The sequence below is a fragment of the Chaetodon trifascialis genome, chromosome 10, assembly GCF_039877785.1.
Source record: "Chaetodon trifascialis isolate fChaTrf1 chromosome 10, fChaTrf1.hap1, whole genome shotgun sequence".
NCBI lineage: Eukaryota > Metazoa > Chordata > Actinopteri > Chaetodontiformes > Chaetodontidae > Chaetodon > Chaetodon trifascialis.
In genome coordinates, this window is record NC_092065.1 from 1,110,001 (window position 1) to 1,211,926 (window position 101,926).

The 101,926-nt window shown below is 43.2% G+C and overlaps 5 protein-coding genes and 2 pseudogenes across 7 annotated transcripts in view; 4 read left to right on the top strand and 3 right to left on the bottom strand.

Annotated features, from left to right (window-relative positions):
* The window catches only part of LOC139337182 (GRAM domain-containing protein 4-like), a 19,694-nt gene extending 3,225 nt beyond the window's left edge, over positions 1-16,469 (bottom strand). The window contains exons 1-15 of the mRNA XM_070971660.1: positions 16,214-16,469; positions 12,558-12,792; positions 12,111-12,216; positions 9,677-9,797; positions 9,509-9,567; positions 9,128-9,260; positions 8,936-8,961; positions 8,705-8,796; positions 3,171-3,262; positions 2,898-2,946; positions 2,659-2,730; positions 2,517-2,560; positions 2,272-2,381; positions 1,548-1,702; positions 1-29 (exon numbers count right to left, since the gene is read on the bottom strand). The exon at positions 1-29 is cut by the window's left edge and continues 119 nt beyond it. Coding sequence (XP_070827761.1) covers positions 1-29; positions 1,548-1,702; positions 2,272-2,381; positions 2,517-2,560; positions 2,659-2,730; positions 2,898-2,946; positions 3,171-3,262; positions 8,705-8,796; positions 8,936-8,961; positions 9,128-9,260; positions 9,509-9,567; positions 9,677-9,797; positions 12,111-12,216; positions 12,558-12,743 — 1,274 coding nt within the window. The 5' untranslated portion in view covers positions 12,744-12,792; positions 16,214-16,469. The remainder of the gene's footprint in view (positions 30-1,547; positions 1,703-2,271; positions 2,382-2,516; positions 2,561-2,658; positions 2,731-2,897; positions 2,947-3,170; positions 3,263-8,704; positions 8,797-8,935; positions 8,962-9,127; positions 9,261-9,508; positions 9,568-9,676; positions 9,798-12,110; positions 12,217-12,557; positions 12,793-16,213) is intronic.
* LOC139337303 (uncharacterized) lies at positions 13,311-16,476 on the top strand (annotated as a pseudogene).
* On the top strand, positions 16,340-21,834 carry LOC139337187 (cytosolic 5'-nucleotidase 1A). The gene is made up of 6 exons (XM_070971671.1): positions 16,340-16,701; positions 18,776-18,889; positions 19,194-19,329; positions 19,501-19,623; positions 20,013-20,143; positions 20,223-21,834. The coding sequence occupies exons 1-6, from the start codon at positions 16,666-16,668 to the stop codon at positions 20,463-20,465; spliced, it is 783 nt and encodes a 260-aa protein (XP_070827772.1). The 5' UTR covers positions 16,340-16,665; the 3' UTR covers positions 20,466-21,834.
* Positions 21,835-39,205: 17,371 nt separating this feature from the next.
* Positions 39,206-54,222, top strand: LOC139337493 (D(4) dopamine receptor-like). Its single transcript, XM_070972093.1, has 4 exons — positions 39,206-39,442; positions 45,594-45,706; positions 48,470-49,059; positions 53,709-54,222. Exons 1-4 carry the CDS (start codon positions 39,206-39,208, stop codon positions 53,924-53,926), a joined length of 1,158 nt encoding a protein of 385 aa, XP_070828194.1. The 3' UTR covers positions 53,927-54,222.
* Positions 54,223-56,800: 2,578 nt separating this feature from the next.
* deaf1 (DEAF1 transcription factor) lies at positions 56,801-77,822 on the bottom strand. Of its 3 annotated transcripts, none has more exons than XM_070971663.1 (13): positions 77,360-77,822; positions 75,455-75,552; positions 74,364-74,487; positions 73,481-73,630; positions 70,371-70,510; positions 70,156-70,221; positions 69,171-69,215; positions 67,780-67,903; positions 65,728-65,862; positions 59,119-59,414; positions 58,861-58,941; positions 58,471-58,560; positions 56,801-57,428 (listed from the first exon to the last, which is right to left on the bottom strand). In XM_070971663.1, the coding sequence occupies exons 1-13, from the start codon at positions 77,550-77,552 to the stop codon at positions 57,330-57,332; spliced, it is 1,641 nt and encodes a 546-aa protein (XP_070827764.1). In that variant the 5' UTR covers positions 77,553-77,822; the 3' UTR covers positions 56,801-57,329. The 3 variants fall into 3 exon arrangements, with proteins under 3 accessions (XP_070827764.1, XP_070827763.1, XP_070827762.1); XM_070971662.1 differs by having other exon boundaries at positions 57,171-57,428; positions 58,471-58,557; positions 67,771-67,903; XM_070971661.1 differs by having other exon boundaries at positions 57,171-57,428; positions 67,771-67,903.
* A 3,624-nt stretch (positions 77,823-81,446) lies between these two features.
* On the bottom strand, positions 81,447-87,414 carry bet1l (Bet1 golgi vesicular membrane trafficking protein-like). The gene is made up of 4 exons (XM_070972302.1): positions 87,357-87,414; positions 83,641-83,726; positions 83,461-83,517; positions 81,447-83,110 (listed from the first exon to the last, which is right to left on the bottom strand). Exons 1-4 carry the CDS (start codon positions 87,373-87,375, stop codon positions 82,943-82,945), a joined length of 330 nt encoding a protein of 109 aa, XP_070828403.1. The 5' UTR covers positions 87,376-87,414; the 3' UTR covers positions 81,447-82,942.
* A 1,723-nt stretch (positions 87,415-89,137) lies between these two features.
* Positions 89,138-90,759, top strand: LOC139338035 (THAP domain-containing protein 6-like; annotated as a pseudogene).
* The last annotated feature ends 11,167 nt before the right edge of the window (positions 90,760-101,926 follow it).

Below are 101,926 nucleotides of genomic sequence, written 5' to 3' on the forward strand. Positions count from 1 at the left end.
AGGCTACCTCGACCTGCCGTTGCAGGAACCTGAACAGGTGGACAGGCGGAGGGCAGGGCAGGTACAGGATTAGCAAATCAGAGTCAGAGTCATGGCGCATAAAGAAAAGTAAAAATCTGAAAGCGGTAGTAAAATATGGCCCAAACATTCAGGCAAAAACAAACAAAATGTTGATATGAAACTGAAAATTTGGTCAATCTAATCCAAGTTTGTCCTGGGTGGCGCTGGAGGAAAGGGGTCATTAAAATGTGAGGGGGACAAAAAAAACCTGGTGATGAATCAACGTGTAAACGCTTGTAAAAAGATGGAAAATCTTATGCAACTCTAAGTAAAATCAGCCTCTTTTTACGAATAAAACATGGCTGCATGTGTTTTAATCTTTTCATTATTTTAATGTTTAAAGAAGTTTTAGGGCAAAAATATTTCACTTAAAGACCAAATTTTGACTTTAGGGCAACAAACACCTGCAGCAAATCTCCAGTTGATCTCATTTTCTGTGATTGACAAATCGCGACTGCTTCTGTCTGAATAGTGTGTCAGATGTCGGCACAGGTGTCAGCAACAACACCACATGACGACATCAATATTTGCTACAATGGAAAGTGTTTGTTCTCTCAAAACTGAAGCAAAAATCCACTAATTCAGATAAAATCCAACTTTAAATTTCAGGTCTTGCAAACTTTCAAGGACAGACACTAAAAACTAAAAACAAGAAGACTTGGGGAAGACCAAACCAAATCAGGTAAAAACATGAAATTAGGATACAAAGAATTTGGGTAAAACCCTGAAATTTAAAGTAAAATCCCAGAGAAGTTTGTCCTGAAGGAGGCACTGGAGGAAGAGGATGGTGGGGGTGGATAATACAGAAGGATTCACCCTTTTGGGTGCAGGAACGAGACATTTACTGACAATTCGACCACGAAGCTCTGGGCTATTAAACAGGCAGACTATCACTAAGGGTCACTAATGATCAGCTCTGTCAGAGGAAAGGCAGCAGCTGATTGGTTGGTCACATTCAGTGACGTCAGCATCACGCTGGTCTGATGACATCACACCTCTACCTACAGTACACACTGCAGCCTTCTACACTGCACATACACACAACACACACACATCAGGGTCCTACCTGTTCACACTCAGACGGCTGAGAGAGGAAAAACAACAAGAGAGCTGAACCCAGACAGAACAGAGACCACCTACTGGGACCATTAAGAACCAGTAACACACTGATGGAGTTTGTTAACTCATTTATCTCCACTGAATCTGTGCCTGAGGACTTAGTCAGACTTAATAAGGCGCCAAACACTGTAGATTTTACACATCATAAAAAACCTTTTGTGGCTGCAGAGGAAGTGGCCTGAAGTCTCATCAAAATTTGGCTCATATTTCACATCAATGATTTCCAGACAGACTCAGAGCGCAGACACATATAATCTCTCACTGTCCTGAGCGTCAGACAGCAGCACTGGAGGACCTGTTGTCTCCTGTTGTGATGATGGAGGACACTGACTGACCTCAGACCAGCACTGCAGTCTGTTGGTACTGACCCGTCTGCTCAGCGTGGTGCTGCCGCGCTCCTTCAGCTGCAGGTTGGTGGGTAAATTGGTCCAGATGATGTAAGGCGTGTCGTAGCGCTGCCTCAGCTTTGGACAGCTCTTAAAGATGAAGTCGATGATGAAGAACTTTATACCTGCGTACACACCTGAGGAGGAGGAAGAGAGAGTGAAGAGGGTGAAATGTAAGCTGGACTCTTCTGAGTTTCAGTCACAGCTTGAGAGAATATTGGACAAACACACCTGTTATGTGTCTGCTGGAGGTGAGCAGCTGTTTGCTAACATGCTCATGTATGAGCCAATAATGTGTCAAAGCTAACCATCTGTCAGCTTATTTTTCAGCCCCCAAAAACAGCCAAAATCACTTCATGAAGAAGAATTGTCACAGAAATCTACTGAAGCCAAAGGCTGTCTTAAAGGGAGGAAATCAACCTAAAAACAGATGGATGATTTGGAAGATGATCAGCATGAATGTGAAGAATTTAGGTTGAATAAAACATGCAAAAAACCTACAGAATGATCCTTTGTGACGTGAACGTGTCTGTAGACATTCAGTAGATACATATTACTGAGCAAATTATTTATTTTATTTTCACTTTTTTGGGTGAGATTAGATCATCATCATTATCAAAGATCACGATCAGTTAGTGTGAGTTAGTGTATGGTGGCATAATGGAAAATAAAGTACTATATGTGCATATTTTTGTACTCTGTGTACCTATGATGAATCCCAGCAGTTTGTACGGCAGCAGGCAGGAGGAGATGAAGGCCACCAACAGACCAACGTACAGCTTATGAGTCAACTCTGGCTGAACCCACATGAACAGGCTGCGTGCGTGCACACACACACACACACACACACACACACACACACACACACACACACACACACACACACACACACAGAGTATTAAAGATCCGGCATATGGAGCAGCAGTTCAAACTGTGTGCAGACAGACTCACTTCTTTATTTTCTCCAGGATGTTCGCCATCTTCCCGAACAGATTCTGTGAGGACGAGACAAAAGACAGAAACAGCTGATATGAAATCGGTCAGGTGGCGCCGACTGTGATGCAGAGCCTTCAACCGTCACATCGCATTTCACCTGAGCTTTCTGAGCGACGTCCAGAACCAGCTGGAACTTCTCCGACACTGTCAGGTCTTCTTTAGGGGGCTCCTGGAAAACAGAGAGGACAGTAATGTCTTAAACACCTGTCAATCATCTGCACGCCAGGTGAGTATGATGTTAGGTCAGTTTGACGTGGATGTTTTTCACGTCACGAGGTTGATGTCGAAACACTGGATATCGTAAAGTGCCTGCAGGTGTGAAGACACATTTCTCACCACGGGCTCTGAGACTTCAGGTACGATGCTCCACTGGATCCTCCAGCCTCTGTAAGCAGTGCATCATGGGAACATACAGGTACATATGAGATAATTTCACACTCACTACATTTCTGTGTGTCAAAGTCCTTTTACACATCTTAAAAATCATCAACATCTTAAAGTACAGCCCCCCACCCCCACCCACCCACCCACCCACTTCAAAGACAGATCTGGTGGCCTCTAAGATGGCTGTGTGATTGGCTGAAGATAGCAGGTGGGGCTTCTACTGACTTGGCGATGAGGTAATTCAAGGAGAGGCGGAGGATGGCGAGGAACAGGAACATCGGGATGACCCAGCCATGCCACGCAGCATACATGTACACCTGTGGAGAATGAACGAACGAACGAACGAACGAACACACACACACAGACACACACAGACACACACACACACACACACACACACACACACACACACACACACACACACACACACACACAACAAGGTAATATATACACTGCAGTGTTTCCCGTAGAATTTCTTTCAGGCCCAGTGGCACCCACCGAAAAAGCCCTAAACAGACGAGACGTGTGGGATGGTGTATTGGCGCAGTCAGGTGGCACAGCAAGCAGTCTCCAATTCTGCAATTATTATATTTGCACCCAAATTTTTGTTCACCCAGACTGTATTCAAGATCACAAGGAGAGGTGACTTTGCATTTATTAGATACAAATGGAACATGCTTGATTGCACATTGGCACACAGTGTGCATTGTTCTGTGCTGCACTTGATTTTCTCGGTTTGGAGAAGAACTTCACCAAGGCATTGTGATAGGGGGATTTCCTACACATAATTGAGATTCTATTAGTTATAAATAATTTAAACATTTAACAAACATTAAACATAGAAGCTCTTTATTTGTTTTATTAACAGAGTTATATACATTTGACAATGCCTGGGGGAAAAATGACCCCTTAGTCAGTGGCGGCTCCTGACAAATTTCTCGGGGGGGGGCAACTTTTGTGATGATGACTAACATGACCTGTTCAATGAGTAAAATAATTATAAATAAAAGTCATATAGCTAACTTTACAGTGTTACATTGTATTGTTTAAGTTGGTTTTCCTATTCAACCACTAGATGGCAACACCAGACATGAATTGTACATACTGTACAGTATTTCTGTAAAGCTATATCAAGTTAAATGTCTCACATACAATAAATTAGGTTCTACAATAAAACACTTCCACCGTGGCCATCAACAGATACACTGTCATCTACTAGTTTGCCCACGAAATCACTGTTAGCACAGTCTATAATTTATAGGCACCATGGATGCCATAGGAATAATCAAATCAAATTATACTATCATCAAAACTGTAATTAATCAAATCTTAACAGAACATGTTCAGTATATACAGTATTTGGCTGGCAATATGCAATCAATACAACTATATACAATTCAACATTTGGAGAGTACAACATAACACAGCTCACCATTTAATAACACACTCACTCATCACTCCACGACTGAACGGTAATTCCCTTAATGAAATGATAGAGTTGCAGTTGCTAGCCATGTCGATCTTGCAGTCTCCCGAGTCCCGACAGTGCGCGCGCTGTAGGCTAAGTATCTTTTTTTTGTGCTTGTAGTCCGAGCACGCATCAGTGCGTATGAGTAGTCTGCTGCGAAATGTTTAAATCCGGAGAGTCGGGTCCCAAATCCTTCACCCTTTTCTTGACCACATCCGACCTAGGAAAAAATGGAGTTTCATGTAGAGAAACAATCCAGTTTTCCTCACCACAGTCGCCATCTTTCCTTCACATTCTCCGCTAAATATAATATAAGCTAAGCAACAAATTGTAAACTTACCATGGGGAGTGTGGTACGACCAAGGGCTGTATTTATGGTTATTAAGCCATTCGGGATTCCAGCCAGATGTTCTCTGTTTAGCTGTATTTTTTTTAACTGAGTTACCAGTCGGACCGGCCCTCGGTCACCTGTCGAATCGCGGCCGGCAGTCGGAGCGGGGTCACCCGTCAGATCGCGGCCGGCAGTAATGGTCCTCGAGCAGCCCCCCTCTCCACTGCAATCTGCCTCCCGTTCTTCCGTCTCACCTGCGCCTAGCTTTTTTTTTTTTTTTCTTTTTTTTTTTTAAGAGTTGCCTCTGCTACTCTCCCTTCATCTATTTTCATTGGTTCCGGAGTCTGGCAGAGAAACTTCTTTATATTAAGTTGTCTGTCACCCACGATATTTTTTTCCTTCGGCGGCGCCATAGTTGGCTAGCTACAAACCTTAAACATCCCATAAAATATGCCCGCGCTCTCAGCAGCTGTACTCGCATCGTTACTAGGCAACTGAGCAGGTTGACTCATGTTGCGCTGCATAGAGGCTCTCCTAAACATAAGTGATTATTGATTTATGAATGAATGGAGTGGTCTCCTTGGCCTGGCGGCCCGCCAGGCATGTACAATGGTAGGGGAAACACTGCACTGAACAAAAATAGAAATGCAACACTTTTGTTTTTGCATCCTTTTGTCATTAGCCGAACTCAAAGATCTCAAACATTTTCTACGCACACAAAAGATCCATTTCTCTCAAATATTGTTCACAAATCTGCCAAAATCTTTGTTAGTGAGCACTTCTCCTTTGCCGAGATAATCCATCCCACCTCACAGTTGTGGCATATCAAGATGCTGATTAGACAGCATGGTTATTGCACAGGTGTGCCTTAGGCTGGCCACAATGAAAGGCCACTCTGAAATGTGCAGTTTACATTGATTGGGGAGGTCTGGGGGGGTCAGAAAATCAGTCAGTATCTGGTGTGACCACCATTTACCTCAAGCAGTGCAACACATCTCCTTCGCATAGAGTTGATCAGGCTGTTGATTGTGGCCTGTGGAATGTTGGTCCACTCCTCTTCAATGGCTGTGTGAAGTTGCTGGATATTGGCAGGAACTGGAACACGCTGTCGTATACGCTGATCCAGAGCATCCCAAACATGCTCAATGGGTGACATGTGCGGTGAGTATGCTAGCCATGCAAGAACTGGGATGTTTTCAGCTTCTAGGAATTGTGTACAGATCCTGTACAGTGAAAACCGGGATTCACCTGTGAACAGAACACCTCTCCAACGTGCCAGACGCCATTGAATGTGAGCATTTGCACACTCAAGTCAGTTACGATGATGAACTGCAGTCAGGTCGAAACCCCGATGAGGACGACAAGCATGCAGAGGAGCCTCCCTGAGACGGTTTCTGACAGTTTGTGCAGAAATTCTTTGGTTATGCAAAACGATTGTTGCAGCAGCTGTCTGGGTGGCTGGTCTCAGACAATCTTGGAGGTGGACATGCTGGATGTGGAGGCCCGCGGCTGGTGTGGTTACACGTGGTCTGCGGTTGTGAGGCTGGTTGGATGTACTGCCAAATTGTCTGAAACGCCTTTGGAGACAGCTTATGGTAGAGAAATTAACATTTATACCATGGTCTGGGTGAATACTCAATTCTGACTGGCTGCAGGGTGTCCGTTAAAAAGTGTTATAGGACACCTATGAAAAAGTTCCGGTCAAATAGCCTGATTGTTCTAAATTATTGTGCTGGCTCAAATGCTAGTTGGTAACCGTGGCAACAGAAACTCAGAACATACGTTAACATACGTTATTTCAGTTTATTTATCACAACGGCAAGACAATTCAATTCAATTCAATTCAATTCAATTCAATTCAATTGATATTTCATATTTATTTCTTTCATAAGTGACCATGGTATAAGCGGGATAATGCCCTTCGAGGTGTCCATTATCAGAAATGAATGGACGAGGCAGAGGCGTGAACCGTCCAACGCGAAGCTGGTGGACATTCCTCTAGTTGGCATGCCAATTGCACACTCCCTCAAAACTTGCGACATCTGTGGCATTGTGCTGTATGATAAAACTGAACATTTTCAGTGGCCTTTTACTGAGGCCAGCCTAAGGCACACCTGTGCAGTAATCATGCTTTCTAATCACCATCTTGATATGCCACACCTGTGAGGTGGGATAGATTATCTCGCAAAGGAGAAGTGCTCACCAGCACAGATTTCGACAGATTTGTCAACAATATTTGAGAGAAATGGATCTTTTCTGTATATAGAAAATGTTTTAGATCTTTGAGTTCAGCTAATGAAAAATGGGAGCAAAAACAAAAGTGTTGTGTTTCTATTTTTGTTCAGTGTATAAGTAATTAATATAGAAATAACAGTAATAACTAGACAATTTCCCCTGGGGAAATGTTGAAAGGGCCACGAGGGCTACTGCTGGAGTGATGAAATTCTTCAGTTCAAACAATTAATGCTAAGCTAACATTAGCATGTCAAATAACACATTGAAAAGATCTCAAACACCATTAGAATGCATTTAAGAATCATTTTACCATGGGTTAGCATGTTAGCATTAGCATGCTAATCATTAGCATATTAGCACAACAACCCAACATCAAAAGTCAAACCTGTATGCACCAACAAGTTCATAGGACCTCATGTTAGCTTTAGTATGTTAGCATTGTGGCTAATGCTAACAGGCCAACATCACTCATTACATTACTAACATTTCAAACTCAACAGTAATGGTAAGTAAGACAAGTGGCTCGTTATCAAGCCACTGCAGAGCTTGATGACAAGCTGATCATTTGAATCAGCTACAGCTGCAGCTGAAGCTACATATGTGTGTTTGTGTATGTGGGAGAGGAGTGCTGAGAGAAGTACTGAGGCCCAGAGGTTGCCACAGCAACTTGAGGTGGCCAGTGGTCGCCGTGGTGATGAGCCCTTTTGGCTCTGTGAGGGTCTGAGAAACGTCTGAATTTGGCCTCGGCGCACCCCTCGAACAAATGCTTCTCACGCAAACAACAAAACTCAGAACGTCTCTCCACTCTGACAGTTAGTCTCCTCCACTCTAGCATGAACATTCCATGCAATACACACCCATTATAATCTCAAAATTTCTCCAAAATTGATCATGGTCATTGAACAGCGATTCATCGAAAAATATACAACCTATCAAAAAGTGGAATGATACACCAATACGCAAGACTTGTGTGAGCAGTAGTCCTTTGAAAAAGGTCGAAATTTTTTCACTTTTTTCACCTTGTCCCATTTACTTTGAATGGGAAATCTTATCATTAATAATAATAATAAGAAACACACAGAAGAGTGTTCAGTGCTCAGCACTGTAACTAGAAAATTTCCCCCCAGCGGGAAATTTTGAGAGTGATACAGTGCGCAAACGCCAGGGTGACCATTTCCCCTGGGGAAATTTTGAAAGGGCCACGAGGGCTACTGCCAGACTGTGTACATTACAATGAGATTTTATCAGAGATTTTAAACACTTAATGCTAAGTTAACATTAGCATGTGAAATAACACATAAAAAAGATCTCAAATACCATGAGAAGACCTCATGTTAGCATTAGCCACAATGCTACAACAACCCGACATCAAAAGTCAAACCTGTATGCACCAACAAGTTCATAGGACCTCATGTTAGCATTGTCAGATTGTTGACATCAAAAGTCAAACCTGTATGCACCTACAAGTTCATAGGACCTCATGTTAGCATTAGCCGCTGTTAGCACTGTGGCTAATGCTAACAGGCCAACATCACTCATACACCATAATCCAAAACACTACAGATAAAAAGTACACAAGGCTCATTTATCCCATTTAAATCTCTTTAAATCTTATTTAGAAGTTCTGATTTTCATAAAACTAAACATGACGTTTTATTGCTTCTTCATCACGTTTCTTGTAGTGTAAGTGTCAGTAACTCAGCGACCGTCTGTGTGTGGACTCACGATAAAGGCAATGGCCGACGTGTAGACGGAATACCAGCTGGATAAGGCAGAAAGGTTCCTCATGAAGTTGGTCACGGGTCTGAATCCTCGTTCTGGAAACACAGCAACAGACCAACAGACCGATCACAGACTGAGAATTGATGTGTGTGTGGCCAAAAGTATGTGGACACCCTGTTCTTTGGATCAGTGTGTGTTTTCTGGTCTGTGTGATGTGTTGGGTGAAATACTCACTGAGCCGCCTCATGTTTTCCGTCAACCTGTGGACCAGAAACAAGATTTTTAAAAGACGAATGCAGTCACTTTAAGGCATCGTATTGGTAAAAATGTCTCCCTGCTGCAGCTGGACGTCTCCTGATGGTAAAAATGTCTCCCTGCTGCAGCTGGACGTCTCCTGAAGGGTCTCTGTGGGTTTTCCGTCCTCACCTCTTGGCGCTCAGTGGCTCCTCCGTCTCCACCATTGGCTCCTCTGGCTGGAAGCGGAAGTCCTCGATATAAACGCCAAAACGATCATAAAGCCATTTCAGAAAGCTGTCGGACAGAGTGTCTTTCTGTTTGTCTGAGGAGAAGTGAGACGTGGGAGAACTTTAGTATCCCAAGGTGCATTTCAGTGACAAACATCCATTCACAGAGCTTCAAAGTGTGTATGTGCATCACTAACAGTGAACACTGCTCAGCCATAAATTTCACCTTAAGATAATGCTGACTTTTGATTGACAGCAGTTTGAAGAGGAAAAACACTTCTCACTTTGCAGCTCTTCTGATTTCTCTTTCTTCCATCTGAAACATTTGATTGACTGAACTCACCTGTGCTGCTGACCGCAGGAGGTGGGGCTTTAGGCGTCTGAGAAGGTGAGTCTTCAAAGCTGTTAAGTGACCATCGGACAGAAACAGCGTCAGCGTTAAACCACAGGAGCTGCTCTGACAGACGTCCCAAACCATCTCATTAAATAAAGTTTTTATTAAATAAAACACCTGGATCTCAAGGCGTCGTTGATCTTCTGCTCCAGCTCGCTGCACCTGCTGCGCTCCTTCTCCAGCTCCTGCCTCAGTGAATCCACATTGGACTCCTCTTTCAGTTTCCTCAGCTCCTCCTCTGAAACAGAAGAAGGGTCACATGATCGGAGTCGAGATGTTGTCGGACTCTTGTTGCTCTTTGAGAGACATTTTGCCCTTGGGCAGGTGATGTCTACCTCCGCCATCCTTCAGGTCCATTTTCTTATCTGACTTCCATCCAAAGATTCAGATTCTGACTGCTGAAGTGTCATTTTAGCTTTAGATGATCGGGGCAAAAAACATGAACAACAGCGAGGGAAACAACACAGCAGCCGACTTTACTGGATTTCCCTGAACTATACACCTTTTTACCTGCAGTGAACAAACAGACCAATGAGGAGAAGCGGTATTGGAGCCACATCAGCCTCAAAGCCTGATTGGTCTGGGCCAATAAACAACATTTAGACTAATTTCCTTGATTTTAAGCTGCAGCCTGCTCTATTTAGCTGTGTGGTGAGATTATAGTTGGTGGGCAGCAGCAGCTGTGTGAGGTAACCACAAGAGGGGTGGTCACACCCTGCTGCCGTCCAATCAAAATACAGAACATCAGAGGCGGAAGAAACCGCTTGCAGTTTAAAGGCGCTCTTTCAATGCGCTTTGACCCATCACTTCCATTGGAATTGCATAAAAAGGGATGAGTTTACAGCCTGTATTGGATAAGGGAAAACAGCTGTGTCCAAGCACATGTGGATGTGTGAATATTGATTTAAGATCTGTCCTTTAATGGCTGCAGAGCTCATCAATTCTCATAATCAGCAATGGACTTATTAAACTTATTTTTATCGAACACTCACAGCCTCCTCTCACTAATACGTTTTGGTTTCGTCACCTGCTGCTTCCTGTTTTAAAATGATGAACGGCGACCAAGCAGAGCGTGACGACACGCTAAGGCGGGACTTTAGTTCAATTCCTATAAAAACAAGGTCCTTATTGCGTTTGTGTGCGTGCGTGTGTGTGTGTGTGTGTGTGTGTGTGTGTGTGTGTGTGTGTGTGTGTGTGCGTGTGTGGACATGTTGTGGAGAAATAACTCTGTTTGCACAGTCACATTGTGGGGACTCACCTTCCTTATGGGGAAAAAACACAAGACTCCATAATGTAAGTCATTATGTGTGTGTGTGTGTGTGTGTGTGTGTGTGTGTCAGATCAGGTCAGCACAGTTATTAAAATGTGTGTGTGTGTGTGTGTGTGTGTGTGTGTGTGTGTGTGTGTGTGTGTGTGTGTGACTTCAGATTTCATTCTGCAGATAAACACCTGGGGCCGGATTCACAAAACTTTTCTTAAGATAATTCTTAAGAAGAATCTTAAGAAAAAAACTAAGATGTTCCTAAGATTTATCTTAAGTGAAATTCTTCAATATTTTCATAAGAACAATGCCATTTCTTACGAACTTCTTATTTCTATGACTTAAGAACTTTTTAAAAGAACGTTCTATGTTGGAGAATCTTTTTTCGCGATCCATTCTGTCCCTCAGTGGCCTTTGTGGGTGTTCCTCCCTCGCAGCAACCCATAGCATCTCCATCTAAAAATTGGAAGGGACAAGTTTAGTAATCAATTCATGTACATAGTCATTAACAGTCAGTCAATGTGTGCATATACATTAATAAATAATCCACACATACAGACTGAAACATAATGAAACGACTGTGACCCAAATGTCATGAAATAATTACATTATTAACTTAAATTATTAACTTAAATAGCTTAAATAACTAACTTAAATTATTAAATTATTAACTTAAATAGACCCTGGCTTCATGATCTATGGTCTGCATATCACAGCTACACTCAATAGCCTATAAGCTAAATACGGTGTTAAGGCCCATTGTAGGCCCATACTAATAACTAACTGTAAAATGCAGCCTAATGTATATAGTCTACCTAATATAATTAATAATACATACACACAAAAACATTGGTAACAAACTTACATTACAAAAACAAAACTTCTCTTATTAAGTTTTTTTGTAGAAATGTGTTTAAATTAATAATATTAGAGGCTTACCTTTTTCTGTGGATGTGGTAAGATGCGGTGAGGGGTTGTCTTAAAGTTAAGAAGAAAACTAAGAAGAATCTTAAGAACTAAGCTTTCAAGAAGATCAATTATTCTTAACATTGTTCTTAAGACAAAAGACAAGAAGAAAGTTAAGAAAAAACATAAGAATTTTATTTGTGAATATGGAATCTTCTTTTGACTTAAGACAAAAGTTAAGAGAAAAGTACCAGTTAAGAACTATTTTTTTCTTAAGAAAGCTTTGTGAATCCGGCCCCTTGATGTTTGTGAGACAGACACATTCAGTCTTAAGTTAACTTAAGTTAAATTCTGCAAGAAAACCCACAAAAACTGAATACTCACGTAAAAAGTGTTTCTCTAACAAAGCGATTTCCAGGTGACCTTTGACCTCGTTGAGATCCGTCTTTGTGTCGTCTTGGAGAACTGCAGAAAATGATCCTGGACCAGCCTGAGGGACAAACACACAGAGAGGTAATCATCTTTTACATGACATGACCTGCAGCATGGTTTTTCTTCTATGTGGGGCGCCACAGGGTTCAATCCTGGGTCCTCCTACATTCACACTTTACATTAGTATTAATTAAAGATGGACAGACGACACTGAAGCTCCAAAGCTTGTGAAGCTGTTTCAGTACAGCGTGTCAGAGCTGGTGTCAAACGAAGGGTACCATGTGACTGATGACGTCCGAAGTTCAGTCAAACCAGTATTTAAGAGACAGTCTTGAAAGTCCTGGTTGATATACTTCTCACATTTCCTCCATCACAGATCACAAAGGTGTGTTTGTGTACCTGAGCGTCACTCTGCTGCTCTCCCTCTGCCTCCCTCTGTTCCTCAGACTCTCTGACGAAGACGCGAGGTTTGAGCACGACCTCCTCGGTGCACTCTGTGTCAGACGTGTTGGGTGACTCAGACAGATCCAGGAACTCGTCCCGTCTCTGGCCCCGGAACCGGATCCTGTCCAGATGCTTCCGCATGGTGGGCGTCGTGAAGCTGGTTTCTACCTGAACATGACTGACGACTGTGCTGCAGAGACGGGAAGAAAAAAGAATGCTGAGAACAATGAAAAACTGATGATCTACAGCATCGATATGCTACAGAGTTCATGGTTCCCAGATGCTGTATCCCCCTGGCTTTGGTGATCCCTGACTCTTATCCTAGCGTCTGTGAAATCTGTATTTTTAACTACAGTGGGGCAAAAAAGTATTTAGTCAGCCACCAATTGTGCAAGTTCTCCCACTTAAAAAGATGAGAGAGGCCTGTAATTTTCATCATAGGTACACCTCAACTATGAGAGACAAAATGGGGGGAAAGACTCCAGGAAATCACAATGTAGGATTTTTAATTAATTAATTGGTAAATTCCTTGGTAAAATAAGTATTTGGTCACCTACAAACAAGCAAGATTTCTGGCTCTCAAAGACCTTTAACTTCTTATTTAAGAGGCTCCTTACTTCACTCCTTACCTGTATTAATGGCACCTGTTTGAACTCATTATCAGTACACCTGTCCATAACCTCAAACAGTCACACTCCAAACTCCACTATGGCCAAGACCTAAGAGCTGTCAAAGGACACCAGAAACAAAATTGTAGACCTGCAGCAGGCTGGGAAGATTGAATCTGCAATAGGTAAGCAGCTTGGTGTGAAGAAATCAACTGTGGGAGTAATTATTAGAAAATGGAAGACATACAAGACCACTGATAATCTCCCTCGATCTGGGGCTCCACGCAAGATCTCACCCTGTGGGGTCAAAATGATCACAAGAACGGTGAGCAAAAATCCCAGAACCACACCTCTCTGCAGGTCATTCACTAGGGGACCTAGTGAATGACCTGCAGAGAGCTGGGACCAAAGTAACAAAGGCTACCATCAGTAACACACTACGCCGCCAGGGACTCAAATCCTGCAGTGCCAGACGTATCCCCCTGCTTAAGCCAGCACATGTCCAGAAGTTTGCTAGAGAGCATTTGGATGATCCAGAAGAGGATTGGGAGAATGTCATATGGTCAGATGAAACCAAAATAGAACTTTTTGGTAAAAACTCAACTTGTCGTGTTTGGAGGAGAAAGAATGCTGAGTCGCATCCAAAGAACACCATACCTACTGTGAAGCATGGGGGTGGAAACATCATGCTTTGGGGCTGTTTTTCTGCAAAAGGACCAGGACGACTGATACGTGTAAAGGAAAGAATGAATGGGGCCATGTATCATGAGATTTTGAGTGAAAACCTCCTTCCATCAGCAAGGGCATTGAAGATGAAATGTGGCTGGGTCTTTCAGCATGACAATGATCCCAAACACACCACCCGGGCAACAAAGGAGTGGCTTCATAAGAAGCATTTCAAGGTCCTGGAGTGGACTGGTGTAGATATTCATTCTTTTTTTTTTAAAGAAGCTTCTTATTAATGCACTATATCCCCTTTGCTGCTGTAACACTGCAAACTTCCCTGAATTATCTTACTTTATCTTGGAACTTTGTTTCCCTGACTTTTCCTCAAGCCCTGTCAGAAGTTGAATTTGTCCAGTAATTTATCACCAAATAGCTGCAAAACAATGATAATTGAGAGTTTATTTTGACCAAATCACAGTTGGTGATTTAACATAAAGACAAACCAAGAACGTTTTGATGTTTTATTTTGTTCCTGTCAAGTTTGACTAAAGAGTGTTTTACGATGATAAAATTAGTGTTTTTGTGAATGGAGTCTGGTGGCTTTGGCAAGAGCAATATGGCAGCTGTTTCTGGCTTAACAAGAAGGATGTTACTCTTTAGCAAACATGTCTAAACTTTTCTGTAGGGATCCTTTCCATAATGTTGTCAGACACAGAGTAACAATTTGAGTCAGTGGCAAAAATAAACACTTTTAGTGGAGTCAGGAATGTAAAAGTCATTAGACTTTACCCTCTGGGGATCATGAATGTCCCTACAAAATTCATGTCAATCACATCAACAGTTGTTCTGACAGACCAACTGACCCAACAATTAAAATAAATCTAATGAGGAGCCTTTGAATCAGTTCTAATGTCTGACTTGCATTAAATCTGATGTTCATTTGCGATCCTGAGAGATACTTCGACACCTGAACCTCAATGGAGACGATAGTAGATCGGCTGAACCTGAAACTGGAGGAGGCTGAGAGGCAGAAACAACAGACAAAAGCAGGAAGAGTCACCACCAAGCCCACTCCCATGAAGACAAACACAAACAGCCAATCAGATGCTCCACTGGGACATCATCACAGTGTTTGTTCAGGGAGGAGGAAACACTTCATTGTCTGCTTTATGTTCCTCCTGTTCATGTTTAATCCTCAGCCCTCCAGACTGACACAGGGACCAGAAAACATGACTGTGGGGTCTGTTTCTAAAACCTGGACCCCGTCAGATACTGGATCTCATTAGGTCAAATAGGACAAGCTGGAACAAGCGAGCTACAACAGCACAGTGAGACAGGCTGAGACAGCTGTCAGTCAACACAAACAGATCCTGCTTTAAAGGAATATTTTGACATTTTGGGAATATGTTTATTCTCTTTCAGACAAAAAGTTAGATGTAAAGATCGATACCACTAACACAAGGTTTCAAAATAAAATGCAAGACGTATTTGTTATTATATAAACATTATGGTTAGCTGCTGGCAACAGCGTCACATTTACTGGACAGATGTGAGTGTTATAAATCTTATTATGTAACACCAGAGAGCCAATAATGGAGCTTTTATTCTGAAATCCTGCCCTCATCAGAAGATGGTCAGTGGTGTGACGAGAGCGGAACTTGTGTACAGACTGTATTGATATTGTATCAGTAGAGAGAATCTGAGTTTTTCTATTGGCTTCAATCCAGAGTTGATTCCCACAGCATGAACAGTGTCAGTGAGAGCAACAGGCCAGGTCTGAACCGGCTGACTGAGGACTGAGGCTGTGGTTCAGTCTGATCTGGATCACTGCTGCTGAGCTGTCTGACTGGTCTGACTGCCTCTGATGATTACGGTCTAAATTTGTACCCGAGGCACTCAAAACGGTCCGAAAAGGTACGACTGACTGACAACATCAAGTTCAATCACACACTGTCTACTGACTGACAGACAATGAAATAAGCAACAGGTCTGACTGCTTCTGGAGATTACTGTCTCATTCTTTACCTGCATGTGCAGGTGAGACTGTTAAATGTCTGAGGATTTACTGACAGAATGTCTGAGTGATCAACAGAAACAGATAGTTTATTGACAAAAACAGGATTTTACTGATCTGGGTCTCTTACTGCCGAAAGAGTCCGTTCTGCTTCTGTTCATCACCTGAACCGGTGACATCCAATCAGCTCTGTGGACCTCAAGGAGGATCTACCCGACCGGTCCGGTCCTGGATGGACACACCTGGACGCCTCAGAGGGCCCACATGAAGAGGGTAGGAAGTGTGGAAGGAAGGAAAGAGGGGACAGAAGAGGACTTTCTTACCGTGAACCGAATGAAGCAAACTTTCCTTTCTTCTCTGTTCTCCAGCGGTCCAAACCCGTTACAAACCGGCTCGAAACCTGGTCAAATCCGCTCTGAACCGGACCAGGCTCCTCCCGGACTCAAGACAAACCGTCCTCCTCTGTTCCAGACTGTTCGTTCGGATGTGGGGGGTTTGGAGGGCAAAGCTGGACCGTGTTTCTCTACCTGACACAGTAATCACTGCCATGGGCGGGGCGGCAGGGGGCACACAAACCAGGAAGTGACACCATCACGCTGCGCTCTTAAAGCGAACGTTAGAGTTCAAGCATGCGGAACCCAAACAGGTGGTTCTCTATTTCTGAAGGAGCTTTGAAGTACGTTTGTGTGAAAGCCGGTTCAGTGTGAATTACCGTGTTGTACATTCACCTCGTAAGGCAGTTTATAACCTGCGGAGTTCCAGCTGAGAGGCGAGCATGGTGTCCACCATCCAGAACACCGACGTGAAGCAGGTAAGACTCAGTCAATTTATCTAGCTCTCACCCATTATGAAATACCTGCGAGACAGGTGAGATCACATACCTGCAGAGACACTGGCACCAAGTTCTGGCAAACTGGGAAGCCCTGGAAATATCTAACTGTATTTTGTGCCATATCTCACAGTTTCCCACCAGATTGCATTTAAATATTCGCCCTTTTCATTGTCACCTCTCTTATTTCCGATAGAGCATCGTGTAAATTTTATAATTCGAGACATCATTGTCTTCTGGTAAATTCAGCTCATAAATATTTTATCGTGCAGTCCACTAATGGACTAAAGTGTGAGCTCTTAAAGCCTACAGACGTTCTGTCAGTGGGAGAAAATTGAATCTGGTAAATATATTTCAGTGTGGAAAAACTGCAGTATAGTGGATGTAACGTTGGCCGAATGAACGGGCGGGATCTAATGATTTAAAATACAACATAAATGATTTTTCAACTATGACATATATGACATACTTACGCCCGTTTGCTACGCAACGCTAAAAATGCATATTTAATAATGGAAATTCGGGCCTGGCTGAAATTAGGGCGTTGTCTGCAATGAGTTGGTTGCACATATCAAAACTATTTTTTAATTTCATTTTATTTTATTTTTAATATATTGAGAAAATATACAACAGCATGGTGTCTTCTCTCACACAGAAATATGTGTAAGAACACAAGCATATGTGTGTATGAGATTACAGGCCAGATTTACTTTCAGATTCCGTTAATTTAAGAATACTGTGAGCAGTGTTGCATATTGGTTTTGTTTAGGTCTTCTGGTGATTGCATACAGGTTCTCTGCTGTGTCCCGGTCGGTTCGGCGTTGCTGCTGTCGACCCTCTCCAGACTAGACCGTCCTTTCTGTAGTGATGAGTCGTACCGTGCCGACGCTTCGGAGCGTGTGTCGAAAAATCCCGGAAGTGTTTAGTGAAGCGCGTATCGAGGCTTGGGTTGTTTAGGGTGAACGACGTCACTGATGACGTTTAAAGCCTCGCTGGTTCAGGAATTGGTTCGAGTGTCGGCGCGATTTATACACCGTAATGGATCCGCTCATACTTCGTGGGTTAATGTTGGCAATTTGTTGGTTTGTGTGTGACATAGAGGAGCATTTTGTTATACTGGTGCTTATTTTGATGGAGTCTGTGAGAAAGAGAAAGTTTTCTCCCGTGTGGGAACATTTTGATCTGATCTCTCCCAATAAAATAAGTACATAAGTACACTTTCAGTAACATTCTTAAATGTGTTTTGTGTTTGTTATGCAATATTCTTTATTTTTCACTGTCTCTTCTTTTAATCCAATGTGAAGTGTTTGTTGTGTGCTAAAGAATTGGGGTACACCAACAACACCTCATCCATTCTGAGGCATTCTTGTGCTTTGCATCAAAATAATGAGGGGAATGTGGCATACTTTGTTTCTGAGTAAAATGAATGAAGTCCTTAAGTTGCACAAACAAATTAACTGCCCTCTTCGTGTTCACAAGCACGTCCACTGCCCCTTACCTTGGTAATACACTGCAACAGTTTGAAAGCAATTGTTCCCCTGCCATTATGAGTTATTCAAACGTTGACAAAATTATTTACTGATAAACATTTGACAAGTAATATTAGATTCAATTGTATTGTCATGTTACATACCCGTAATACAATAAGCAATCTCAAAACAATGTAAATTTTATTTATATGAATGAATACATGAACCAAAAATGCATTTATGAAGATGAATTGATTTATTTTACTTGGCAGTCATTCCCATGGCTGCACTTTTGCAGGACAGTCTTGAGTTCATTGTAAACTGATAAAATTACAATTACCTACAGTTTATAGGTTCCGCTCTGAAGCGTCGGCATGGTATGACCCATCACCACCTATAATATATCTGGCTGTTTAACAGTCTTTGACCAGCAGGGGGGTTTGTGTGCACATGAAGCTTCGAGAAATGAACCTTTTTGTGAACCATTTGGCTGGAAGGCTTCAAGGCTTCAAGAAGCTTCATCTCGCCATCTTTACCTCTCTGAGTTTGATGTCCAACTAAAAGAATATTCTTTGTCTACTCTGCAGAAAGACGCTGATCGTGCCGTGCTCGTTGCAGTAACATCTCGTGCGGTCTTTGAATCTGGAGGTGACGATGGTGATGACGTGTGCGGAGAGGGCGTGGCCTTCCCGCTGCTGCAGGTCAAAAAGAAAGGAGTGCCAAATGTGTATTCATCCACCGCTGAAAATAGTCTCAACTAATTCACTCTTCCCTCCTGTTTGAGGAACATCTGCTAAAAACTACATTCACCAGCAGGAAACGGCAGAACACACATTTATTGCGTTTGAGACATTTTTGAACATTTACATCTTCAGTGGGACCCAATTGACTGGGAGCTTAGAGCTACAGAGAGGATGGGGAAGCCAAGTGGACTAACGTCAGATTGAAACTTCAAAAGAAAATGTCAAATATTCTTAAAATATATATTCGTGTTTTAATCTTCAGGCGCTGCAGAAAGTGAATGAACGTCTGCTGAAGGAAAATCCTGCTGAGTCGCTACTGTTTGATGTCGTCTTGATCACCACAGACAGCCAGCAACAGCAGCAGAGCTCCCGCATCATCAGCAGCACCAGACACTATGGTAATTTCATTTTTAGCATCAGCAGCAGCCCCGAAACATTACGGTAATTCAACTTTCAATTCAACCAGTTAACCTTCAGCAGGCAGTGCAGCCAGCCACTGATCTCTGTTTGTCGCCTTGGTGACGTCAGCGCTGACTTCCTGTTGTGGTGTCATGGCTGCTCTGTTGCAGGTTTGGAAGTCAGCAGGTTCTGTTTTTCCAGCCAGGAGGATTTTATCGAAAGTTTACTGATAAATAACATGCAGCTCTTCCTGACGACGGATGGAAATGAGGCACGGCGGGCATCACAAGAAGGTCTGGAAGTTTCTTCATCTCTGTCATTTATTACAGCTGGGGTGAGATGAAGCTCTAACACAATTAAGATCTATCGTCACGTTAGCTACTCTGTGAGGCTGTGCTTTGGCAAAGCACTTTGAGCTAGATGCTAATGTCAGCATGCTAATGTGCTTGCAATGACAATGCTAACATGCTAATGTTTAAGCAGGTGTAATGTTTACCTCGTTCATCATCTTGATTTAGCTTGTTAGCATGCTAGCATTTTCTCTGTAGCGCTGAGGCTCATTGGAATGTCATCAGTTTTGCTCACAGTTTAACCAGAATTCAGTGTGTTTAGGTCATGTTTGATAATGTATGGGTTGGCGTCCAGGTGAGTGTGTGACTCATCCTCCTTGTTATTGGTCCAGGTGTCTTCTCAGCGCTGCTGGACCAGCAGATCGCATTCTGTCCATCGGAGCAGCTTAGAGTCATGATCTGTGGGGACACCGTCTTCCGGTCGGACGCCAGCCCAATGCCAGTGAGCCGACAGGCTGCTCAGGTACTCACATCCTCTTTACGTCTTAGCTCCTGCCGGAAAATCTTTATGAAAGCTCACAGTTCACATTGCTCCTCTGCAGGGTTTCTCGGCTCAGCTTGGCGAGATGCGACAGAGGTTCGGCATGTCCGACAGCCCTCTCAGCTTCATCCTGGTGATGTCGCGCGGTGGCAGGGAAAGCTGTGGCGAGGCCTTGCTAAAGCTTCGGTCCCATGGAGTGAGCGTGGACGAGGCGTACTGCCTGGCTGGGGGGCCGCGTAGCCCCATCCTGTCCCTGCTCCGGCCTCACTTTCTGCTTAGTAATGGCATCAGTGGCCTGGAGTGATGACATCATGGTGGGATGTGTTGTCACGTGATGTCACAGAATACTTCACTGTGTCTTTGAAAGAAGTCGCCAAATCCTCAGACTGAACCCAAAGTTTAACACCTGTTTGCACAAATCAGCTCACTGAGCCATAAAGAGCCAATCAGTGATCCTTATGTAAATCTAGGTAAAGCCCCACCCACCAGCAAAATTCAAACCATGGAATTGGATGCTGTTACACAAAAGTAAACTGGCTATACTTGTTTGTGGTTTGTTTCAAATTTATCTTACAGTTTGTCTGATAGAAGTCAGAATCTGTGTAACTCCATTACAGACCTGAAGGGGGCAGTCTAACCCCAATACTTGACAGAAATCTGATCCATCAACAGTGTGTAACCTTTCACACTTAACACCAGGGGTGCTTTTCATTATGTTGAATTGTGCCTCCTCGTCTCCTCTCTCCTTCGTCGACCCGGAAGTCGTTTCCCCTCCGCCATGATGAGATCTTCCAATTGCTTAAATGCACCTGAAGGAGACGAGGAGCAAGGAGAGAGAAGGCTTCTGAAGTAGATCAGAGTGAGGATACACCGGTGTAGCCTACGCGGAAGTCTTTCATTATTTAAGGGGCGTGTCGTATGTGGCACATGTTTGAATCATGGTGGGAGCAGGTCTTCACAAATGTAAACTTGATTCTTGTTTCAACTGTGTCCTTTTAACAATTATATCTGTCACCAAGAAATTCTTGGTATATTACGGTTTTTTAAAGCAAGGCTCCAAGGCTGTTGGTTTAATCTACCACACACCCGTCCTCTGTTATGCCTCTAACAGCATATAATTGAAACCTTATCAATAGCAATCAGGAGTAGAACAGTCTGACTGCAGATCTGACCATAATATCATGTTTTACAGCTTTTACAGCTGTGCAAACGTCATCAGTAATTGACGTCGCTTCGGACTGACGCTGTGGAGCAAGGATTTTTCATTTCGGAGTCTCGTTTCCTCCGTCCTCATGTCCCTTCCTCGCATCCCTCTTTCATGTCCTCGCTGGGCGGAGCTAAGACGCGAGGAGAGGAAGCGAGTGGAGGAGACGAGGAGACCAATTTATGGAATGAAAAGCACCCCAGGACTGCTGAGCAGAGGCTCTTTGTCTTCTGATTTCCTCGTCTGTTACTTCCTGTTTACTTGCCGTCATGTGTTTTATTACCTGGATGTAAGCCTGAAAGCATCCTCTGTTGCTCCGTCACTTAGTTTAAGTGACGCTCAGCTCAGCTGTGTTCAGATCAGGATCTGTCTGGGTGGGACACTGGTAGCACACCTGTGGTCTCGCTATATGGACCATATCTATATATAAAAAAAAAAAAAATCTTTCTTTTTTAAAAAGGGAAATTCTGACGTGTGTTGTTCTGTTTTTGTTGCTGTAATGCCTCAAGAAGACCAGCAGGTGGGAGCAGATAACTGTACTCAGTAAAAGCTGCAGCTGAAGACACACACACACACACACACACACACACACACACACACACACACACACACACACACACACACATACAAAAAGCAGTTCATATTAAACAGCAGAATGCTAATTGAATTATCATTCTACATTATGTGTATACAAGAAGGTTTGGTACTTGAGGGGGTTCCAGTGCTCCTTGAAAAGACTCCAGTGGTCCATGGGGAGGTTCCAGGGGTCCTTGAGGAGATTCCAGGTGTTGTTCACTGAGTTGCAGAGTGCCTCTTTTCCCACAATGCAACACTCAGCAGAAATGGAGGAGCTTCATGCAGCTTCAGCAATTAAATTCACTGATGACAAACATAAGTATAACGAAACACAATGGGCTCTAGTTTCGACTCCGCCACTGGCGCGGCGCAAAATCAGGTCCGCTGCGCGGATGGGGCATGGCGGCGCAGACTTTGGTATTTTCGTGCGCATCTCCTCCTCCTTCTCATTTCAGTCCCACCCAGCAACGCAACTCGGAAAGAGGGAGGGGAGAAGGCCTGGAGTGGGTTTGACACAGCCGAGTCAAATTTTCACCAATCACAGCAGCTCCTCACCTCACCTTTAACAACTCCGCTGGCGAGGCGCATGGCAAGAGACCCCACAGGAAAGTGTCCATGCCCAAACTTCTCCCAGGAGGAGAGTGACGTCACTCATGTCTCATGACATGCGTTTGTATTACTTTGCACACCCGTTTGTATATGCTATTTATTTTTTCTCAGTATATATATATTGTTTTATACTCTGGTCTATATTTTGTGGTATATTTTGTGTGTGTGTGTGTGTGTGTATATATAATTTTAATTTTATTCTAATATAATTTTATTCTAATTCTATTCTTGAAAGGAGCACTGCAACAAAAACAATTTCCCCTGGGTGATAAATAAAGGATTTCTGATTCTGATTCTGACTCTGATGTCTAAATATGAGGTCCTTAGATGGTAAATCCTCGGCATACTCCTCATCCTCCTCAAAGCAATGATGTACTCCATCTTTGTAGATAACTTTAAGCATTACTATGATTACATTTGAATTTGGAATGAAATGACGTGGGTAATAACGGACAACGATCATCACTTACGTTTTTTCCATGTGTCTGTCTCTCTCACTCGAGTGCTCTGAGATAGATGCAGAATATATGCTCTGTAGGATGCCACGGCTGTTTCTGGTTGGCACAGCGACGTCAAACGATTAGCTCGCATCCCTGTTTCACCTGTGTATATTCGGTCGGGGTGAGTGACCATTACGCGCGCCGAGCGCGCGTGCGATGTCCTCAGATGAGATACTGATCAAAATATATAAATTTAGGTCTGACTGTATGTACTGACTCAGATAGTTGCATTGAATCGTCGCTGTTGCTAATTATTGATCGCAGTGTGGGTTCGATGACTGACCGAGCACTGCTGAAAACACCGTTAAAACCACGCTGCCGTCTTGTTGTCGATGTGCTATACTGCGGTCAAGTTAGAAATATATTCACAGATTCGAACTTCCGGGATCAATGACTCCCACGCGAAAATTTGTTACACAGCAAACGATACCTCTTTCCAACCGTGGTAACACAGACAACGAGCTACAACCTACTTTTTATCAAAATAAGCCGTCCTCTGTGCAGTTTGAATTACACTGGTCTCTACGAGCAGCCGGCAGCGAGACCGGAGCGCAGGGATCGTCTACAAATGTCTATACCGATAAAAAAAAAAACAATAAAAGATTATTCAATAACTTTACACATAATAACATTAACTTTCTGTTAAGTGTAGTGCCACCAAACTCACCTCACACATTCATTGCATCCTGCTGGTTATACTACATCATTTGCTTTGGAGAAACGTGCTTTCACATAATTTTGGGGAATTTTTAGAGGGAATAATATTCAATAACTTCACATTAATAACTTGTTGTGCAACCAAAATCCCCTCACACATCAATGACCTCTGCCTGGTTATACTACAACACTTAGTTTGGGGAACGGTGGTTCAACATAATTTGGGGGAATTTTTCAAGGGAATAATATTCAATAACTTCATATTAATAACATGTAGTGCCACCAAACTCCCCTCACACATCAATGGCCTCCTTCTGGTTACACTACAACACTTAGTTTGGGAAAAGGTGCTTTCACATAATTTCCTTCATGGTAATAGACTGTAATGCCACCAAAATGGCCTCACACATCAATGGCCTCTTCTTGGTTGTACTACAACACTTAGTTTGGAGAATTGTGCTTTTGCATAATTTTGAGGAATTTTTATTGGGAATAATATTCAATAACTTCATGGTAATAGACTGTAGTGCCACCAAAATCCCCTCACACATCAATGGCCTCCGCCTGGTTATACTACAGCACTTAGTTTGGGAAAAGGTGCTTTTACATAATTTCCGGGAATTTTTCAAGGGAATAACATTCAATAACTTCATGGTAATAGACTGTAATGCCACCAAAATCGCCTCACACATCAATGGCCTCTTTTTGGTTGTACTACAATACTTAGTTTGGAGAATTGTGCTTTTGCGGAATTTTTATTGGGAATAATATTCAATAACTTCATGTTAATAATGTGTAGTGCCACCAAAATCCCCTCTCACATCAATGACCTCCTCCTGTTTATACTACAACACTTAGTTTGGGAAAAGGTGTTTTTCCATCATTTTGGAGAATTTTTCAAGGGAATAATATTCAATAACTTCATGGTAATAATGTGTAGTGCCACCAAAATCCCCTCTCACATCAATGACCTCCTCCTGTTTATACTACAACACTTAGTTTGGAGAAATGTGCTTTTACATATTTTTTTTTGAATTTTTATTGGGAATAATATTCAATAACTTCATGGTAATAATGTGTAGTGCCACCAAAATCCCCTCTCACATCAATGACCTCCTCCTGTTTATACTACAACACTTAGTTTGGAGAAATGTGCTTTTACATATTTTTTTGAGGAATTTTTCAAGGGAACAGTACTCAATCACTTCATATTAATAACATGGAGTGCCACCAAATTCCCCTCACACATCAATGGCATCCTGCTGGTTGTACTACAACACTTAGTTTGGAGAATTGTGCTTTTGCATAATTTTTTTGGAATTTTTATTGGGAATAATATTCAATAACTTCATGTTAATAATGTGTAGTGCCACCAAAATCCCCTCTCACATCAATGACCTCCTCCTAGTTATACTACAACACTTAGTTTGGGAAAAGGTGTTTTTCCATCATTTTGGAGAATTTTTCAAGGGAATAATATTCAATAACTTCATGGTAATAATGTGTAGTGCCACCAAAATCCCCTCTCACATCAATGACCTCCTCCTGTTTATACTACAACACTTAGTTTGGAGAAATGTGCTTTTACATAATTTTTTTGGAATTTTTATTGGGAATAATATTCAATAACTTCATGTTAATAATGTGTAGTGCCACCAAAATCCCCTCTCACATCAATGACCTCCTCCTGTTTATACTACAACACTTAGTTTGGGAAAAGGTGTTTTTCCATCATTTTGGGGAATTTTTCAAGGGAATAATATTCAATAACTTCATGGTAATAATGTGTAGTGCCACCAAAATCCCCTCTCACATCAATGACCTCCTCCTGTTTATACTACAACACTTAGTTTGGAGAAATGTGCTTTTACATATTTTTTGGGGGAATTTTTCAAGGGAACAGTACTCAATCACTTCATATTAATAACATGGAGTGCCACCAAATTCCCCTCACACATCAATGGCATCCTGCTGGTTACACTAAAACTCTGAGTTTGGAGAAATGTGCTTTTGCATAATTTTGGGGAATTTTTCAAGGAATAATATTGAATAACTTCATGTTAATAATGTGTAGTACCACCAAAATCCCCTCACACATCAATGGCCTCCTCCTAGTTATACTTCAGCACTTAGTTTGGGAAAAGGTACTTTATATAATTTTCGGGAATTTTTCAAAGGAACAATATTCAATAATTTTGCCTCTATGACGTGTAGTGCAACCAAAATCACCCCACACATCAATGACCTCTGCCTGGTTATACTACAACACTTAGTTTGGGGAATGGTGGTTTTACATAATTTTTGGGAATTTTTCAAGGGAATAATATTCAATAACTTCATGTTAATAGAGTGTATTGCCACCAAAATTGCCTCACACATCAATGGCCTCTTCTTGGTTGTACTACAACACTTAGTTTGGAGAAATGTGCTTTTACATAATTTTTAGTTTCAGGCGGACGGAGCTGACATTTTTTTTCCATTGGAGTTTATTAGAGAAAGGCAAAAATGATAATCAGCCCGATGGCAAATGTCCAAACTAAGGAGGCAGTCTCAGGTGGATGTCTCTCAACAGCTTCTGGATAAGGAGAACAAAAAACACAGTTAAACGGGAAAGCACTCAGGCCACAGAGAACAACAGGTGCTGGAGGGAACTCAACAGACACTGTGAAGAGTCACTCGTCTCCTTGAGAGGCGTGGAGCCCGTCAGCGCAGGAAGAAACACAAAACTCCTCTTCAGGGAAAAAGGCTCTCAGGCAAACCAAAAACGACCAGTGCTGGAGAAACTCAACAGACACACAAAAAAACAAAAACTCCAACAGGGAAAATGCTCACAGGCAGAAACCAAAACTCACGAGAATACCAGGAGCACAGCGTGCGGACGCCTGGGCTGAAGGACACGTGGCAGAGGCCGAGAGATCTGATCTGGCGAAACACAGAGGCAAGAACAAAGGATCATCTGGCAACAGAGTATGGGAGCAGCATGCTTAAGAAGGCAGACCCTAATGAGGGAGATTAGAGACAGGTGTGTCGACTCGCCGCTCACCGTGGAGGAGATCAGCTCCACCCCTGCCATGCTCCAGCCCTGGACGCACATAAGAAAAAAGAGGAAACAGAAAAAAAACAACAACAAACATAGCCAGGAACCACAGCCATAACAGTACCCCCCCCCCCCCCCCCCAAGGGGCGCCACCTGGCGTCCCACCAGGTTTACCTGGGAATGCAGCATAAAAGTCACGCAAGAGCTGCGGATCTAGGATCAGGGAGTGCGAAACCCACGAGCGCTCTTCGGGGCCGTACCCCTCCCAGTCAACGAGGTATCTGTAACCCCTGCCCCGCCTGCGGACATCCAGGATGCGGCTGACAGTGAATGCCGGGTGACCATCGATGAGGTGGGGGGGAGGCGGCGGAGCTGCACGGGGATGCAGAGGGCTGTCGACCACCGGCTTGAGGAGAGAGACGTGGAATACTGGATGGATCCGAAGAGCTGCGGGAAGTTTCAGGCGGACGGAGCTGACATTAATTATTTTCTCCACAGTATACGGACCAATATACCTGGGAGCCATCTTCCGAGAGTCCGTCTGCAGGGGGAGGTCCTTGGATGACAGCCAGACCTGCTGACCCACCTGATACTCCGGAGCCGGCGTGTGACGGCGGTCTGCCAATCGGCGGTTACGCTCAGCCATCCGTAGCAGCGCGGCCCGAGCCTCCTGCCAGACGCGTCGAGCCCGCTGGAACTGCGCTTGGACAGAGGGAACAGTCACTTCCACCTCCTGGCTGGGGAATAAGGGAGGCTGGAACCCCGACATCACCATAAACAGAGAGAGACCCGTGGAGGAGCTAATGAGGGAGTTGTGCACATACTCAACCCATGGAAGATGCACTGACCAGGAGGAGGGAAGACGGGAGGCAACGCACCGCAAGGAGGCTTCCAAGGACTGGTTGGCACGCTCCGTCTGGCCATTAGATTGGGGGTGGTAACCCGAAGACAGGCTGGCAGAGGCACCCAGCGCCTGGCAAAAGGCTGTCCAGACCTGGGAAGTGAACTGGGGACCCCAATCGGAAACGATGTCCTGTGGGATGCCGTGGAGACAAAAAACATGTGAGATTAACAAAGACGCGGTCTCCAAGGCTGAGGGCAACTTAGGAAGGGGAACAAAGTGCACCGCCTTGGAGAACCAGTCCACCACAGTCAGAATAACAGTGTTACCATCAGAAGGGGGGAGACCCGTGACAAAGTCCACCGCGATGTGCAACCAGGGGCGGGGTGGGATGGGCAGCGGATGCAGGAGACCAGCAGGGGCGCGGTGGGAGGGCTTATTCCGTGCACAAACCGTGCATGCGGCAACAAAGCCCCGGGTGTCCGCAGCCATAGAAGGCCACCAGAAACGCTGTCTGATCAGGGAAAGAGTTTGGTGGGAGCCCGGGTGACAGGCTATTTTAGAGGAGTGCTCCCACTGGAGCACTGAGGATCTCGCAGGTGGAGGGACGTAAAGCCGTCCAGGAGGGCAGCCGTCCGGGGTTGGGTGGTCTCGGAGTGCGGCGCGAACCTCCCACTCCACTTTCCATTGGACTGTGCCTACGACGCATGATGGGGGGAGGATGGTCTCGGCGCTGGTCTCCTTTTCCGCCGGGGCAAACAGTCGGGAAAGAGCATCAGGTTTTTGATTCCTGGAACCAGGACTGTAGGTAAGAGTGAAGTTAAAACGTCCTAAGAACAGGGACCACCGGGCTTGACGGCAGTTCAGTCTGGGAGCTGAGTGCAGGTAGGAGAGATTCTTGTGATCGGTCCAGACGATGAAGGGCTGCACTGTCCCCTCCAGCCAATGCCACCACTCCAGCAGAGCCAGGACCACAGCCAGCAGCTCCCGGTTCCCCACGTCGTAATTGCGCTCCGCCGGAGTGAGTCGGCGGGAGAAAAGGGCACAGGGATAGATCTTATTGTCCGCAGGCAGGCGCTGGGAGAGGACGGCCCCGACCCCTGAGTCCGAAGCGTCCACCTCAACCACGAATTGTTGGGTTGGATCTGGGTGGATTAGGACAGGTGCATTAGTGAGCATAGCCTTCAGTCTTTCAAAAGCAGTCTGAGCATCAGGTGACCACTGAATTTTAAACGAGGTAAGCTGGGAGAGAGGGGTGGCTATACGGCTGTAGTTCCTAATAAATCTTCGATAAAAGTTTGCAAACCCCAGAAACCTTTGTAACTGTTTGCGGGTAGCCGGCACCGGCCAATCTTTCACTGCCTCAATCTTGGCAGGATCCGCTCTAAGCTGCCCCCTCTCTATGACATAGCCCAAGAACTTTACAGATGTGACATGAAATTCACATTTTTCAGACTTCACAAACAGGCGATTCTTGAGAAGTCTCTGTAAAACGTCTTGGACATGGTCCACATGCTCATCCAGTGAGCGAGAGAAAATTAAAATATCATCCAAATACACAAATACACTTCGGTTTAGTAAATCCCTCAGAACATCATTAACCATTGCTTGAAAAACGGCGGGGGCATTGGTCAGCCCAAAAGGCATTACTAAATATTCAAAGTGTCCCAAATGTGTGTTAAAAGCTGTCATCCACTTGTCCCCATCACGGATTCTAACCAAGTGGTAAGCATTCCTGAGATCTAGTTTAGAAAACACACAAGCATCATGAAGGGGACTGAAAGCAGAGTCGAGAAGAGGGAGGGGGTACTTATTTTTAACAATTATTTCATTTAACCCGATGTAATCAATGCAGGAGAGTCTTATCTTTTTTCTCAACAAAGAAAAATCCCGCCCCTAACGGCGATGATGAAGGGCGGATTAACCCCACCGCCACCGAGTCATTTATGTAGGTCTCCATCGCCTCCTGTTCTGGTCTGGTTAAATTATACAGTCTTTTGGTGGGCAAGGGCACACCTGGAAGTAGCTCAATAGCACAGTCATAGGGTCGGTGGGGAGGAAGTGCTCCAGCATGTCTTTTGCTGAAAACCTCCCCGAGGTCATGATACTCACAAGGTACGTTGCTCAAATCCACCGTCTCAGGTTGATGACTGTGGCCGGAAGCCTTCGCGGAAACAGCGGATCTCAAACAGTGAGCATTGCAATGACTGCTCCAGTTTCTTATAGTGGAGGAAGACCAGTCTATAAGGAGATTGTGCTTCTGCAGCCAGGGAATCCCCAAAATGACAGAGGACATAGGTGAGGATATAACATACAATTCAATGAATTCGTGATGATTGCTTGCGAGGATTAATCTAACGGGTTCTGTTTTGTGAGTAACCAACTCTATGAGTTTCCCGTCTACGGCTACCACTTCCTTAGGAGCGGCAAGCCGATTCAGGGGGAGGTCATGAGTCTTAACAAAGTCATAATCAATAAAATTATCGTCCGCGTCAGAGTCCACCAGCACCTCTAGTGGGATTGTCTGCTCAGTACCATGTACCATACCTTGTACCAGCAGCCTTGAAGAAGAGGAGGAGGAAATTCGGCTCACCAGCGCCCCCCTGCCAGCTGATGAGCCCGGCCTTTTGGCACCGTCAGACACTGTGCGCAGAAGTGACCCTGCACCCCGTAGTAGAGGCACAGCTGGTCCCTAATGCGTTGCTGACGCTCAGCTGGTGTGAGGCGGGCTCGGCCCAGCTGCATGGGCTCCTCGGAGGAACTGGGTCGTGCATCAGGAGGAGGAGAGGACGAAGATGGCAGTGTAGGCTCCGCTGGTCCGCTCCGCTGGAAAGCGCTGGGACGCGGTCTCCGTCGATTGGCTCCCTCCCTGCGCCTCTCCCTCATCCTGTTATCTAAGGCAATGGCCAAATCAATGAGGTTATTTAATGATGAACACTCATCTCGAACGGCTAGCTCATCTTTTATTTCTTCGGCTAGTCCTTTGTAAAAAATCATTTGAAGAGCCGGGTCTCCCCAGCCACTTTCCGCTGCCAAAATCCGAAAGTTTACCGCATACCGATTTTTGTGGCACTACACTTCATAGAAGTGAAGTTATTGAATATTATTCCCAATAAAAAATTCCCCAAAATTATGTAAAAGCACTTTTTCCCAAACTAAGTGCTGTAGTATAACCAGGCAGAGGTCGTTGATGTGTGGTGGGATTTGGGGGGCACTACACATTATTAACATGAAGTTATTGAATATTATTCTAATATTAATTATTCTAAGGTTGGTGTGCTGCTGACGTGCTGACGTGCTGAGGTAAGCGTATCATCTCACTTCCTGTTTCTGGTTGCTGCCTTAGGCTACGTTCCCACCAAACGCGCTGAAACAAGATTGCGCCGCAAGATTACATACAAAGTCAATGCAAAGACGCGATTTGAAGCGTCATTTTGCCGGGCGACGCGATGGACGCGATTGCGCGGCGTGATGGACGCGTTGGCCGCGAAAATCGCTCTCATCACGTCGCCCCATCGCGCCATCGCTTCATTGCTCGAGTTGAAATTATTGAACTTTTGCGGCGGATTCGCGTGAAGACGCGCCGCGACAGCCTATCAACGTTGAGATCGTCATTGACGTGCTAACGTACGGACGTCCTGGGGTTCTTTTCATTCCATAAATTGGTCTCTTCGGTTGCTTTTCATTACGTTTAATTGTGCCTCCTCGTCTCCTCTCTCCTTCGTCGACCCGGAAGTCGTTTCCCCTCCGCCATGATGAAGGATCTTCCAATTGCTTAAATGCACCTGAAGGAGACGAGGAGCGAGGAGAGAGGAGGCTTCTGAAGGAGATCAGAGTGAGGATACACCGGTGTAGCCTACTTGGAAGTCTCGCTGGGCGGAGCTAAGACGCGAGGAGAGGAAGCGAGTGGAGGAGACGAGGAGACCAATTTATGTAATGAAAAGCACCCCTCGTCTACATGAAAGAGGGATGCGAGGAAGGGACGTGAGGACGGAGGAAACGAAACTCCGAAATGAAAAATCCTCGCTCCACAGCGTCAGTCCGAAGCGACGTCAATAACTGATGACGTTTGCACAGCTGTAAAAGCTGTAAAACGTGATATTACGGTCAGATCTGCAGTCAGACTGTTCTACTCCTGATTGCTATTGATGAGGTTTCAATTATATGCCGTTAGAGGCATAACAGAGGACGGGTGTGTGGTAGATTAAACCAACAGCCTTGGAGCCTTGCTTTAAAAAACCGTAATATACCAAGAATTTTCATTAATTTCTTCGTGACAGATATAATTGTTAAAAGGACACAGTTGAAACAAGAATCAAGATTACATTTGTGAAGACCTGCTCCCGCCATGATTCAAACGTGTGCCACATACGACACGCCCCTTAAATAATAAAAGACTTCCGCGTAGGCTACACCGGTGTATCCTCACTCTGATCTCCTTCAGAAGCCTCCTCTCTCCTCGCTCCTTGTCTCCTTCAGGTGCATCTAAGCAATTGGAAGATCCTTCATCATGGCGGAGGGGAAACGACTTCCGGGTCAATGAAGGAGAGAGGAGACGAGGAGGCACAATTCAACGTAATGAAAAGCACCCCTGGTGTTCCCTCGCAAAATGAAACCTCCAGAAACAATGGAGGAGCCGCTCATCGTTGCCGTCACCGCTCACCCAGAGCTTTATGACAGTTCAGCGTAGCATAGCCCCAGTTAGCATAGCTTGCTTTACTAGCATACTTGTCTGGTTCATTCAACAATAGCTGCACTACTTTGTGCAGTACAGGTACAGTGCAGCGATGGTGGTTATTTCAGCCATGAGCCGTTTCTCAATACAAAGTATGCCAAGTTCGGACTTACGAACTTTGCAGTTCGGACTGAACAAGTTCGACTTGGGAGTACAGTCTCTCCAGGACGGGAGAGCGCAGGACTGTCATTGCATGCAATTGGGACGGCAGCATACTTGATGACGTCACCACCTCAGCTCGTCCGTTAGCAGGACGACACATCTCCGAAAACTTTTATGCGAGAAAACACTTTCTCGTCTCCTGCCTTGGCCCTGCCTGACATCCACTGCAACTGCTACTACTGTTTTTACATCCACTGTCACTGTTACTGTGACTGCATGTCTGTCTCTCTGTCTCTCTGTCTCTCCCTCTCTCTCTCTCTCTCTCTCTCTGTCTCTCTCTCTCTCTCTCTCTCTCTGACTGCATTTCTGTCTGTCTGTCTGTCTGTCTGTCTGTCTGTCTGTCTGTCTGTCTGTCTGTCTGTCTGTCTCTCTCTCTCTGTCTGTCTGTCTGTCTGTCTGTCTCACTCTCCCTCTCTTGCTCTCCCTCTCTCACCCAACCGGTCGAGACAGATGGCCGTCCACCCAGAGCCTGGTTCTGCCCAAGGTTTCTGCCTGTTAAAAGGAAGTTTTTCCTCGCCACTGTCGCCAAGTGCTTGCTCATGGGGGAATTGTTGGTTCTCTGTCGATAAAAGAGCTTGGTCTGTACCAGCTCTATTTGGAAAGTGTCCTGAGACAGCTTCTGTTGTGATTTGGCACTATACAAATAAAATTGAATTGAATTGAATTGAATTGAATTGAATTGAATTGAATTGAATTGAATTGAATTGAATTGAATTGAAACAACCGTCCTGCCTCTCTTGTCTCTGCTCCTTCTGCTCTCAGCCACAGGCAGGAAGGTCAGGATGGAGGAGGAGGAGGAAGAGGAGGAGGAGGAAGAGGAGGAGGAGGATGAAGGAGGATGAAGCAGCTGTTGAATCCTTAAGCAAACAATACTGTCTGAAAATACTAACTGAGCAACACTGCGAGCAAACCATGATTTTTACAAACACAAACTGTGGAAGAACAAAGTGACAAACATCTGACGTTCATAGCAAGTTCATCACATTTGTCACTGACAAAGAATCTAAATCAGATCAAAGTTAGTTTCCTTCACAGCATTGCAGATGTTAGTGACTCCGACACTCAACATGCAGGAGAAATGTGTCTCGCCACCAACCAGACTCGGTACAATTTTTCAACGATTTAAAGCAAATATTTTATTCATTTAACTGTTAGTTTTCCTGTTTGATTTGATGCTCCTGCACCTTGTTTGGAGGAGGAATCCTTAATCCCTTCATAGTATTTGTGTTTGAATTTGATGTTTTTTGAAAATGACGTAGGATCTGGCCCTTTAAATTAGTCATCAGGCGATTACAACTCAAATTCCTCAAAGTTTTTTTTTTAAAGACAGCTGAAAGAAAAGGATGACCTTCAGATAATGGATCTCTATGCTGATTGGTTCTGTCATTGTTACACTTTTACATCTCAGGCTTTAAAAAAACATATCAGTAATATGCAACAATAAGCATAAGTGATAGCAAATCTACCAGGTGCCTGTCAGAAGTCGTCTTTCATGTCATTATATTATCTTCCTTGACATACTTTGTATAGAAATATCAAAAAGAAGAATGCATGAAGCTCAACAGGATACCCGAAAATCTGTTTTGTTATTTGTTTTTCAAGCATCTTTATGAGATAATGGAAAGAACTGGGTTCAGAGCTCTTTATATAAAGGTGTTTTCTCTCTTTTCTTTTATGCATCTGTGTGTTTAGATGTGGTAAAAGCAACAGAAGACCAGAATCCATCCTTCGTGTTACGTAGAGCTTGATTTCTCTTTAACATCCCGTTGAACTGTCGAGAAACTGGTTCCTGAAAAATCATTTCAGATTTCCCCTGAAGCAAAAAATCAGCCAGAACATGAAAAAAAAACTTTTAAGAACTGAACTGAACTGACCAATCAGATGGCATGATACAATTCTAAAATTTGTGAATGTGTGTACATAGATTCTGTACATGTGCACAGCTTCAGGGCATTCAATCGATCGCAACTGGACTTTGTCAGTTTGTCTTGGAAGACGTTTCGCCTCTCATCCGATCAGGCTTCATCAGTTCATGCGCACCGGACTAGATAGGACAGCTCTAGTCCAATGAAATGGTGTTAGGTTCAAGAATTTATCCTCTGAGTGAGGCCAACCCCCAAAACCAAGGATGGTGTCACTCTATTGTGAGGCAAACGATCCCCCATTAAGGCGGGGTAGGGTGCGACCCTTGGGTGTCAACGACAGTCGTCTGCCTCGTTAGTGTCCCATTCTTGTCATTGGGAGGCTCCTTGAGCCATGTGTGAATGGCTTTGTTGTTTATTTTCAGAGGCTAAGTTTTTGAATCTCTTTGGAAGAGTTGAAAGGACAGCATTGTATGTGGGAGATAGGTGGTGTCTCAGACCTCCCCCTCTGTTCAGAGATGGTTTTTCAACCTTGACATGGATGGCTTCTCTCACTCCTCTTTCAAACCATCTGTCTTCTCTGTCCAGAATATGCACATTTTTATCCTCAAAGGAGTGTGCTTCCTCCTTGAGATGCAGGTAAACAGCTGAGTCTAAACCTGAAGAGTTAGCTCTTCTGTGTTGCACCATGCGTCTGCTCAGTGGCTGTTTTGTTTCCCCAATATATAAGTCTGTGCATTCCTCACTGCACTGGACTGCATACACCAGATTGTTCTTCTGAGTATGAGGTGTCTGGTCTTTGGGGTGCACCAGCCTTTGTCTGAGAGTGTTCCCAGGTTTGAAATGTACCGGGATGTTGTGTTTGTTAAAGATTCGCCCGGGTTTCTCTGATACACCAGACACATATGGAATGACAATGTTATGCCGTCTGTCTCTCTTTTCTTACTCTGTCACCCTGTTCTTTCTGGAAGCGGCTGAACTTTTCACAAAAGACCAGCTGGGATAACCACAAGTTTTGAGAGCATCCCTCAGGTGTTTGTGTTCCTTGTCTCTGGCCTGTTGGCTGGTTGGAACATTATCAGCTCTGTGCTGGAGAGTTCTGATAACACCTAGTTTGTGTTCCAGTGGGTGATGTGAGTCAAAAAGGAGGTACTGGTCTGTGTGAGTAGGTTTTCTGTAAACCCCAATATGGAGGCTCCTGTTCTCTCCAATGTGGACATCACAGTCAAAAAAAGGCAAACTCATGTCCTCGACATCCTCTCGAGTGAATTTGATGTTCTTGTCCACTGAGTTAATGTGCTTGGTGAAGGCTTGCACTTCTTGGCTTTGGATTTTTACCCATGTGTCATCCACATATCCGTACCAATGACTTGGTGTTGTTCCTTTGAAAGAGTTCAGGGCCGTTCTTTCCATGTTCTCCATGTACAGATTAGCCACAATGGGGGATACTGGTGAACCCATCGCACACCCATGTTTTTGCCTGTAAAACCTCCCCCTAAATTGAAAATAGGTGGTTTTTAAGCAGAGTTCCAGTAAATTGCATATTTGCTCTGGGTTAAGGGTTGTTCTGTTCTGCAAAGTGTTGTCTTGTAACAACTGCCGCCTCACTGTTTCCACTGCATCCTGAGTTGGAATGCATGTGAACAACGATGTCACATCGAAGGAAACCATTGTTTCTGATGGGTCTAGTTTTAAGTCCCGGACCTTGTTTACAAAGTCCATAGAGTTCTGGATGTGGTGTGGCATATTGCCAACCAGTGGTGCTAAGATGTTGGCCACAAACTTAGCAATGTTGTATGTCACAGAGTTGATGCTGCTGATAATAGGTCTGAGAGGCGTTCCTTCTTTGTGTATTTTTGGGAGTCCATAGATGCCTGGGATGGACTCTTGTGGGTATAACCTGTGATATTGTAAACGGTCAATGGCTCCGTCTTTCTGTAAACTTTGCAGATATTCTATGATTGTTCTCTTGTACCCACTGGTTGGGTCTCGTTTCAGCCATTCATATGTGTTACTGTCATTGAGTAGTGAAAGAATCTTGTCTTGGTAGTCGTTTGTGTTTAGAATTACCGTGCATCTCCCTTTGTCTGCTGGCAAGATTGTGATGTTTTCGTCCCTGCTCAGTGATGCCACGGCTTTTCTTTCCTCATAGGTGAGGTTTGAACATGTGCACAGTGTGTTATAAAGTGAAGTTTAACAGGTTAAAGATCTTGGTGATAAAAGCAAAACAAAACACTGGACAATGTCACCTGGAAGCAGGTGAGGTCACATGACAGCATCATCCCAGTTGATGTGGGCCCATGTTTCCTGAGAGGCAGACTGAAGTTCAGATGCTCAGTCTGACTGGCGGCAGTGATTTCTGAGCACCTGACTGAAGGCAGCAGCTGAGCTCTGATATCCTGACAGACCCTCTGGATCTGAATCGAGCTCGCTCACACCTGTTCACACGTCTGATCCACATCAAGCTCAGAGAGGAGGGGGCCAGCAGCCAGATCGGTACAGTTTCCCAGAGGGACTCTGGGTGGCCTCCTGCACTCTGAGGGATATTTTAATTTCCTGTTAAACAAATGAAACAAATATATGAAACTTCACACTGAGTACAAATAAACCTTTTAAATATATGTCTGCAGTGAACTGACTCCACTTCTTTCTGGAGCTTTCCCACTTTTCATTCTTGGTGATATTGGTGCGAATCCTAGAAACACAAAAACCACATGGAAACACAAAATCAGTGGTGGGAAAAGTACTCACTCTTTCAGAGACCATCATATATATATATATATATATACATACATATATACATATACACACACACACACACACACACACACACACACACACACACACACACACACACACATCTATATATATATATATATATATATATAGATGTGTGTGTGTGTGTGTGTGTGTGTGTGTGTGTGTGTGTGTGTATGTATATATATATATGTATATATATATATATGTGTGTGTGTGTGTGTGTGTGTGTGTGTGTGTGTGTGTGTGTGTGTGTGTAATGAGAAACATATGAGGCCTTTTTATACAACAATGCATCATATTTAATGAGTGGATTTTATGTTTTGCATGTAAAAATTAAAGAAAATGTAATGAAGTAAAAAGCACATTTCCCTCTGAAGTCTGGAGTGAATTGAATGTATTTACATGAAGTGTACATCAAAATTTGACTTGAGAATGAATGAATGAGTGTGTGCAGGGGTTGAATATGAGAGTGTAACTACAGAAGAGGGTTTATAGTTTGGTTTGGTCCTGGTCTGCCTCCGCTGAGTCTGTCCTCTTGACCAAAATAAATCCAGATGTTGAGACTAAACAGCGGCAGAGGATTCCAGGAGTCTGAGGGGGGGATTTCCTCCTCTCTGCCTTCAGGCCCTGCAGCTCAGTAAAGTCCTTCACTCTACACTGCAAAGAGTGTCCCACCAATCATCAGTCTGATGATTTAGACTCTAAATCATCAGACTGACTGTTTTCTGCCTGTTAATATATGATGGGCTTCGTTCAACAGGTTTCAAAGGGGTAAAAATAATAATGAATTAAGCTTTCAAGTTATTTGGCCTTTTTTGATCTGTTTTTACTTTTTAAAAACTACTTTCTGTGCACTCAAATGTGCATACACCATTAAAATGCATTTGAATCTCCTCATATAATATGAATTATTGATTACTTTTTGTCTTGTTCAAATTACTGGGCAGATTAAGAGATCGTTAATTAACATGTTAGTTGTGTTTTTGGTGGTAAATTAAGGGTCAATTACTTGCATTTAGCATTCATTAGTATTTTCAAAGGGATTACTTTTCCATAGCGAAAACCAGCAGTGCAGTGTATGTAGATTAAGTCAATATGAGCAGTACACAAGTGCTGTATTTAGGCAAAATTTTTAGGTACTTGTACTTTTCGTGAGTATTTTCATTTTCTGCTGCTTTAAGCTTATAGTCTACTACATTTCAGAGGAAAAAATGCGCAATTTACAACATTTTACAACATTTGACTGCTTTGGCTACATTAAAGATTCAGATTAATCAATTCAGGTATGATCAATAAATAATTGTTTTATTATTACAATAAGAATAATAACCATTAAAGTGATGCTCACACGTGATATAATACAAACAGTATTATTACAAAATGGGACAACACTGTTAGTTAACTGTTAAATAAAGATGACTGATTTTCTTTGCAGCGGTCGCTCCTCTCCTCACACACACACACACACACACACACACACACACACACACACACGGAGAAATGAACAGACAGACAAATGGATAAACTGTGTCTCCTACTGGAGCTCAAGGACTGAAGGACACCGTAAAGCGCAGCTGATAAGCGGCTTTAAACGGCTAATTTGGCCCCGGTGGCCTTCAGCAGGCTGCAGGTGAACACTGGACCCGAAAAGACCCGCAGCCCGACACGGTCACCGCGGTCTGAGCTAAGAGCTGCGACTGCTCGTCCGTCTCCAACCTGAGCTTTCATTGAGACATGGATTTCCTCCTCAACTTTCTAATGATTCCAGGATTTTAATGCGCTTTTTTCATCTTCACGACGCAAAATGTTCCTTGTCACGAAGATGGGACGTCATCAGCATCCATCAAACAATTAAAGGTGTAAATGTGTGTTTTATGTTGTAATTAAACCCAAACTCCACCTGTTTCCATTCTGTTTTACGCGGACTTTTGCATAAAGTGCGCACCGGGGTGCTCTGGAGCTCCAGGGTAGCGTCTGAATCTCCGTGACACCATGATGACACCACGGTGCGGGGAGCAGAGCCCGGCCCGGCCTTCATGAGAGCCTGCCGGCCGAGCTGCTGCGGCTCGGACCGGGACGGAGCGGAGGAGGCGCGGCGGAGATGGCAGCCAACCTGAGCGTGGCGGCAGGGGCGCCGGAGGCGACCGGACACAACCTGCCGGCTCTGCTTTTCGGGGTGCTGCTGATTGTGGTGATCATCTGTGGGAACCTGCTGGTGTGTCTGAGCGTGTTCACGGAGAAGGCACTGAAGACCACCACCAACTACTTCATCGTCAGTTTGGCGGTGGCGGATCTGATGCTCGCGGTGCTCGTACTGCCGCTCTTCGTCTATTCCGAGGTGAGACCAACCGAAACACACTGAAATGTGATTCTTTACTTTAAGTTGAAGTGGAGTTTCTTAAATATTTACCTCACAGCTGCACTCAGAGCTCTAGGGGCCACAATTGTTTCAGGCGCCCCACAGGGCCGCTCCAGGTTTAAATTTAGAGCATTCAAGCATTTTCCTCCCTGATCTATTATAGAAAGCTGATCACGTTTCTTCCTTGTAACAAGAGAAACCTTCAAACACCCCCAAAAACGTAATTGTCCCCAGACAACAAGTATAATTAAGTAAATAAAACCATTTCCGACACTTTTTTTTTTCACTTGTTGTCTTTTAACATTATATTCACTTTATTGATGCTGCTGTGAAAATGGAATTTTCCCTCATGGGACGAATAAAGGCATATTGAATTGAATTTTTACAAAGTGCTTTACATCATCATGAATACAGAAAAAACAAATACCTACAGGGAAAGAAAAAAAAAACATTCGAAAGTACATACAAATCAAAATCACACAGGAACATAGAAAGCCTACAATAAGCAGTCACCACCCAGAACAACATTGAAACTGTAGAAAAGTCATGTGGAAGAAGTGGGTTTGTAAATGTTTGAAACAGACTCAGCTTATCTCCTAGGAAGAGGGAGATGGTGGTGCCAGGACATCAGAGAGCAGCTGTCTTTGGTTTAGTTTGGCACAGTGTTGCCAACAGGTTTTGGCTGGATGGCCTCAAGGATGGCTATAAGGATTTAGTAGCTCAGAAATGTGTGCATGAGCTGAACCATTTTGTGCCTTTTTAAGTGATTAAACTGATCCTGAACTTCACTGTCAGCCACTGTACTGAGGCTGAAACAGAGCTCAGAGCTTAACTGCTGTAATTTGTACAAGCTGCAGCCATGCCAGGGCACTTTGGCTGAGGTGAGAAAAAAGGGAGCCAAAGAAGCTGAATGGGAAAAAATTAAGATGTCATTGATATGTTATAGAGCAGAAGTAATAAATAAAAGTGTTATTTTTGTGATGTTTCTGAGCTGAAAAAAAAGGTAAAGTGACATCCAGTCTTTTATAGCATTGTGGGGAGTGACTTGATTGGTGAAACCATCAGATTTTACTGAAAAATAGAACCGAATGTCATCTGTGTAACAATTATCTACAACCAAACAACTGTTAACCTTTAGAGAGAAAAGAAGAGGACCAAGGATCAATCCTTGTGGGACCCCATGGTGGCGGGGGGCACGGTGTTACCCACAGAAACCAAAAAGCAATTAGACAAATGTTGCACAAACTCGTCCTCTGGCTTTCTGTCGACCCAACACATCCATTCAGCTTATTAATGAGGATGATGGTTAGACCGAGATGGAGTGTTTGCCCCCATCAGCCTGCAGACAGATGTCATTTGTGAGTCTTTAAAAAGCAGTTTAAGCATCATGTTTTTGGCAAAGCTGAAATTTATCAAAAATCCAGTCTCCAGTACTTTGGAAAATGGAGGCATTTTTGAAAAGGCTCTAAAACTGTTCAGAGCAGATGATTTATCTTTTAAAGGGGCTGGAGACAAGTGGTCTTACATTGATTGGGGATATAACAAGACATGAGGGATGGGCTTATAAAAGCGAGTACAACCGGGCCAATGACAGGCAGGGCTTCTTTAAAGAATTTTGATTGGCAGGCACAGATGAGGGGATTTGCATAACAATGGGACAAAGTGGGGGAGTATATTCGAAACACCATTGGTAGATCAGAAGAGGAGATCGAGGTCACAATGTTGGATCTGACTCTGATAATCCTGTTGACAGAAAATGATGAAAACAGTTCATAGTCTTCAGTTGAGGTGGCAGAGACGGCAGCAGGAGCAGGTTGTACAAGCTGACTGATTGTACTGAACAGCTCAGGGATTGTGTTTATTAGTAGTAATTAAGTCTGAGAAGCTCAGCTTTTCTTGCATCCTTGGAGTCAAAAGCTCTTTTGTGTGTAGAAATGAACATTAAGTGTTGTCTTTTTCCACCTGTGCTCGGCCTGCAGTGTACATTACATTACATTATAGATAGCATCATTTATGCACAGGGAGGATTTATTGGCTTCTAGTGATGTAATTGGTGCAATGAACGTCTATTACCAAGCAACAAAGATTATTAAAATTATTGACCAGACCATTAATGTTAGATGGTTGAAGTGAGCTATTGTATAAATCAGAGAAGGTGGAGGAGAACTTTAGCAGACTGGTTGTTAAAAATGCAGGAACGTACTATTTGCTTCTCAATTGAAGAAGTCTGAATGCAAATAGAACAGATTTGTGATCAGAGACGAGTGCCATCAATGAAAGAGAGCCAGGCCTAAAGTAACAGATCACCCCTCAGAAACCATGTCCATAAAGGTCATGACAGCTTATTTTTTATGTTTACTGTTAGGCGGCGCCATCTCACCTAAGAAATCAGGTGGTGTAGTATAAAGAGCAAGAAAGTCATTATATGGTGGAGGTCAGGGTGGTTGGATGGATTCTGGTACTTTTCATACAGGACAGTTTGTGTCCTGTTTGAAACTGAAAGTCAACCGTGACTTATTTTAATTCATGTATGTAAGTTACCTTCCGTAACTAAGCACTTATTTTAACCCAAACCATCCATATTTTCCTAAACCTAATCCTAACCAACTGGTTTTGGTGCCTGAATCCAACCAAAAAGTTTCAGAATGTTAACCACATGACGACAAAGGTCCAGTAAGTAAATTTACAAACCCTACCACGGTGAAGCGTTGACCTTCCCTGCTCCGGCTCTGAGTGGCTTACCTTCACATTCTTACCCCAACCAATTATCTACCTAACCCTTCTCATGCCTAAACCTAACCAACCCAACCAACGAAGGCAACGAGTAGCCAGTGAGAGGCAGAGGAGGGCTGGTCATCACCATAGTACCATTCATAATTTAGCGTCCGATCGGCCTGTCGCTGGTACTCCGTAATGGTCACATGTAAATATCGTCTTGGGTGACCATTGAGACGGTAAATTGAAATACAGTAGACAGAGTTTTATCAGTTAAAACAGCCTGTGCACATCGAGGACACATAGTTCAAATGGGGGATCGCCAAGGGGGGCCCAGAGGGGGCCATGGCAACCCTGATGCAATCACTGTGATAATAAACATTAAGAAACATGTCCAACTCACAGTACAAATACAAGATATAGATACAATCCTAACTTCGCATGTTTTGTGTAAAATGTGACCAATAAAGGGATTTCTTCTTCTTTCTTCTTAGAATGGAGCATTCAGAATCATATATATTGTACAGTATTATTGGAATGTGATTATTGATGCATTAACTCAAATGTTGCTGCTGGCAAAACTGGAGCCATTTTAATTACTGCTGGGTAGCTTGAATTTGTCTTACATCATCTTACATCCGTTGTCATGGATTTGTAATTTATTTTATGACGTATCTGAACGTCTCTAGAACTTTCTTGTTGATGTTGGATTCAAAGTTGATTGATATTTGAGAAACAAGAGGTCACAAAGCCATCAAAGTCAAGGTCCACTTGCGTGCTTGTTCAAGAGCTTTTGACTACGTGACTGCTGAGAAAATGACTTCTGCTGGTGAAGATTGTGTTTTTATATTTTGGATCTAATTAATGGATTTACTAAATGTACTATCAGTGTTTAAACTGCTGCCTGCGGTGCTGCAGGGAGCCAACTTAGTGAGATCTGGGTTTTAAACTCAGTTACCTGTCCCTTTAAATAACAGCATTGACCTCCAGCTGACCCTCTGATGAAGCTCCACCCCCTGTGGTGACATCACTGAGCAGACTCAGAATGACCCAGTCTGAGTCTGATATTTAATATAACTCCGATTTAATTGGTTCTGGAGTCTTGAATTTCGCTTTACTCTCATCAATTAATTTTACTTTTTTAATCCTTTTTATCAACTTTGTGGATGCAAACTGTTTTTTCCCAGCAAAATTCTTTTCATTCATAAAATCAAATTTTAATTAACCTGAACACTTGCCCCGGTACAGTCAGTCATTGTCCAGCAGAGCCGAGAGACCAACAGCCAAACACAGGCTGTACATTCCTCCTGGGGATGGCTCTGGTCCAGGGGTCAGAGGTCAACCAAGGGGCCCCACAAGCGCTGTGTATTTTAGGAAAACAATGAAAACAACAGGATCGAGCTAGGCTTGTCTGTCAGTTAGTGTTCTTTCTTTTGTCCTCTCTGGCTCGTCTTTGTGTCTTGTTTAAAATGTTTTTCCTGTTGCTTTCTCCTGACAGTTTGTCTTTGTTTTCTAATCGAAGCTGTTTTTGTTTTCCTGGTTTCAGCAAACATTTGACCGCACAAACTAAAGTAATTAAAGAGTCGATAAGCTGACTCATATTTCAGGGTCCTTCTGCAGATCTCTGAACAATATTATGAAGGCCTTTTAATTAAGTAAAAGTAGTAATACCACAATGTCAAAATAGTTCATTTTGGTAGCACGGTGGCACAAGTGGTAACACTGTTGTCTCACAGCTAGAAGGTCCCTGGTTCAAATCCCGCTGTGGGTGCTGGTGGCGTGTCCTCGACCATGCCTTTGGTGCATTGCACATTTTTATCTATTCTATTCTGCAAATTTTTATCTATTCTAAATGTCCCCTGAATTATAATTTTAATACTGTTATCAACATGGAAATGTTGCACATTCTTTTCTGCACATTTTTATCTATTCTAAATGTCCCCTGAATTATCATTTTAATACTGTTATCAACATGGAAATGTGGATTGCTTTGTGCAAATGTTTTTTTAATTGAAAACAATGTGTAGTGTTTTATTTCACACTAACATTCTCACTTTGAGCAGTCATTCATATTTGAATGAATCAAATCTCACACAATTTAACAGTCAATAAACAGATGACAAAAAAACAAACAAACAAAAAAAACAACTTAGTTACAAAAAGCCCCTTCAACAACCCTCTCTAAAAAAGTGCACGTCATTGTAAACTAGGACTTGGGCTATAGTTAAACCATGGCTTAAACTTTCCTTTCTTAAGTTTCCTTTGAACATAATAGCATCCATATGCCTCTGTCGAAAGCCATCCATTGTCGCCTGGTTTTGTGGACGGGAGGACTCAGGACCGTCATTCTGCAATTGGGACAGCAGCGTACTTGATGACGTTAGCAGGACGACACATCTCCGAAAACTTTGGAGCAAATTTTAAACTACGCGCTATCGTGATGAATCGACCACAGATTTAAAGTTTTAACATCCACTTTTCCACATAAAATAATCTTAAAACCACATTCCGTACTACTAAAACAGCAGTATTTCGGAACTTGTAACTTATAGTTGTGAGTCCTCTCCACCGGCATCGTTGCTACAAAATGCATTCTGGGATACGTGGTTGCCCCAAGTCCGCACAAGTCACCATCCGAGGCATAGTCGATAAAGTGGGAGGGGCAAGAACACATCCGGGTATTTGAGTGTACTTGTCGAGATGCGGACTTTTGAATTGGAACAGTACTTGGACTCAGAGTGATGACGTTTCTCGAGTACACAAGAACACAAGTATAGAGAAGAACGCATATTGAGAAACGGCCTACGTCACTAAGAGCGTTAATCTCGTGATAAAAAATGACGCCGTTAAAATTGATTTGCGTTAATACGTTAACACGATATTTTTGACAGCACTAATATATGTATATGCAGTACAGTCTGTCTGCTGTGTGCACCTGTGCAGTTGAGCACTGACATGTCAATGCTGACAATTTTTATAGCTTTTGTAAACTAAACACTGACTCTAGCAAAAGTACATAAGCATTGACAAATTGTATGTATCAAAAGTAAAAGCACTCATGCAAAATGTGTCCTTGGATGCCCCTGCAGTTTATAAACCATCGTAAAGTGCCCTGTAGTCTGTCCAGTGGAGAAAATTTGATGCATTGTATACTTTTATTGACTACCTTAGTATTTTGTACTCTCTTAATGTTTAATGCTCACATTAATTTATTATTCTACCTCATTGCACAGGGACCATGGGCAGGAAATAACAATTTGCTGAAACCCGTCATTACATCTCTCCTTGCGTTATCCCTGTTCAGATAAACATACATGAGACATGAAACATAATGGCTGCCCTACATGCTAAATGCATCACACTGATGCTGATGACCATTCTGAGTGAACGTACTGAGCTTGTTTCTGTGTTTCAGTTCCAGGACGGCGTGTGGACCCTCAGCACCACCATCTGTGATGGTCTGATGACCATGGATGTGATGCTGTGCACCGCCTCCATCTTCAACCTCTGTGCCATCAGCATTGACAGGTCAGTGCTCACCTGTGCAGGTACGCACACCCAGGCAGACTACACATTCATACCGCCTAAACCTTAAAACTAAAAGGAAAAACTAACTATTTGAAAAGTCTACAGGACTGCTAGCAGCTATGTGAAGCTGAACTTCCTCCTAACACACTGATGTTAAACAGATATAATGTTTACCATGTTTACCATCAAATTTTTGCATATTAGCATGCCAACATTTGCTAATTAGCACTAAACACAAAGTACGGCTGAGGATGATGGAATGTCAGTTGTGCAGGATCACTTAAGTTATTTCAGTTCATCCTGAGCGGGACATGAATGTATATAGCAAATCTCATAGCCATCCAATGGCTGCAGCCAAACAAACCCTGAAACTCCTGCAGAACTCCACAGACTCTGTGTCATAATCTGCCTTGGGTTGGGGTCATGGGCTGCACGGTGGCGCAGCAGGTAGTGTGCATTGCCTCACAGCAACAAGGTTGCCGGTTCAATTCCCGGGTTGGGCCTTTCTGTGTGAAGTTTGCATGTTCTTCCCGTGCATGCGTGGGTTCTCTCTGGCTTCCTCCCATAGACCAAAAACATGCTCATTAGGTTAATTGGTGACTGTAAAATTGCCACTAGGTATGAGTGTGAGCGTGAATGGTTGTGTGTTTGTGCCCTGCGATCGACTGGCGACTGGTCCAGGGTGTACCCCGCCTCTCCCCTGTCCCCCGCTGAGAGCTGGGATAGGCTCCAGCCCCCCCCGCAACCCCGAAAGGGATACGCGGTATGGAAAATGGGTGGATGGATGGATGGGTTAGGGTCGTCCAGCAGCAAGCAGCTGATTAATCAACCCTAAGCGGTGTGTCAGGAAGACACAGGACACCTTGGCGAGAGTTGCGGCTTTCCGTCTGAAGGTCGACAGGGTCCGACAGTTCACTCTGTTGTGGAAATATGATGATGACCTTTTGTCTGTTTCCTGTAAAAGCTCCAAAAGATGAAAAATCAGAGCAGGCAGAACAATTTAAAGGCCCAAATGAAGGATACATCTGCGGAGATGAACTGCCAGCTTCGCTCTGCGCTCTTTAGTTTTACTCAATGAGATTATCTGAACTCTCAGCTGATGTTGAAGGATGGAAATTTGAGCTGAAAACCGGGCTGCTCCTCAAATCTGATGTCCCAACTCCAGAAAATATAATTACATCAAAGACCAATGGAGGCAATGAGGCTAACGTAGACTGATGGTGATGATCCGAAGCTTTTTGAAGCAGCCAGCAGCAGTTAGAGGTTTAACTGGATAAAAGAAGCTGAATAATTCAACAGACTGAGCAGGGAAGAGATCCTGAAGGTCTGCAGAGTCCACCTGCTGCTGCTGCCCATAGCTGAAGGGGGAAATCTTCTGGTCTCTGTGCAGGTTTGATGGTTTTAACAGCAAACTGACTGATGACCTGCTGTCATTCGTGGATGGATTACTGAACAGGGGTCTGAAGGCTTAGGAGGCCCTGAGCTAGATGAGCCTCTGAATGACGTATCTGTTGTTAAGATTTCCTGCTAGAAAAGCAAAGAGGTCATTTGTTCTCATCACATGTTTTTGCCCATGATCATGATCTAAGTCCTCCGAAGGGATCATTTAGGAAGGAAGTGACAGTGATGGAGCCTATGGAGGGGTCATAGGAGGGGGGTAAGATGTCTGCTGTGGTGGTCATGACATTATCATTAAAAAAGTGGAGGAATTTTTCACAGATTTCCAGGGACACAACAAGGGAAGCAGTTGGGGGTGGGGGTGGAAGGGGGGGGGGATTATTAATTGTATTAAAAAGAAAATGGGGTTTGTGGCAGCAACTTGAAATTATATTAGAGAATTATCTTGCCTTTCCTATTTTGACAGTTTTCTGATAGTTGGATCAGCTGACCTTCAAAATGTCAAAAGACACCTGTAACCTGTCTTTTTTCCACCTGCGTTCAGCCTTCCTTAATGTGTAACAACTCTTCCGTGTTTTTGTCCATGACTATACTCTGCATCTTCTTGTGTGCAGACATCCATTTAAAGACATTTTGAACTGTCAGTCACAGGTGTTACTAATAACTTTATTAATTGCAGGTTCATTAATCTCATTAGTTCCATGTGTGATTCTCTGGCTGTGAAAGGTCAAAGCATCTGAGAATCTGATTCACTTGGGAACGACAAAGAGTGCTCTAATTCTGCCATAAACTGTCAAGATCCAGGTTAGGAAGATTTATGTAGACAGTAAACATTCCTCTGCTCAGTGTTGAAGGATTTAAGTTATTAATTTCTTATTTTTAACTTATTTCCACCCTCTTCCCTTGTTATATGTACTTTTGATGTCTTAACTATTCTTTTAATTGTCTTTTTTTCTGTTTAATTAAGCACTTTGAGTTGCATTTTGTGAATGAAAAGTGCAAATGTAAATATAGTTTATGATCATTATTATTATTGTTGTTTGAAAAGTAAGAAAAACAGGTGATCCTCTTAATCAAACGTGTGTGATCTGAAATATGAAGACACCTGACTTTCCACCAGAAATGAACAACCAACGACAAACATCTTAAGATGATCAAATATTAATGAAAACTAATTGACAGGATAAATCCACAATATAAACTGTTGAAATTAGATGCAAACACGAAAGAAAAGTTCTTCAGTATTATTATTCAGTATTTCTGCCAGCATACTTCAAACTAATGTACTGATTGTCCTGAAATGTCCTCATCATATTCCTGCTCCCCAGAGGATGAACGTTGTAAAATTTCTCTCACTTGTTCCAGGTTCATCGCTGTGTTAATCCCTCTCAACTACAACAGGAAGCACGTGGACCTGCGGCAGACAGTGCTGCTGTCAGCCACCTGGATCCTGGCTCTGGCTGTGGCCTCGCCTGTCATGTTCGGCATCAACAACGTGCCGGAACGAGACCCCAGGGAGTGTAAATTAGAGAACAATGACTATGTCCTGTACTCGTCTGTGTGCTCCTTCTTCATCCCCTGCCCCATCATGCTGCTGCTGTACTGTGGCATGTTCCGTGGGCTGAGGCGCTGGGAGGAGGCGCGCAAAGCCAAGCTGAGGAACAGCATCCAGGCCTGCCGCAAGCTGCAGGAGGCCGCCGCATCACTGCCACCACTGGCCTCGCTGCCACCGCCGCTTCCACCCATCATAGAGAGGGAACAGACAGATACTCTGGATGAGCCATCCATCTTCCCGTCCCCAGACCAGCCCTTTCACTCCTCAGAGTACAAGGACGGACCTGTGACGACGGTCAGCTTTGTAGAGATCAAGTTCAACCCCGAGCTTCGCAAGAAGAAGACGGCCAAGATCAACAGCCGAGAGAGGAAGGCCATGAAGGTGCTTCCTGTCGTTGTGGGTGAGTTCACTTCCTGTTCAGCTATTATTATTCAGCTATTAAAGGATCCAAAATTCAGTAACACTTGAAGTATTAAGAACAACTCGATTGTGAGCCTGATGAATGTGAGTTCTTGGTCTGGTCGGATGCTGTAGAGTTGGGCTTTCACCTGCTTCCAAGGTGCATGGACAGAGGGCCAGAACTCGTTTGAAACACTGTTGTGAGACCAACAAGTTTGACTTGTAGCCTACAATGGCCACAAAGTCCACCACTGCCCTGTGAGCCCAGAAAACCAAGCACTCCAGGATCATTGCATGTCAACTGGATTATACTTATTTAAATAGGTTATTTTCAATAAATCAGTCCCTCTTGGGCAACATGTTTGATCACATGTGGATCACAAACATTTAAATTAATTACTACAAAGTTACTTTAGAGTTATGAAAGCTTTAGTAAAGTTATCCATAAACCCATACACCTGAGCACTGCCAGTACCTGGACGCCTCACCTCCATCTCTGATGGTCATTTCAGAGGCTGCAGGTAGCTGAGCACCTCACCTGCACCTCTGACATCTGTTCAGAGACCACATGCACCTAAATGCCTCACCTCCACCTCTGATGTCTGTTCAGAGGCACTAACACATCAGTTGGAAAAGGTCATCCTATTTATAGCAGCCAGTGTTGGTCCTAATGCATAGAAGTGCTTCCCTTTAGCACACAGCAGCTAATCCTGCAGCTACTTAATCTGAAATCCAATTATTACGCAGGCTTGGTCAGTGTGCAGGTAGCTATCATGAATATCTGCTTCATTAGCTCACCTACAGTTCCGGTGGCAGTCTGAAAGTTGGGCTCAACAATATAAACAATATTAATTATTTTGATTAACTGAAAATAGTCTGATGAAATGTAAAATATTTTGTATAAATGAGTAAGAGGCCAAATTTCACTGGACATCCCTACTAATTATTGAATTCAGGGGCACTAAATGAATTAGAATTAGAATAATTTAGAATTTTGAATGACTTATAAAGAGCTAGATTTGTAGGTTGGTGGATTGGAAGGTTTGTAGGAAGGATGGTAGACTGGTAGGTAAGTTATGCTTGTAGGTAGAGAGGTAAGTTAGTTGAAAGTTTGGTAAATAATGGCCCTGCCGAACATCCACTGCAACTGCTACTACTGTAATTACATTCACTGTCACTGTTACTGTGACTGCATGTCTGCCTGTCTCTCTCTGTCTGTCTGTCTCACTCTCTCACCCAACCGGTCGGGGCAGATGGCCGCCCACCCAGAGCCTGGTTCTGCCTGAGGTTTCTACCTGTTAAAAGGAAGTTTTTCCTCGCCGCTGTCGCCAAGTGCTTGCTCATGAGGGGGTTGTTGGGTCTCTGTAGATAAAAGAGCTTGGCCTGTACCAGCTCTATATGGAAAGTGTCCTGAGACAACGTTTGTTGTGATTTGGCGCTATACAAATAAAATTGAATTGAATTGAATTGAATTGAATTGAATTGAATTGAATTGAATTGAATTGAATTGAATTGAATTGAATTGAATTGAATTGAGTTGGAAGCTCTGCCTCATTAGCTCATCTGACTCTGGTTGATGGATAGATTTGTAGGTAGTTAAATTGGCAGGTAGATACTGTCAGTAGATTGATTGGTAAGTATGTAGATTGGTGTAGGTTGTCAGGTAGGAAGGTTTGTAGGCTGGTAGAAAGTTAAGTAAGTGGTATATTTGTATACTGGTAAGTTTGTAGGGAGATGAGGAAGGTGAAGCACCGCCTCATTAGCTCATCTGAGTCAGCGGCAAGTTGGTTGACTGGAAGTAGGTAATTTGGTAGATTGCTGTGTAGTGTGTACTACCTTAATTTGATGTTGCATTCGTTGATAAAATGTCGGGGCACCACCTTCCTCAGCTAAGAAGGACTGCAGAAATTAACTGCTATAACGCTGATAAAATACTAACGAATGAACTAACAGTAAACCAGTCTGATAATCTGAAGCGTAAACTCTGGATACAGGGATCGTATATATTCAGCTCAAAAGGACACCGTCTAACCAGGACTTAAATCAAAATATCATTTATTAAGCAGAATTGTGGATAATGGGTAATGTACCATGAATAATAACACAGAAGATGGGAGGTGATATGACAGAACATACAAGAAACTTGTGGCAACACAAGGGTAAATAAATTGGCGATAGTGAGAGGCAGTCGAAAGGGAATAATGGGGACGCGAACGCAGAGTTAAGGGAATGAACGATTAATGGAGAGAATTTGGACGAATTGACCTACTCTTAACCTCACGGACCAACTATTCAAACCCGCTTAGCGTGCCTACTTGGTTGCTGGCGTCCCGTTGTGCTCTGCTCCGAACTGGCTCGAAGACGTTCCAGATGTTCGTCCGTGGCTCGATCTGCTTGGTGGTCTAGTGGAAGGCCCAGGCCTCCAAGATGACGAGCTGGTGCGGAACGAGGCGTCTCTGGAACTGGTTCGGCGGTTGGTTACAGATGATGGACTGTTCCGGATGGTTGTGAACCGGACCAAGGATCAACAGCTGGCCGCAGGGTTTGGTTCGGTTGAGTCCGTGGCGGATTATTTTAGACTGATAGTACAAATTAAGAGTCTCTTCGATGGCCGGTCGAAGAAGGCTACAAAATTAGTATTACTTGCCTAAATTTACTAATGAAAACAAAACAAAACGTTGGGCTAAAGAGGAAGTTAACTTTGAAGCTTACGGCAAATTATAAGAATACGTCTTCTGAAGATAATTTACGCTACTCGGAATGGCTTGGAGTAGCTCGAAGACTAAAACTTAAGGAGCAAAATGACTGTGCAAAACTTAAGACAAAAGCAAAGAAAAGAACTCAGCTGAGAGTAACTAGACATGAAAAAGAAAACAAAAGAACTACAAAACAAAACTAACTAACTAACTAACACAAATTTAGACGGAACTAAAAACAAACAAACTAAAAATCTACTGACTGTATCGCGCACTACACGCAGTTTTTAAAGGTCGCTGCGGGGCGTGTCGAAAGGCAGGCCATCGAATCACATGAGACTCTTTGTGACGCGCGGTGTAATCTCGCCTCATGGAGCTGAACTAATCAAAGAATCATACGAGGGGCTCATCTGCTTCTCACTATGGTCAATCACATATAATTTCAATGACCAATTTTCAATGGCATTTCAACATTGTTCACAGCATGCATTAGACACTTTCTATGGTTGGGTGACAACATTAAATGATAATCATGGTGGCTGCACGGTGGCGCAGCAGGTAGTGCGCGTGCCTCACAGCACGAAGGTTGCCGGTTCGATCCCCGGGTCAGACGGGGCCTTTCTGTGTGAAGTTTGCATGTTCTTCCCGTGCATGCGTGGGTTCTCTCCGGGTACTCCGGCTTCCTCCCACAGACCAAAAACATGCTCATTAGGTTAATTGGTGACTCTAAATTGTCCGTAGGTGTGAGTGTGAGTGTGAATGGTTGTTTGTCCTTGCATGTGGCCCTGCAATCGGCTGGCGACCGGTTCAGGGTGTACCCCGCCTCTCGCCCATTGTAGCTGGGACAGGCTCCAGCCCCCCGCAACCCCGAAAGGGATAGGCGGTATAGATAATGGATGGATGGATAATCATGGTACAGTTTTGTCCCAACAGGTATAATAACTCAATGAATAACTAATACAAAAATAAAGGTAAGAATAAAGAGAGGCAGATTATATTTGTCAAAAATGATTATCACGATTACGGTTACTTATCGATAAATGTACCAAGTCAAGCATATTCAATCTGACGGTTAGGAAACTCTGGATGGCAGTATAGTCTTGTGGTGACAATTCATACAAACTTTTATAAAACCGTTAAAATCACAACTTGGTCATACTTCAGGTCAGAGATACGGGAAAAACATCAATATTATGCGTACCCCGAGTCCTGCAAGTTGAAAACATGAAAAGTTAAGTTTAACATAAAAGTCTGGTTATCCTGGGGTATTGGGAAAAAGCACACAAACATGAGTCACTAGTTGCTTCAAGGGATGTCCGGTTTACGACCCATCAGCATTTGCTGATGTTTGTGGATTCCTCTGAGGCCTGCCATTTGTCTCTTCAGGCAGTCTTGTTGTATGGAGTCCTCGGGCTATTGGGGAAGTAATTAGCATAGAGTGGGACATCCTGGTTTAGAGATAGGCGTTGACCTTTTGGCTCTCTTTCTTCAGTGTGTTAGTAAAGTAGTTTACTGAACCAGACTTCCTGTCTCTCTTCGAAATCAGATTGCATTATAGGTAAACCAGATGGTCTATAATTCAATCAGTTGGCGGGTTTACACCTCCATTTCCCTTGAGTATCACCAGAAAAGGAGGGAAAGAAGGGGTCAGTTAAAGGCCGGTTCTGCTACAGCTGCATAGTTAAGTCGGTAGTTCTCTTAGATGGTTAGTTTGTAAACAGGTAGATGAACAACTGCTTTTTGAGCTGATAAAATTATTCAGGTGGAAACCTGAGGGTAATCTACTTGGCAGGTAGCTTTTTAGGTAGTTAGGTAAGTTGATAGGTAGGTAACATGCTAAGTCTACCTAGCTTGTAGGTACAAAGATAGAAACATCTGACTCTGGGATGCTGGTAAAAACAAAGTGAGGTTCTCAGTGTTTCTGTCTCTGATTCTTCTTCTTCTCCTCCTGCAGGTGCCTTCCTCTTCTGCTGGACTCCATTCTTTGTCCTCCACACAATGCGAGCTCGCTGTCAGGACTGCCATGTCCCACCAGCCCTGATGAGCGTTGTGACATGGCTCGGCTATGTCAACAGCGCTCTCAACCCCGTCATCTATACTGTCTTCAACACAGAGTTCAGGAATTTCTTTAAAAAGTTCCTGCATCACTGCTGCTCTAAGAGTGATTCGTGAGGATGCTGCTGCTTTATGGACGATTTTTAAATGTACAACAGCTGGAAGAGATGCTACTGTCTGTTGCTTTAGTGTCTGTAGTCTGTGTATGTTGCCATTATTTCCTTCCTATGAGGTTTTATTTTTCTACATGTGCTGACAGCAAAGTTTGTTCCAGCTTTGGGTTCCCTGTGAAGAAGCTTCAGTCTGAGGAACTAGCTGTTCAGAGGATCAGCAACACATCAAACAACCAACAAGAACTGATTTTAAATGTTCAAATTCATCTTTTCGGAATAAAATTTTTCACTAAAAATCTGGATTGTTGAGATCTGTGTGTTTGTGGAGCGACGCAGGCAGAACAACTGATGGTCTGTAACTGCCAGACGTCATAGAGGAGGATGAAATCAATGAGGAGGAGCTAATTGTCAACACACACAAGTACAAGCATGAAAATAACACACCGAAGCTCAAACTACGTAGCTTACTTTATGTTAGAGCTGTTTCCAGAGTCCAGCTTGTCCAGTGTCCCTGCTGGATCTGGACCTCCACAAAGTCATCTACAGGTCTGAGCCAACAAAGTTTTAAAAGCTTTGGAATCAGCTGTTATATGTTGATGTTTTTCTTCAATAAGGGCTGTTCTAACACTGGTAGAAACTATGAGAAATGATATAATGCAGACACTAAGTTTGTTACTTTTATTTGAAATAGTTTTGGCCCCAAAAGAACAATAATTCAACAATTAAACTTGGATGTAGTCGATGTCCCCACAGTGTTGCATGACAGATACCCCTTGATTTCAATTTGTTTTCCAATCCAGAACAACATAAGTGACCTGAGACCATCACTGAACCCGTTTCTCTTTGGACTCAGTCTGCTGTGGCAGGATCAAACAGCTGTGATTTGTCTGTCTATCACATGTTCATCTGATATTCTGTGATCCATTTCCCATATTGCGAACTCTCCATTTATAAGTTTAAGGAATAGCTGTTAATTCCAGCTTGTTGTTATCATTATTGCCCATTTGACACTGAATCACTGTTCTTATTTAAATCTGCACACATTTTTAGGTCAAGTTTACATCTTCTTACATCAATATTCTCTCATATTCTTTCAGTTGTCTATCATACAAAAACTGACTTCTTTTGCAAACCCTTCATACGAAATGAAAAGAGGATTTTCTACAACCTCCAAGCATCAAAGACCTTTCGGAAATAGTCTGAGTGGCCCTCTCAGACACCTGACTGTGCTTAATCAAGCCTCTGTGGAAGGAGTGCCCAAACCTCTGAAGGATAATGTACATTGAAACAGTTTCTGCTTGCTGTCATCACATCTCCTGTTCATAGTGGCCAAGTTCTGGTGAGTAAAGGGGCAAACTGTGCCAGAAGTTAGTCCACTTAGTCCAGTAAGACCCCTGCAGCCTCCCACTCCACTGATGTGTCCACACAGCAACAGAGTGGGGATGACTAGTCCAGTTTGATGGACTGATCTCCTGTGCTGCTCGGTGGAACACCTCGGGGGTATCAGTCTTTGGATGCAGACCCCTGTCTTCTTAACCAGCATGTCATGGAGGGGGTGGGAGACGTTGGTCAGAAAGCATCATCTGCCTCCAGAAAATCCAGTTCCTCCCATCACTGAGCCGGCTTTCCTCGTTAGCTAGTTGAGCTTGTTAGCATCTCTCGCCCGTGCACTCCATTCGCAACACATGTAAGCATGAAAGACAATGCTGGACTCTACAGACTGGAAGAACATCTGCAACATCTTGTTCCAGACATTGGAACCAGCTCTGGTTGTTCTTGTCAACCCTGTGTTCCCAGCTCGCTCTAACCTGTCATCCAGCTATAGAGTGAACCACCTCAACATCCTCCCACTGGGTGGATACAGCAGTCAGGGGAGGCTTAGTCTTGCAGAAGTCTACAATCAGCTCCTTCGTCCCGCTTATGGTCAGCAGCAGATGCTTCAATCTCGAGCTGAGGGAAAGAGAGCTCAAGGGCAGAGTTTCTCGCCTGACACAATTCCAGTTGAAGAGACGGAGAATACCCAAAATTGTTCATATGAGCACCTGAATGTTGTATGAAGAAAACTGTGAAGCTTTCCTTTAAAGAGAAGAGGCTGCAGTTTCCCCTGCTACGGTTTCCTGCATTTACAGGTGGCTGTTAATGTAGGAAATGTCTGGTCCTGGGGGGGTCCCCTTCACTGTCAGTGAGCAGCAACAGACGCCTGAGCGCCACTGGGACAGAGACTCAGCAGAATAAAATGTCATCACGTCTGAGGTGATTCCTCAAGAGTGGCTCTGACAGATCAGCTGACTGCAAGAAATATGAGAAAACTAAACTCTGTCTTCAGCTGCTAAACACAGAAAAAAAAATAAATAAATAAAAGCTCAACCAGAAGCAGAACACACGATGCTGGGGTGTGCGGGAGTGAAGCATTCCCTCTGAGACTCCAGATGGATAAAAATAAACCTGAAATTTGTATTTCATTAATCAATTAACTTATTAAATAAACATCTGAGGAGATGAAATAAGAGGGACAGAAGTCACCTCTGACGCAAGATGCCCTGAACTCAAAGTTCATTAAAAAGATTCATTAAAAAGACAATAAGTAAAATGGAAACGTTAGTGGCGAATTATGTTAGTGTGACATTAAACTGAGTAAAAATTGTGCAAACTGTACTTTAAAATGTGAATTATTTCCTGATTTTCATTCATTTCTAATTAAAGTGAACGTCCTTTTTTTTTAACCGCAGGAAGTCAAACATCAAATCCACCAGGTGGGACACTCAATCTGATCGGCTGAAATGCATCACTCACAGGACACCATTTACTGCTCTGGTATCTGGCATCTCCATACATCTCACACGACATGCACACAAATGGAAAAATTAAAGTTCTGTTTAGTTTAATGATTTAATAACAGCAGCTCTGGATTCAAACACTCAACTTCTGCAAGTTTCAAAATTTCAAGTTTTTTTAATCTTATGCAAAAAATAATACTTAGTATTATTAGGTAACAAAATTAGGTCATATTTCTAGATATAAAAAAAAGCCACAAAATTAAAAACAAATAATTCACCTGAAAGCAATGTCCAGAAAGGCGCGGGGTCAGTTTAATATGTTTTATTTCACTAATGCCTTTGAACTTTGTTTGTCTGTGGAGATTTAAATCTGCTTAATGCAAGTTTAAAGGGCAGCAAATTAGTGTTTCATAACACAACAACTTCCCAATTTCTGTCAGTGCAGTTCGTATACAACAAGGTCAGAGACCTTCTTTCATGTCTGTCTGAGGGGAAACTTTCACAAAAAAGTTTCCAAAGCAAGATGTGAAGTCTTCAGCTCAGACATGTTTAGAATGAAGTCCCACATGTCCACATAAGGACTTCCTGTCTGGTGAGACCACCGCTCATGCTCTCATGCAGACTGTGGGCTTATTTCACCTTGTCCATGTCCATGGCTGTGACTGGCTCCTCCTGACCCGCCACACCCCCTGCTGACTGACAGCAGGTGTGCTGGTGATCCCTCCAGTCCTGCAGGGACAAACGCTGATCTGAGTTTATTTTCATACGTTTCTTTTTATCCTGTCAATAACAATGCACTCAGTAAAAGACGCTGTTTTGACAAAGACTTCAGAGAAGATGGATATTTTTTAGACTGGCTTTGTGCAAGACATAGAGCAACATGCATGCAATGCAGAAACTTACAACTGAATTCTTACTTAAAGCTGCAGTGGGTAACTTGTACAAAAGTATTTTTTTGTCATTTTTGCTAAAACTGTCCCTATGTCCAGACAGCAGTAGATGAAACATGTAATCTGTGAAAAAAAACCCAGCTCCATTGGTCCCACCTACTGCTTCTACTGCTATTTGCAAGAATCCAACGCGTCGGACACAGTCAAACAGCTCCGTGAGCGGCGTCAAGAGGCTAGTGAAAGCTGTGGCAGAGCAACAGCCACCCGCAAAGCATATACAGCATATACCGCTAAGACAACAAATAACCATAAAGCTAATATGGTGATTGTTACAGTAACTCTCCGCAGCACATACGGTATGTTAGCAACTGTGATGTAGTGGCTGGGCAGAGTTAGCTCATTTCTGATGCTAAGGCTAACGTTACTGGTTGTTACGGCAGCTGCACAGACGCTGCAGGAAGGAGGGGCTTGGAGGCAGGGCATGAGTGCAGTGGAGAGGGAGGGGGAGTGACGTGGAACTTGTGTTGGTTCAAATTTTCAGGCAAAGTCTGCTCTCCTCTCGATCTTACTTACTGCTGCTTTAAAGTCAATCATGTTAATCGAGAATATCACTACGGGATTAAGATATTTTTTAATTTCAGTATCAGATATAATCTTAATAACTACTTACCTACCTCTGCCTATGAAAATAAAACCTACCAATTAAACAGCTAACTCTGCTAACAGCTAACAAATAAAGCTAAAGGAATTACTGCATGTGAGTTATCTGCTTTATCATGTTTTGTCTCAAAGTCAGGACATTTCTTGAATAACAGATTTAAAAAAAACGCTGTTAAATTAAAAGAAAAGTGCGACTTTAGGACAGTTCAGGTGAGTCTTACCTTCCTCTGACAGAAGGTGGAGCAGTAGTTGACCTTGTGACAGCCTGTGCATTCGCTCATCGCCACCCGACCACAGTTGACACACATCTGCTGCAGAATCAAAACAGGAGGACACCCGAGAAGACATGACGACACATGAGGACTGAACAGGTAACAAACAGGAACTATTTTTCAACATCAGGATGTTGCTGTTTTTTCTCCAGGCTGCCATCAGAGGTCACTGCAGAGTAAACATCACTAACTACAACTTTACACAACAAGCGAAAAATGTAATTTTCTATGAACATGAGGGAGATGCATTATGTGTGTGTGTGTGTGTGTGTGTGTGTGTGTGTGTGTGTGTGTGTGTGTGTGTGTGTGTGTGTGTGTTTATGTGTGCCTGTGTCATACGTTGATGACGATGTCGGTGATTTCAGAGCTCCTCTTGGCCTCTGAGTTGTCCGGCTGCTGAAATGAATGACTGAGACCACACTGAACACACACACACACACACACACACACACAGAGTCAGTGATTCAGTAATAAAGTAATCACCTCAAAATCGTTTCTATTTTTAATTATCATGTGTGCTAATTTACTTTCTGGTTAATGCTACTCATCTAGACAACGTAGCCCAGTGTGTGTGTACGTGTATGTGTGTGTTCTCACCTCAGTCCTGCCTCCCTGACCTTTGGCCCCTGCAACGTCCCCCGGAGAGTTTTTGGCCTGTTCGATCAGAGTCTTCAGCTGCTGGACGTTGCTCAGCAGCGTACTGGCCAGCTCCTCCAGGTACACCCAGGTGTTCTTCTGCCCTTCACTGACTGATGGCCCCGCCCCCCCTATGGGCGACACCTCTAGCCCACTCACCAGCCCCACCGACGGGGACGCCTCCGCCACCGCTGCCATCGTCATCTTGGCCTGAACCGGCTGAGGGGCCACAGCCAGTGCCGGCAGCGCCGTCAGCACTGAGAGAGACAAAGAAGAGTGACCAAGACATTAATACACAGAGGACAGTAGAGACAGGACAGGAAGTGAGGCAGGTCAGCTGATTTCTGACACATGAACCAGGTTTCTGTAATCTATCTCATCCACCCACAACACAGGCAGAGGCTCAGTGTAAGTTTGGTCGATGATACCAGCTCATGAACGCTTGCTTTAACGTTTGACCACCTGGTCCACGTGTTGGGAGCGTGCAGCAGGTCTCCTTTGACAGCTAATGCAAGTGGACGCCTGCTGCGGTATATCTGAGGTTTACATCAGTCCTTCAGGTACCAAATGTAGAAGAAGAGCATGTGGAATCGAACCGGGCAGGCAGTCTGAACAGATCCAGGTCACTGTGTCTGTGCGTCCTCCATAAATTCACTCCTGACCTACATACATGATGTATTCCCGTGGCAGTGGAGTCACTGACAGCTCGGAGCTCCGCTGAGAACGGACGAGTCCAAAAATAACAGCACATCCATCTCAGTCTCTGATGTCACATGTCCTGGGGAAAAGGCGTGTGTGCTCTCGCAGGTGAAAGGAGGCATGTTGACCTCATCAGCGCCCAGAGAATACTCATGTTCACTGGACTTTACTTTGCAGCTAATCTGCTGGAAAAACTCTAATGTGTATTAGTGTGTTCATACTTTGTGCCCTGGGTTTTGTCTCTCAGGCTACATGGGAGACAGAGAAGTGAGAAGTACTACACAGGTATAGGTGGACATGAATTCTTCAAAAGAAAATTTTAACTTTTTGTGCATTTTCTGGTAAAAAGAATGATTACATGTAAAAGTATGTTTATTCACTGTTAATCTTTGTGCAGCTTTTCCTCTCCTGGATATTAATGCTGTCAAAACATTTTATAGTGAGTCTTTGTACTCAGGTCCACCTACAGCAGCAGAGACTTTACTGCCTAAATGTAAATAAAGCGGATTAGCATCTTCATCGTCGGAAACTCCAAACAAGCAAACACACACACACACACACACACACACACACACACACACACACACACACACACACACACACACACACACACACACACACACACACACTGCAGCACATCCAGCTGTCACTACGGTCTACTAGTGATGGGTCGTACCATGCCAACGCTTCGAAGTGTGTGTTGAGAAATCCCTGAAGTGTTTAGTGAAGCGCGTATCGATGCTTGTGTCTATTAGGGCGAATGATGTCACTGATGATGCTCGAAGCCTCGCTGGTTCAGGAACTGGTTCGAGTATCTGCGCAATTCATGTACCGCAATGGATCTGCTCGCACTTTGTGGGTTAGTGTTGGCGATTTTTTGGTTTGTGTTTGACAGAGGTGCATTTTGATGGAGCCTGTGAGAAAGGGAACGTTTTCCCCCATGTGGGAACATTTTTAACTGATCTCTCTCAATAAAAAGGTGGCACAGTGGAACAGGTGGTAACACTGTCGCCTCACAGCTAGAAGGTCCCAGTTTGAATCCCGCTGTGGGTGCTGGTGGCGTGTCCTCCACCATGCCTTCAGTACCTCGAGGAAAGGGGCCTTTCGGTGTGGAGTTTGCATGTTCTCCCCGTGTTCACCTGGGGTATCCTCCATAAAACACCCCCACTAAAAACATGCAAGAAGATCACCACCTGACCAATGGTGACGACAAAGGAACTGGTCCCTGGGTGCTGGTCGGCTGGCAACCCACCGCTCCTGGTCTGCCGCAGAGGAAGGACTGACCAGGATGGGTTAAAGGTGGAGAAAAAAATTTCACATATGCAATGGCATGAGCAGTTTCAACTTTGCATGTTGTGTTAAATTGTGACTAATAAAGGGATTTCTTTCTTTCTTTCTTTCTTTCTTTCTTTCTTTCTTTCTTTCTTTCTTTCTTTCTTAAATAAGTACACTTTCAGTATCATTATTACATGTGTTTTGTGTTTGTTATGCAATGTACTATATTTTTCACTGTCTTTTCTTTTAATCGAAGGTGTAGTGTTTGTTGTGTGCTAAAGAATTGGGGTACAACAACAACACCTCATTCACGCTGAGGCATTCTTGTGCTTTGCATGAAAATAATGAGGGGAATGTGGCATATTTACTCCTCCTTGAACTGCCACCTTATCGTGGTGGAGGAGTTTGAGTACCCCAATGATCCTAGAGGCTATGTTGTCCGGGGCTTATTGCCCCTGGTAGGGTCTCCCAAGGCAAACAGGTTCTAGGTGACGGGTCAGACTAAGAGCAGTTCAAAAAGCCCCTTATGAAAGACATTCAATCAAAGAAGTGTACGTCGCCCGGATTGGCGTCACCGGGGCCCCGCCCTGGAGCCAGGCTTGGGGTTGGGGCTCGCAGGCGAGCGCCTGGGGGCCGGGTCTTTGCCCATGGGACCCGGCCAGGCACAGCCCGAAGGAGCAACGTGGGCCCGCCTTCCCGTAGGCCCACCACCCGCAGGAAGGATCAGAAGGGGCCCGTGCATTGTGATATGGGTAGCAGTTGTGGGCGGGGGCCCCGACGACCCAAACCCTGGACAACGACTCTGGCTATGGGGACATGGAATGTCACCTCACTATGGGGGAAAGAGCCTGAGCTAGTGCGGGAGGTTGAGCGGTACCGGCTAGAGATAGTCGGGCTCACCTCCACGCACAGTCTGGGCTCTGGAACCCAACTCCTTGAGAGAGGCTGGACTCTCTTCTACTCTGGAGTTGCCCACGGTGAGAGGCAGCGAGCTGGTGTGGGCTTGCTTATAGCCCCCCAGCTCAGCCGCCATGTGTTGGAGTTCTCCCCGCTGAGCGAGAGGGTCGCTTCCCTGCGCCTTCGGGTTGGATTTCTGTGCTAGTCACAGTTTGTCCATAACGAACACCATGTTCAAGCATAAGGGTGTCCATCAGTGCATGTGGCACCAGGACACCCTAGGCCGGAGGTCAATGATCAACTTTGTAGTCGTATCATCTGACCTTCGGCGGTATGTCTTGGACACTCGGGTAAAGAGAGGGGCTGAGCTGTCAACTGATCACCACCTGGTGGCGAGTTGGATTCGCTGGCAGGGGAAGAAGCGGGACAGACTTGGCAGACCCAAACGTACCGTGAGGGTCTGTTGGGAACGTCTGGCGGAACCCGCTGTCAGGGAAGTTTTCAACTCCCACCTCCGGGAGAGCTTCAACCAGATCCCGAGGGAGGTTGGAGACATTGAGTCTGAATGGACCATGTTCTCCACTTCCATTGTTGATGCAGCTGTCCGTAGCTGTGGCCGTAAAGTCGGCGGTGCCTGTCGTGGCGGCAACCCCCGAACCCGGTGGTGGACACCGGAAGTAAGGGATGCCGTCAAGCTGAAGAAGGAGTCCTATCGGGCCTGGTTGGCCCATAGGACTCCTGAGGCAGCTGATGGGTACCGGCAGGCCAAGCGTGCGGCAGCTCGGGCGGTTGTAGAAGCAAAAACTCGGGTCTGGGAGGAGTTCGGGGAGGCCATGGAGGAGGACTACCGGTTGGCCTCGAGGAAATTCTGGCAAACCGTTCGGCGCCTCAGGAGAGGGAAGCAACTCTCTGTCAACACTGTTTACAGTGGAGGTGGGGAGCTGTTGACCTCGACTGGGGATATTGTCGGGCGGTGGAAGGAATACTTCGAGGATCTCCTCAATCCTTCTGTCATGTCTTCCATAGAGGAAGCAGAGACTGGGGACATGGAGGTCGATTCATTCATCACCGGGGCTGAAGTCACTGAGGCAGTTCGCAAGCTCCTCGGTGGCAAAGCGCCAGGGGTGGATGAGATCCGCCCTGAGTACCTCAAGTCTCTGGATGTTGTAGGATTGTCTTGGTTGACACGCCTCTGCAGCATCGCGTGGCAGACAGGGACAGTGCCTCTGGACTGGCAGACTGGGGTGGTGGTCCCTCTTTTTAAAAAGGGGGACCGGAGGGTGTGTTCCAACTATCGGGGGATCACACTCCTCAGCCTCCCTGGGAAAGTCTATTCCAGGGTACTGGAGAGGAGAATCCGGCCGATAGTCGAACCCCGGATTCAAGAGGAACAATGCGGTTTTCGTCCTGGCCGTGGAACACTGGACCAGCTCTATACCCTCCACAGGGTGCTTGAGGGTTCATGGGAGTTTGCCCAACCAGTCCACATGTGCTTCGTGGACTTGGAGAAGGCATTTGACCGTGTCCCTCGCGTCATTCTGTGGGAGGTGCTCCGGGAGTATGGGGTTGGAGGCCCTCTGTTGAGGGCTGTACAGTCCCTGTACAACCGGAGCAGGAGCTTGGTCCGCATTGCCGGCAGTAAGTCGGACCTGTTCCCGGTGCCTGTTGGACTCCGGCAGGGCTGCCCTTTGTCACCGGTTCTGTTCATTATTTTTATGGACAGAATTTCTAGGCGCAGCCAGGGGCCGGAGGGGTTTCGGTTCGGGGGCCGGCAGATTTCGTCTCTGATTTTCGCGGATGATGTTGTCTTGTTGGCTACCTCGAGCCAGGACCTTCAGCATGCGCTGGGACAGTTCGCAGCCGAGTGTGAAGCAGCTGGGATGAGAGTCAGCACCTCCAAGTCCGAGGCCATGGTTCTCGACCGGAAAAAGGTGGCTTGCCCCCTTCAGGTTGGGGGAGAGTTCCTGCCTCAAGTGGAGGGGTTTAAGTATCTTGGGATCCTGTTCACGAGTGAGGGAAGGATGGAGCGTGAGATTGACAGGCGGATCGGTGCAGCGGCTGCAGTAATGCAGTCGCTGTACCGGTCTGTCGTGGTGAAGAAGGAGCTGAGCGGAAAGGCGAAGCTCTCGATTTACCAGTCAATCTACGTTCCAACCCTCACCTATGGTCATGAACTTTGGGTCATGACCGAAAGAACGAGGTCCCGGATACAAGTGGCTGAAATGAGTTTCCTCCGCAGGGTGGCGGGGCGCTCCCTTAGAGATAGGGTGAGGAGCTCTGTCACCCGGGAGGAGCTCAGATTATAGTCGCTGCTCCTCCACATCGAGAGGAGTCAGCTGAGGTGGCTCCCTAGGGAGGTGTTCCAGGCATGTCCCACCGGGAGGAGGCCCCGGGGAAGACCCAGGACACGCTGGGGTGACTATGTCACTCGGCTGGCCTGGGAACGCCTCGGGATCCCCCCGGAAGAGCTGGAGGAAGCGTCCAGTGAGAGGGAGGTCTGGGCGTCCCTGCTCAGACTGCTCCCCCCGCAACCCGGCCCCGGATAAGCGGAAGACAATGGATGGATGGATGGATGGATGTGGCATATTTAGTTTCTGAATAAAAATAAATTAAGTCCTTTAGTTGCACAATCAAAATCACTGCCCTCTTCATGTTCACAAGCAGTTTGAAAACAGTTGTTCCCCTGTCATTATGAGCTATTCAAACGTTGACAAAATTATTTACTGATAAACATTTAACAAGTAATATTAGATTCCAATGTATTGTCATGTTACATACCCATAATACACTAAACTATCTAACAACAATCAAAATTTTATTTATATGAATGAATACATGAACAATACATGAAATGCATTTATTAAGATTAATTGATTTATTTTACTTGGCAGTCATTCCCATAACTGAACTGTTGCAGGACAGGCTCCAGTGCAAATTGATAAAATTTACAATTACAATTACTTAGGCATGGTAGGTAAGCATAGGCATGGTATGACCCATCACCAACTATAATATATCTGGCTGTCTTTGACCAGCAGGGGGGTTTGTGTGCACATGCCTTGAGAAATGAACCTTTTTGTGAACCTTTTGGCTGGAAGGCTTCAAGTTCAAGAAGCTTCATCTCGCCATCACTACTGTCTACTTGTCCTTCACCCTGAGGTTAATGAAGCACCCTGGGCCTGTGTGTGTGTGTTGCTCAGCAGTCAGATGAAGACATCTCCAATCCGGCCAATCAGAACAGTTCTAGTGAAGATTAAAGGTCCAATCAGGAATGGTTTCTTTATTTAATATTTTGTCATATTTCCAACCCTCTGAACTCTGGATGAATTATCATCAGTTCATGTGTTTGTCAGCTGATCAGAACAGGAAATATCCTCCTCAGAGGACATGTGAGAGAGCTCGGATTGGACCTATAAAAGGAGGTTTGGATCTGACAGAGAAATCAGTCACACAGCGCTCACACCCACCAACCCTCCTGAGAGCTCATTACAGCAACACAACAGCCAATCAGAGTGCAGCTGGGGTGCTTCCCTGACGTACCATAGGATGGCAGACAGACTGCAGGTCAGTGGCCGTGAGGGGCATTGTGGGAAAACCCCTCCACAGATCATTAAGGAAGAGAATATATAACAGCTGAAAATAGAGAAGTGATACAGATAATGGACAGATGGACAGTAGGACACCCCTGATGGACGGTACCTGCTGTGCTGGCAAACACCTCGCTCTGCGCTGAGCCCTCTGAGATGATGGCGGCGGCGGTGGTATCGCCCGTTGGAGTCCGGTCAAAGGTCAAGGTGCCAGAGGTGGTGAATTGTCCTGATGGAGACACCGTGACTGTTGGCAGAGGACAGACGTGTCAGACATGTTTGGACAGACTTCCAACTTCTGAATCAAAGTTAAATGTTCACACCAGAGGTTTGACAGAAAAATCCAGGACTTTCAATACTTTCAATGAGAGGACCACAAGCTGTTGTGACTGTGAGCACAGCAGCTCTGTGCTTATGGTGTAAGATCGCTGTCAAAAAGAAGTGTCCATAATTTAAGTTTCGTATTTGTAAAGTTAACAATTTGTGTGTCATAAAAGTTGTTTTACACAAAATTCCGCTGTCATAGATGTGAGGCTGTGAAATTGGGTTCGGGTTACAAGTGTTTTTATATGAGTATGAGTCCAAAAGCTGTGAGTGCAAAGTCTTGAGAATACGACTCATTTTTCTACGACTACGAAGTCTTCACTGTGGATACGAATTCAAGTTTACGGGTACGACTCGAAAAGTGCTGAAATGACCGTCACTGAGGTCACAGTCAAGTCGTAGGGGAAAGTAATCGATCGGCGATTCCTCCAACTGCGCATGCCCCAGCCGCAAACCTGCAGGGCAACTCCACCATCCCCGAAGAGACTTCATAGATAATGTCAATAATAACGTGCATAGCTATTATTGATTTCATAAAATCGAACCATTTTACACAATATACATTTCTCGGACTCACATGCTTATTGCTTTAGCTTGCAAGCTAAAGATATTTACATGCCGATGAAGCTAGCTTAGTGCTATCGTTATGCTATCATTCATAATTTTCGACCAGAGCATTAACAATCAAGCCAGATTTGGGATGAATTAACGTGAACCAGTAACTTTGTATAAAGTTAACACGGAAAGAGGGAGAAGGTTGATATGGAGAAATAAACCCGGACATGATGAATCATCCTGCTTATTGCACGGTTTACGGGTGAAATTATAAATTTGAGACAATAAGTTACTGGTTCACGTTAACTCATCCCAAATCTGGCTTGATTGTTAATGCTCTGGTCGAAAATTATGAGGACAGAGCATTTTTTGAGGGGTAACATTATATGTTTCATAGCTGTTTAGTGCTAACTAATTAGCACTGGCCCACTTCTAATCCCAGTAACAATAGCACTAAACTAGCTTCATCGGCATGTAAATATCTTTATCTTGCAAGCTAAAGCAATAAGTATGTGAGTTCAAGAAATGTATATTATATAAAATGGTTCGATTTTATGAAATAAATAATGGCTATGCACGTTATTATTGACGTTACCTGTGCAGGGCTCTCGAGTTCAGAGTGAGATTTGGCAGCCGCAGTGAGGGTTGGGGTGGGGATGGGGGTCTGATCTGATAAATGACACATAAATTGGTACAAATAAAAATATTTATTCAATTCAGCATTTCTAAGTGCAAGTGTGTGTGTAACCCCCGCCCTTCCCCATCCTGCTCAGTGCATAAAAAAAAATAAAAATCGGCTGCCGCCCAATGGGTGAGACTTTAGAGCTTTGCCAGTGAAGTCTCTCCAGGGATGGTGGTGTTGCCCTGCACGTTTGCATCTGGGGCATGCGTATGCGCAGTTGGAGGAATCGCCGATCGATTACCTTCCCCTGCGACTTGACTGTGACCTCAGTGACGTCATTTCAGCACTTTTCGAGTCATACCCGTAAACTTGAATTCGTATCCACAGTGAAGACTTCGTAGTCGTAGAAAAATGAGTCGTATTCTCAAGACTTTGCACTCACAGCTTTTAGACGCATACTCATATAAAAATACTCGTAACCCGAACCCAATTTTACAGACTCACGTCTATGACAGCGGAATTTTGTGTAAAACAACTTTTATGACACACAAATTGTTAACTTTACAAATACGAAACTTAAATTATGGACACGTCTTTTTGACAGCGATATTACACCATATGTGCTCGTCCAATCACACATCAGACTGAGGTCACCTGCCGTACATGTGGTCCCTGGCGCCAGCGTGATGTTTTTGGTGGCAGGAAGTTCCTTTTTGGGGGTGGTGACCCGAGGCTCGTTGTCCTTCTTCCGTCTCTTGTACGGGACAAAGAGGCGGACTGGACCGGTCTGAACCGAGCAGGGAGGAGACAGAGAGACAGATTACATCAGTAGGGATGATGCTTTAAAACAGAGTTACCTTTAATACAAACGTTCTTCCCCCAAAACACTGTTTTCATTGAACAAAAGAGACCAAAAGGGTCAAATGTTTTCAGTCTATGAAGCATCAGAAAATAGTAAGAAGGTCCATCCCAGTGTCCATCAGTGTCCAGTGTGACAAGAGCAGCAAATCCTCACAACTGGATAAACCTAGACCAGAGAAAGGCTGGACTTTCAGTGTTTTGCCCAAAGACACTTTGGCACATGGAAATGAGGCTCAAAGGATCGAACAGCCAATGGCGTGATTAACGACCGGTCACTTCAAACATGAGCCACCATTTGAACGTCGGAAAAAACTAAATATTCAACCTGGAATGAGGGCCTCACTTTAAAGTCTATGAGCTCAGGAGGCCATGTCTTAAAAAGACTGATGTCTCTGATCTGTTGATGTTCCATCATCCACTGTCAACCAGACCAAAACTGCTGCAAACGAGCAAGTCACGCTGAACAGATAATCACTACAACAAACTGAGTGAGGATGGGAAATAAGATGGGAAATCTTGAATGTAATGTCACAGTGACAACGAATTTGCCTATGAATGAGGCAGCTGTGACAGTGCAAATGAACAGAGCATCAACTTGAGAGAAGTTTAGGATGAGCCTGCTTTTATTACCAGCACTGCTGATGTTACAGGAATAGCCATTCATGCAGCCATCCATTTTCTATACCGCCCATCCCTTTTGGGATTGCGGGGGGGCTGGAGCCTATCCCAGCTGTCAACGGGCGAGAGGCGGGGTACACCCTGGACTGGTTGCCAGTCGATCGCAGGGCAACACACAAGACAAACAACCATTCACACTCACACTCAGGGGCAATTTTAGTGACCAATTAACCTAATGAGCATGTTTTTGGTCTGTGGGAGGAAGCCGGAGTGCCTGGAGAGAACCCACACATGCACAGGAAGAACATGCAAACTTCACACAGAAAGGCCCCGCCCCGGGATCGAACCGGCAACCTTCTTGCTGTGAGGCACGCGCACTACCTGCTGTTCCACCATGCAGCTGTTATAGGAATTTTTTTGTCCAAAATGGACTGATCCATACACATGAACACCAAACTGCACTGAAAGCTCATTACATTATTAAAAAACAAGGCTTATCAATACTAGGCAATGAATCAAAACTGATCATAGTTTAAAAAAGATGAGGTTATAGGAAAAAACTAAATTAAATTTACCATACTGATGTTTTCTGCTACCAGAGAGTCTGTATCCTTTGGACACTGAAGAGAGAAGAAGACAAACACAAACTGAGGTCAAATCATCTCAGAAACTGGAGTCAGTGCTGCCATATTTGATTGACCAAATAACCCAATCATAGCCTCAAACCTGCCCAATCACCATAAAAGAAGTAGAATTCTTTATTTCAGATGTCAGACGGGTTTTTTCTTCCTTCCCAGCAGCACAGTGTGAAGCCAGAAACGGGCACAATGTCCCGCAGGTTCGTCCTGTGCTGCCGGGAAGGAAGAAAATGACATAATTTGGCTCCTCAGCTTTTCCATTATGTTGTGTGGCTGAGAGGAATAAGAAAAAGAAGGACTTGGTTAAGATGCACCTCCAGTCTTCTTCAGGAGACCCAAAAGTTACAATAATAAAAATTCATCTCTTTTTGTTCAACACTGTGAGAGTGAAATAACATCTGTCAGTCTTCAGTTATCACAAGTGGCTCAGATCAGAGACCGCCAATCATTGGTCGGTCCATCAGGACGTGGCTTATGACTTTTACCAAAATTAACCTAAATTATCTCACACCACCCAAATAATGAACAAGGTGTAAAACCACCCAGTGACAACACAACGAGCAAATAGTGGGCTTTTTAGCCTTTACGATAGAGACAGCTGAGGATGTGATAGGAAAGGGGACAGACAGAGAGGGGATGACATGCAGCAAATGAGCCACAGGTGGAAGTCGAGCCTGCGGCCACTGCAGAGGGCTGACAGCCTCAATTCATGAGGTGCACACCCTACCAACTGAGCTATAGGGGCACCCCTCGTTTGAGGCTTTACTGGAAAATCATTCAGGGATTATCGACATCTAGTCAACTAATCAATCAATTACTGCCTTCATCACTAGTTAACTGACAAACATGATCATCTTCCTTCACTCTGCTTCCTTCTGGTCCTGCAGGTTCTCCAGGACCAGGAACAGTCCTGCACACTCACCCCCGTTAGGTCATCACAGCAGGCGGCACAGGTACAGGAAGCAGCATGGGGGTTCAGGATACGCTCCTGTGCACACACGCGCGTACACACACACATAGTTAAGCTTCTGTTGGGAATGAGCTGATCTATGTGCAAACTGAAAAAGGACTTTGCATAGATAGTAAGTGGAGTACTACAGCAGTACAGTGTAGTCACACAAAAGTATTAGCTAGTACCTGTATGAGGCACAACAGAGGTCTGCCGGCGTATCTGATGCTCCTCTTCCAGTCTTTGCTGCTCGCTCTTCCGGCCAGTCCTTCAAACTCAGTGGGAGTGAACCACTGCTGGTTGTGTCTGATGCAGCGACCTTTACCTCCTGAACACAACACAGCTCAGGGTCAGCGTGGGAAATAAGAAATAAGTGCTAAAGAACAACAGAGTAGTGGTCGTAGTCGGCTCTTGTCAAGCAGTGAGGAGGGATGTTTCAGTAACAATCCAGTTCATCTGTCGAAGCTCCAAAGCCTGTGGGCCATAAAACCTCAAGAAGTCAACTACGGCTTCCAAGATGCACTTCAGTACGAAACATCCAATCACAGAGCTTCAAATTCTGTTAAGATTACACTGTCAAGAAAACTGACTATCATCTGCAGTTAAAATTAGTTCATTTTCTGATTTGGTACCTGGAAAAGAAACTCAATAATCACAGAGACAGCCTTCTGAAATCACCAAAGCTCTGATTCACATCTTCTCAGAAAGTCCACACAGTCACTTAATTAACAACATTAATTAATACTTTAGTATTACTAATGTAAAAAAAAACAAAACACTTTTGTGCATGAGAACTTCAACTTTTAATACTTTAAGTACATTTTACTGATAATACTTTTACCTCAGTAACATTTTGAATGTAAGACTTTGACTTGTGTTTTTTTTTTAAATATATTAGTGCTGTCAATCGATTAAAATATTTAATCGCGATTAATCTCATGAATGTCATAGTTAACGTGCGATTGATCGCAAATTAATTGCACATTTTTTCTATTCTAAATGTTCCTTGAATTATCTTTTTAATACTGTTATCAACATGGAAAAGTGGATAGGCTTGCTTTGTGCAAATGTTTTTTAATTGAAAACAACAACGTGTAGTGTTATATTTCACACTAACATTCTCACTTTGAGCAGTCATTCACATTGGAATGAATCAAATCTCACACAATTTAACACTGTCAATAAACAGATGACAAAAAAATAAATACTTGGTTACAAAAAAGCCCCTTCAACAACCCTTTCTAAGGGATCAACACAGGATGATCTAAAATAAAGTTACAAAGTGCACATCATTGTAAACTAGGACTCAGCCTATAGTGCAGTTAAACCATGGCTTAAACTTTCCTTTCTTAAGTTTCCTTCCTAAATAACGGCATCCTTATGCCTGTGTCAAAAGCCATCCATTGTCGCCGGGATTTGAAAAGGGGACGGCGGAGAATTTGCTTTCGATGTGTGTTTGGCCATCAAATGGTATTTCAGACTGGATGTGCTACAGTGATAACACAGTTCACACCAACAATACACACAGATAACTTTGGTTTTGTCAGTCGACCCATCTGGCAACTTTTTGAAACTAAACTTTCCATTCAGAATCTTGTCCGCATCCATTTCGGCATTTCACGCTTGACATCCACACAAACTGGTAGCCTACACTTTTACAGCTAGCGAGCAGGCAAGACCAAACATGTGCGTGGGGCGTGCCTATCGTTTTGCTTCCGGTTTACAATCAGATCCTGTAGTTTTTCTTATGTTACTAGCAGTGGCCGCAGCTTATAAAAACACTAGGTCACACAGAACGTTAATCTCGCGAAAAAAAAAATGACGCAATTGATTTGCGTTAGTGCAATATTTTTGACAGCACTAATATATATATATGTGTGTGTGTATATATATATACACACACACATTTTTTTAAAATATATTTATTAGTGCTGTCAGGCGATTAAAAAAATTAATCTAATTAATTACAGGATTTGTAATTAATTAATCTAATTAATCGCATTTTAATCTCATATCTGCTAAAGGTCCCCAAATAAAGAATTTGAATTCTAGGACATTACAATTCACTGACATTCACATTACAGCTGGTGAATTCTTTTCATCACTGTAGTTCTCGACGGTAGCTGGAAATTAGAGTCAGATGACGCTATCTGAAACGCCTCTTTTAGACCCTCGTCTTCCACGATTGAAATCGGCCTGCAATCAGCAGCAACCCACTTTGCGATTGAGTTTGTCAGTTTTTCTGTCGTAGCTTTGCTCATTCGTTTTCCTAACTCAGCAAGTGTGGGTTGGTGGAGTGAGCTCACGGTAGCACTAGCGGCACTAGCAGCAACTACGTTTAGCGTTTAAATGATAATTCAGGCGGGAGCTGCTACGGTGATAGGAAAATTCTTTTTTACACAAGGTACAAATCACTGCGTTCTTGTTAATAGTCCCGTCTTTGTTCTTTTTATAAATAAACTTGCCGTTCAAAGGTCCAAGTAGGCTTGCCTCGCTCTCCGGTGTCGCATCCATGTCTGTTGTCACCCTGCTTTTGACTAGTGGCGCAGGTAGGATGCGACCGGCCACTGCAGCCTACGGGTCACTCAAAGGGCCAAAAATGCTTGCGCATTGACTTGCCACTCATGATTAATTGCGTTAATTTTTATAGCGCGTTAAATTGCAGCGTAATTAATCTAATTAACGCGTTAAACTGACAGCCCTAATATTTATATACTACATATTCCATCCATCCATTGGATATACCCAATTATATCTATACCCAACTATCCCTTTTCAGGGTTGCAGCCTATCCCAGCTGTCAATGATACACCCTGACAACATACACAAACAGACAACTCACTGCTCACACTCACAGCTAAGGGCAATTTTAGTCACCAATTAACCTAATGTTTTTGGTCCGTGGGAGGAAGGAGTGCCCGGAGAGAACCCACACATGCACGGGAAGAACATGCAAACTTCACACAGAAAGGCCTGACCTGGGGATCGAACCGGCGACCTTCTTGCTGTGAGGCACCTGCACTACCTGCTGCACCACCGTGCCACCCTTATACTACATATTGTGTTTATTTATTTCATGATGTTATAGAAGAAGAGAGGCCTACGCATGTACTCATAGAACCAGAGTTACGTCCAGTAACTTGTTTCTTTTCTGCTCTGCTGGTCTGTGTTTAAAAATGAAGAAGTTGGACAGATAATCTCCAAACGAAGCGTTCTCAGCATCAGGAAAGTTAAAAGAAACAGGAAGTCAGTCGGGGTAATATTGCTGTGTGAAACTGCTCTCAGGTTTAATGGTCACCTGATCCCAGTCGGGTCTTGTACAGGACCCCGCTCGTGTTCCTGCAGCGGACAGGCAGCTCGTTGTTGTAGACCGTGGGGTCCCAGTTGTACTTTGAACAGGAGTCTTTGTCCTGGGGTGGAGTCAGCGGGGTGGGTGGAGTCTGTGAGCCTGAGGGACACACAGGTACACAAAACAAACAGACACAAATCTGTATGAGAGTGTGATGGATTCCCTGTTCTGACAGCATTTATGGGGTTCATTTGTTAAACCTGGATTAAGTTATTTTGAATAACAGTGTGCTTTTATTTTGAAAGTCAAAATGAGGAGAGAGTTGAAAACGTGATCAGGATTCACAGGACTGACTGAGTGCTGGTCATGAGGTAGGTACTCCCAGCATGCAACTGGGCAATAGACTGATGGACATAAGTGCCTTTTATGTGCGTTCCAGCATTGTTATGTGTCCCATTTTTTTAGTATGCAAACTTGGATTCCTTTGTATATTTTATCATGTATAAATACAGGTAACTCTTCATTATGATAACTAAATTGTAGTAATGATGCCAAAACATCACAGTCATTTCTTAATAGGATGCAGTTGTGATTTCAGATGAGAACGTGCAGGCTGCTGAGACCCAGGTGGGGTTCACCCTAAAACATCTCACTCACGATCCAGCTGAGTGTCAATAAGGCTGCACTTTTGCAGTTCTGGACTCAAGGACTTATTTTAAACCAGTCTAGATGAACATCTTAATCCAGACTCACATCAAGTCGTCATCATTGTAATCTGGATATCCAGGTACAAAGAACGGGGCCCCGGGTCAATATGGAGATCCCAGAGACAGACAGCAGGATTGTCTCATTACTATAAGATGCACGCACACACGCAGAAACACACATGTACCTGATGCGATGGTGGCAGACTTGAGGCCAGCAGCCTCCACGATGCTGCCGTCAGTGTGAACCACGATCAAAGTGGCCTTCTGGGTACTGAGACCTTCTCCCAGCTGGAGGGTCGTCCTTCCACTCTGTAACACACGCGTTTGCGCGCGCACATACGCACGCACGCGCACACACACACACACACACACACACACACACACACACACACACACACACACACACACACACACAGAGTATATACACTAGAAAAATTGTGCAGGCTCAGCTGACTGTCTGCCAGCAGAGGGACCTAGAAGCACAGAGTAGAATCACTGAGGTTGCAGTGGATCATCAAGGTTTTTTGGGGTTCCTGTGAGAGGTGTAATGCCTTTTGGGATTTTAGTGTGACAAGTTAGACAGCATTGTCCTCCAGCATCATCAAGGAGTGAAATTAAAGTGGAAGAAAAATGTTTTTAGTTCTTTAGTTTAGTTAAACCAGCTATGTACAACCTGCAGCATTAGGAAGCATGAATTATCCACCGTCAGTGAATCTGGAGTAGCTCTCAGCTATGGATGACTGTCTAGTGTAGGAAGATTCGAAGACAGGTTGTTTGGGAATTTGTTTGACCAGCAGATGGCAGTGTGCACTGCGTCAATTAAAGCTTAGTGGAATGAAGGTGTTTCCAGCAGTCTGTGAGGAGATCTTGTTGTTTCAGAAAGATGATTTCATCATTTCAGTTTCTAACTGAACTAAGCCACATATTGAGTCTGACACAGGTGCTTGTTGTTCCTCCTCCCAATTCATTTGAAACAATGAGTAACAACACCTTGAAAGTGTAATCAAGAAAACAAGCACTGGAAGGAAGAACAGCTGGCTGCTCTTGCTGTCTGTATGTCTGTTGGACATGTCAGAGCGCTATGACACACTGAAGTTCATGATTAGTAGTAATGATGAGAAAATCAGTTTAATAACGTCTGGGATGAAAACACTGAAGCTGTCCTTTGGCCTGATTAATGCTCTTTGTAGATGATCTGATCTGACAGCACAGACTGTATATACAGAGCAGTACTGAGCGTGTACAGCAGTATCACCGTCAGTGTGTGTTGATCTACCAGCATGTGTTCAGGGAGACTTCCTGATGTGGCGACCGTGGTGGTAAAAACATTGTCCTCTCCAGCTTGAACATCTGCCACCGTCACAGCCGTCACCTCTGATCAAAAACAAGACATTTACATATTTTATCACCGCATACATCTTCAGCATTTCAGCTCTATAATAGCTACTGCAGTACTCCAGTAATGTAAAGGAAATTATACTCATAGCCAAACTGGAGTGCTATGATGACATCATGTAGTGCTACACTGAGTAATATGAGAAAGACCATTTCTATTAACCATAATGTATTCTCTAGTAATCACTAGTAAACATTTTATCTGATGTCCCTCACAGTAGACTGTAAAATGATGGAACTTATAACAAACAGCTTTCATTTGTAGATGTACTCTCAATATGTCAGACATTAGTGTGGGAGTGGGAGAAATCCAATGCAGTATTTAGCTTTTTTTTTTTCCAAAAAATATGACTATTACTTTTTAATTATTGCTGAACCTGTGTAAATTAGTATTTGATGTTTTTTTTGTTTTGTTTTGTTTTGTGTTTTTTTACAGCTGTTTGGCAACCACTCATCCAGCCTGAACACTGGTGACTGCTTGGCCAGTTAAAGCTGTGACCAAACTGCATTCAATATGGCATTTTTATGCTGAAGAACGAAGATCTATGCATAATGATAACCAATTTTTAATTCATGAGTCAGCACTCTTGTTGGATAACTGCTCTTCACTTCGGTAAAAGTAAACATCTGATTTAAGTGATATGTAAACTGTATGTAAACTGGGCGATAAAACGATAACGATATGTCTCGCGATAGACACGTAATCAGTATCAATAAAAAATGCGTTCGATAAAACATTCGATAATTTTTTTCTTCATTGGAAGAAACCACAAGTTGTGAAGCAAGGTTGGTTGCATGAACAAAGGCACTTGCTCTCAGGTAACCGAGCAACGTAGGGAAATACTCACTGATCGGTGGGAGTGACATGCTAACACGCCAATCATGTAACAGTATCATGTTCGGTTGCGCCATCTCGTTGTCTCATATTTGATTCCTCGCGAGGAGTGAGATGAGAAATAGAAAGTGAGTGCTGCAGCTTGAATCAGCTTGTGAACTTCCTGCACTAAACCTGCAGAAAAAAAGTTCTCAGGTTTCTCTCTGTTTACATTTTTTTTTTTACATTTATTTATTTGAGTGTTTTCCATGGTTGTGTTGACATTTCCTTTCCTTTCTGCCTTGATAGCTGAGGGGATTATAATCAGAGGAAGGTTAAATTTAAAATAAAAATGTTTAAATGTAATGTATTTTTCTCCAGGTCCTTATTTTAAATAGATCATAAAAAAATATCAATAATTATCGATATGACCGATATAAAACATAGTGAAACAGTTTTCAGCCATATTGCCCAGCCCTATGTAGACTTCAAACGTGGTTATTTTTATCCTGTCATCTGCAGTTATCCACCGGTTAACACACTGTGGTGTAGGGCTTGTACTGGAAACTGACTAAAAGTTAAATTATCATTCAAGTTGGAAAGTTGCTTAATGGTGAGTCATTGCCAAAATTCGGACCACGTGCTAACCTAGTAAGCGCAATACAAGAGCATTGAATATATGTGAAATATAAACTAAAGGGCTAAAATCTTTAAGCTGCACAATAACTGAACGGAGTTTAGCAACAAGTACATTGTAAAATGTACCACAAATCCACACAACCTAAGATGGCTGTTGGACTTATTGAAGCGCTGCGCAGTTTCAAGTGACAATCGTTACTGATTCACTTGTCTCTACCAGGCATCTGTGTCCTCCCTGTTCAAATAAGCAGTAAACCTAACGTTATCATCACACTTTGTGCTAAGTGCCACCCCGCTCAGCTGCGGCCTGCTCGTTGCTACAGCCCCCCTTGCCTGCGAACGCCGCCTCGGCCTCGTCTGGGTTCGGCAGGGACTCGGCTCCCATGTCGATGTTTCCCGGTTCGGCCATCACGGCCATCGTGGTGACTTCGGCCTCCGACTCGGTATCCGAGCCGTTTACCGGCGGTATGCTGATGGGCGGTTCATCCAGCCCGAGCGCCTTCGTGGCCGAGTCCGCCTCGTCCATTCTTCCGCCAAACGACAAGAGCCGAATGTGAACGAGCAGCCGTGGCGTAGAGCAGGGTCCGAACACAGCCGAGCCTGGTAAGAGCCAGGTAAGAACTGCAGACACGGAACCTCTTAACGATAGTCGGTAAAAATCAATATCTTCTACAAAATTAACGGATACACCAATGCACTGGGCGAGCAAACCCGGAGAGACGACTGCCGCTCTGTTGTTTGTTTTTCATGAAGTCTCACGAAAGACATGCATCCACGGAGACTCCCGACAGAACACGAGCGTATCCGAAGCGATACCGTCAGAGCACTCATGTGTAAAAGCACCGAGACAGGAATCAGATCATCTCGAGTTTATTTCATATTCAGTTTCATGTCAATGAACCCACAGGTTTCCATTTTTTACATTTATTTTCTGTTGCCTTTGAAAAAATGGGTTTTATATGCTGATGAAAACACCACAGCACAGCTCATTCATTATTAACAATTCAGTTTTACAATCTGTATGTTTTCACGTGAATAGAATAGAATAGAATAGAATAGAATAGAATAGAATAGAATAGAATAGAATAGAATAGAATAGAATAGAATAAATCTTTATTGTCCACCAGGGGGGTGGAAAATTGTCTTCGGCTCACCAGACACAGTAATAGTAATAATAATAATAATAATAATAATAATAATAATAATAATAATAATAATAATAACAAAATAAAATAAGAAAGAAAATGCAATAAAATGTACATAGATAAAATTAGATACATTATAAACATTAAGTATTGAGAGAAGTTTATGGCATGACTATGGACCACATCCCATCAGTCACTTTGCAGAGTTAAGGATACTATAGCACTAGGGACAAAGGATTTCTTAAATACATTTTTAGTTGCCAGAGGGACTCTGTAGCACCTCCCGGAGTTTAAAGGCTCAAACTGGCTGAATAGAGGATGAGAGCGATCTGACAGGATGCTCTACGCCTTTTTCCTCATCCTTTCTGTAAAAAGTTGGATCAAAGGCTCCTGAGGTTTGCCAATTATCTTACTTGCCGCAGACACAATCCTAGAAAGTTTGTTCTTAAGTCTGCAATTTAGGTGACCATACCAAGCAGGAAGATGAAAGGTTAAAACACTTTCCACCATAGTTTTATAAACAAGCTCCAAAATCTGCTGACTGACTCCAAGGCCACAAAGTTTCCTAAGGAGATAGAGGCGCTGTGAGCATCTCTTAAAGATAAACTCTGTATTTCCCGAGAAGCTCAGTTGGGAGTCTAAAAAAGTGCCAAGGTATTTAAAGTTATACACAGTTTCAACATGTTGACCATCAAGTGAAACTGGTTCTGTCTTCAGATCTTGTTTTGTACAAATGATTAGTTCTTTTGTTTTGGCCACGTTGATTTCCAGACAGCTAATATGACACCATGTTTGAAGTGCCTGAGGATGACCCAAATAGGCTGCTTCACCTACAGGATCTAATTTTTGAGGAAGGCCAACTACGGCCATGTCATCTGCATACTTAAACAATTTAAAATGTGTGTCATTGACCATAAATTCATTTGTAAAAAGTGAAAATAGCACCAGGGAAAGAACACATCCCTGTGGGCAGCCAGTGCTCACAGTGAGCACATCTGACATGCTCCCCTGAACACAAACCCTCTGTGGGCGGCATGAGAGAAAATTCCTGATCCAAAGCACTAAGGATGAGTTAATATTAAGATCAGTGAGCCTTTTCAGAAGGATATGTGTCTTCATTGAATTAAAAGCGGAGCTAAAATCTACAAATAAAATCCTGGCATATCTTTTGGGGTGCATAAGATGTTTTGTCACTGTATTAAGCAGAGTCAGCACAGCATCATCTGTGCCTCTGTCTCTTTTATACGCAAACTGTAATGGGTCTAACATAGCGGCCACAGTAGTGGTCAAATGACTGGCTAAAACCCACTCCATCGTTTTACACAGTATGGAGGTTAATGCGATTGGACGAAAATCATTTGGTGTGTTTGCACCTGGCTTTTTAGGAATGGGCCTGATTACTGAAAATTTCCACAATTTTGGTACTGTGTGTGTGTCTATTAAGGCCTGAAACAGCTTTGTAAGAACTCCTGTTAGTTGAGGAGCACAGTCTTTGAGAGGCGGGCTTTAAGACCATCTGGACCAGTAGTTTTATTGGGCTTCAGCTTAGAAAGACTTGAAGAGACATCATCTTCACTGATAACTATTGATGTCTCTGCGGGGAGATTTTTGCATATCTCATCACATTCAGTTCTGTCATCCACAGTATCAAATCTACAGTAAAATTTGTTCAGTTCATTAATAAAAGTTTGGCTGTTACATACAGGAGAATCACACTTTTTACTTGACCTTCCCATTAATGTATTTAGTCCATCCCACGAGTGTCTTATATTGCCAATTAAAAATTTTGCCCCTACCTTATTTTTAAAATCGATTATTGCCTTACAGATTTCTCCCCTCAATTACCTCCTTTTTTCACACAGTAACTCCATATTACCAGTGCAAAAAGCAATCTTTCTTTCATTAAGGCAGCTTTTCAGCTGCTTGGAAACCCAGGGTTTATTATTTGGGAAAATTTTCACGAGTTTAGTTTCAGACACAACGTTTTCACAAAATTTAATATATGACGTAATAGCATCAGTGAGTTCATCAACATCCTGGCAGGACTGGAAGAAAATGTCCCAAATGGTGTCCTCAAAGCAGTCCCTAAGTTGCTCTTTACATCGGTCAGACCACACCTGTATTTGTCTAGTGACAGGTTTCTCCCTCTTCAGCATAGCCTTATATTTAGGCAAGAGATGAATTACGTTGTGATCTGATTTCCCGAGGGGGGGTCTACATACCGCTTTGTAAGCATCAGGAATATTCCCATAGCAACAGTCAATAGTCCGATTGAGACAAGTGAGGCAGTCTACATATTGCTGAAGAATAGGCAAGTGTTCAGATAAATTACAGGAATTGAAATCCCCAAGAATCAAGATGGGTTGATCTGCAGAGCGAGTGAGTGCGTCATTATAACTCTCCGCTATTCTCGCAACTGCAGCATCATCATCCGGCTCTGGCACATAAGTGAGTATGACAGTAATCTGGCCGAATTCTCGCGGAAGATAAAAAGGTCTGAAAGATACAGTCAATATTTCATAGTCCGGTGTGCACACTTGCTCCCGTATACAGTACTGTGTGGCCCATCTGTTATCCACAAACATACACAGGCCACCTCCGATTGATTTGCATGAGCTGCGCTCATCTCTGTCTGCTCTTATTGTAGAGAACCCCGTTAAGGTAGGAGTTGGGTGATGATCTTTAAGCCAGGTTTCCGTGAGGCAAACCAGGTTGCTCTGTCTGAATTCACAGTCATGTTCAGCTCTAAGTATAAGTTCATCCAGTTTGTTGCTTACCGAGCGTACGTTAGACAGGGTAATGACAGGCAGAGGAAATCTACTCCTGCGTTTCCAAAGACGATGTCTCACTCCTCCTCTTGAGCCCCGCTTTTTCCTCTCTTTCCTTCCTTTCTCCAGACATCTTTCAGTTCGCTGGATCTCAGAACAGTCCGCGGGTAAGTTAAGAGATGAGGAGTAACCGGCTGAGCGTAATGACAGCCGGTGCTCGCGCGTGTAGGTCAAGGCGTCTTGTCGGCCCATCCAGGCATTGTTCCCTGGCGCAAACGCCATGGGGCAAAAAAAGTATCCATAAGGGTATAAAATTCATAATGGTAGAAAAGTGCAAAGTGCAGAAACGTTTCTAGTGGATGTGGTCCGCATCAGACAAAAGAACCGCTCAAAATAGACAATAAAACAGATTTAAAATCAAGCAAAACCAAACACTGGTGAGCACGGGGTCAGCAGCAGAGCCGCGCCCCCCTAAGAAGCTACAAAGAAATACACCATATTATAAGGTGATTCCAGTATTTTAAATATTTTATTATACTTTAAGCTTAAGAGACTGTATGTCCCCATCAGAACTTTGTTTCTGGTTTGAAACAGCATTTACAATTTCACTTTGAGAAATGACATTTGAGGGTATAAGACATGAGTACATGAGTATTTCTGAAATCCTGATTATAGGCCTGCATCTAAGGAACAACAGTATGTGGGTAATATGGATATTTAATGTTTTCACTCGTGATATATTCCTTTAGGTATGTATTGGGGCTTTCATTTAATTATATTCATTTGGCTGTCAAAATAAAATAGAATTTTCCCAAGAGTCTTTATATGATTATGAAAATAAAATTCTACAACTTTATTGAAGACTGTATTATAAAAATGGCCGAATTAGTCCCAAATTATTTTCAGTGTCCCTCACTAAGAATCTAAATAAATCATGTAAAAAGGAGCAATTATCCCCAACAAGTTAAGAAGTTAGTACAATAATAACATTTATTACATGTGTATTAATAATAATAAAATGAATGTCAGCTGTTGCTGATTAGCAGTCCATACAGCTGGAACGTAAACATACAGGCAAAGGAACGTCTTTTTTAACCCTCTTGAGTTTCTTTCAGCAGTGATCTGCTGTGCAGATCAACTAGAGCAGATCAACTGGTGCAGATCAACTGCTGTTTGTGATGTGGAAAAAAAATCAAAATGTTTTAATGATACAAAATGTCCTTGTAAACCATAAACACAACAGGCCCCATCATTTAATATTATTAGAACCACAAACACAAAAATTCTTATCAAACTAAAGTTGTTGTTTTTTTTATAGTATGAGGCGTGAATATTTGCCTTTAGCCTGGTCTCCTGTCAATCGACTGCAGGATCAGCCAATAGCAGATGGCTCTGCCAAGTCCTGCTCTCACCTGTAGACTGTAGCAGTGTGTATTATATATGTGTTTTTTTTGTCTGAATACTAATCTGTCACAAAGATGTTTTTTCACTTTTTCAGTTGGAAAATAGAAGCGTCGACTTAAAACTTGCTTTACATTATTGTGCAGTCTGGAACTGATAGGCAGCTGCTCTGTAATGGAAGGTCTGTTGTGGGACATGTTTGTCTTGATCACACACATAATCACACTCACCCACCTGAGATGCATTCATGATCTACCTTCTCTTTACCCATATGAGGACTTCCTGACCGCGGCAGGAATGGACAAATGTGGCACCGAGCAGAGGCGCCTCGAAGTCCAGGCGTGGTTTTTTTGGGTAATAGACACAGCATCTTTGGCATGACTACACCCATTAATGTTTCCCCTGCTGAGCTGTCCAACACCCCCTTCAGGACAGTTCAACAATTCAGTGTTTTTTCTGTCTACTTCCTGTTTGTTTTCTCACTTTGGCGCAGAATAAAAAGTCTTCTCCTGTGCAGGAGAACCACAGAGATGATTATGACGTCAGAGTCTACAGTCTCAGCTCCACATCAGGATCAGCTCCTGGGTGAAATGGTTTTCTTGTCAGCGCTGAATCCTGGAGACCAGGTAGTAAAGCAGGAAGAAGGCCATGACAAGGCCCACAGAGACGTAGCAGAGGATGCGGCGGTTGTCTCTGCTGGATCGGACCATGGTGGAGAAACGTTTCACGCTGCCGCTCAGCAGACCTGTTGCACTCAGGAAGTTTGAATCCTGAAAGGAAAAGGAGAAGAGGAAGGACTGTGGAGCATCTTTCATAAACTTAAACAGGAGGCCTATTTTAAGACAGTCTTTGATTGTTCACCCAATTTTACAAATTCCCTCTTCATGTATTGAAAAAATGCAATAAAATACAGAGGAGTCATTGTCTCTGAAGGTCAACTGACACCAGCAACTTTTTTTTTGAAGCCTTCTGGATGTCAGTGTCTTGTCTGTCAGAACAGACATACTTCTATTTGATCAAATGTACCAATCCACATTTTAACTTGGAGTGCTTTAAAAGTAGGTGTGAAAAATGCTAATCATATTTCTCAAAAATTGCTTCAGAGAGCAGAAGGACTTACCATGCCGTCCAGATACTCATTCTGGTCATCAACCTCTCTGTCGATGTCGTATGCCAGCTGTTAGATTCAGAGACAGGACAGATGATTGACAGTTAAAATGGCAGGTCTTATGCTTAAGTTTTTATTATTTTTAGAAAAAGAATGATCAGAGGAGGAGAGCAGTCATTGGTTGTGACTCACAGATTTAAGTCTGGAGACTTTGGTGGCCAAGTTCTCAGCCAGACGTTTGTTTTCAGCATCCAGCATGTCGTCCACAGAGCTATGACCTGGAAACACACACAAAAAGAAAGAGAAAGACAGAGAAAAGAAACAGTGGTTAAAGGGCTGACTGTGTGTAACCACTTAATACCACTTACGGTGTGTATAATCGCATCACCAAACATGTCATATCACAAGGAACTACTAAAAACATTAAATAAATGTTTTTTTTTGGGTAGCACGGTGGAACAAGTGGTAACACTGTCGCCTCACAGCTAGAAGGTCCCCGGTTCGAATCCCGCTGTGGGCGCTGGTGGCGTGTCCTCCACCATGTCTTCAGTGCCTGCTGCTCAAGGAAAAAGGGGCCTTTCTGTGTGGAGTTTGCATGTTCTCCCTGTGTTGACCCGGGGTTTCCTCCGTAATAACCCCCACTAAAAACATGCAACCCCCACTAAAACCCCCACTAAAAACATGCAAGAAGATCACCACCTGACCAATGGTGACGAGAAGGGATGGGTCCCCGGGCGCGGGCACCGGCATCGGCTGGCAGCTGGCATCGCTCCTGGTCTGCCGTGGAGGATCGACAGACCGAGGATGGGTCAAATGCGGAAAAGATATTTTCACGGAAGCATGGCGTGTGCATGTACTGTGTGCAACTATGTGTGATAAATAAAAGTACATTTCTTCTTCTTCTTAAAGAGATTTCTTTCAATGTATACAAATGCAAACAGACCTCATCATGAAAGCAGATGGATAAAAACAGAAATGATGTCAATAAGAACATAAGTATAAGTAAAGATAAGACAGGGAGTAACAGCTAAGAACAGAACAGAAAAAAAAAAACAATAAATAAAATAGAAAAAAAACAGGTACTGGTCAACCGAAGGCCTGTCTGAATAAAAACGTTTTCAGCTGAGTCGACTGATCTCAGTGTTATAGGAAGCGCATTCCACAGCTTCGGTGTGAGAACTTGAAAAGCATGGTCACCACAGATTTTGTACTTGGATTGGGGTTCAACAAGTAGTTTTAGTTGGACTGACCTAAGAGCTCTGTTTGGGGCATACAGGTGAAGGAGAATGGCAACATACCTGGGTGTTTGACCGCGCAAAGCCTTAAAAGTTAGCACCAATATTTTAAAGTGAACACAATAAGTGATCGGGAGCCAGTGAAGAGAGGATGGGACAGGGGTGATGTGGGATCTCTGGTTTGTTCCTGTTAAAAGGCGAGCAGCTGCACTTTGGACTGTCTAAATATGGTTTAGAGAGGATTGGCTTAAACAGGTAAAAAGAGCATTACAATAATCTAAACAAGATGAGATAAAAGCATGTAAAATCATTTCTAATTCCACCTTGGATACCATACATTTTATTCTAGCTATATTGCGCAAATGGAAAAAACAAGAGCACGTTAACTGGCTGACATGGCTATCTAGTGATAGAGACTGGTCAAAAGACATACCTAGATTTCGAAGGCAGGGTTTAACACACTCACTTAAAGGCCCAATATGCTGCTTAATGGAAGGTATCCATTTTTGGGGAGCAAGTATAAGAGCGTCTGTTTTGCTCATATTTAATTGAAGGCAGTTTTCGGACATCCAGATTTTAATGGCCTGCAAACAGTCGTTTAAAATTGAGAGTTTGATGCTGTCATCAGGTTTGAATGAATAATATAATTGAATGTCATCAGCATACAAATGACATGACATCCCACTAAAACGGCTAATTATCTGACCCAGAGGCAACAAATATAATGAAAACAGTATTGGACCCAGGACAGAACCACCACAAGACAGAGGGGCTGTGTCAGACATAAACTGGCCCAACGAAACAGACAGACAACCTCCTGTGAGAGAGGTAGGATGAGAGCCAGTCCAAGGCAGATCCTCAGATATCCACCAAATGCTTTAGCCTAGGTAGCAGGATACCATGATCCACAGTGTCAAAAGTGGAGCTGACGTTGAGAAGTAGCAATAATGAGCATTTCCCATCATCTGCTGCCATCAGAAGGTCCTTAGTGACTTAAATAAGAGCTGATTCTGTTGAATGCAGTTTACGAACGCCAGATTGGTAATGGATCATATATGCCATGTGGGTCTAGCGCAGCTGTAAGCTGCATCGCAACTGCCTTTTCCAGAATTTTAGAAACAAAGGGCAGTTTGGAGATAGGCCTATAATTAATTGGAAGGGTGGGGTCAAGATTTGTTTTTTTCAGCAGAGGCTGGATTATAGCATGCTTAAAAAGAGTAGGGACAGAGCCTGTTAAAAGGGAGAGATTTATCATGTTGACGATGGAGGGACCAATTGTTTTAAAAACATTAATAACCAAGGATGGAGGGAGAAAATCAAAAGGGCCATGTGAGGGCTTAACTTTGTGCAACAAAGCTGTAACCTCCTCTAAGGAAACAGGCGAAAAGGAGCTTAAAATTGTGACATTAGGAGCACCAGCAGAAGGATGGTGAGATGATAGGGGGGGATCTTGGCTCTGATTCCGCTGACTTTATCAACAAAATATTTTAGAAAATTATAGCAGTCAGTGTGAGAGAAAGCAGGCACTTGTGGAGTGGTAGGAGAGACAGTAGCATTTATGGTATCAAAGAGAAATTTTGAATTTCGTTTGCTGGCCGAAAAGAGGTTGGCAAAATATGCTGTTCAACCCTAATCATTTCATTAAGTTCTAATAACAAGTCTTTAAGATGCAGCCGGTGGACTTGTAGTTCAGTGGATTTCCATAAATGCTCTATCTTCCTGTGCTTATGCCGGAAACAGCGAACTGACTGGTTAACCCACGGTGAGGATTTCACAGTAGAAGGTTTTTTACATTTGAGAGGAGCATGTTTAAAACAGAGGAGCACTTGCTGTGAAAAAGCTGCACCAGGGTTTGCGCATCATCACAGTCTGACAGACCATGTGGGTTAAATAAAGCAGTGAATTTTTCAGCTGTGTTCGTTAATGATGCGCCTAAAGTAAGACATGGACTTACGTGGCAGTGGATCAAGAGTACAAGAGACCTCAAAAAGGAAACATTTATGATCACTAACCAGAAAATCCTCGAGGCAAGGGGGGGGGGGGGGGGGGGGGGTTGGGGGCAGGAGGTCGGTAGATTACAGTACAGTAAAATGGATGTAGACAGCTGGCTTTAATCACAGTAAGTTCAAAAGAGGGAAAAGTCTTCGTGCTGACTGACTAGCATTTAAATGATTTTTAAAAAGACCTCAGTCAGCACGAATTTGATTTAACAGGTAAGGGGGACACGAATGACTTTATCGACATGGCAACCGTATTAATCACAACACCGGATCTAAGTAATTGTGTCAATAAACACACGGGGCTTCTCTTCGTCCACGCAATGTCAGGTGGTTAAGTTAACATTAATATCTAACTTGCGGAAAAAATAATGTTAGCATTTCGTGGATCAAACCTGTTCATCAAAACCTGTTTGATGTTAGGACAACTATACCTAAGTATTAAACCGTTGAACTCCTCAGCTAGTTAACGCTAATCTGCTAGCTAAGATCGAGGATCGTATTCGGCTATAATTGAGGTAAACAGAAGCAGACATAAAGCACACAGCTCGTCTGATCTGCCGTTTATGTCATAGGCTCCATGACACGGCTGTGACACATGACACAATTAGTCTGGTACTGCTGGAGACGGTAAATTGTGAACGTTTAAAAGTGAGGACGTGTCAAAATACAGTACCTCTATTCCAGTCCGCCATGTTGTTGAGTGACGCTGCGATCAGCTGTGCACAGGTTTGATACTTGCACGTGACCGTCCCGACGCATAGACATAATATACGTAGACGCCTCATTGACTGACGCTTCCTATTGGAGCTGACGTTCAGCGCGGCCGCCATCTTGGATGGGTCTCCCCTGCGTCCCCAGTGCATTTATTTCTATGGAGGAAGGTGTATGTCCAGCTACAATTATCATCATAACTCCTCTAATTTTTACCCGATTTTCACATGGTTTGGTTTGTTATAAACGTCAGAGATGTAGTTATGATACAGGACGGTGTCACACATTAAAAACAAATGCTTTCATGCTGAAATACTTTGTCTTTGTTAAAGAGCATAATACAGACATATGGTATGGCCCATTAATAAATGTATAAATTAATTAATTTTAGATTTTAATAACGAAACAGTTTGATTGTTCATTTGATTTCTCTCTCTCTCTCTCTCTCTCTCTCTCTCTCTCTCACACACACACACACACACACACACACACACACACACACACACACACACACACACACGCACACACACAATCATGGCCCTTCTGTACACACCAATAACACAAGAATTTCTTCATTTTTGTTTTTGTGCGCTGAGTTTATTTAATGTAAAGTTAAGCACAGGCACATGCACGCGTGCGCGCGCACACAACACACGCACAAAAACCAGACATCTCGCATAACCTGTTGACATGCGTATTAAACTTTGAGTAAGTTTTTATACTAATTTGTGTTGGAATAAAACTTCACCAAAACAAACTGTCGAAACGAGGAAGGTTTTGTCTTTTTGGCCAACTCATCATGTGTGTCGGCCCACAGTCCACTGCTGCTTTCAAACACACGCACGTACACACACACACACACACACACACACACACACACACACACACACACACACACACACACACACACACACACACACACACACACACTGTCTGGCCTGACGTGTCTAAATTTAAACAACTGTTTACAGCTTCAGGATGACAAAGATTCCATAATAGCCTGGACTGAAACTGCTGATGTTTGTGATATACACTGATTTTAACACATACATACATACAAAGCTCCCATATATACCTGCTCAGAACAGTTTTTCCTTCTTTCTTTTTTTTTTTAAGGCCTGGAAAAGTTAGCTTTAAAATTCCAGGTCATTCCAGCGTCTTACACTACCCTGTTAAGCTTGTATCTGAGGCTGGGAAGCTAAATAAAATAAAATAAATAAATAAAATAGGGGCATTGTTGCGCTCTTTACTTTGACTTCGGTTGGCTCTGGTGCTAGCGGAAACCCACCCAGTATGGCTGCGACGCTGGATTACGCTACAGCACGTAATGAGGCGTCTACGTATATTATGTCTATGGGTGGGTGGGTTCATAGACATAATATACGTATATTATGTCTATGGGTGGGTTAATCAGCGCAGGTGTGAACGCAGAGGAAGCCATACGGTTTTTTGACCGTGCCATGGCGTGTAACGCCGCAGGATGGACTATGGTGTATTTTGTGATAGTGAGTATTCATTGAGTCGGCTGTGTTTAACAAAATAAATCCGCAACATAAGAAAAGTAATGAGTGGACATTTGTGGTGTTATGCACCTACTGGCACGCGAACAAGCCATTTAAACCATCAGCGTGCGCGGATAGTGACAAAGGGCCATAGACATATACACGTAGACGCCGCATTGAGCGCTGGAGTCGTATGTCAACGTCGCCGCCATATTGAATGTGGCAAGAGCGACCAGAGAAGATGCTGCATTCTTGTGCAGCGTGGAACTGTACCAACCGGTTTACACTCGAAACTCGTTCGCAAGGGATTACCTTTCACAGGTAAGAATGAAATAAAAAAACTTTTGATTGTATGTGGCCACTATAATTGATTGTATGTGGCCACTATAATTGTTGGTTTCTTTGTAGATAAAAGAGCTTGGTCTGTACCAGCTCTATATGGAAAGTGTCCTGAGACAACTTCTGTTGTGATTTGGCGCTATACAAATAAAATTGAATTGAATTGAATTGAATAACATAACTTTACGTACAGAATATGCTGACTTTGTGGCTATAACATGAAGTCCCGCATAGAAATACTATACTATACGCGCCTCCGAACAACAAGTCTTTCCTGACTAAAGTGGCCCGAAGTAACTACGCTGATTGTTGTTAGTTGGTTAACTTTTCATATACTCTGTAGGTTTCCCAAAAATAAAGAACTGAGAAAGAAGTGGGAAACAGCTGTCAGGCGGGAAGGGTTTTCTGCTAGTCAGTCCGTGCTCTGCAGTGAACACTTCAGGCCAGAGGATTTTTACAGGACAGGTCAGACAGTCAGGATCAGAGACGGAGCTTTTCCTTCTGTCTTCAGCTTCCCAGCTCATCTCCACAGGGTAGGTGTATAGGCTGTAAGGATTAGATCATTCAGTGCCATACTATGCTAACAATGTTTTCCCTTTCTGAATGTGAAGGAGTCAGTGATGTATTTAGTTTTACACTGTGATACCATTTCTATATTTCATCCTTCACTTTAGCCCTTAGCTACCAGGACGTCTCAGATCTCAAAGAAGGCACAGGAGACTTGTCACCGGACTGTTCTCAGCTTGTCCAGGAGACCAAACCCCTGCCTGTGCCCAGTGTTGTGAGTAATAAGTGCTAGCTATGCTTCAAACAGCTGCAAGCTGGTTATATTCAAACTTCTTGTCACTCCCCTGTGCCCTTACAACACCTGCTACTCTCTCTCACACTCTTTCAGACAGACTCACATACACATATGCACATACGTTGAAACATGCCAGTATTGAATCTGCAATTGAGCCTTCACACACACACAAACATGTGTGCAAACACACACACGCTGCTGGCAGTGCCATTGAGCAGAGCTAAAACTAAGAATGTAAGAATGTGGAACATTGGACAGCACATTGTACTAGTAAAGATGTTACGGACTGTCACTGAGTGATGTAATGAGGTACCATTTTCATCCTTGTTTGTACTAGGACCACTCCTATGCTCTGCCTTCATCATATGATGATCTGAGAGCCAGATTCAGGGAAGCCATGATTAGGGTGGAGAGTCTGGAAAAAGAAAGGAATGCAAAGGACAGAGAGAGGAGAGCAAAGAACACTGTGAGTGGTCTTCTGGAGGATCTCAGGGTGAAGAATGTGATAAATGAAGAGTTGAAAGAGCAGCTCGATACATACTCAGGTGAAATGAAAATACAAAATTTGGAGATAATTTGAACTTAAGTGTATAATACGTTACCTTCTTTGTTAAGACCTGCCAGTGCTAATTGTGTTTCAGATCTTCCAGTACACCTCCTTTCAAAACAGAGCCATGAATACACCAAAGACCAGAGGGATTTTGCCATCACCCTCCACTTACATGGTCCGAAGGTGTACAGCTATCTGAGAGACACTCTTAAAATCAACCTCCCACATCCACATACGTTGCAAAGGTATTATTCATGTTATTTGAATCCTTTTTTCCATGTAGGCTGTACACATTATTTTATCTTATCATGACTTAAAGGTTGACATAGCTAAACCTATCATAATTAGTATTACCATGAATAAATAATGATAAACAATACATAGAGGTCCTTGAATAGATACCCCTCTCTGAGTTTAATTGTTTGCCCATGGTTATCTGCCAATACTGCTTCCAGTGATTAGTGATCCTGATCTGGGCATCCACATTAAATGACTACTTTTCTTTCTTGCCAAGGTGGATGAGCTCTGTGGATGCCAAGCCTGGCCTTAACATGATGATGCTAGACATGTTGAAGCAAAGACAAGAGAAGACCCAGCTAAATATGGTTGTGTGTGTCTCATGTTGGATGCCACGGCCATTAAAAAACATGTCCAGCACAACCCCCATACTCAGAAAATGTCTGGATTTGGCCGCAGAGACCGTTGATGTTTTTAAAAAGAGGCTCAAGACTCATTTCTTTAACCAGGCTTTTAATTGATATGTCTGATTTTTCTCATTCCTTTAATCAGGCTTCTTATCTTATCATATTTTAGTTGTATGTTCTTACGACATGACTATTTACTATTTATTTCATTTACTCAGTTTATTACTAGTTTATCTATAGCTTTCATTTATAGTTTATTTACTATTTATTCCTTTTATTCCTTTACTCATCTCATTTCACTCAATGTTCATGTTTTATATATTGTATTATTTTACTCTATCTTATCTACTCTACTTATTGTCTTATGAACTTTTCTTCTTTTAAATGTTTATTTATTTATTTATTTTTTCAACTTATTTATTTATTTATTTATTTTTTAATTCCAGTGTTTCCTCGGCGGGTCCTCCACACTGAGAGATGTGTCTGATCTGTTGCGGGGGGGCTGTCCTCGGGCCCTCTTGGCCCGGCTGGTTGGGGGACTCCCTACCTTGGTGTGGGGCCCACCGGTCTGTCGGGCTCGGGTGGGCCCGGGTGCGGGTGCCCCCTGTGCTCACAGTCCCTGATGTCTCTCGGTGTGGACGACCCGAAAGGTGGCCTTTTCCTCAGTCATTAGTGCCGTGCCATGTCTCGTTACCCCTGCCATCGTCTGCAGTAAGAATGTGTGTGTGTGTGTGTGTGTGTGTGTGTGTGTGTGTGTGTGTGTGTGTGTGTGTGTGTGTGTGTGTGTGTGTGTGTGTGTGTGTGTGTGTGTGTGTGTGTGTGTGTATGTATGTGCGTGTATGTGCGCATGTGTGCGTGTGTGTATGTATGTAGTTGAGGGTGGGTGCTTGTACATACGGAGGGTGGGAGGGATGGGTTTTTATTGTTGCTTTATTTTGATTTCTATTGTTTTTAAATCCTGTGAAGCACTTTGTGTTACATTTTATTATGTATGAAAAGTGCTATATAAATAAAGTTTGATTTGATTTGATTTGATTTGATATGGGGGATGGTTTGAATGAGTCAGATATTGCCACTGAGGCTCTTGTTTTTATAGTGGTGGGCCTTCAAGGCCATTGGAAGGCTCCAGTTGCCTACTATCTGACTAAGTGCCTGTCACCAGAGACTCAGGAGGTTCTGCTTGTTCATGCGTTGGAGGAACTGCATGAATGTGGCATAAGAGTGCTATGTGTCACAATGGATGGGCATGCCTCCAATGTACGCATGTGCAACCTACTTGGATGCCAGCTGAAGGGAAACCCTGCTGAGCCCTTAAAAACATTTTTTCCACACACAGTGACTGGTGAGAGGGTGTTTGTGATGATGGATGCTTGCCACATGTTAAAGTTGGCACGGAATATGCTGCAGGCTTACAGTCCAATTAGCAGCACCAGTGGCCAGATCAATTGGAGTTACATCATTTATCTGAATGATGTCCAGACAAAAGATGGATTGCATGTGGCCAACAAAGTAACAGACAAGCATGTGAATTTCGATTCACAGAAGATGAAGGTGTCCCTGGCTGCACAGACACTAAGTCGCTCCGTCACAGTGGCTCTGCGTGCACTGAGGGACGTTGGCTATTCACAGTTTCAACACTGTGAAGCAACAGCAGAATTCATTGAGGTAACACTTACATAATACTTCTACACACAAACTAGGACTGCAAAATTGTTGCTAACATGTGTATTACAACTTTTCCCCCAGAGAATGGAGATCATGATGTTTGCTTACTCAAAAAAAAAAAAAAAATGACAAAAGAGGAGGCTGGCTAATGTATTGCGTGTAATGTGGAACGTGATATTGTTTATGGTGATGATTATTATGCTTTTTGTTAATGCAGACATTTGCTTTTAGATAATTGACATGCTCTTTCACATTATGAACAGCCGCAATCCCCATGCCAAAGGGTTCAAAGCTCCCCTGGGTTCTTTGAATTGGGCAGAGAGAGCAGAGTTCTTGTTGAGAGGCAGGGACTACTTGATGAGTTTGGTGATGAAAGATGGCACACCACTTCACCGATCACAGAGGTTTTAGGAAATAGTGAAGCTTTTGTTTGCATGAAGAGTTCAGAAGTTTATGACATCAAGTTCATATGATGTCCTGTTATTGGCTGGGCAATATGGATGAATTCAAATATAATTAAATCAAATGCTCTCTAAATTGATATAGAGAGGATATTGAAGGGATGACTATTGGTGCCTAAGATATTGACATATTGGCCAGTCCTGTTTTTTTGTCTTGTTCCATATGCTGCATCATAAGTTCTTATGATGTTTCTGTTCCCTGGTTGCAATGTTTGTGCAGTCCTGTTTTGTTTCTGTTCGACTTCTATCTTCAGTGTTTTTCATTCCTTATAGGTATTATAATGGTATGTATGGCAGTGTTGATGTTATCAAGCTTTCCTATTTCTGTTACAATATTGTTTCTTGTTGCTTCAACATCTATATATGAACAAAATCACGTAGTGCTCTTGAGATATCTTGGTTTGCCATGATTATATTGACAAAACAATTCTTTGTGAAGGTACTTGCAGTAATATTGTTGCATAAAAACCTACCCTTTTCTGTGGAAAAAAATATCTCTGATTCAGCGGGGCGTTACGTATTGATTCAAGGCAATATGTATTCTGAAACCTGGACACTCCTAAATGTGCTCCAAATTATGATGATTACTCCTTTATTCAAGAATTGTTCCTGAAAATATCTGAATGTTCTGGGAACATACTGATAGGGGGAGATTTCAATTTTTGCCTTGACCCAGTCCTTGATAGGTCTTCAAACACTGTGGTGACGAGGACCAAAGCAGCCAAGTCTACACTGACCTTTATGAAAGAACTAAACCTTTGTGATGCCTGGAGACATCTTCACCCCACAACTAGGGAGTACTCTTTTTATTCATGCCCCCATAACTCCCATACAAGAATAGACTTTTTCCTTACGTCAAACCAGTTAGCCCATAGAATCCTGGAATCAGAGTATCTGCCTAGGATTATCTCAGACCACTCTCCACTGACGCTCTCATTATTAATACCAGAGAACGTACAGGAACCATATAGATGGCGGCTAAACCCAACTCTGCTCAAGAAACCTGATTTTTGTCGGTTCATTAGAGACCAAATTAAGTTCTTTTGCGAAACTAATTGTCCCTCCACCCCCAATAGCTTTGTAATATGGGATACCATGAAGGCCTACTTGAGAGGACAGATCATTTCTTACACCAATGGCTTAAAGAAAAAACACATGGCTGAAATTAATGAGCTGGAGAAGGAAATCTCAGATTTAGAGAAGGAACATCAAATGTCATACTCCAGAGAAACATATCGGTCACTGGTATGCAAAAAACTCAAATACAATTTATTAAACACCTACAGAATAGAAAAAAATATCCTTAGAACTAAGCAGTGATACTATGAATTAGGGGAGAAGGCACAGAAAGTTCTAGCCTGGCAGTTGAAAGTAGAGGAGGCCTCGAGAGCCATCAATTCCATAGAAACTGAAAATGGGAATGTGACAGGGGACCCCAAAGAAATTAATAACTGTTTCAAAAACTACTACTCCTCATTATACACAACAGAATCCCCTGATGACCTTAGCATGATTGATTCATTTTTAAAAAACATTGACCTACCAAAACTATCAGACGAGGAACGAGAGGAGATAAGTTGTCCCTTCACACAAATAGAAATCGAAAAAGCCATCTCCTCTTTAAATTCTAATAAATTGCCAGGTGAAGACGGTTTTCCTCCTGAATTTTCTAAGGAGTTTAAAGACCTACTTATTCCCCTCTTCATGAATGTTGTTAAAATGGCAAGCGAAACCGAAACCTTACCTGATTCCTTCTCAATGGCATTAATAATAGTTACTCATAAGAAAAACAAGAACCCCCAAAAATGCTCCTCTTATTGACCAATTAGTCTTCTTAACACAGACTTTAAGATTATTTCTAAAGCGTTGACCAGTAGACTAAGCAGATGTCTCCCCAAGCTTATCAATATGGATAAAACGGGGTTCATAAACAAACGACTTGCAACTGATAACCTCCGCAGATTCCTCAACATCATTCATCTAGCAAACACCAGGATTGATCCCACTATTGCATTATCGTTAGATGCCGAAAAGGCCTTTGACCGCCTTGAATGGCCATATCTCTTTAAAGTCCTTGACAGATTTGGGTTTGGCGCATCTTTTATCAATTGGGTGAAAACCTTGTATCACAAGCCGCAGGCCAAGGTAGCCACAAACGGTATAACCTCAACTCCTATCACACTACAAAGAAGCAGGGTTGCCCACTGTCAGCTGGGCTTTTTGTCTTAGCATTAGAACCACTAGCACAAGCAGTGAGACAAGACCCAGACATAAAAGGTGTCCAGGTTGGTCAACAAATCCATAAAATTATTCTATTTGCTGATGATGTAATTTTATTTCTTACAGACCCAAAGCAATCTCTCATCAAGCTACAAACCCTTCTTAATAACTATAGCATAATATCAGGCTACAAGATAAACTATGAAAAAAGCGAAATGCTTCCTCTAACTAAAGTTGACCAAACTGATCTATGTCGAACACTCCCCTTTAAATGGGCACCAGATTGGTTTACTTATCTGGGTATCCAGGTGGATAACAATCTGAAAAACCTCTTCAAATTGAACTTCCCTGCACTGATCCAAAAAATAGAAGGAGACCTCAATAGGTGGATAAACCTACCTCTCACTCTGTACGGCAGAATCAGCTGCATAAAGATGAATATTCTGCCAAGAATATTGTATTTATTTCAATCACTCCCCATCCCAGTCCCAAATAATGTCTTTAAAACCCTTAATAAATACATAACTGAATTCATCTGGAATCATAAAGTACCTAGACTAAGTCTAGAGAAGCTATCATGGGACTACAAGATGGGCGGCCTCCAACTACCCAATTTAAAATTCTACTATTGGGCAACACAGATTAGATTTCTCTTACCCTTATTTGGACAAGACCCTGCTCCCTCTTGGACACAAATCGAACTGTATGATCTCAATGAAGAGGTGAAAAGTGATATCATTTATAAATGGGACCCCAAAAGTATTACGAGTAAAACCAAGAATCCACTCACTATCCACCTGATCAAATCTTGGCACGAAGTTCATAAAATCAATGGACTAAATGTTGATTTATCACCCAAAACTCCCTTGTGGAAAAATAAACTCATACCAATGCTCTCTGACAACAAAACTTTCAAGCTATGGCATGATAAAGGAATAAGGTACTTCGAACAATGTTATGACGGGATCTTTATGTCCTTTGAACAGTTGAAAGCTAAATGTGATCTATCCAACAAGCACTTCTTTTGTTATCTACAACTGAGAACTTTCCTGAAAAAAAAGTGGGGTGAACAAATGACATTGCCTAAGTTGACGACGATGGAGGAATTATTCCACAACATCAAAGGCCCAAAACACTTTATTGGCCAGATGTATTTAACAATGATGGAGGAATATCCCAAAAAGAATCTACATCGATCAAGAGAGAGGTGGGAGTCTGACCTAGGCACTACAATACATGAGGACTTATGGTCTAAGTTATGTCAAAACAGCCTATTTACCACTATGAATGCCAGATTCAGATTGGTCAACTACAATTTTCTTCATCAACTTTACCTCACCCCTCAAAATTGCACCGTTACAACCCCTCAATACCTATGTAGCAGAACTGGCCTCTAACTGACCTTCTCTTACCCTCTCTGACCTCTCATGAGAAACGGAGGTGTAAACCAGCCAACTGATTGAATTATAGACCATCTGGTTTACTTATAATGAAATGTGATTTCGGCGAGCGACAGGATGTCTGGCTCAACTACTACCCTTCTCACACGTTGAAGGAGAGAGAGAGCCAAAAGGTCAACGCCTTTACCTCATGGGCATTTCCTACCCAGGATGTCCCATGTTAAGGCTAATTCTTCCCCAATAGCCCTAAGGGCTCAAGACAATAATACTGTCTGGAGAGACAAATGACATGCTCCAGAGGAACCTCCAAAAAAATCAGATAATGCTGATGAGTTGTAAACTGGACATTCATTGAAGCAACTGGTGCATGCTTGTGTGCTTTTTCTCAATACTCCAGGATAACCAAACTTCTATGTTAAACTTAACTTTTGATGTTTCCACCCTACAGGACTCATTGTACGCATAATATCGATGTTTTCCAGTATCTCTGACCTGAAGTATGACCAAGTTGTGATTTTAACGGTTTTATAAAAGTTTGTCTGAATTGTCACCACAAAACCATACTGCCATCCAGAAGTTCCTAACCGTCAGATTGAACATGCTTGACATGATACATTTATCAATAAGTAACCGTAATAGTGATTATCATTTTGTTGGGCAAAGTATAGTCTGCTTTTCTTTATTTCTTTATTTCTCTGTTAGTTATATCTTGAGTCATCATACATATTAGGATGAAATTGTTACCATAATTATCTTTAATGTTGTCATCCAACCATAGGAAGTGTCTAATGCATGCTGTGAACAATGTTGAAATGTCATTGAAAATTTGTCATTGAAATTATATGTGATTGACCATAGTGAGAAGCAGATGAGCCCCTCGTATGAATCATTGATTAGTTCAGCTCCTTGAGGCGCGTCACAAAGCGTCTCACATGTTCGACGGCCCGCCCATTAGATACGCCCCTGGAGCGAGATTTAAATGTCTGCAGCCCATGAATTCAGTGCACGCGTTACTCAGAGTGCGCGTTACTCCGTCTTGTCTTAAGTTATGTTGCGTTATGTTTAGTTTTGTCTATTAGTTCTTTGTCTTAAGTTTTGCACAGTCATTTTTGCTCTTTAAGTTTTTCCCGTCTTTGAGCTACTCAAAAGCCATACCGAGTAGCGTGATTTATTTTTCAGAAGACGTGTTCCTACAGTTTGCCGTAAGCGTGGAATTTTTGTTTTAGCTAAACGTTTTTGTTTTAACCTCCGTAAATTTTAGTCAAATAATAATAATTTTGTAGCCTTTTTCGACCGGCCATCGAAGAGACTATCAATTTTGTTACTATCAGTCTAAAATAATCCTTCACGGACTCAACCGAACCTGCAGCCAGCTGTGATGCGGAGCCGTCCCTCATCTGTAACCGACACTCTAGAACCAGTTCCAGAGACGTCACCGTCCAACATCAGCTCTCCACCTTGGTGCGCTTGGCCTTCACCAGACCACTGAGCAGATCGAGCCAAGGACGACCATCTGGGCATCTTCGAGTTAGTTCGGAGCAGAGCACAACGGGACGCCATCAGTCAAGTAGGCATGCTAAGCGGGTTTGAATAAGAGTTGGTCCGTGAGGTTAAGAGACAGTCAATTCGTCCAAATTCTCTCCATTAATCGCGTTCGCGTCCCCATTATTCCCTTTCAACTACCTCTCACTATCGCCAATTTATTTACCATTGTGTTGCCATAAGTTTCTTGTGTGTTCTGTCATATCACCTCCCATCCTCTGTCTTATTATTCATGATACATCACTCACTCCATAATTCTGCTTAATAAATGATATTTTGATATAAGTCCTGGTTAGACGGTGTCCTTTTGAACTGAATATATACGATCCCTGTATCCAGAGTTTACACTTCAGATTATCAGACTGGTTTATCGTTAAGTTCATTCGTTAGTATTTTATCAGCGTTATAGCAGTTAATTTCTGCAGTCCTTCTTAGCTGAGGAAGGTGGTGCCCCGTTATTTTATCAACGAATGCAACGTCAAATTAAGGTAGTTCCCCTAGTTACACTACACCTAATACCTGTTTTAGATGTGGTATTAGTGAGGGTACAATGCTACATTGCACATGGCAATGCACCAAAGTGACTGCATTTTGGCACGACCTGTGTGACACATTGACTAAAATCATGGGCACAGCGATTCCGTTGGACCCGGGATTATGTCTCTTAGGAAATGTGTCAAACTTGAAACTGAATCAGAACTCCAGGAAATTTATTCACATAGCTCTTACTGTTTCCAGAAAATGCATCGCACTTACCTGGAAGTCAGACTCCTCCCTCTCTATATCAAGATGGATATCAGAAATGAAAGCCTGTTTACCCTCAGAGAAGATCACATATTCCATAAGGAATAAGTATGACATTTTCTTGAAGATCTGGCAACCTTTTATTGAATATATGGAAACATTGCCTCTACTTGCTGTGGACTCTCTATAAACCTTTTACTGGTGCAATCATAACTTAGCAATAATGTCCAGGTACAGTATTAACTATATCTTAATCTCATTTTAATTTTTTTTTCTTTTCCTTTTGTGTAGACCTATCTTGTTTATTTTATTAGCATTTTTATTTGTACTTTATTTATATATATATGTGTGATTTTTTTTTTTATTATTTTTTAATCACATCTGTATAATCCTATTATTATTACTGTATCATTTACATTTTTGCCTGTGGGAATGAGTTGTATTGTTCTGCATATTTGAAAATTTCAAAATAAAATATTCTAAAAAAAAAAAAAAGGTACTTATCTGTCATGGGATTCATCATCAAGATAGACACCCTGATGTTGATGATTCCGGAACAGCTTCAGCGTCAGCGGTACATCTGCACCTACCGTTTTAGCCAGGACCACTTGGAGCTCCTCTTTAATTCAATCCGGGCATCAGGTAGGGATTTCAGATTTTTTTATGTGGTTTATCTCTATGTATGCATATTACCAGGGTTACTGTATATGTAAGTGCGGTGTGTGTGTGTGTGTGTTTTAGGGGGCTGGAATAACAACCCTTCAGCCAGCCAGTTCCAGGCTATCTTCCGCCATCTGATGTTGCGGTGTGGTGTGGTGTGTCGCCAAGCACATCAGGAAATGTGACAGCACAGGATGTGACCGTGTCCCTGTCTGCTTTTGAGTCTTCTCCAGCAGCAGAAGAAACGTAAGAGCTTCCATCTCCTTTTGTGAACATTCCTGCCTTAGTCTGCGACCATAACTACCTACCCACCCGCTTTGGTGGTCTTGTGGATAATGCATTGGTGCACATTTCAGGGTTTGTTGTGCACCAAATTCTGAAAAAGTTGTCCTGTCATGTGTGCCGTGGTAGCTTGGTAACTGATGCATTACCCGCATCATTTGATCAGAGCTACCACTTGCTCACACTGAAAAACAAAGGAGGGCTGATGATCCCTTCTAAGGGCACAGTAAAGGTGGTCAGATCAGCTGAGCGGTTTATTCGCCAGTCAATGCCAGGGCAAGCTGTCAAATTGTCCTTGATCAGTCAGTTTGTCCGGGCTGAGATTGGTTCTGAGGATGTGTTTTTTCTCGAGGGGCACATTCAGGATACACAGTTTGGGATTGATAATCACCATTTTGCGCTGATGTCATTAGTCATGTCTGTCTTCCATAAACTAAGGCTGCACCACATTGCCAAAATGAACACTCTTCAGTTGCAGAAAGGCAACACACGGAAAAAGCTTTGCAAGACCATTCTGTTTCAAGGCTTTTAGCTTGCGCACACACACACACACACACAGTACACACACAGGGACTAGTTGTATAAATGTATAGATTGATAGATATAGATATATGTATGTATATATGTTCATCAATGCCACCCTGTATAGATATATGTATGTACATATGTTCAGCAATCATTGAATATCAAAATGATTAATCAAAATCAGTGAAATGTAAATGTTTGTACTCTTTATTCAGAAAACCCACATGTCACATCTAAAATCCAGGATCTGGTTATTATAAACTGCTGTTTAATATTTCAATATTTATCATCACAATAACAGTGTTGCATACATTGATAGCTGTAACAACTTAAAAAACATACCCTGGTTTGGTACTTTTGTAGTCTAACGAAAAAAGGTATAGGAATTCTATAAGATCTCTTTAGTATGTATAATCAAGGTTTAAGCTCCATAATAGTTATTTAATACCTCTATGGTGTTCTATGGTACTGCTACCATCCCTGTATAATACTTCAAGGCTATAATTTGTTTCCTCCCGAGTGTTCCTGTGGTACAATCTTATATTGCCATAGTAAAATGTCGCAAAATACTTTAAGATTATAACCACTATCACATCATGTTAAAAGTTAGATGTAATGTTTTTGATGCCTATTTGTTTCCCAAATATATTGGTGTGTGTGTGTGTGTGTGTGTGTGTGTGTGTGTGTGTGTGTGTGTGTGTGTGTGTGTGTGTGTGTGTGTGTGTGTGTGTGAATGGGTGAAAACAAGGCATCACGTTAAATCAGTTTGTAGAAAGGCGCTTTATGAAGTTCGGTCTGTCGTGTATTGATGAGGTCATCAATCAGAGACGACTGTGTGTATACGAATGTATTACAGAGCAGCAGTTCAATAAAGTGATGGTTCACTATGAAGCTGGAGTAAATTCATGATTCCTGTACAGTCAGTATCGAACAATGGCGACGAGGATGACAGCGGCCGACTTATAGTTAAATCTGAAGAGTATAGTTAAATCGTCGATGGAGATGGACAACCTGTTGCCGAAGTTTGACTGTTACTCCGCGCCTGCCACACTGGGTCCGCGGTGGACAAGATGGCTAACCGCGTTCGCGCTGTATGCGGACGGGAAAGGCTTAATTCTGGGGGACGACGCGGGAGCTTCGGTGAGACAAAGACGACGGGCTATGATTCTACACCACGCCGGTACCGATGTACAAGA

Coding starts and splice junctions, on each gene's coding strand:
- LOC139337187 (XM_070971671.1), top strand. CDS start 16,666: ATGGTGTCCACCATCCAGAACACCGACGTGAAGCAG. Junction 19,330..19,500: donor CAGCAGCACCAGACACTATG/GTAATTTCATTT, acceptor GCTCTGTTGCAG/GTTTGGAAGTCAGCAGGTTC. Junction 19,624..20,012: donor ACGGCGGGCATCACAAGAAG/GTCTGGAAGTTT, acceptor TTATTGGTCCAG/GTGTCTTCTCAGCGCTGCTG.
- LOC139337493 (XM_070972093.1), top strand. CDS start 39,206: ATGGCAGCCAACCTGAGCGTGGCGGCAGGGGCGCCGGAGGCGACCGGA. Junction 39,443..45,593: donor CGCTCTTCGTCTATTCCGAG/GTGAGACCAACC, acceptor TCTGTGTTTCAG/TTCCAGGACGGCGTGTGGAC. Junction 45,707..48,469: donor TGTGCCATCAGCATTGACAG/GTCAGTGCTCAC, acceptor CACTTGTTCCAG/GTTCATCGCTGTGTTAATCC.
- deaf1 (XM_070971661.1), bottom strand. CDS start 77,552: ATGGACGAGGCGGACTCGGCCACGAAGGCGCTCGGGCTGGATGAACCG. Junction 70,222..70,370: donor CTCTGTTGTGCCTCATACAG/GTACTAGCTAAT, acceptor GTGTGTGCACAG/GAGCGTATCCTGAACCCCCA. Junction 67,904..69,170: donor TAGCAGAAAACATCAGTATG/GTAAATTTAATT, acceptor TGCTCGGTTCAG/ACCGGTCCAGTCCGCCTCTT.
- bet1l (XM_070972302.1), bottom strand. Junction 83,518..83,640: donor AAGTCTCCAGACTTAAATCT/GTGAGTCACAAC, acceptor TGAATCTAACAG/CTGGCATACGACATCGACAG. Junction 83,111..83,460: donor ATGAGTATCTGGACGGCATG/GTAAGTCCTTCT, acceptor TTTTCCTTTCAG/GATTCAAACTTCCTGAGTGC.